This window comes from Urocampus carinirostris, chromosome 12 (assembly GCF_059441175.1).
Source record: "Urocampus carinirostris isolate Australia breed hairy pipefish chromosome 12, RoL_Ucar_1.0, whole genome shotgun sequence".
NCBI classification, from domain to species: Eukaryota; Metazoa; Chordata; class Actinopteri; order Syngnathiformes; family Syngnathidae; genus Urocampus; species Urocampus carinirostris.
The window spans coordinates 3874317-4018495 of NC_142360.1; the positions used below are offsets into that span (position 1 = coordinate 3874317).

At 40.8% G+C, this 144179-nt stretch overlaps 2 protein-coding genes and 1 pseudogene across 2 annotated transcripts in view; 1 reads left to right on the top strand and 2 right to left on the bottom strand.

Moving 5' to 3' along the window:
• Window positions 1–12133: 12133 nt before the first annotated feature.
• On the bottom strand, window positions 12134–79765 carry fgf22 (fibroblast growth factor 22). The gene is made up of 3 exons (XM_088350550.1): window positions 78964–79765; window positions 15957–16060; window positions 12134–12655 (listed from the first exon to the last, which is right to left on the bottom strand). The coding sequence occupies exons 1-3, from the start codon at window positions 79274–79276 to the stop codon at window positions 12461–12463; spliced, it is 612 nt and encodes a 203-aa protein (XP_088206676.1). The 5' UTR covers window positions 79277–79765; the 3' UTR covers window positions 12134–12460.
• On the bottom strand, window positions 58079–58251 carry LOC148354690 (U2 spliceosomal RNA; annotated as a pseudogene).
• Window positions 79766–98702: 18937 nt separating the features above from the next.
• The window catches only part of polrmt (polymerase (RNA) mitochondrial (DNA directed)), a 74245-nt gene continuing 28768 nt past the window's right edge, over window positions 98703–144179 (top strand). Inside the window, exons 1-13 of the mRNA XM_088350188.1 lie at window positions 98703–98894; window positions 99098–99196; window positions 100843–101570; window positions 103762–103895; window positions 111165–111351; window positions 115664–115813; window positions 116518–116685; window positions 116774–116944; window positions 120624–120863; window positions 128300–129082; window positions 131495–131617; window positions 137783–137905; window positions 140839–141018. Coding sequence (XP_088206314.1) covers window positions 98732–98894; window positions 99098–99196; window positions 100843–101570; window positions 103762–103895; window positions 111165–111351; window positions 115664–115813; window positions 116518–116685; window positions 116774–116944; window positions 120624–120863; window positions 128300–129082; window positions 131495–131617; window positions 137783–137905; window positions 140839–141018 — 3249 coding nt within the window. The 5' untranslated portion in view covers window positions 98703–98731. The remainder of the gene's footprint in view (window positions 98895–99097; window positions 99197–100842; window positions 101571–103761; window positions 103896–111164; window positions 111352–115663; window positions 115814–116517; window positions 116686–116773; window positions 116945–120623; window positions 120864–128299; window positions 129083–131494; window positions 131618–137782; window positions 137906–140838; window positions 141019–144179) is intronic.

Below are 144179 nucleotides of genomic sequence, written 5' to 3' on the forward strand. Positions count from 1 at the left end.
ATTTTTATTTTTTTTTTTAATATAATATTGTCTTTTTTTTTTCAAACAAGAGTCGGTAAACAATATTTTTTGTTGTGTTTTTTGAGGGAAGTTATTCTCTGGAGTCAATAAATGGATGGATGAATGAATGAATGAATGAATTAAACAAAATAAGACCAAAAATATTATTCACTCCATTTTAAGCAAATTTTGTTTTTCCGATTATAATTGTCATTATCATTGATATATTCTAACTTTTGATGTAAAGGGTTTTCTGGAAAGAAATAATGAATAAATGATTGAATGACTGAATGAATGAAACTATATAAGCCCCAAAGAATATGCTTTCCCCATCTCCATCTCAAAATAGATCTTGTTTTGTGTTTTTCTAGCTTTGCATGTAAGTAGTTTTCTGGAATGAATAAATGATTGTGTGCCGAATGCATGAATGTATAAATAAATGAATTAAATTATATAAGCCCCAAAAATATTCTTTGTCCCTTTTCCATCTTATTTTTTTCTCTTAGTATTTTCTTTATCATTATTATTTCTTTTTAAGTTTTGATGTAATCTGGAATTAATTAAGGAATGAATGTATGAATTAGTTAATTAAAAATATTAATTCCCATCGCCATCTTAAGCAAATACTTGAGGGTTTTTTTCCTACTTTTTTCAACTTTATCATTGTTTTATTTTTACTAACTTTTAAAGCCCCCAAAAATATTCTTCTCCCTTCTTGATTTCAAGCAAAATCTTGTTTTATTTATTCCCTCTTATTACTGTATAGTCTTAGACACTATTACTTATTTCTAACTTTTGATACAAGTTGGTTTCTGGAATGAGTGAATGAATGAAACAATCATTGATCAGTTCATTATCTTCGCCGCTTATTCTCACAATAGTCGCGGGGATACTGGAGCCTGAATGAAACATGCAAACCAATTTTTTTTCCTTTATTATGGGTCAGTAGAACAATAATAATATTCTTTCTTGTTTTTAATAGAATGTAAAATAGATTCAAATTCTTGCTATACCAATCTGACTAGCCGCTAGCCTTAAGTTAGCAATACTTTACTCCATTTCTGCGACAATATTCCAGCCAAAAGTTGTGTTCGCAATTTCTTCCCACCGTTGCCTCCGACGGACTTAAGGCAACCTCGTCTAAACCCGTCCGCCGCTATCCTTGTTCAGCAACAGAAGTCGGGGGCAGTTTTTTGTAACGAAACAAGGCCTAATCCTAAATTCGAGCGCTAGTGAATAAGCCTGGACAAACGGCGAACAAATGAGGAGGATTAGCCGTCGCCCGTGAAAGAGTGAGAGCTTTGCCATTGATCTCCGGTGGTCCTTTTCTCTGAAAAAGCCCGCCGGGCCCTAGTATGTGGGGCCACTCCAGAGCACCCAGGCCACCGACAGACACACAACAGTCACAATTAGTCTCGGGAACTCTAATGGCAATTCAATATCAAGAAAAGAAAAGAAATCAAGCCTCGCCCGTCTTTCTTTCCCCCCTCCCCGTTTTTGTCCACCTACCGTTTTCATTTTTTTCCCTGACCCATCAGAGTTCCTTTCAATCACTGGGAGAAAAAAAATGACCACTCGGGGTTTCAAAGGCTACAGGTTGTTGACATTTGCCATTGCCTGACTTGTGGCCTCAACATAAGGAATCAACTAATATGGGTTTTTCAGGGCCGATACCGATCATTAGTATTAAAAGGAGGCCGATAACCGATATTTGGAGCTGGTATTCATTTGCTGTAAAGGCTTGAAATGGCGTAAGAAATTTATTATCATGCAAAAACAAACAAATTCAAATAAAACTTTAATAGTGTTGTAAAACCTTTAAAGTAAATAAATTAGAATTTCAACACAACTAACATGAGTAATCATTCACTTAAACCAAAAACTAACAGTGCAGGAAATAAAATTAGACTAAGCAGCAAATCGTATAGAGTTACATAAACGGGTAAATAGCCTAAATAAATAAAATATAATACAACCAAAACGACTTAACAAAAAGTGCAACAGAATTTCAACAGAGATCGCAAATTTAAATGTGTGGGCATTTCTGTTTTAAATCCAGATTGACGAAATAATGTTATGATAAGAACTAATCACCTCCACTTTAACGCACTTTTCATGCTCTGTCTCAATCACAAACAAACATGCTTGATTGATAGATTAATGTTATGGTAAGAACTGATTCACCATTCTCCACCTGAACGTATCTCTCAAAAACAAGTTAACTACACTTTTTATAGTGTCTCTTAAATCGCAAAACCCCTTTCCATCACGGACTTTAGCATGTCGGGACAAGTTAACTTCGCTGCCACTCTTCCCTCCTTCGTTGACTCCGCCCCTTTTCGCTTATCCAAGAGCGTGGGGTGGGTAGCTGGAGAGTCAGTCTCGGCTGCTTGAGACTTAATGATCGGTTTGTCGAATTAAATAAAAATGCAGAAAACAATGTCTGTCAAATTCCCAAATATTGCCGCCTCATAATCGACCCGCCTGATAATCTTTCGAGCTCTACTCAATATTATAAGGGAATTTTCTCACCACGGCCACCCTGTCTTCACTTCCTTCAAGCTTCACTTCCTGAGTCTTTGGCAAGTACAGCCTGGCAGCACCCAGGCCCATTTTGGGGTAGGGGTTGGCTCCCCCACATGACACCGTACTGGTTTTCATGGTTACCAGTAGTAGGATAAGCCTCCTAGTGTGACTCAGATGTAATATCTTCATCAACTGGTCGCCGTTAATTTTTGCCATAAAGCGTCCCCTCCCTGTACAGAGATTAGCTGGACCTCGGGGACGACAATACTGAGCTAATGTTCTGATTTTCATTAGTGCAATGGGCACCCAGTTTGATATGCTTTTCAAAAATTACGTATCAAGTTATAACTATATTTTAACTATGTTATCTCTAGGTTAATTATTGGAAGTAGGGTTGAATAGTCCTTCAACCATTAAACAAATTACTTTACTAGAAAATCACAATAAGCCAGCACTGATGAGCTATTTTCAGAACAGGTCCACGGGCACCGCTGCTGTCCTTAGGGGGCACCCAAGTATTTTTCGTTTTGCCTTAAACAGCGCGTCCTGTTACTTTTATTTTTAGTAGAATATCATTGATAGAGATAGATAGATACTTTATTCGATATTGGGATGGGTTTCCTCAATGTTCTCTGGTTTATTAATCGTGATCAGCTGTTACAGCTACAGTGGGTACTTTTTCAGTGGCGCTTGGCTTTGGCAACATCCAGTGGACAAATTTAAAACTGCAAGTTATTGTTTGACAAGATGTAGCTCATTTTTTCTCCTGTGCCTCTCTCGGCATAAAATGATGTGGCGGGGATTTAAAAATGTTCTTTAAATCTTTATTACATGTTTACCCTGGATTGCCATGTCTAATCTCTTTGAATTGAATGTTTCACTGCGTTGACATCATTGACAATATAGACTGTTCTGTTCTATTCTACTCAAAACCCCACCCCTTCCAGACGTCCTCTAATTCAACCTTGGGACCTTTCAAACTTTTACCTCAAATGAGATTAAATTTGCTCCACTTGGCAGATGTTTCCACCCAGCTCACTTCCCAGGCTGGTGTTTTTTACATTGTCCTGATGTGCTTTCCATGCGTGTACTTACCCCTTGTGGGACCCTGTGTGCTGATTTTTCACCCCCCCACCTCAATCGGCTTTATGATCAGGATCTGTCCTACTCCAAGCAATGATTTTAATGACAGGCCACCCTGATGGAATGAGAAGACACTTTTGACACTGATGAGCGGGCCAGCCAGCCAGCCAAAGTTCTGTTTTTGTGCTCAGTGCCATCAGAGGATGCACCTGCTCATTCACTTTCCTCGCTAAAGTTTACTGTTGTCGCCTAAAAGCTTGGACAATTACATTTCTAAACAGCCTGGAGCCTTCAACTCACCTGAAGAAGCCTAGAGGTATCATCGAGCCTAAAAAAAATAAATAAATACAGCCCGACCAAACCTGGGTATTATAGCCTAAAACCAGCCCGAGCCCGATAAGTTAACTTGATTTGAGGGCCCATGGTCGAAGCAAACCAGAAATTTCATTTTCTATTTGTGAGTACAGGGTAGGAGATTGGGGGGGGATTGTGGTTGACCTCCAGGCCCACCTCTAACAAGGCCTCATTGCAGCCAATTATTGGCTTTCTTTAGTTATTACGGTCATTGAGATTATTGGTATTACCCTTGATATACTTAGTACTATGGGTATGGTCAGTGACGTGTGGTGAGTTCCGTGTCTGGTGAGGCACAGTCTGATTTTTAAAATAAATGAACCGGTAGTTTTTTTTCTACATTTTGAACACTGGCTTACAATACGGTGCATCTTATTTAATTATTTATTTTTGCAAGTTGGATGGTCACAAGAGTGTTGGTGGCGACTCTGGCGCTTAGCAGCTGGCTTAGAACTGGTGCGGACCATTGTATCTGACAGTTTAATTAGAGATGTGATTTCTGCCCAGTGCTCTGAATGTCAAAGTTGAAAGTCGAATTCACTGAAGCACGGGTAAACGGCAAGAGTAACCATGGCTAGGTTTACGCTCCAGAGCTTTGTGTTTATTTCCGATTTTTGAGTGAAATCTGATGTTTTTGTGTTCAAATTTCAAACTAAATGCGACTTGAACACCACATGTGCCTTGCATGTGCAGTAGAGGACAAGTGAGAAGAGTATTGCTACTACTACTTAAATATAAATATAAATGCAAACTTAATATTGATTGTTGCGCCAGTAAACGAAGTTTGAAAGCTGCAGACACAGTCTACAAACAAGTGTTCTAGTCACAGCACAATGTGTTACTTTTCTGTGCTAGACATTTCCCCGCTGATTTTTTTTAATGTAAGAAATGGGCGTGATTGAGTTCATTTTTATGGCTGTTTAAGTCTGGTGTGTACAAAAACAAAGTTGAGTTTCTTCCTTAAATTTGTACATGCAACTTTTAATAACGTGCGTAGTCTGAAATTTACCGTAAATTACAGAAAAATATACTCATGAAAATACATTTTCAACACATAAATGCAACATTTGGGGGTTTTATGGGTATTTATTTGAAAATATCCGTTTTTATTTAGGAGGAAACGAATTGTTTTCTACTAGTGATCTTGGTAGAGATCTATCTATCCATCTATCTACCTTGTTCATACCCCTCAAGAGGGGTGACCGACAGCAAGACAAACACATACACTAACAAATAAAATATAAAGGGAAAAAAATAGCAAAACAATGGCCAACCCAAAATGCCCAAATACCTAAACAAGTTAGGCAACTCGGCACCCAAGTTGGTCATGCTTTCGTCCCTCCAGATGAAATGGGACACAAGAAAGCGGCCATGTGATTCGGGTCTGAGTGATGCAACACTCTTTTGTTCAACAGCAGGGCCCGACAGTTTTCGCTGGTTTACCCCAGGTGCCCTGCCCATCCCTGATAAACGTCTGAGAAAATCTGTCTCAAAAATCCATTATCTTTCATCACTAGACAATGTGAGCATACTCTTATTATTGAATTATTTGTATTCATTCCAGAATTATTTTTATTTTTAACATTATAATATAGAAAAAATGTTTTTTATATAAGGGCCCGGTCACACAGCCGTTGGCGTCTGAATCATGGCCAGAAATTTCTGCCTGTGAAGCAGACGCTGTTGGACACTTTGAGATTGCCATACAGACGAGATACAGCAGTGCTTTACACGCGGTCGGAAATTCACACGCGGTTGGCAGCGCGAAAAAGTTTTGCGCTGCTCAAAACTTTAGAGCCCGGTCACCAAGCCTTTCACGGGCGTATCGAGGCTGAATCACGGCCAGAAATTTCTGCCCGCGAAGCAGACGATGTTGGACGCTTTGAGATCGCCATATAGACGAGATACAGCAGTGCTTTACACGCGGCCGGAAATTCACACGCGGTTGGCCGCGCGAAAAAGTTTTGCGCTGCTCAAAACTTTAGACCACGTGTTAACCGCGGGCGGCACACGAGGTAATGACGCGGAAATGACGCGGAACGACGTGCTCTGGCCGCGGCCAGGGCGTGGTTACACATGGGTAGGACGCGAAATTTCAGCGGGTAATCGTTGGTAGAGCACGGTCATAGCATGTTCTGCGCCTGTATCGCGGTGTTATTAATAATAATAATAATAATAATTTCTTTTGTATTGTCATTCTTTGTAACAATCTACACAGAACGAAATGTCGATACACCTGACCCGTATTACGTGAAATTAGCGTGTTACGCGTGTGACGGTCAAACGCCTTTCTCCGCGTATATACAGCGCGATTTGCCGAGCGCAAGTCAGTTGTGCTCGAGACGTCAAGGGGTGGACATGGATCCCCGTCAACGTAGTGACCTCGTCTTAATCCATTTTTATTTCTTGACATTTATTTTCGTTTCATAACAAGATAATAAAATAAAAATTAAAAACTATTACAATAATAACATATTTGCTTCTTCGGTGCCATAGCTTGAAATCTTGATCTTCACGGGACTGTGTCTTGAGCGGTTATGATTTCTACAGCCCGGTGTTATGCCGAGAAATGCATCCCTGCCGAGATTTGCATCCCCCTCGCTACTACAACCACTTTTACCTCGTTTTATCTCACTTTTAGGGAATGTAATGGCGAACATATAACCAAATCCACTTTGTCTTGCATTTGTTGGGAATGTAATACAACATAAACCATTCCGTCTTTGTTTTTGTTGTGAACGTAATCGAACGGTAATGCACACTGTATATTAATCACTTTTGAGAACTGTTATGCACTCTACCGTAAAGCTTATTATACAGAAATAAGCTTTACGGTAGAGTGCACAACAGTTTCAATACGAGCGATTTGAATAGAAAAAGGCAAAATAAACATGTTACCTGCTCAAAAGTGATTTGTATACGGCGTGCATTACCGTTCGATTACATCCACAACAAATACAAAGACGGAATGGTTTAAATTGTATTACATTCCCAACAAATGGTTTTGGTTATATGTTCGCCATTAAATTCCCTAAAAGTGATATAAAAGTGAGATAAAACGAGGTAAAAGTGGTTGTAGTAGCGAGGGGATGCAAATCTCGGCAAGGATGCATTTCTCGGCATAACGCCGGCTCGGCAGCTTTTATACCCGTGGTCCACATGAGAAAATGACGCGGAAATGACGCGATGTGGAAGCGGAACAGTCGCCGGCGTCTGTTTTGCGGGCATACCACCGATGAACAGCGGGTTGGCCAATATTGCGCATTTTCCATTGCGGGCAACCACGGGCAAAAAAAAACCGCAAAATTTTACCCGCGATACAGATGCAAACGGCTGTGTGACCGGGCCCTAATATTGATGATAGTTGCCTGGTTGTGTAACATTTTGACTAATGGACTTATTTTAACTGTTGATTTAATTTTTTAGTTGACACTCATATACCTGTAGTAGTGACAGTTCTTTGCTTAGGATAAAGAATGCATGACCTAGAACACGACTCATGTAAAATGTAATGAGTGAAATTGCTAATTAGCATCAGCTTTAAGATAACAAAGCCTCGTTTAAGCCCTCTGTTGGCAAAAAATATGAAGACAAAATGAAAATCTGGTTTTGCGACCAGTTAATGGAGCTCAGAGTTGTTACTGTACCATTTCGAAAACAGCTGAATACGACCCCCCACGTGGTCTATGTGGCCGCCCTCGGGTTGAAGTACAGTGCGTTGACCGGACGTATCCCCCGTGGTAGCAGCCTAGCATAAAGACGCGTTGAAAGCTGGGCTTCTATTCGCCAAAAAACCCCCACCCCCCGCCGTGCCCTCCCTCTTTTCTACAGGCTGAAAAGACGAAGCGGCCTCCTGAGCCGCCCGAGCGTTCGCCTGTGTCGAAATGACCTTGTGTTCGCCGATCGTAATCGCCGTCCCGCTGAGATCCTTGTCACAATTATGATGATGGTGCTGCAAAAAAGGGGGAGCGATGGCGGCGGGCTCTGATGGAGATGTTACAAACACTTAACTGTCCGTGAGTAGGCACTGGAGCTTAAATAATGTTGTCACCTTTCACAATGCGGTGGAACATCCAATGTCCCCGAGCTTGTAAAATTCTGGATTTGACCAAAACGGTGAACCCATCCTTCACTGCAGGAGGGACACAGTGGTATTTTCGGCATTTCTTTTAAAAAATCAAAACAACCACATAGCTTAGCCTTTAAGACTGCTCAGATTTTCTTTTTTGAGCCGAAGCTCAATTTTTCATCAAATCTCCAAGTTTACTACCCACATAAAATGTTGGTTTTAGGATTTATTGTAACCATGAAAACCAGTACTACAATATCTGTGTGAGCATAAACAAAAAAAAAAATACGGCCTGGAGGAGGATGGGCGCCGTCAGGCTGTACTTGCCCAAGACACACCATTTCATGCGGAGTGTTTTCAAGTCAACGAAGACCTCCCAAAGCACTTTACAATGTGCTTTACACTTACCCATTCACACACACACTCAAGGACACTTCAACTTATATCGGGAATCTAACTTGTGACCTCTTGATCCCAAGACGAGTGCTCTACCTCCTGAGCTAATGTCGCCCACAATTCCGGCTATCCCTTAAACCTGACTAGTTAATTATTAGTATAAATACAGTGAAGAAAATAGGTTTGCTATTTTGCTACCTATTCCACTTAGAAATTATGAAGAGGTCTGAATTTGTTATCGTAGGTGCATGTCATTTGTGAGAGAAATAAACTTAAAAGAAAAATCCAGAAATCACAAAGCAGGATTTTTTACCGATTTATTTGTGTGATACAGCTGCAAAGAAGTATTTGAACACCTGATAAAATGAATGTTAATATTTGGTACAGTAGACTTTGTTTGCTACTATAGAGGTCGAACGTTTCCTGCTGTCTGTAGATTTTCGATAGGGTTGCGGTCTGGAGACTGCCTGGGCCATGCTAGAACCTCGATATGAGCCACTCCTTGGATTCCCTGGCTGCGTGCTTTTGGTCGTTGTCGTGTTGGAAGACCCAGCCATGACCCATCTTCAATGATCTGACTGAGGGACGGAGATTGTGTCCCAAAATCTCACAATACACGGCCCCAGTCATCTTCTCTTTAATGCAGCGCACTTGTCCAGTCCCATGTGCAGAAAAACACCTCCAAAGCATGATACTACCACCCCCATTCTTCACAATAGAGATGGTGTTCTTCGGATTGCACTCTTTATTCTTCTTCCTCCAAACACGCTTAGTGGAATCATGACCAACAAGTTCAAAAGACAGGTGTCTTTACGCAGCTAACAACCTCAAACAGGTGTGTCTGAATCAGGATGATACATGGAGTGCAGGTGGACTTCTAATGGGCGGACAAACAGGTCTTTCAGGGTCAGAATTCTAGATGATACACAGGTGTTCAAATACTTATTTGCAACTGTATTACACAAATAAATTGTTAAAAAATCATGTATTGTGATTTCCGGATTTTTGTTTTTAGTTTATCTCTTTCACAGTGCACATGCATCTACGATGACAATTTTAGACCCCTCCATGATTTCCAAGTGGGAGAAATAGCAAAATAGCAGGGTGTTCAAATACTTCTTCTCTTCACTATATGTATTTCCTGTACTATTTCCCAAGCCGATCATTTGTATATAAAAAGACAAAAACATAGTAATATGCTGGAAACTGTTACCCAAAATGGATTATTGACTTGACGTATGCCGTGTCCCAGGTATTGTGCATATTGAATATTTATAGAATCGTTCACATCATCCACATGTTTTTGAATCTCTCATTCAGTTTTAAAAGAAAAATCTTGATCTTCAATATAAATATTATTTGCTTTGATCATGTACTTTCTTTGATATTTACATCTCTAAGTATATTAAATGGTTTGATTTGTTTTATTATTATTTTGATTTTTATATTATTTATTCTTTAACATTTGGGATTTATCATGCATTTCAGGTGAATTGGCCGGTCCAAATTGTCCCTAGGTGTGAATGAGCGAATGAGTTGTCTGTCCCTGTGTGCCCTGCGATTGGCTGGCAACCAGTTCAGGGTGTCCCCTGCCCACTGCCCGGAGATGGCTGGGATGGGCTCCAGCATCCCCGCGACCCTAATGAGGATAAGCGGTACGGCTGATGAGATGAGATGAGATTTATCAAGACAGTGAATTTTAATATTTATTCATAATATCTATATTTAAATATGTATTTACCGTACTTCAAATGTATTATTGCAAATTCAAAAGTACAAATTTTTCATGTAGTAATTTATTTAAATACCAATTACAATTACTAATACATTTTAAAATGATTGATTTGAACCTTTTATTCACGAAGATAGGCCATGTCCCCTTCATAATAAATAAACATTTTATTCTTACCCTTTTTGAAGTAAAAGAAATACAACTTTGCACGTATTTGCACACAAAAAAGTGTTTTACTAATTTGTTTATTCCTCAATGGAACGTAACCTAAGTTGAAAATAGAAGATAGATTAAAGCAGAACTATATTAATGATTAAAATGAGCAATTTGTAAAATGAATATTATTTTAATTCTACGTTTTAATTCAGTTTTTTCATTTTATTCTAATAAAATAAGTAAATAATATATATATATATATATATATATATATATATATATATATATATATATATATATATATATATATATATATACATCATCTTATTAGCTGCACCGCTTATCCTCAGTAGGGTCCCGGGAGTGCTGGAGCCCATCCCAGCAATCATTGGGCAGTGGGCAGGGGACACCCTGAAGTGGTTGCCAGCCAATCGCAGGGCACACAGGGACAGACAACACGCTCGCACATTCACACCTAGGGACAATTTGGACTGGCCAATCCATCTGAAATGCATGTCTTTGGAATGTGGGAAGAAACCGGAGTGCCCTGAGGAAACCCACGCAAGCACGGGGAAAACATACAAACACTGCACTGTAAGTCCGGTAGCTGGATTTGAACCCACACAGGAGGTTCCCTTAGAACTGTGCCGCACCGCTAACCACTGCGCCGCCGTGTTGCCCTATATATATATATATATATATATATATATATATATATATATATATATATATATAATGTCGGGTATGTGTGTGTGTATATATAATTTAAAATGCGCAACATTGTCTTTAATGGCAGAAAATGCTACTTTGTATTACTAATTAGCGCAAAAGGCTCCCATTTTAATACAAATTTCAAAATATCAACTTACCTTGACGGCTTACTAGATAGCTAAACATGTAGATAGATAGATAGATAGTGAGCAAAAGAAAATAATAAATCACAAAAGTAGAGACAATAACACGGGAGCTGCTGGAGTGGCTGCCATTCGTGACGGCGCCGGAAGTACTAAAAGCTTGATAGTTAGCTTGGAACGGTAACCAGGTATATAAAAAAATAAAATAAAAGGGAACTATTTAGCTAGCTAGCTAAAAGAGTTAAAAAATCAAGTAAATAGCCAGATAGGAAGCTAAAAAAAAGCTAGATAGCTAGCTCTAAAGGAGATGGCCTCCTTGATTGTGTAACTTGATTACTAGCAAAAGAGACAAAATGTTAGATAGCATGCAAAAAATACAAAAATCTAGCTTGATACCTTGCTAAATTGCTATAAAGGTAGGCAAATAGCTAGCCGCAAAGCTAAAAAGGTAACCAGATACTTAGCTAGAAAAACTACAAATTTTTTGCTCAAACGCATTAATTGGAATTTAGTTTGTTTTGTTTTCTGTAAAATAAATCAATAAAAAGATGAATAGACTCATGTTTAATACATGAAAAGATCCTCCTTCTATTCTCTTTAATAATTGCTTAAAAATGATTATTAATATATATTAATACTTAATACTTTGTCGTTACCATGTTGTTACCACGCTATTACCAGGTTAATTACTATAATGAGGATTTATTAGACTCATCTCACAACCCCCGAAAAATAATAGTTTGTACCAAAAATCACAATGACTCAGCACTGATAAGCTATTTTCATAAAAGGTCCGCGGGCATCTCAGTTGTCCTTAGGAGGGCGCCAGACAAAAATACCTATAAAAACTGTGAAAGAAATGTCTTGAATATATTAAACAATTTATTAGCCTTGCTGTGGAGAGAACAAATGTTAGCAAGATCCATTTATTTCTTACAGTTTGTGTACAAAACTGCAGCAAGTGCACCTACAGCCTCTATTTAATGTTGGCAATACGGAAACGGGTTAGTTGACCTAACTTGACCGGGTGAAGGAATTAGTCAACTGGGTTTGCATGCACACAATATATATATCTAGTAGTCCACAAGATGTTTTGGAGTTGAGGTCCCTTGAAAAGTTTGGTAACCAAGGCAACGGTGAGACTTTTCTCTAATGGTTTGAAATATATGAGTATGTGACTTCCACGCTACTGTCACTTTTTCCAACATGGGCCAAATAACTTAAAAGCACAAACTATCTCTAGAAATAATCTGTTCCAATGTACATATATGACGTGCGCTCTCTTTCATGCTAGGAGGGCAGCATCGGCAGGAAGTGAGTAGACGGGTGCCTCCGCCTGGCCCTGTGCCCCCGCCGAGGCTTGCCCCGCCCGTTGAGCGAAACGAACATCTGCCGGCCGTCGTGTTTCCAGCGGAGCGAGGCGTACGTGTTGTAGCCGTTCTCCTCGATACGCTCCTTGAACTTGCAGCTTGGGTTGTACTTCACCTAGGGGGAGGATAGAAGGCGTTAGCCGTGATGGATATTTATGGTATAGCTCCATTGGAAAGTTTAGATTTTGTCAGAGTTTGTTTAGACTACTGGTTGGTTTTTACCTTGATGTTTCACTGTGGTGTACAAAAAGGCTCTATACCGTAACCCTTCATTTATCACAGTTAAAGAGGGCCAGAAACCCTAATTTTAAGCAAAAAGCTGAAAAGTAACTGCCCCATGCGCTGTGCCGGGCCCCCTTTACAGCAATAGTTCAACAGGGATAATGGATCGCAGCAACACAGGTGTTATTCTGTTTAGGCGGAAAGAACAGAAAAAAAAGAGCCACCACACGTTTCACAAATTTGATCGATCGGTTCCCACTCTCTGTAATACTCAAGTATAAATCAAGTATAATGGATCACGCTAAAACTAGTGCTGTTCATTTGAGGCGGTCCACAATGGTACGCTTCAGCGACCCAATCCAAAATTGCTACAAGAATAATTGATCGCGGTTGCATGGGTGCTTTTAATATTATGTGTAAATAACTGTCATGTCCTGCACGGTTGTCATGGCGCCCAGCTGGCACCGGCCCTTGACACCGGCTGAGACGCATTGGACTGATTGCTCTTGGAGTACTTAAGCGCGCTCCTTTGTACTGTGCGTTGCGTTTGTTAAACCTGGTTAAACTCTGTGAGACTTCTGTGAGACTTCTGTTGAATCCTGTTTAATGCCTAGTTGACAAAATAGCCCCGTATTTGATCCTATTTTGTTTTTGGTCTGATGCGTTTGTTTGTTTTTGACAACTTATCTTTTGTTTGGATTTCTAATCCTCTCCGTGACCATCGATCCCCAGATCGAGTGTGCGCACCCGCCTCATCCTTCTCCCAATAAATTGTGAGTACGTCTACGCGAATGGGTCCTTTTTTCCTGTTTCCCGCTCTGTTTCGTGACAAAACGTTCTAGCCAGTTTTGGACCTAGCGGATGCTCACACCAGCGCAAATTGGGGTCACTTCTCTGGCCGCGCCGTCACCTCTCCTGCCCACTCGAACCACGGCCCCGCCCGTCTTGGCCATTGCTGTGCCTCAAATGGGGTTTCCGGGAAGATTTGAGCTGTCCGAGGTGCCTGTAGGCCTCAATGCCGCGCCTGTCGGCTTCAACGCCGCGCCTGTCGGCCCGACCTTCCATACCCGTCTGTTGGTCTGACTCCCCTGCTCGCCTGTCTGACTCCCCTGCTTTGCCTGTCTGACTCCCCTGCTTTGCCTGTCTGACTCCCCTGCTTGCCTGTCTGACTCCCCTGCTCGCCAGTCTGACTCTTCTGCTCGCCAGTCTGACTCTTCTGCTTGCCAGTCTGACTCCGCCGATCGCCAGTCTGACTCAGCCGATCGCCAATCTGACTCTGCCGATCGCCAATCTGACTCTGCCGATCGCCAGTCTGACTCCGCCGATCGCCAGTTTGACTCTGCCAATCGCCAGTCTGACTCCGCCGATCGCCAGTCTGACTCCGCCGATCGCCAGTCCGGCCCCGCCGATCGCCAGTCCGACCCCGCCGATCGCCAGTCCGACCCCGCCGACCGCCAGCCCGACCCCGCTGATTGCCAGCTGACTATTCCGATTCGTCTGCCTGCCATTCCGACTCTTCAACTCGCCCGCTCGACTCTCCTGCAACGCCCGACCCATCTGAGTCCGACTCGTCAGCCCGCCGTTCCTATTCGTCCGCCTGCGGCCCCTGCCTCTCCCCGTTCCTTCGTTTTCGGAAGAGGGAGTGGGTTTGCCCTCATCGGGGGCGTCGACCCATCCTTTGTACTGTGCGTTGCTGGAACGTTTGTTAAACCTGGTTAAACTCCGTAAGACTTCTGTGAGACTTCTGTTGAAACCTGTTAAATGCCTAGTTCTGTGAAGCTGCCCGTATTTGATCCTGTTTTGTTTTTGGTCTGATGCGTTTGTTTGTTTTTGACAACTTTTCTTTTGTTTTGGATTTCTAATCCACTCCGCGACCATCGATACATTGTTCGATACCTGTTGTGGGAGAGCCCACTCCTGATCAATGTGCCCAAAGTAGACACTGTTTCATGTTATTTTGTAACTTTGTAATGAACTGCTTTTCTTCAGCTCTGTTTTCTTCGTCCAGACACTCCGTCTGGGCCCGGGAGTTGAACACGCGGCAAGACACGGAACGTCTATGCCAACAGTTGCTAACACGCGGATACTACAAGCGTGGCTGAATGTTGTTGCGACTTTGCTTTGTGGTGACTCGAAGGTGATCTTTATCGCTCGCTCGCTGACTGATAGCGTGTCTTGTTTTTCGACCTCACACTTTGAGTCTTGATCTCAAACAAAGGGAATACCCTTAAAATTTTAATAGCTGCATGTGTAAGACATAGAAAAAAAAAGACGCCAAGTGGCTCTTTGTCATTGCTCGGCTTTCTTGTGTCTGTTTTTGGAACAGGAAAACAAGCTGCAGTAGAGCAGTTGTAATATATATATATATATATATATATATATATATATATATATATATATATATATATATATATAAATTCTCTCTCTCTCTCTCTCTCTCTCTCTCTCTCTCTCTCTCTCTCTCTCTCTCTAATGGGGAAAGAGAGAGAAGAAATGACAAAAAAGAGAGAGAAGAAACGAGGAAAGAGAGAGGGAGAGAAGAAACGAGGAAAGAGAGAGAAAGATAATATATATATATATATATATATATATATATATATATATATATATATATATATATATATATACACATATAGGACCGGCAGAAAACACTTTTGTTGCACGGTTGTGGCCACCATCCATTACACCTTGTCGTTTCTTGCCGAGAGCGGGTGCAAAGAAAGCAAATTTGTGTCCTGCTTCCTGGCTCTATTCTTCCATTCTTTTCACTCCAAATGAGCAGCATTCGTGCAGCTGCAATCCATTATCCCTGGTCGACAATTGCTGCTATGGAGGGCCGGCAGAGTGCATGATAAAATGAGACTGGCTACTATGTGGATTCTCATAAAGCGCTTATGTTACCCATTAAGCGTCATAAGTGAGGCATTACCTTAATTGTATATGGTATTTTCTCTATCCAATTTGGGTTTTATGCTGTTTTACAGAATTTTGTTAATTGCAATATCATAATATTTGTTTATTTTTGCAATTTAAATGATTTAGAACATACAATTGGCTGGTGTTTTTGAGTGTCATATTGAAGCACAATCTATGACTTTATTTTAAAAAGCGTGACATTATAAGGATGCTCAAACCCCAGACAAAATCTCAGACGTCCCTCGAGATTTACCGCCCTTGTCAGGTCGCGTACTCACCGATCCGAAGAGCGTGCCTTTCTTGGACATAGCTAAGTACAGCCCGGTGCTGACAGACTTGATGGCAACAACTCCCACACTGACAGATCGGATTTCCATCAGACCTGCAAAATAAAAGAGAGAAACAGTTAGCTTCTTATTGTGTGTTGGAGATCCTCATCAAAAGGCGTCCAATCAATGGGATGCCAGATGCTCTGTGGCCGATACGAGACACAAAGCTTTTATGCAATGTACTTTGAATTAGGTCATGTTGCGGGCTGTTTTTTGCGTAATTGTTTTAGGCGTGGAATTGATAAACGACAGTCTTTCATCAAGAAGCTAACCCAACAAATAAAACGCTTACATTGGGAATTACTGCTATAAATGAGTGAAAAAGACCCACTTGCGAAAAGAAAGGGTTGCGCCCACGATCCGGTGATTGCTGGACGTGGGAAGCAGGTCGCTCTGAACGCGGAAGTGGAGCTTCCGTGGCGAGCGATGGCGGTGTCAGGAATGTAAAAACGGGTCAGTAGAGCAAAAACGCGGTCGGGGTCGTAAGCGAGTTGTAAGCCAGGAAAGGAAAGTAGACGTGGTCGGGGACAAAAAGAGGTCAAAAGCCGGGACGGGAGAGTAGATATGGTCAGGATCAAAAACGGCTTGAAGCCGGGGAACAGACGGGAGCAAAAAACAGTTGGGAGTCAGGGTCGAAAAAGGCTTGCCTAGTGTTAACTGAGGTTCGCATACGGACTGACAAACGAGGACACATAGGAGTGGGTTTAGATAGGGACAGGGAGCCAATAGGAGTCCTAGGCAGTTGGTGCCAAAGGAGCGGGCACAGGTTATTCACATCGGTAATCATGACAAGTTATGAATGTTTTCTTCTGATACAAAAACTGTTTGCTATATATGAGCATCCTGTGAGCTGTAAAAACTTGTTTCGCACCTGCTGGGAATATCAGTTCAACAAAATTCAATTTGCTTTCAGTTTTGTATATATAAGAAAAGGGTTGGGATTTGATCGGTTCTCTTCGTCCCAGGCATTCTGTTATGATTCAGGTTGAATTTACATGTGTGCACAAAGAATACAACTGCCTGAAATGAATGAATGTTCTGCATTCATATAGCGCTTTTTAATTCACTGATGACCTCCCGAGGCACTTCACAACGTGCTTCACACTTACACTCACATACCGATTGCAGCGTCAGCCATTTAAGGCAACTACCTGCTTATCGGGGTCATTAGGGATTTCGTGTCTTTCCCAAGGACACTTTGCCATATAACACGGAGGAGACAGGAATCGAACCTTCGACCTCTTGATCTCAAGACGAGCACTTTTACCTCCTGAGCTACTGTAAATAACCCTCAATGATATATTTCTGCAGTGCAGTAGTTGGCACATTCGCCTAACACTCGATCAGGTCACCGGTGAAATGAAATGATCTGCATTTGTATAGCGCTTTTCAAGTCAATGACTTCCCAAAGCGCTTTACATTGTGCAGCCATGTAAGGCGCTAACCTGCTTATTGGAGGTAATTGGGGGTTCAATGTCTTACCCAAGGACACTTCGACATGTAACACGGACAAGCCGGGATTGGAACTGGGATCCCTTAATCCTAAAACGATCGCTCTACCTCCTGAGCTACTGCCGCCCCCAAGATCGGGTGGAGACATTTGTCGAGATTGATGGTGCCACCAGGCAGTACTTGCCCTTGACACACCACAGAAAATGGCGCCCTTAAGACCCTAGTGTTTAAGGGATCTACTAGAGGTAAGATCTTGGGCCCGGACCCTAACCCAGCCCGGATTTCGGGCATAAAATGTCAATCATGAAGCGGGGCCGGGCTTTTATCTCTCTCCCTGATGTATTGTTTAAATTACCCACTCATGTTTTCTATGTTTCTTTTTCTTTGTGGAGGACCTGCACAGCATGCACGCTCCCATGAGGACCTCAGAAGAGTGATTTTTGCCGTCTCCGATAAGTGTTGAACGGAAACGGCAAATATCACGTTTTCCAGGTAATCAGTGTAACGTGCACGCTACGCACTTCGGAGCCGAAGTGTGTGCTTCAACGCCGGGCTGTTTTTGTTTGGAGATGGTGAAATTGTAAGGGTAGTGTGCAATCTGTGCACTTCGGAGCTAAAGTGTGCACCTCGGCCCCATGCGTTTGTTGCTGTAAAGAGCAAAATTCTGATTTTTGTCAGGTTGGGTCGCTCAAATCAAGTTATTCTGTCAGGCTCGGGATGGTTCTGGCTTTTATAACCTCGGGTGGGGTCGGGCTAGATTTTTTAAGCAGGCCCGGTCTTTTAGGATCCACCCACCCAAAATTGTTTTTAGCATATTTCACAGTTTATTTAAATTACGGATTGCCAGCGAATTTCAAACGCGGGGCGTATTACCTAAAAGCTAACACAATAAAAGGGTATTAGTTTAAACATAGATAAAGTAAAGAACTTTTCTGCTATAAAATACTTCTTCTGTGAATAAAACACATTTTCTGCATCACTGTTTTAGAATTAAGTCAAGAGCATTTACGATAAAAACGGTACATAACCAGGATATTGCACTTGAGCCAGTGTTCTGCCAAAACGTTCTACCATGTGGCACAAGGATGATTGTGATTTCCTACAAAGAGTACTTACAATTTTTGTTTTGATTTAGTTTTATTTGACCCTTTCACTGCTTCAAAATACTGTTCACTGACGTAGTTTTTAAGCCTGGCGTGTTTTTCTGTTGTAGCTTTTTAGCATGCCGTTGGTTGAATAAGGTAAACCTGCAATGTATTTATGCATCCATGCCAACCCTCGTTATATGGCATGAGTAAAATTTCTGTTTGCAATAATTTTCAGAGTTTCGGTGTGGCTAGTTTGACTTGATAAGAAAGAAAACAAAATTCGCTGCCAGATTTACCTATCGTAGGACGTCTCGGCAAGGTAGGACAATCGTCAGAACACCGGGATATTGCTCTTTAAAACAGGAACAGCACCTACCACCCTACATATATCGGCCGAGTAATTGAAATACTGAGTTTAATTGCTGAACGATACATGAGCAGTAATGGCAGTGTCTGAAACTCATGACAAAAAGTTAGCGGACACCAGGGCTGAAAAGTTGCCTGCCCCATTTTTCACAACTTGAAACACAATAAGACGACTCATCGCAAAAAAAAACCATTGTTGCAAAGTTTAAAGGTGATGATCGAAATATATAACAGAACAACACTTTAGAATTAAGTTTATTATAAATGTACTTATAGCATTCATTGCATGTATGACATTGCTGTTTTCCATATGTATGTATGTTCAGTATGTACCTGTATTTACTCATCTTCATTCATGCAATGTTTGTGTTGCGTCGTGTGCTACAAGCCACGTGAACTCCTCTTTCCACGATGCATTTAATGTACCTTTACCTTTCGTATCGTCATCAATTTTGTTGGCTTCTTTTGAATTTTTTTTTCTGGGGTTGAGGTTTTGACTTGATTCCTAACCACTTCTCCATTTTTCTTGATTTCTCTGGGCGTCTACTTTGGACAATGATATGCAAATGCAAGACCTTATAAGGCTCGGAAAAGTCCGGAAGCCCGAAGGTATTCGATGCAGGCTTCTGATTGGCTGCCGAGTTTGCAAATTGCCAAAAGAACTGAAATTCCAAAATTTCCAAACCAAACGAAGATTTCAAAATCGGAATAAAGCAAATAAAAATGAAAAAAAAAAGTTGTCGGCCACCCGGGCAGAGCAGAGATGTTGCGTAAGTTGTACGCCCGACGTAAAAGATGCACGCTCCGGGCAGACGTTATTTCAAACACTGAATATATATGGGGAGGTTGGTTCTTTATGAATATTGAGTATAATTGAGAATATTGAATATCACAAGGTTTTATTATCTACCTTTTCTTTGCAATGGGGAGAAAAAAATATGCAAGATCGTCTGTTATGTTGAACAATTTTGTCTATCAATTAAAAAAACAAAAAAAACATCAACAGTCAATGTGGCAACTGAATAATCTTCCATCGCACAAAGTTATAGAAATCAAGTCAAGTGTAAATAAGTAACCAGTACAATGTAAAACCTTTAGCAGTACAAAAATAAATAAAATAAAGGACCTTGCTGTGATAAATACTTCTTCTGTAAATAAAAAACGTCTTTATCCCTAACTGTTTTATAATTAAGTCAAGAGCATCTAAAGTAAAAACTAGACATAGCCGGGGATATTGCACTTGAACCGGGATATTGCACCTAAAACTGTAACAGTAAAGTTATAGAAATGATGTCACGTGTAAACAAGGAAACAGTATATTATTATGATAAATCCCTCAACCCAGCCAACGTGAATCAATTTTCTAAATTCCTCCCCTCGATTTCTTGATTCAGCAAATTTTCAAACGGACGATGTAAAAAGTGACAAATGAATCGAATACATTTGTTTAATCGTCATCCCTGAAATGATTCATCTTCTCCCGTCATGAAAAATGTCTAAGCATGTCGTTTTCAGCACGCCGGGTGAGATCATCCAGCAGACGCCAGGGACTACAAAGCGTCCCAGGCTAAAAAGGACAATGTCAACAAACACATGAGGTTCCTGTTGAGTGTCTTTAGTCTCCACAAGCTCCAGCTGCACCAGACTAGGGAATGGCCCATTAGCGGGTCCAGGTAGTTCTCCAGATGCACCACCCTCATTCCGAAACCGCCTCTGATCCTCTCACTTAACACTTTGATGGAAACAATCTTCTTTCTGCTTTCTTTTTTTCTTTACGAGTCGTGTTTACAAACACCGGGGGGGTTTTGCAAGCGTGCGAGACGCAATTAGCCAAAGTCCGGATGGCTATCGAGGCGTTGCCGGGTTTTATTTGGGATTACTCGGCCTCGTGAAAACCAATGTGGCCTGAAAGTGTAACTGCAGCTCGGACGTACTACACGCAAGAAAATTTAGAATCTAATTTGTGTTCATTTTTTTCGTTTCAAAGAATCACTGTGTAATATTCTGTGCTAAAGAGCACAAAGACGAATACAAACTATGGAGACTCAGAGTCACTAAACTGCAATATTTTTATCATTATTTTTATCCAAGCTTTATCAAAGTTCCTGGGGGTATCCCTAGCACCAAGAAGGCAGACAATTATGTCCATCTCAGTGAGCCTCTGTCATGATTATTGATGTGACTCACCTGTGCCCGCTCATTTGGCGCCAACCTCGGCGGGTTCTGATTGGCTCGCTGTCACTATTTAAACCCAATCCTGCCAGTCAATATAATTTTTTTGACTAAATTATATATAAGCATTGTCCCCCCCCCCCCCCCCCCCCCCCCCCCCCGGGCCTCCATCCCTGCTTTCGAGGCAAAAGCTAATTCCTCGACACATTTTTTTCACTGTGTAATGATCTATAAAATAATAATAATGACTCCAGCGCCTGTGTCCTATATCAATATAAAAATACCACTTAAAATTTGTCGAGTCTTGAGGCTAATTTGGACTGCAATTTTTGTCCTACATATTGGATTCAAAACAAGGTGCAAGCAAAGAAGTCTTTACAAATGTCCCAAATTACAAACAAGGATACCTTCATATTTACCTTAGATGCACGCCCTGTGTATAACTCCACCCATTCTACCACTCACCCAATCAAATTGCTCTAGGTGCTTTGTTAGAGCTTTTGGGTAAAAGGTTTGTTTTGGGTTAAAGTTTGTTCTGAAGCTTTTAATCATAAAGTGTCTGACCAATGTACATATATTGCTTAATGAGCTAAAGAATGATTTTGCAATTTACAGCTTGGTGTGTTGATGTGACACCTTGACTGTAAACCACGGGAGGGGTTAACCAGGGGCACCCAAGCGCACGGCAAAATAATAATGATTATTTATTAAAAATGAGCAATTTTACTTGACGTTTTCAGTTGCGCGCCGTGTTATTTAGAGGCTTTACGTTAGCACCCCTCCTCCTGTGTGTTTGTGCGGCGCCTGGCAGAGGAGAGATCTGTGTTTTAACCCAGCCAATGTAACGCAAGCGCGCGATAAATGAGCGAATCATAACGGCTCCTCAAGCGAAAACATCTCGTTCTTTCCAGCCAGCGTGGACAGACGAATGAGGCTTTGTGCAAAAAAATGACCGTGCTGTTTTGTGCATTATGCCTCGAGAGCGTTGTACTTCGCACAGCAAGTGTTAAGCGTCATTACGAGACGAAACATGAACATGAATTCAAGGAGGAGTCTGACATGGCGGACACATTAAAATGCGCGGTGTCCAGGTACGGCAAACAGACACAGACCCTGAACACATTTGTCACTGCGAAAAACACCACCACTGAAGCAAGCTATCACATTGTTCACTGCATAGCAAAGCACAGAAAACCATTTACTGATTGCAGTATTTTAAAGAAGCGTGTGTATGCGTGTGTGCGCACGCGTGCCTTCTGCTTTGCTGCTGTTATTTCAAGTTTTGATATTTTCTGCAACAAGATAGCATTGATGAATGGAATGGTAGCTGTCCACAGCACTTGTTTTTTTATTGTAGTTCATTGTTAATGAAGAATGGTTGATTCTGGTTAATTCTTGTGGCAAACAGGTTGAAGTCATGGATGTCTATAGACCTTTCCACTTGTTATTCACATTCATTTTTTAATTGATTGATGAACAAGAATAGTGGAAGATAAATTGGTCAGTTATACCAGTGTTTTTCTGTAAAGTAGGCAACTTTTAGTTGTGTATTTCTCAGACTCCTATGCTATGAAATCAACTTGTTTAACCTGTTTTTCTATTTTCAATATGCAAGTAATCATCACACACACACACATAGTCACATTTTTCTAGATCTACATTTTCAGTCTAATTCTATTGTTTTTAATACGTTTTTAATGTTTATCTATTGTATATAATGTAATATGTATGCGCGACTCCATCCATTCACTGCGCATGTGCGACCTTTCAATAAATCACGCCTACTGACCGGGTGTAGTCAGGGCTCACTACATTTTGCGCAGTAGTTTTCAACTAAAATAAATGTCTCGGCCTGAATATTTTTGCCAACAATGGAGTTATATTAATCTATAACTTGGTGCCGATGAACCGGGATAGTTGTTTTTTCTGAATGGATTCTCGCGGATTGCAGACGAACATGCGACCTGAAATGTGGGACTCACGTGGCCAGAAACAATGGCGGCGATAGCAACATCAGGCTAACAGCAAAAGATTTTGTTGAAATCTGCTCAGACAACTTCTATCCAAACCAGGTTGGCAAACGTATTCAGGTAAAGTGCATTTTTAATATAAAATTGGAATAATTTTAAGAAGAAGCGATTTTATAATAAATAAACCGATAGAATATGGGGGTGATAGTGAGCGAGACAGTGCGCGCGGAAAGGGCGGAAAAGCCCGTATAAATCTCAGTTAAGTATATTATCCGTTCACCCAAGAGAGTACGAATAAAACACTTAGTACGGTACTTTAATTTTTTAAACTATGCTAGTAAATGAAATGAAATGATCTGCATTTATATAGCGCTTTTCAAGTCAATGACTTCCCAAAGCGCTTTACAAAGTGCTAACATTTCCCAATAGCAGCCTTGCAGCCATGTAAGGCGCTAACCAGCTTATTGGGGGTATTAGGGGTTCAGTGTCTTGAACATGTAACACGGACAAGCCGGGATTCGAACTGGGATCCCTTGATCCCAAGACGAGCGCTCTACCTCCTGACCTAATGCCGCCCCAGTTTAAAGCGGGATCGGGTGTCCGGGTCGAGTAAATTACGAAAAGAGAGTTCGCTCACAGGCCCAAAAATACACATTTCTGAACAGTTAAGGACTGCGGGGTGAAGTAGAGCCCCCTAATTAAAATAATTTAGTCAAAATTCTACTCAAGGGCGACGGAGTCCTCTGAAAAGCAGTGAAATTCCGTGGGTGGCGGCGCCCCCTGTGGAAATTGTGTAAAAATGAATCAATCTAAATAAAACGCATGGCTTCAGTAAAAAGAAAAATGTGCACGTTTTAAATTAAACAATTTTATTTTTGTCTGGGCCCCGTGTGTCTTAATTGTTTTTGTGAATTGTTTGTCAAACTTCCCTCTAAAACTTTTTCTTCCTGTCTGTGTATTTTGTGTCGCGCATGCGCTTAGAGAAAAGGGGGGAAAAACGGCTCGAATTAAGTACTCTTAAAGTGATACAAAATACCTTTAAAAATAGCGGAGATTGTTTAAAAAATGTTTTAAGAGGAACTGATAGAAAGTGTCGTAAGGAGTCGAAAAAATTGACTTTTTGAAAAATTGGTGCTCAACACGGACGGTAGGGACCGCGGGCCACAGAATATCCCAGAGATTTTTTTTTCGGTCCAAATTTGTTTTTTGTTTTTTTTAATTGAAAATCGATAAATTAAGGAGTGTAAAGTTTGCGAAAAATATAAGTGAGTGATTTTAGCGTTAAATCAAGATAAAATAACACGGAAAAAGATAAAATAATACCGAAAAAGATAAAATATTCCTGTTTTCAGTTCAAAATTGGAAAATTAAGGACTGGAAAGACGAGAAAAAATCTAATTGAGTTAATTGGAATAAATTAATTTCAGATAAAAGCATTTTTATACAAAAATATTGAAAAATCGTTAATAAATCATTTCTTCTAAAGAAATTATGGAATGTAAATGTATTGATTGGAATACAAATAAGTAAGATAACTTGTTGCAAATCAAGATACGTCATTTTCACATTATATAGGTTAAGCTAAAATAGTAGATTTAATTGGTTTGAAGGAAAGATTACAAATTATTGAGATAATTATACGTCATTTTTGCATTATACTGGTGAGCTAAAGAGCCAGTGTGAGAGGGCGCGTAAGGAAAGGAAAGTAAAAATTAAGGAAATGAGAGACAAAGAGCATACAAGAAAGAAAGTTAAATGTAAAGGGGAAAGTTAATAAAATTTAAAAAAAATGTTAAAAATTGGGTAAGACACTGAACCCCTAATACCCCCAATAAGCAGGTTAGCGCCTTACATGGCTGCACGGCTGCCATTTGGGAAATGTGAAGCACACTATAAAGCGCTTTGGGGAAGTTTTGCTTTGAAAAGCTATATGAGTGCAGATCATTTCATTTTAAATCTAGCTGATTTAAAATGAATGGGTAGGCATGAAACACAACACAACACATTATATAGTGCTTTTGGAGGGCTTCATTGACTTGAAAAGCACTCTATAAATACAGGCCATTTTACGAGGCAGGGCGGCAGTAGCTCAGGAGGTAGAGGGCTCGTCTTGAGATCAAGGGATCCCAGTTCGAATCCTGGCTCGTCCGTGTTACATGTCGAAGTGTCCTTGGGTAAGACACTGAACCCCTAATACCCCCCAATAAGCAGGTTAGCGCCTTACATGGCTGCAAGGCCGCTATTGGGAAATGTGAAGCACATTGTAAAGCGCTTTGGTAAGTCAGTGACTTGAAAAGCGCTATATAAATGCAGATCATTTCATTTCATTTTTACCATTTATAACATTACTTTTATAGAAAAGCTACAAGAATAAAAGAAAATTATTAAATGGATGAATATCTAATCTAAATGAATTCAAATATTCATGGACATAACACATTGTTTTGCTTTAGAATAAGAAGAAAGAAATAACACACAATACATACACAAATAATATATAGAAAAAAGATGCTGAGCACAGTGGTAAGCAAAATAATCAAATAAAGTTGTTCCACACTTGGGTCCAAGTTAAACCTCTTGGGTTTAATTTCTCTTAATTCAGCCATTCACTTACAGTTAATCACCAAGGAAGAAGAAATGCAATGGCAAAGTATTACGATAATAAAAATTCTACTACAAAAATACTATAGAGATACTATACAAACACTACACTATTTCATTGTTACAATAAGTAAATATTAGATATACTACAGAAATATTACTATGGAACTATTATGAAAATACTACCATGGGAATACTTCAGAATTAAGTCTGCAGTAACACTATTTCACTAACGTTGCCTTATAAGTCCTAGAAATGGAAATAATAATGAGATGTGGCTCATTTGGATTCTACATGGCGACCCCCATGGCCAGACCAAGAAGGTACAGAAAACAACCATAAAAAAGATATATATATATATATATATATATATATATATATATATATATATATATATATATATATATATATATGAAATCGTTTGACATCTGAACATTCAATAATGATAATATGATGGATGTAAAAGAATTGAGATATTGTACTGTACAGTGTTTGTTTTGCCCCTGAGGGGACTCGCATGCTCGGGGATCTGTGGGTCCCGGCAGAGATCTATGGGCCCCCAAGAACTAGTGTTATCGAGGTTGAGGTTGTAAATCGGTGACAAATACATAGTAGAAATCTATATATTCATTCAGTTTTAATCATCAAATTATTAATTCATTTTCTGCATCGACTTGTTGTTGGTAATGTACTTATTAGGGGGATGGCCACAGGACTATCTTTTTTCATTTTCTCCCTTTATACTTAGTTCTTTCCTTAACTTCTTTATACAACATAATTCGTAATATCAATCACCAAAGAAAGTGAGCCGTTTGAAAGCCGGCTCCCTTTAATGAATTGTGCCAAAAAAGCCGGTTCTCTAAAACAAAAGACGGACTTAACCTTCGCTTATCAACAGCGAGGTCACGGGGGTGATGGAGCACACCCCAGCTGCTTTTTGGACAGCTAACAGGAGATACCTGAACTGATTGTCAGGGGAACTGACAAAAAGACAATAAAGTCATTTCATTTCGTTTTTGATATGGACACATTTTGAAAAAATGCTTTTGATGGGCCAAGAGCAACATTCAAACGGTGAATGTACTGTGGAATACGCAAATCAAAGAGAACACAAGAACATTCAAGAATACGTCTGCTTAAAATTGCATTGAGTCTTGATAATAAAAAGTATATATGTACATGAGGAAAATTGATAAATTTATCCTGCAAAATTATATACGCTGTTTTATTTCACTTGTATTCATAAAAGTTGAACTGAGTTTTGAACTCAGCTGGGGGGAGGTTTTTAAGAGGCTGGTAAATTCTAACTTCAGAACGAGACGCATGAAATGTTTTTGGTCAGAATTCAGTATAATAAGAGTGAAAATCTTACACTAGTTTTGTCCGCAATTGATGAAAAATTGTCTTCTGAATAAGCTCTCCATATGATTGTTTTTTGAAATTCAAATTATGAAGTTTTGGATGGATAGAAAAATATTACACAAAAAGAATATGCTATGATATAAAACAATTCAAATGTTTGTCAAATAGCTTTTTGATTAAAATGACCATGCACCATTAGAGTATCGCCCACATTGAAAACATTTTTGGATGGCGTTTTTCATTTTGGCGGAGTCATTCACCTTGAGCATGAATTACCTGCCTTCTTTGTAAAATACTGTTATTTTAAACAAATTTACTTACTGAAAAGATAATACATCGGTTATGATTTTTACATAAAGTTAAACAAAGAGTGAATCATAACAGTAAAAGCGTTTTGTTCGGCTAAGTTGGTGATTTAACGATCTACCCTGGTCATATGCCTCGAGAGAGATGGCCAACCGCAAGATAACACATATAAAAATCAAGAAAAGAAAAATAATAAGAAGGGAAAATAGAAAAATACACACACAGAATTTTTGGACAATGTCACTCAAATCAGGGTGAGTGATTCTGATGATGATAATAATTAAACAAATTCCATAAGGAAATGTCTCAACAGGGGGGAATAACCTATCAATTTTCTAGGTCTATATCTATCTCTCTATCTCTATCTCTTTCTCTCTATCTCTGTTTCTCTCATTCACACAGGAGAGAGTGACCCCTGGTGATCTGATGCTGGTGGAGCGAGGGGGCTGCTGGGACGGCCCTTACAGGGATTCACCAGGGCCACTTCAGGGGGATGAAAAGGAGACAATCATCGATCCCCTAGCCACTATGAAGATCCGAGCGGGTAAGGCCAGTCGGGCCCCTGCTTACATCGACGCCAACAAAAGGACGCAAACGAAACGATGCCCAAAAAAAACTTCAGACAAAGTTATCCAGAAGACTGTGGTTGTAAAAGCACCGTGAAAGAACTGCTAGACAATGGCAGGAACGAGATTTTATTTTTTTTATTTCTTTTTAACTCTTCGTTACCAAACAAACTAATCCGTTTTAGTATCTTGTCGTTATAGAGTTGTTAAGAGATCACGGAAGTTGGTGTGGTGACGGTACCGTGTGAGAATGTTTGTTGCCCATATGTAACATTACAAACTAATACCCTACCTACAAGACTCCAAACGGCCATCTATACTGTAGATTTCAACCTTTTAATATGTGATGAATTAACAATGTCTAGAAATTTATTCCCGTATGCGTTGAATCTTCTTATTTAAGAAGGCGAAAAGTCATGGGCTGAATGGGTAGAACTATCTGATATAATCTGTTGCCTAATTAGCGATGCTACAGTTTTGAAAAAGATTTTGGGGTTCTTTTCTTTTTACTTTTGTTTATTTTAATTCTCGCGGTCTCCATCAATGACCCTTATAGTTAACGATTGCTTAACTAGAGATTTGTTTTCATTTTTGAGAAGAATGAAATACACTGAAAAATAAGCGTTTGTTTTTTTTTGTTTTTTTTTCGTTTTAGTTGTCCGATTATTTATTTTTGTTTGTTTTATCCTCTGTTTTTCCAGAAAAAGATATTCCTGGGAGAATATTTTTTTTTTCTCTTTAAAGGTTTTTGCCTTTCAATGAGATTACCAATCTGATGTTTTCTTTTATGATGTTTTAATTTGAAAACGCTGGTATTGTTTTTGTTGATGTTCTTTGAAGTTCACAACAGGGGACAAATGTAAAGTAGGCAACTTTTAGTTGTGTATTTCTCAGACTCGTACGCTATGAAATCAACTTGTTTAACCTGTTTTTCTATTTTCAGTATGCAAGTAATCATCACACACACACACATAGTCACATTTTTCTAGCTCTACGTTTTCAGTCTAATTCCATTGTTTTTAATACGTTTTTAATGTTTATCTATTGTATATAATGTAATATGTACGCGCGACTCCATCCATTCACTGCGCATGTGCGACCTTTCAATATATTAATCTATAACTCCTTCATCTTCAACCAGTGTGCCGGGACACACTAGTGTGCATTGAATGTGTCTAGTGTGCCGCTGGAATTTGCCCAATTTTATCTTTCAAAAAAATCAGGCCATTATTCAGTATTTTTGCAATCTTCAGACGAGGAACTGTAATATTTATCCATATCAGTAGGTGGCAGTAGATTTTTATATACTTTTTATGTACTATTTATCTGCTCTTGTGCTCAGTCCATTTAATAACTTAATTTGTTTAACAAAGCGGTTTAAGATTGCACTGTAAAAAATAAAAACATAAAGCACATCATTCTTTTTTATTTTAACTATTATTTTCTTCTTTTTATACACTAATTATCTGCTTATGAGAAATAATTGAACTCACATCGCGGTAGAAAATATGTTATTTGGACATTAACAAAAGTTTTTATGACTAACTTTCATGCATAAATATAAAACACACAAATCCAACATAAGCCAGATGCAAACTCATTTTGCCGATTCCGTTCATTTTGATCTCTTTGTATCCCGTCCTTCCATTAATCCTTTTTTTCAAGTGAGGTTTTAAAGCTAATTATAACTCCAAAAACATGTTTAGTCCTCTCTTCAAGTGTATAAGTAAGAGAGAAGTGTACTCAGGCTTGCGTTTTACGGCTTACGACGTTTTTCTTCCCCTTTTTCCCAGCGGTCGGCGAGCTAACGGTCGCGTCTTTTAAACGATCTGAAAAGAAGAAACACTGGAGTCCAATTAGCTGTTTGCTCTTTGGTGGCATTGGCGAGTGAAGGGCCCTTCTTGGCTACGTTCCGCTATGCAAAGTATCAACTGATGGCCCCTATTCAGCTCCTGGAGGAGAAAAAAACTTGGGGAGCTCTCTTAACCTTTGACATGTTTTGGCTGCGAGCGGCAATAAGCTTGAGCCGCTATTACAAGCCAAATCCAGAGCATACGTGTCCAGTCAACTGTGGACTTGCCATTTAGTTTCATTTCTATGGAGATATATTTTTTTTAATTTAATACTCTTTCTTTTTGGGTTTTTTTTGGGGTGGGGGGTGGGCGGGGTTTGGGGGCGTTAGCCCATCGTCAGATCATTCAAGCCTTTTCTGACCTTGCAGGAGGGGAATCAAACTCGCATGGGATTCCTTTTGTCTGAGGGGGGGTGCAAGGTGCTTCATCTTAGATTAGCGGTTAGTTAGTTAATGTTACTAGTTCCGAGAGAAGTTAACTATCTCTGTGACTTTGAAAAGAAGTTGTTGTGAGTCAAAGAATTTGAAATTTTCTGAAAAACAGAAGAAGAGAAGAACAGAAAATTAGTTGTGTTATATATATGTTTATTGCACCTCACTAGCAACATATTTATCCTACACTTTAAGTGAAAAAAAAAAACAGTAAACAATATAAAGTGTGTTTAATAAATCAAATCTAAGTGTTACAACCTAGGACAACTGGTCAAGTAGACATAGCCTGCAAGTATTGTGTTCACAACAAAAAACATTTGTGAAACAATATAAATTGAGTTTCACTCTATAGAATAAATCACAATCTCTACTCAGACATCTTCTCAAGTAGGCATATGCTACTGTACTTTAAATATTTTCACTCAATAAAAGTAAACATTTCAACAATATAAAACGAGATTAAGATTGCAGTGTAGAATGAATAAATCAAACTCTCACAAACTAATACAACTGGTAGAGTACAAATAAGCAACTACACTTCGAATAGTGTGTTCACAACAAAAGTCAAGAGTAAAATAATGTAAAGAGACTACCTCTACCTCTCTCACTCCCTTCACTTTCTCCCTTTGTCTCTATCCTTCCCTTCTCTCTATCACTTTCACTCTCTCTGTCTATGCTAGCTGACAAGACTTGTCTCAGTGAGTAGGGAGCAGCTATCCTACACTAGTTCTTTAAATGAGATGTTAAGTATTGTGAATTTAATAGCGCTCCTACTCGTGACATTACGGTAAGACTTTATCCATTGTGTGACGTCACTACGCACGCACCGCAAATCCTTTTGTATATGCCATGTTAGAGTCCGCATGTTGTTGGTGAATAAATATGCAAAAAAGCTGACCGAGAATGAAAGAATGAATGAATGAAAACTTTTATTTTGAACATTAAAATAAAAACAGGACAAAAAAAATGAGTCAACAACAAAATAATGTCACATAACATGTTCGAAAAGGGGTAGTCAGAAGCAGATGCTTATTTTCCCTCCCCCTTTATCTTCCCTATTAAATACATTTTACAAATCCTCCTTTCCTCTTGTGTCTAATATAACAAAATCTCATTGATATACTTATTACATAGGTCAGATATCAATAATTATAATAATTACAATAATCACATTTTATACACTAATCGTCGTGATACCCTTCCCTCAACGGCATAATGGGCCTGGTTACCAAATGTCACTGCGGCACCAATGATAATAACAACAATAAAAATAAACATAATATTTATAATAACAGTTCTGATATAATAATAGCAACAATAACAACAAGTTAACCATAGTTTTAAACGCAGTATTTCCAATCTCCCTCATATCCCATTTTCTTCATCCCTGTATTTCGGCAGTAATGCTTTTTTTGTATTTAAATTTGAACACATGGATAGTTGGACATTGTTTGATCTCATCTTGTAAATTATTCCAAAGTTTGACTCCACACACAGACAACACATACTTTTCCTGGTTGTTCTCACCTTTGGGATTTTGAATTTACTACAGCCCTTCAAGTTATGATTTCCCTCTTTCCGAGTGAATACTTTTTGTATGTTTTCTGGCACTATGTTTTTGTTGACCTTAAATAACAGTTGTGAAGTAAAAAATTTCGTCCAGTAATCGTCCAATTTTAATAATTTGGACTGCATGAATAAAATATTGGTATGATCCCGATATTCTACCCCGTGTATGGTTCTTATTGCACGTTTTTGAAGTATAAAAAGGGGCTGTAGTGAACTTTTGTAATTATTGCCCCAGACTTCTGCACAATATGTTAAATATGGCAGAACTAGAGAACAATATAATAAATACAATACATTATAATTTAAAATAAATTTGGCTTTATTAATTATTGAAATGCTTTTAGATACCTTAGTTTGTATGTGTCTGATGTGTGTTTTCCAACTTAATTTATTGTCTATTATGACCCCTAAAAACTTAATTTCTGATACAATGTCTATTGCAGCACCATCCATTTTTACTTCTAAATCTTGATTTGCTTTGCGATTACCAAACAATATTACTTTGGTTTTATTTAAATTTAAAGATAACTTATTTATATCCATCCATACTTTTAGGTTAATTAGTTCACGATTAATACAGATTACCAAATCAATATAGTTCATTTGAATAGAAAATGTTAGTGTCGTCTGCAAATATTACTATTTTCAATAGTTTTGAATCATTAAAAATATCGTTAATATATAAATTAAATAACTTTGGTATGTCCAAGTATTCAAATGACAACTCTCCCATTTTTACATATTGCTTCCTTCCCGTCAAATAACTTTGAATCTATTGCAAAGCCACTCCCCTGATGCCATATCTTTCCAGTTTTTTTAATAGTATATTATGATTAATGGTATCAAATGCTTTTTTGAAGTCAATAAATACCCCAACTGCGTATCTCTTCTTTTCTATACTATGGGTGATTTCTTCTACTGCATCAATAATTGCCATTGTTGCTGATCTGTTTGCTCTAAAACCATATTGACTTTCATTAATCAATTTATGTTAATCTATAAATTGTTCTAGTCTTTCATTGTAAAGTCTCTCTAATATTTTAGCGAACTGAGGAAGCAGATATAACGGTCTATGGTTTGTAAAAATGTGCTTGTTTCCATTTTTGTATATTGGTATAACTTTTGCTATTTTCATTTGATTTGGAAATTTGCCTGTTAGAAATGATAGATTACAGATGTAGGTCAATTGTTTCACAATGCTATTTATAATTTGCTTAACCAGTACCATATCGATGTCAAAACAATCCATAGACGTTTTGTTTTTACAGTTGTTAACCACGTCTAAGATTTCTGATTCCGTAGCCCCGGATAAAAACATGGTCTTGGAGTTCATTTTTATCAGTGACTCAAATTGTTTACCACTGCACTCTGGGATATTTGCAGCGAGCTCTGGTCCAACATTTACAAAATAACTATTGAAATTCTCCACAACTTGATTTAAATTATAATTTGTATTGTTCTTATCAATAAAATAGTTTGGATATGCATTACTTACATTCTTTCCTTTTATTATACTATTTAATTTATCCCAAATACCTTTGATATTACTTTTGTTATGATGTAATAAATTGGTATAGTATAATTTCTTGCTGGCTCTTAATATTCCTGTCAATTTGTTTTTATATGTTTTATATCGAAATTCGGCTTCCTCAGTTCTTAGTTTAATACATTTTCTATGTAAGGTGTTTTTTTTTCTTACAAGCATTATATAAACCCTTAGTTGTCCATGGATGGTTTACAGATTTATTCTTAATATTAGTTTGTCTCATTGGGCAATTTTTGTTATACATGGTTGGTGAATATTTCCAAAAATATGTCAAACGCACGATCCACATCATCTGTACCATATATAGCATTCCAGTTTTGTTGAACTAAGTCATCATAGAGTCATATTATAGTCTCTCAGTTCTAACTCATTTGTAAACATAATCCTTAGTTGATTCTTGTCCAGTAACCTTTTCATCATACACTGTAAATACTGGTAGTTGATCAGAAATATCACAAACCAGTAATCCGCTGACGTTTGTAAATTCCATATTATTTGTAAATATATTGTCAATGAGTGTTGCACTGTGTGAAGTGAATCTACTAGGCCTTAATATAGTTGGGTACAAACTCATACTGTACATTGGATTAATATAGTCATCAATGTTTTTGTTTGTTTGGATTCATTAGATCGATGTTGAAATCTCCACAAATGAATAGTGTTTTGGCGCCTATTGTTGAATATGTTTTTTCAGCCCAGTTCGTGAAGGTTTCCAGATTTGAGCCCAGTGATCTATATACACAACTATTATATTTTTCTTTTTTTCATTTATAATTTCTATTGTAATACATTCAAGTAAATCGTCAATGACAAATGACATGTTTTGTATTATTTTCGATTTGAATCTTTTGTGCACATATATAGCTACTCCTCCTCCTATTCTCTTTGTTCTATTTACATAGTTCAAATTATAGTCGTTTAATTCAAAATTAACACCCCTTTCCTCACTGAACCACGTTTCAGAAACTGCAATCACACTAAACGGGTTCTCAAATTGCTGTAAGCATTCAGTGATTTCATCAAAATTTGTGTACATGCTTCTACTGTTAAAGTGTATTATTGAGAATTTCCCTTCAGATGTAACAAAAGTATTATATTCATTTACAGTATAGTATTTTCAATTGTCTGAGCTAGTTGATAGAAATTTGTGGTGAGGATCGAAGTCATCTAAACTTGAATTATTGGAGTCAGTGTGATCAACAATGCTCAGTTCCGGTAGATCATGGCCTTATATGTTATGATAAATTTTTTTATTGTGCTCTGTAATAAAGGTGTCCGTATTGTCACTCCAGGATGCCATTGTATCACTTCAGGCAATTTGTCCAGCTCCTGCATTTCTCGGACCCAAAATATTTTTGCTTCTTCTGGAGTGCCGTTTAACTTTATGTATACTCTACAGTTTGAGGTCCAAGTTCCTTGTATCTTGTTTGTTTTTCTCAAAAATCGAGCCTGTCTTGCAATGTCAGAGTTTTGTTTTGCTTAAGTGTTCATTTAAATAAACATTTGTTCTTTTAGTTTTTTTCCTTGCTTAAGGATTTCATGTTTTCGTTTCCTGTTGACAAATCTCACGATGGTTGCTTGAGACGGTTCTCACCTCTTGTTAATTGATGGCATGCTTCTATGTCCTCAGCATTGATGGATATCTCTTTTTTGCTCATAAAAGCAATGACCTGTTGCTCAGCAGAATCTTGATCAGCATACGTTGCAATACTTTTATTTGCCACAGCCTTGGCATAGGCCCGAGGTTTGATATCCAGACCGGTGATAATAATGTCATTGATCCTGGTGTACTGTTCCAGATCTGCTACCCGTCCTTCTAGTGCAATAATCCTCTTGTCTTTCTCCATGTTTTCGTTTTTTAGATCTTTGATTTCAGCCATTAAACTCATGATTGTATCTTGTGGTTTAGTGACTATATCCATTTTGTCCATTAAAAAGCCGATTGACTTTTTAAATTTCCTCGAGTTCTATATCCCTGCTCGGCATCTTGAAGATTCCACGCTTCTCCTACGGCACCGTCCGCTGATCGCCTCACCCGATCGCCCTCTGACTCTCAGGTTATTTCGCCGGACTTAGTTTCCCCTGCCTTTGGTCGCTTTACAAAGCAGCGCCGCCATGTTTGCCAGCGTCAAAAATGGTCGATCTCGGAAAGCAGGACGAATCGGCCTCCTTCCTGCACTGGTTTTCGAAAGAAATCCGTCGAGTCAACGGCGACGTCGACTCCGTGCTTTATTTTCTTTTCGAAACCAACAGACGTCAAAATCGTGGCACTCACGTAGCCATCGCACATCAGCGGCTACGCTAGCTTCACTCCCAGAATGTCCTACTTATATTCCTTACGCACAAGAAGACGACAAACTCACACACAGACATAGCCTAAACACGAAACATCATGCTGATTTGTACTAGACAAAGTAAAGCACCGCTTTTGACCATCAGTCACGTTATCAACGTGAAAAATAATTAGTTAGATTACCACATTACTGAAAAAATAACGTCATGAACACGAACACCCAATTTTTTAACCGAGTGGGAACATTTGTTGGCCTGGAGAGGGATGGGAACTACCAAACTGTACCTTCCCAAGACACAACACAGGAAATGGTTCCCCTACAACCCTAGTGGTTAAGGGTTCCAAATGTGGTTTAAGGTACATGGACTGCGTTTATACAGCGCTTTACCAGTTACTGAGGAACGCCAAAACGCTTTACAATACTCTTCACACTTTACCCATTTACACACGCACACACACACCGATAGCAGAGTCAGCAATGCAAATCGCCTATCTGCATATCATTTAACTCGGAGGAAAGGGGCATCGAACCTGCCATCTCTTATGGTCTCAAGACAACCGGGCTACCTCCTGAGCTACTGTCACACCTGTCCCTAAAAAAGGTGACATCTGCTTGGTATGTGACACTGCCCCTTTAAAAGGGGCGTGGCTTGGACTGCATAGTGGCTTTCATCGGAGAGCAAAAAAGCAAGCGACGGACTCAGAGAAATGCGCGGGGAGTTAAATTACATATTAACAGCTTCAATGTAGCATAATTAACGGAGTAGGAGTACTGTTTCTTCTTGTCAAATCTACTCAGGTAAAAGTAAAAAAAATATAGTGATGACTAAAATACTCCTAGAAATAAAAAATGCCCCAAAACCTACTCAAATAAATGTAACTTGCCACTACCCAATTCTGACGGTACCAGAGACGAATGTTAATTCAATTGTGAGTTTCTTATGTTACATGTTTCACAAGTTTGTTTAAAAAGACGCCGACACTGCTCTCTGGTGGCTTTGCTTTGCCATTGCATTTATTCTCTCGTGATAAACAGCAGCTGGCATTAGTTGGTCATATGTCATATGAAGCATCATCGCTTCCTTACGTCCAATAAGACAGGTGCATGCTAAACCTAAACAGGGCAGTATAAAATGTGTACTGGTGCAAGATTACGTAGCAATTATGGACATATATTGTAGACCATGCAAAAAATTAAGGCAGCGTTTCCCAGTGGTAAATCGTAATGGGAAGAAGTTTCTACAAACGAAAATTTAAGGTAAATATAACTGCCATTTTACCCAACACCTATATTAAAAATGTCTGTGTATGTTTTGTTAATGCTACATACATTGTAACCTAGTCATCATTTAATTTTTTTTTGTTCATTTTATATTATACTTTAATGATCTTATATTTTATATTTTATTTCATTGTTTTTTAATGCAAAATCCATTTCAGCCTGGTCATCTTGGAACAGGAATCACTTCATTGGCAGTTCCTTCTCAAGGTTTATTAATTTCCTCATACTGAGGTTTTTCCTTGCCCTCATGTCGGTTTTGGATCAGGGGATGGTGTCATAATAGTCTGTGGTTTGCAATAATCTGTGGTCTGTGCAGCCCTTTGAGGGATGACCTCATGAGCGGTCCCTTCTCAAGGTTTCTTCATTTACCTCATGCTGAGGATTTTAAGTTTTCCTTGCCCTCATGTCGGTTTTAGATCAGGGGATGGTGTAATAATAGTCTGTAGTTTGGAATAATCTGTGGTCTGTGTGTCCCTTTGATAGTCCTTGTGATTAAGGGCGTCACAAATAGACATGACTTGACTTGACTGTATGGGGAAAGATTTGTCTCAAACATTTATTCACGTATTGTTTGGATCCACAAATATATTCACGATTTACTCGATATCTAATAACCATATGCCCTTCTAAATACTCACGTAAAAATTGCATATGTAAATCGTAGGTATGTTTGCAGATCTGCAAAATACATGATTTACACCAGATTTATTTTTCAAATGGTACTGTTAACATTGAAAAATGGGCTTTGAAAGTCTTTCAAAGTGCTTGGATTTGGCCATGAAAACGGTGTACAAACCCTGGGTAAGTTTTGAATGGAGCACACAAAAGTGTGGAAAATAGTCACAGGCATTTTTTTTCCTTTTTATCCCCCCTTCTTTAATTTCTCGGGTTGCCCCCTCGAGCAAGCCCTCCACGGCTCAGCGCTCGACCAGAACCGAGCCTGGGAATCTCGTCCTTCCCGCTGCGCTCTTTCTCTTGATTGACACACCTTTTCAATTATTTCACAGTTTGCTTGCTTTTTAAACCGAGAGGGTTTTTTCTCTTACTCCCGCCCCCCTTTTTTCGTCTCCTGCCCTCTTTTTACAGAATAGCGGCTTTTCATGTCAGGTCTGGTCCGCCGGGCCTAATGGCTGTGACCAGTACCTTTGATCAGTGCTGACCCCCCCTTGGAGGTTCTGGTAGTGGGCGAAGCGGGTAGCACAGAGGCGGTAGTGGTCCCTGTTGCTTTAAACACCTTGAGAGATTGCCTTGGCAACGAAGGCCTGCACAGGTGTCCCTGGGCGGGAAATGGCACAATTGCCTGTTGAACTTGTGCATTTTGCTGTTAATTGGACTCTTCTGGGTTTGGTCCGACAAAAAAGCGTCACGGTTTTAGATTACAAATTGCAACAGAAATAATGTTTTTCTTGAGGGTTGGTGAAGCAGCTGGTGGCTCACTGTGCAAGGTTAATAATCAGATGCTTGGTTGTGCAAACTTTCTCAACCAGTTCGATTACTGAGTGGTCATACAGAGACGTGCTATTGAAACAATTAGCAGATTTTATCCATAACTACCCTCCCTAAAACTTTTGCTTATCTTCCAGATATTGCATACAATTAAAGGAAATATTGAATAAATAACTCATCCACCACCATCTCAGTTAACTCATTACTAGCCCAGTTAATTGGATAATAGCTGCCAATGGTATTGAATTCAAAATGGATCTTTGAAGTTCCAAGTCATCAATGGCAACGCATTAGTTAATTATTGTTTTCGGTTTGACACAAAAAAGGGCCAATCAAGAGTAGCTGATCATGAGTACAATATCTTTAGAAAGTAAATGTATCTGCCCAATAGATACATACTTGCAAGATACAACTAATCTAACAATGAACGAGTTAAAACGATAGAAGATGAACTCATTCAATGCCATTGATATCTATATGCATCAAAGATCCACGAGTTACCAACTTAATTGATGACCAGTAATAGGGAAGCCAATCATGAGTACAATGGCTCAAAAACAGTAGTTATTATCTCATTACTAAAATCACCTATCTGTATTTTTTACGATCATTAGATTGCATAGTTACATAGTTACAGTATGATCAACTTTTAAGATGTGAACTCCTGACACTTTTGGACAATGGTGGTGATATTAAATATTGAAATATCAGTGATGCCTCTTGCGGCAATGCATTGCATCCATGGTTATCAGAGTATATCCACGTGAAATAATTATTTCCCATTATCATCAAACAATCATAAATCTTTCAAAAGGAACTATTTTAATAGCCTTCTTCCTATTGAATTCTGGCTGACAAATGATGGTTTCAACGCGCTGGGAGTCTGATGTGTCCACAGAGCGGAATGTGATAGTTTCTGCTATATGAAAACTGAGCTTACCGATAAAGTGTCCCTAGATGGGAATTGAAGTATCTGAAGTAAATTCCGACAACGACCTTGCTACGATCGCATTTGGAGTGGCTAAGAAGAACCATGATTCTCTATGAAGTTTGTATTTTATTGATTATTCCTGTCTCATTCAGTCATATTCTCATATTCTATTACACCGTAATTCTTCGGTACTTCACACTTGGTACTTCGCAGCCTAACCTGGTCCAAATTATCCGCGATATATGAACCATGTAGGAAAATAGTTGTTTTCCGCATGTATGAAATTTACTTCCTAGGAGGAAATTTCTCTTTCTTCCTCTGCGCTGTCCTTATCTACGGAGCTGAGTAGTTCGGTTGAGCTCTACTACAATAAAACGAAGTACAACAAAACAAATGAAGCAATTAAAACAAATAAAACAAAAAATCCATAGTATAGTCTGGGCTTTTTCATTAAAGCATGCCCACCAAAAAAAACAAGCATCGGAAAACTTGCAGAGCAGTAATTTATGAGAAATGGGTGTGGCATTAAAACACGAGTCCCTGTGCATAGTGGAAGTTTACAGAATTATGGTATTTTCCTCTGTGGGCAGATAAGCTGACACATTGGAATATGAAATTGTTTTGGCAAAGGTCCAGACACAAATCCTAATTACATGATTCACTCAAATAGATAACCGCAAAGTGTATTAACTACTACTGTTGAAAGAGTTCTGCCCAGTGTAGAACTACTGAGGCATCTGTACGCCGGGTTGGGTCGAGGGGACGCGCTTAAGTGTCGCTTTTTACCTGACGTAACCAGGGAGATAATTATAGTTGACATTGAGTGTTTTAAAGTAAGGACGATTGTAGCGGTCTTCTGATTAACTCAAACAATTGTCTTTATTGACTTTATGCATACCTGTAAACCTCCACGGCTCCATGCCTGTACAAACTGTCGTATTTTCCCTTAAAAAATACAAAATAATCGTACAGCATATTTTTTTTTCGGAATGATGCATGATGGGAAATCCCCAGGCGGCAGACGCATGCGCACATTAGCATCAAACCGCTCGCTTCGTTTGCAACGAAAAAAACACCACCAAGATAGAGGCTTCTGCGGCGAACTCCTTTGACTTGATTGATTTACCGTTTCGTGATAGTCGGTGTATACCGGATGGTACCCATCATTAAAATATTTGCGTTTTTCCGTACAGATTTCCTTGTACGTCGTACTCGTCTTTAAATTCATAAAAAACGTACTATGTACGGCAAAACCGTACAGGTTGACAGGTATGTTTATGTACTTTAAATGCCAAATACAAGTGAAACACAAGTCCAAGAAATAATTAACAAACAAGCTTGGTGTAGTGTCCTAGCTTAACGGTGTAGTGTAGCAGTTGAAATCGTTAGCCCTTCTAGGGTCAGGTACCTGACTGACAACAGAAATGTTCATACCTTTATACCCATACCTAATCATGTGCGCCACCCCCTGGACAAAACTAAATAACACTGAATGATGCAAATACATACATTTTGGCTCCTTTAACTACTAACTGAGGCAGCACGGCGGAGCAGTGGTGAGGCTGTGTGCGGCACAGTTCTGAGGTCATGAGATCGAACCTTTCTGTGTGAAGTTTGCATGTTCTCCCCGTGTGTGGGTTTCTTCCGGGCACTCCGGTTTCCTCCCACATTCCCAAAAACATGCATTTCTGGTTAATAGGCCAGTTTCAATTCTCCCTAGGTGTGAATGAGCAAGTGTGTTGTCTATCTCTGTGTGCCCTGTGATTCGTTGGCAACAAGTTCTGGGTGTTCCCTTCCCAGTTCCTGAGGAAGGCTCAGTTAGGCTGCAGCACCCCCGCGACCCTACTGAGGATAAGCGGTGCAGATGATGGATAGATAGAACTACTAAATGAATAATGTGATTTAAATAGTCAAACAGATATAACTGCACAGACCTTTTACAATATTAGATCCGAGACTACGGTGTATAAACGTCAAACACAAACACAAGAGTATGAGTTCCTAGCATAGTAGCATTACTAACGAGTTGTTTGTAGTAAACGAGATTATGGGCATCCCATATCTCTGCTGTGAATATATATATATATATATATATATATATATATATATATATATATATATATATATATATATATATATATCTGACATATTGGAATATGAAATTGTTTCGGCAAAGGTCCAGACATCTCATTAGCTGTACCGCTTATCCTTATTAGGGTTGCGGGGTATATATATATATATAAACAGTGTCACAATGTACTTCTCTGATGTGAACGTGCATATCCAACTCTTTTGTTCCAGAGCAGCTGCCAGTCTAGACCTCCCATACCTAACGCCCTCCCTCTCTTCTTACTGTACCTACCGACCTGTCTCCCATCTGTCGTCCTCCACATCATTCATTCCCTTAACTCCTTCTCTTCGGCGTCGGTATGATTCATTGATTACCTAGCAACAGCTGTCAGACACGCCTTAAAGAGAAGGATCTTGCATACTTGAAGCAGGGAAGCTGAGACTGACATTGACTGCACTTGAGGATTTGATAGGACAAAACGGTGTTTCTAAGTGTGTCAGGAGAAATGCCTGTAAATCGAATCAAACTGAATTGAATTTTTCCACATTGAACTATATCTAGAAATGTATTGAATTTGATTTTATTGGAGGCATATCACATATCATAGCAGTCTTACCAGATCAAATGCAGTCATAATGCCACTGTGTCTCATAGAACTAAATTGTTTTTCTTTTCAATCGAATCATTATGGGAAACTCTAGCTCCCTGCATATCTAAAATCATTTTGAGTTATCGTTTATTGAGAGAGGTATTGACTTTTTTTCCTGTCAGCCCTTTGTTTCCTCCTGTTTTGTTAATCGTTCATCAAAACTGTTGATCTTAAATGCATTATAACCTTGTATGTGATGATCATTGGGGGAAATAAAATGTAAATCAAGCAGTCAATCACTCAATCAATTCTTGCACTTAGTAACAAAATGTAATCAGGTTAAGGCAGAGGCTAGCAACATGGGTCTCTGAAGCCGCGTGAGGCTTTTTGGCAGTCCCTAGTGGCTCCCTGGCAGCAATAAATGTTTGATAATGGAAAATTATTTGGTCTCTGTAGAAGGACAAACATGATATCCTTAACATTTTCCAACATATGTAAAATATGTAAATACATTTAGTGTATGTATATATATATATATATATATATATATATATATATATATATATATATATATATATATATATATATATATATATATATCTCATCTCTCATCTCATTAGCTACATCGCTTATCCTTAGTAGGGTCGCGGGGGTGCTGGAGCCCATCCCAGCAATCATCGGGCAGTGGGCAGGGGACACCCTGAACTGGTTGCCAGCCAATCGCAGGGCATATATATATATATATATATATATATATATATATATATAATGCAGTGTGTGCTGCCTTTATTTTAAGGCTAATATAAAGGTTTTCATTTTTTTGCGGCACAAACATGGTATTTATCATGCCCAATATGGCTCTTTCAACATTTTGAGTTGATCTTCATTCGATCACATTTTTTTTACCAAACATGGATGAATGATTACAATTTTCCTTTCATGTGTAGCTAAAGAAAAAGAAAACTGGAAATACAGTATATCTGCTTTCAAGCATTAAACATTAGTGTAATAGTATTAGCATTAGCGGCTAGCGGTTGCATCCACAATACAAACATCATTAGTTGAGGTCTGTTATACAAGCATTAGCTGCTAAATCTTGTAGCATGACGCTATCTGCTTATAAACAAAGGTAGCGACCAGAGTGACGCTATTAGCTAAACTAAGAGCTAAATCCAGTACAGAGACGGTCAGAACTGAAGTGAATAGGCCCAGAGCCGATTTTATAATTCTTAATTTTTAATCCCTTCACAATTTAATATGGTCATATAACCCATCCTTCGGATTAACTTTATTATCTTGTGATTTGAAGCCTTTTCACATATAGACATCAATACGATTCTACAGTATTTTACTTTTGGGGGATGATGAGAGATTCAAGTCAAGTCATTTTTATTTGTATAGCCCTTAATCACAAAGAGTCTTAAAGGGCTGCAATAAAAAAAAAATTAAAAAGTTAATTTACAATTTTGGTTATTTCACAAACTGAGAATTGGGAGTGTTTCAGTGCATGAAAACCCCCCATGTCCCTCTGTACTTAATGTATGATTTAATTTAATCTATTATAATCTAAAGCAGAGCGGATCTTAACGTAAAGAAGAACCTCTGCCGGGATGGTATTCAATTACAGGCCAAGTCAAAGGTTCCGTATGCGGTCCAACTGCCTGTAAATTCCTCACCTCGACTTCAAAACCGCCTGGAAGGAACTGGACTCGGAAATGCCGGACAGTTAGGGGTCCGTCGGTTATGCGCTCATTCTTGTTTTAATCAAATCAAATTCAGGCAGGAAATGAGAAGCAGGATTATTCGTCCGACTCATTTTTTTAGCTTTTCTTCTGGTAAGGTTGAGCTTGGGCAGACACAAACACGGTGTCACGAAGGAAATCGAATTGTGCACAATGTGGGCGGTCATTGGGCCGCCAATTTATACATCAATGCCATTCTTGGCCTTTCAGGCAGGATAGGTGAATGAATCCTTCAAATTGGAATGATCAACCACCTGTCGACCGGTTAACACGAATTTTTCGAAAATCAAAATTAATAGGTTTACTTACAATATTGATTTATAATAAAAGTCAACTTATGTTAGTAAAACCTTCAAAAATCAGTGTACTGTCATTCTTTATTAATACAGTACACCCCCATCGTACGGTGTTTATCACATTTTCACTATACAACATAATATGAGATGTTTTTCAAGTTGTGATGTTTATTTGTGATGGCCTTTATCACAAGGAGTCTCAAAGGGCTGCACAGACCACAGACTATTGCAAACCACAGACTATTTTGACACATCCCCTGATCTAAAACCTACATGAGGGCAGGGAAAAACTCAAAAGCTGAGCTAAATGAAGAAACCTTGAGAAGGGACCGCACATAAGTTAATGCCCCTTCCAGAATGACCAGGCTACAACGGAAGTTGCAATAACAAATTATACACAGATATTGTCAACGCCCCACCACACAAAACAACAACAGATCTTGCATGCATGAAAACAATAGGTGGTTAGTAACGAGTTACATTTACTCCGTTACATTTACTTAAGTAAGTTTCGGGACACTTTGTACTCGTAGGAGTATTTCTAAATCACTACACGTTTTACTTTTACTTGATTAGATTTGTGAAGAAGAACGTGTACTCTTACTCCTCTACATTAGGCGACATTGAAGCCGTTACTTAAATCGTCTCCATCTAAGTACTCGTATGTCTCTGTTAAGGCAAATTATTAATTGATTTTTTGTTATTTTTTATTTAGATTTGACCAGTGACTCAAGCAACCACCAGGAGACACTTGTGAGCAGGCTTAGGATTTTTTTTTTTTTTACTGTATTTCTGGAAAGTCGTCATTAAGTGTTTTCATTTCAGATCTATGTATCTAGATATGTATTAATTTATGTATTTTTCCTGCCACCATTATATTGAGTTATTTATAATTTTAGGGAACATGTTTTAAATTATATGTAACTTCTTTAAAATATATTTTTTTTAATTTGTTAATGAAATAATTGTATTTATTTATCCATCTAGGTATATATTGATTTAAATTCATAAATAATTTGAATATGGATATGCAATATAAAATACAAAAATGCACGAAACAAAGAGCCATTAATATGTCACAAAAGCAAAAGGACGTAATGTCATCGCCGCAAAGTGATGCTATGCATATTGTACAATACGATACTCAAAATTTTGTAACAAAATCGTTTTTCCCAGTATTGTAACATGCCCTGGTGGTTAAAGGATACATGAACCATGAACTGAATGTGCAGTGTATATAGCTGTAGCCTCACGTATTTTATATATATATATATATATATATATATATATATATATATATATATATATATATATATATATATATATATATATATATATATATAAGGGGCGGCACGGAGGCGCAGTGGTTAGCGCGTGTGCGGCACAGTTCTAAGGACTTAATGTGCGGAGTTTGTATGTTCTCCCCGTGCTTGCGTGGGTTTCCTCCGGGAACTCCGGTTTCCTCCCACATTCCAAAGACATGCATTTCAGGTGGATTGGCCAGTCCAAATTGTCTCTAGGTGTGAGCGAGCGAGTTGTCTGTCCCTGTGTGCCCTGCGATTGGCTGGCAACCAGTTCAGGATGTCCCCTGCCCACTGCCCGATGATTGCTGGGATGGGCTCCAGCACCTCCGCGACCCTACTATGGATAAGCGGTGCAGCTAATGAGATTTTATAAATAAATATATATATATATATATATATATATATATATATATATATATATATATATATATATATACATACATACACTAAATTTATTTAATCATTTTTATTTATTCACCCACACAAACTGTCTGAGTACACAGTTACAATTGAACAGACTTATAATTTACTGTTGATTGGATGGACTTTGATGATTTGAAGATCTGATTGACTGTTACTTAGTACTCAAGTAGTTCTGTCACCAAGTACTTTTTTACTTTTACTCAAATAATTATTTGAATGACTACAACCTACTCAACAAGTCTCCTTAAAGCCTGTGAACGCAACAAACGCTGTGGATATGCTGAAAGCCGACCCCCGTCCCTTGCTCGGCCCAAGCGCCATCCTAAAAAGGTGACATTCTCCCACACATACAATTCACAGGCTCCGTCCTCCTCTGTCAGGTCTCCGCAGCCCCCCCGTGTTAACCCGCCCCTCGAACCCCCACTACCCTTTTTCAAACGGGGCTGCTCGGGAGAAAGACTCCCGGGATTAGCCCAGGCCAGGTTCTTTCAAAGGCCATTAGAGCAAATTACAGGTATCCTGTTACCGGAGTGCTGGGACAGGCCAGGTGAGGGGCGCATAGGAGAGTAGGGGTCAGCCTGGGACAAAAAGACGGGGCCACCGGGCCCCACCATATCGGAGGGTCCGCCCGGCTTCACAAACTGCTAGGCCCGCATCCATGAATGGCTCACTTGATGGGACCTCAGAGACATTGTCTCACCACTGTAACTTTAGCCCTTTCCCTCCCCTTGTCGTAGTCCCCCGAAATACACACCTCCCTCTGATTTTCCTTCTTGTCTTCCGATAAATATGGGGAGGAAACACCGGGGGAGGGCTACTGTAAGATCAACTCCGCCGACGAAAATCGTACATAATAGGAAAATACCCAATACAGTCATAAGAAGAGATGAATGCGTCGAGGCATTGATTTTTGTTAAGGTAAACTTTCTGCCACTAGGTTGCATTAGTGATTCATGATGGATCTTGGTGACAGGAACAATATAAAATAGGAACTTAATTTTTGCTCAGTTTAGTTATTGTATATAACAATTGGATTTTTTAATTATTATCATTATTAGGGCTGTCAATCGATTAAAATGTGTAATCCTATAAACAATAGCATAATTTGCAAATTATCTCAGGATCAATCACACAATTTAATAATATAATCAAAATGTTGATTCATTTACAGGACATTGATTTTTGCTCATTTCAGTCATTGTATATTGCAATTGGATTATTATCTTTGGTGTTATTGCTAAAATACAATGTTTGTATTACATTCCTACCCAATGAAAGGAATTAAGATATTCGTCATGGCAGTAAACTAAAAACTATCCCGGCTGTCAATTCATTCAAATGTTTAATCGTAAATAATGGCTACATTTGCAAATTACCCCAGGGAAAATCACACAATTAAGCAAAAAATCTAAATTAAAGCCAATTGATATTGCTAAGGTGATTTTTCAGCCACAAGGTTGCATTCGTGTTTTGTGATTCATCTTTGTGACAGGAAAAATATAGAACTGGACATGCATTTCTTTGTATTTTAGTCAATGCAAAAGCACCACTTGATTATTATCTTTGGCCTTATTGGTAGACTGAAAAATTTTTTTTAATCATTGCCTAATTTAAGGTATAAATACGGTATATATTTTTACTACAATAAATAATTCACTGCTAGGGATTTTGATGATAATTTACAAATAACTTTGGGATCAATCACACAATATGCAAAGGGGTTGGTGTTTGATGGTGGATCTTCATGACAGGAAGAGGACATGCTTAATTCAACTTAAGAGCAAAAGAGTGACCCACTCACTATAGTCGATATACATAATTGCTGAGGGGATTTTTTTTCTGCCCCTAGGTTGGATTAGTGTTTCATGTTGGACCTTGGTGACAGAAACAGGACAATTTTAATTTCAAATTAAGATCAGGTAGAGTCTTGTTGACTCCCTGTTAGCTTAAGATGTAATTTTTAGGTTTTGTTGGTGTTATACAAAATCATGCATGGACTTGCTCCCTCAGATCTTTCAGATTTAATTTCCACCCATGTTCCGGTCCAGAGCCTTCATTTTGAAAATGCTGGTCTACTAGTGTTCCCAAGAGCCATGAAGAAATCCGCAGGTGAGAGAGCATTGTCCATTCGGGCCACGGTGTTGTGGAATGCTCTGCCCCCTGAGATTCGATCCGCAACCTCAGTGGAAATGTTTAAATCTAAACTTAAAACACACTTATATTCTCTATCTTATGGATGACCTATTTTTCATGTTGACAATACATGTGTATTATTTGGTATTGCAACATTTGTTGCAGCCTGGTCATCCTGGAATGGCGATCACCTCATGTGTGGTCCCTTTAGAAGGTTTTTTCATTTTCCTCATGTTGAGTTTTTCATTGCCCTCATGTAGGTTTTAGATCAGGGGATGGTGTCATAATAGTCTGTAGTTTGCAATCATCTGTTGTCTGTGCAGCCCTTTAAGACTCCTTGTGATTAAATAAACATGACTTGACCTGACTTATACACATTTTTGCCAGTATATATTATTACTGATGGGATTTTTCTGCCACTAGGTTTCATTACTGTTTAATGATGGACCTTGATGACAGAAACAGGACATGTATTATTTCAAATTGAGAGCAAAGAAGTGACCCAGTCATTCTAGTCAATATACATAATTGATGAGGGGATTTTTTTCTGCCACTAGGTTGGATTAGTGTTTCATGTTTGATCTTGGTGACAGGTACAGGAAAATGTTGATATTATATCAAGAACAGGTAGCACATTTGAGTCATTGTATAAACTTGCTGAAGTGATATTTCTGCCACTAAGGTGCATTAGTGTTTCATGATGTAGCCTGGTGGTAAAAACCAAACATTTTCATTTCAAATTCAGAGCATGAAGCGACTCGTTGACTTCTGTGCATTTTAGTCACTGTATATAATTGTTGAGGGGATTTTCCTGCCACTACTTTACGTCAGTGTTTCATGATGGATCTTGGTGATAGGAAACGTTTTATTTCAAATTAAGAGAACAAAGTGACTCCATGATTTCTGTGCATTTTAATCATTGTACATACTTCCTGAGATGATTTTTGCGACTAAGTTTCATGATGGACCTTGGTAACTGAAATATGTTTCATTTTCAAATTAAGATCGTTGTCTTCTTTGCATTTTAGTCTTTGGTTTGCAAATGCAAGTGCATAATCATCCCTCCCATATATCATCGCTCCAACTGAAATCACCTTGACCGTCCTTGATCAGTCCCCCGACGTAAATTGTAATAGCAACCACACGTGCGCTGTCACTGAATCATTATTAAGCTGATGTTGTTGATAAAAATGGCGGAGATGGCCAAAGGGGGTTCCGTATCCTGTCATTTTCTTGAGCGCAACCGGCCACACGCAACCTGTCCCAACCAAGGGACGACAATCTAGCTCAGGAGCTGCGGAAGTGTTTCATTAGCCAATTACCGCTGCTGATAAGACCCTCGTTCCCACAGTCCGCAGGGCTGAAGGTCAAATGTGACCAATTACCCCCCTGTGCTATTCCCCCTCGTCCGACAGATTATTGCTTCTGATTTTTACCCCCAGTCAGACAGACTGACCCAGTACTCTGCAAATCCACATCTGGAGAGGTCTGAGGAGGCTGGAAGTGTGCTCGTGGGGGGTTTAGGGGGTTATATTAACTGAGCTGAGGGGTTTTATATGCATTTTTGCCTAGTTGCCACATATGGCCTGTGAGCAGTTGATACAATACTTTACACTCTTCAAAATCAGTACGTGGACTTTTCCAAGAGGCATTGACTTGTACACAACTGGACTGCATTGTTTGAGTTTGTTTCATCCGAGTTGGCCATATCAGTTAATTGGGCCTGACTTCTAACCCTACACTATAACTCTAACCTTAAACCCCACACTTAACCACTGCTCCAAACTGAAGGTACACCTAACCCAAGAACGTTATTCTCTTGAACTACAAGGCAGAAAGTTTTGAAGTTGGCCTAACTAGGGAAACAGTAGCTGCCTTTCAATTTTTGTTTTGAACTACACGGAAGGTTTTTTTTTTTATAATTTTGATTTGTAGGTACAATAGACCCGCGGGATATGTCATTAATCTATTATAAAGTATAATACATTATAATTCACTTGTACATTGTTAAGAAATATTGTTGTAAAGGAAATGTGAAATTAAGTTTACCTTTGGTGTTACATGACTTGAGCTGGTACAGTTGAGTTTTGGGGTATCATTCTGACACGCTATGAAATAATTCCTTATGATTTAAATTAAGGGGCAGCACGGCGGCGCAGTGGTTAGCGCTTGTGCGGCACAGTTCATGTCATGGGAACCTGTTGTGGGTTCAAATCCAGCTCCAGACTTCCTGTGCGGATTTTGTATGTTCTCCCCGTGCTTGCGTGGGTTTCCTCCCACGTTCCAAAAACATGCATTTCAGGTGAATTGGCCGGTCCAAATTGTCCCTAGGTGTGAATGAGCGAATGAGTTGTCTGTCCCTGTGTGCCCTGCGATTGGCTGGCAACCAGTTCAGGGTGTCCCCTGCCCACTGCCCGGAGATGGCTGGGATGGGCTCCAGCCCCCCCGCGACCCTGATGAGGATAAGCGGTACGGCTGATGAGATGAGATGAGATGAGATTTAAATTAGTCGATTATCCTAAAACCGTGTTTATTGATCAGTTTTTTTCTTGCTGCTACAGAAATTCCGCCCTATCACCACCCTTGCTAACACCGCAAATTCTTGTGCCACAGTTGTCTATATTCTTGAGTTTTTTTCCAATTTTCCTTGCTATGTAAGGTCCATCATTAAACAGTAATGCAACATAGTGGCAGAAAAATCCCATCAGTAACAATATATACGGGCAAAAATGTGTATAAGTCAGGTCAAGTCATGTTTATTTAATCACAAGGAGTCTTAAAGGGCTGCACAGACAACAGATGATTGCAAACTACAGACTATTATGACACCATCCCCTGATCTAAAACCAACATGAGGAAAATGAAAAAACCTTCTAAAGGGACCACACATGAGGTGATCGCCATTCCAGGATGACCAGGCTGCAACAAATGTTGCAATACCAAATAATACACAGATATTGTCAACATGAAAAATAGGTCATCCATAAGCTAGAGAATAGAAGTTTTCTTTAATCAGGGAGGGGGGTGAGCAAAGTGCCTGCAAATCATGTGTTACATCTACAACAAGCTGGCGGCCGTCTATCAAAGGCTTCGCAGGTAGTTACGAGTGGATTGGCCCGCCCTCAGCTTTGTGGTCACGCGGCCTCTGCAGTTTCCTGGAGGCCAGGACGGTGGAGTCGGCATCAGTCTGAGCTCATTTCATCGTGCCGCTAAATTGCAGAGAGTTGCGTCTGCCGCAACCCAGATTAGGGATTCCAATCAGAAAGATACAAAGGGTTTGTTTACGCTTTTAGAGTCTGGCTTTCATCGGGTCCCGCCTGTCTACAATTGTCTGCGAAAACTGAACTGTGTTTTAGCGAGGGTTCACTGTAGATCACATTATCACAACCCTAGGGTTCCCGTTTGCCATCATGCAGACACCAATTAAGATGATGTTTAATTGTATAGCACTTAATCACAAAAGGTCTCAAAGGGCATTATCCACCGATTAGGGCAAGGAAAAACTTGAAAACCCCAGGATGAGGAAAATGAAGAAACCTTGAGAAGGGGCCGCATATGAGGTAATCCTCCTTCCAGGCTAGCTAGGCTGCAATGGATGTTACCATGGAATCAACAGACATTACACAGACATCATCAACATTAAAAATGGGTCAAAACAAAATGTCCAGTTGACAGCTTCCTGCCACAAAAGTTTGACCGATGCAGCATGTTCTAGATGATGGCGTACATCAGGTCCAAATGCCTGTACGATGGCTCAAAATGCATGGACTGTGCAACAACCAGGCTCATCCTTCTCCCTCAAGGGCAAGAAAACAAGAGTATGAGGTCAACATCACTCATAAAGTATAGAATATAAGTGTGTTTTAAGCATCGATTTAAACACTTCAAATGAGGTGACGGATCGTATACCAGAGAGCAGAGAATTCCACAGCACCAGAGCATGAATGGAGAACCTTTTCAAGCCTGCGGATTTCTTCTTTGCTCTTGTATTCACTAGTAGACTAGCATTTTCAGAGGGAATGCTTTTAGGTGGAATATGTGAGGCAATTAGATTTGAGATATTTCGGCATCCATAGAAACATATTAAAAAAAACACCATTACTCAAACCATTTGGTGGTCGAACAGATTATAGTCGAATATTGAGGTGTCACTTAATTTTTTTGTGGGACAAATAAATCAGACTGTGTTCGGCGACGGACTTTGTGATACGGTTGAGCCACAAAACGAATGTGGTCCGAGCAAAGGTGTGTTCACCAGTTTAATCCAACCTCCCGGTTTGGAAACACATTTCGCATATTTCAGGAATAGCCCAATCGAGTTTTATTATTAATGCCGTACTCTGCAAATTAAATAAACAACATCATTAAATCTGTGTCAGCGGACCAGTCATGAGCAACACAATGGCAGCCTTAACTGCAGTTATATTAATCCATTGAAACTTTTCCTCTCCATCTGATGTGCTTTGTTTCTCAGATGTTTGTCCATATCACAGCAATCGATGTCTATTTTTTTCTCTTTTTCTTGATACCTTAGTATGAGGTGAGTTCCACTGAGTGAGCACGGCTTACATTTACATTATTCAAATGAGACGAGGCAAAAAGACAATGACAGAGGTCAGGACTCTGTCGCAACTGTCACTTGCTCCACTGGCCAGAAGGCCTTGACCCAAAGGACAGGAGCAGAACAGGGGCAGGACAGGGCAGGTAGACACCAGGAGAGTGATCTCACAATGGGCAAAAAGAACTGAATTAACTGCAAAAAAAAGTCAAAGTTATGTTATTTCTTAAGATAATTACTATATAAACTAACTAGATGCCTGACCAATGCATCATGAAGTGTATTGGTTTGCTACTTGTTAGCGACCCGTTGTTGTAGCTGCTTGCCAAGTTTGTTGGGTCTGGTGCCTCAAGTTTGCTGTTCTGTCCACCAAAAAGTAAACTGCACTCATGCAGCCACGATCCATGATCCATCAAGCGGAACCGGCAAAGCACACTTGTTTCCTTCCTGACGGCTCATTTTTTTTCATGTTATTTCAAAATAAAATGAACTGCCCTATCGCAGTTGCAATCCATAATCTCCAAAACCAAATCACTGTGAGGGAGGACCGGCAGAAAGCCCTTTTTTCAGGAGTATATCATTGTTGCTCTTCTAAAATGGACTACACTGTTTTGCCTCCCATCCAACTTCCCCAGTCAAATACAGTATTGCTGAAAGTGGGGACCGAGAGGGCATTCTTGTCAGGCCTGGCGGTTCTTTTTTTGCTCTTACTGTATTTCTGCCTGTAATGGTCTGCATTAATGCGGCCACGATCCATGCACAGTTGTGGGTCCATTATTCCCGGTCAACTATCTCTAAGAACAGAGGCCTGCGGAGCGCATTTTTATCTAGGGTTCTGCTCAAGTATATCAATGTGGCCTGCCTAAAATGGACTGCAATTTTGGCCATCATCCATTATCCCCAGTCAACTATTGCTGAAAGTGGGAGGCAAGAGAGCATTTTTAAAAAAATGTTCTTTCCATTTAAAATGAACTACACTTGCATGGCAGTGATCCCCCTCATTCCATATTGCTACATGTGGGGACTGACAGACGGCATTAAATTGAGAAGTGACGTTTTCTCTGTCGCCTACAATGAAATGCACAGTTGTGACTGTGATCCCTTATCCCCGGTCGACTATTGCTGAGAGCAGGGGCCAGCAGAGCACATTTTTTTCTCAATTTGAGTCGCTGAAGTGTGCCATTGTGGCCAGCCTAAAATGAACTGCACTTTGTTGGCCGTAATACACTACCCCCACTTGACTATTGCTGAGAGCAGGGGCCAAGAGAGCAAAATTGTTTCATGCGTGGCTGTTGTTTTTTCAGTTTCTTTCCACCTAAAATGAAAAGCACTTGTGCAGCCGTAATCCATTATCCCCGATCGACTATTGCTCTGATCGGGGCTGGCAGAGCTAAAATTTGTTGGGCTGCTTTGCAGATTTTCGTGTGTTTTTTGTCCCCGGTAACCACAAAAAAAAAAAAAAACGAGGGATTACAGTATTTACAAAAAGCGCTTGTAGTTTTGAGTAAAACTATGCAAAATATTGACCGAGATATGACTTGTATCTTGAAAAACTCCAAAATATTCAGTCGGCTACTCTGTTGCTGGTTGATTAAAACAAAATAGAAACACATTAGGGCAGCATGGCGGCGCAGTGATTAGCGCGTGTGCGGCACAGTTCGAGAACCTCCTGTGTGGGTTCAAATCCAGCTACCGGACTTCCTGTGCGGAGTTTGTATGTTGTATGTTGTTTTGTATGTTCTCCCCGTGCTTGCGTGGGTTTCCCCTGGGCGCTCCGGTTTCCTCCCACATTCCAAAAACATGCATTTCAGGTGGATTGGCCGGTCCAAATTTTCCCTAGGTGTGAATGAGCGAGCAAGTTGTCTGTCCCTGTGTGCCCTGCGATTGGGTGTCCCCTGCCCACTGCCCGATGATTGCTGGGATGGGCTCCAGCGACCCTACTGAGGATAAGCGGTGCAGCTAATGAGATGAGATTCATTTTATGATTAAAATCATGCAGAATGAGAAGACATACGATAAGATACAGAGTTCTACAAAGTCAATTAAGTGTGAAATGCTAACAAAAAGACATCTTGACTCCCCCAAACACAACACTTAGTGGTCTTACATGAGTGTCTTCTAATGAGGAGCACGTCCTCTCGCAAATGCGAAAAACACACGCTTCCAAACGGATGGCGGGTTACAGTCTGGTTCAAATTAGTCATTCGGGAGAGGAAGCACACATCTTTTTTTCAGTTTCGGGTGCACTTGGTGCTCCTGCAACATCACTAGGATAAACAAAGGCGCAAGCGTGTGCACCCTCAAAGAGAGTTCCCCTTGGAGATAAAATGCAGGACCATATTTCTCGACGAGTCACTAAGCCTCACACTTCACGTGACAAAGTCATAAAGTTAGAATATAAGCAATGGAGTACTTGGGGTCTGCGCATTTTTTTCCATTTGTAATGCTAAAAAGTAGCATTTACCATCAAGTGGGCAATTGATTAATTTGCTATTTTCAGAGGACAAAGTACACCAGTAATTTTATGTTTTGTTGTTGTTGTAGATTCTGACTATTTTTCAAGATTGACAAAATTAGCTCCAACATTACCTATTCATGTTTACAAACAAATACATAATACAATTTAAAAAAAGAAATACAAAATAAAACACAACATTTTTAGAAAGTACAATTTGATTAAACATAATGAACAAATAATAAAACAAGCAAATTCACAAATGAATTAAATTCAGGAGCCACAAATTAAGCTTAAGTATTACGTTTACACTTAATCACACAAATAAATAATACATAAATGTATTTAAAATAAAAGGTAAAAAAAATAAAATTGATCAAAAAAATACAATTTAGATGAATCTTTTTAGATGAAGAATAAAACAAGCACATTTACAAAACTATTATTTTCAAGACCCACAAAATAAGCTTGGACAATACCTATTCATAAAATATAACAAATAAATAATACATAATGACATTTTTTTTAAAATATGATAAAAATTCGAAATCTTACATGAAGAAAAAATAAACACACAAATTCTCCAAACAGTAAAAAAAATATCCTCTCAAGTTTAGATTAAAACAAGACATTTTGAGAAACTATATCTTAACACAAGTACTCTGTTTACTTGCTTATGCAAAGCACTTAGGGAGTTGTTGTAAAGAGCCGAAATATCCACACATACTCCAGCATACTCGCTAAAAAAAGACTCATTTTATTTCCTGCCCCACCTTGAAAATGTTGCGGTTGTATCCATTCATATATAGTGTAAGTCCATGCGAAACAACATGGTAATACTGTATCAGCATGTTCCAGTCTTGCACAATAAACCCCATAAAGTCGACTTTTTTATGGCCTGATAGCCTGACACAGGTCAATATTTTTCCTGCGTGTTGTTCCAACTCTATTTATGTTTACCTGTGCTAGAAAAGAGAGCGTTTAAAGTCTAACGGGACTTTATACAACTTCCTGGTGCACCTGTGATAATAATAGGAGAGAATAAGGCTTTGCTGATTCTTCATATTACTTCCTGTTTGGGCCGAATCAAAGAAGACGCTGGGGAGGGCGGGTATGTCTGTCTTTAGGGCAACAGGTGTATACATTCCTTTCCAGTCCCAGCCTCACATATTTAAAGCTATTAGGTGTACGGTAGTCACTTATGGTTTGAAATCAAAAAGATGCTGGGTAATAGGATTTTTGATACATCTGGACGATTTCAGGCTTGGTCTTTGGGTCAGTTTAAGAAGTCTGAAATGGGTGTGTTTTTTTAAGAGTTTGGTTGTTTTTGGTGTAATTATACTCATTGGTCTATTTGTTTAACGTTTTCTAACAGTGCTCAGGCAGTAGATCTAAAAACAAAATATCCTTTTTGGAATTATAATTACAATTGTCTTGATAGTCATTGATTATTGGACTTTTTGGACTTATTTACAGGCCTTGGGTGTTGTTGCTGTCATGCACTTTCTAGACAAATTTAGACATTTTACCTTACCTGGGTATATATACCAGCTTGGTGGCCTTGGGGGTACAAGGAAGTTACTGGTTCGAGCCTTTGCTGGGTCATACCTAAGACGTAAAACATTGGTACCTATAGCCTCTCTGCTTGGTGCTTGGCATTAGGGGTTGGAATTGGGGGGGTTTGGTCACCCAACACATATTGCAACATGATTCAATGTTGGCATTATTAACACACTCGTCTACAATTGTAGCCCCCTCGCCCAACCGAACTGATTCTCTTCCAGGTCTAATCAGTAAAAAAATGTCAACGCCAAAATTTTACCTTTGTTTTTCAATACTATGCTTTATCATTCAACCTACATTTGTAGCCTACCGGTAATTATAATTTCAAATGATAAGGGATATTTTCTAATTACAACAAATTCACAAGCAATGGAAATTAAAGAAAAGATTTTCATCTGTAGCATTGAATGTGTTAACAATTTGTTCACTTTAATGGTTGAGAAAATGCAGTTTTACATTTGAACTAACTCACCACCAACATCACAAACATAAACAGACTCAAGTGGGAGCCACACATAAAAATATGCTTGCTTTAATTGTCATTTTGCTTTGACATAAATACAAAAAGGGTGTTTTAGCATTGAACAGGCAATAACATAGGATCAAACTACTAGCCTGGGCCTACTGAGAAAATACTGCACAATTTTTCTTTGGACGTAAGCTTTTTTACACCTTTACTCCCTTCTAACGGCGGGAAGGAGCATTTGCTTTGTGTTTATTTGAAAAAAAATCATAACATTTGTTAGAAATGAGCTTGTGACTTGCTTTTGAAAATGTGCAGACCCCAAAAAACAAATTTGCAGCAGACCGGATTAAATTATCCAACGGGCCGGATCTGGCCCGCGTGCTGCATGTTTGACATGACTCACATACATCGTTCATAAAATTAGAGGGGGCCCTCCTGGATATTCTCTGAATTCTAAACTAGGACTTCAACTGAATATTTTATTAATCCATCAAATTATTTTGTTAATTATTTAAGTAATCGAAAAAGAAAATATTACGTTTAAACAGAAAAAAACAGTTAAAAGAAATGCATACATTTTTTAATTAATTTGTTTCTGTGATGTCAGAAAATAGAAAAAAATGTTGATCATTATGAAAGAGAGAAAACTATAGTCATCCAAAATATATAGATAGACGGATGGATAGATGGATAAAAAGAAGAATGGATAGATATTCGGTTTGTCTCTGACACAGATAAGATAATTTATTTTCAATTCTGAAATATAATTTTAGTTATACTGGAGGTAGTTTTTTAGAAGCTAAACTTTCAAAGAGATTAGAAATGTAATGCTTTACGAAAAAAAAAAATTGTTTATTTTTTTGATAAATGATTATTGTCTGTTAAGCAATTTGTTGCTCCACCTCTATTCTATACAGTGGTTGGGGCAAGTAACCTCAAGCTTAAGATAATTGGATACCACAATTGATGCCTTGAAATGTATTGCGTAAAGATGGGTAGAGTTCCATCAGGAAAACAACAGTCTTTAGAACCTACGAAGCAGCAAAACGTCTTTTCCCACATTATTAATTAAAGGGGGGGGGATTTTTAAAGGGTTATTGTTCTATCTTCTTTATTCATTATCAATTATCCGTTATCAGTCAGTTCATAATACGCTACAAAGCCTAGGAGCCGGGACTCTTACTCTCAGCCAAAGGGCCAAGCTAAGGTCCTAGCCTTAAAGCCTTGCTGCGATCATTGCGAATGCACCGTTCCTGGAGGTACTGCAATACCGGGCCGATGCGTGGAGTGGACAGAGCAAGCTCTTATTCCACCTCCGGATTGCAAAAATGAATTTCATAATTACGGCACAGTTTGTTGTGACGCACATTGTAAAGCGCTTTGGGAAGTCATTGACTTGAAAAGTGCTATTTAAATGCAGATCATTTAATTTCATTTCAAGACTCTTAGAGTATCGGTGTTGTTTAATCAAGTGCTTCAAAGTCCCCAGTCCTGTGAAGTTGAGTCTCTTTTGTATCACCTCCACATTCACAGGATGTAATATTGAAGGAATTGGGTGCCGGAGCCAAAGTTGAACTATAAACCCAATGATGAACCCAGTAAATCCCACAGAGTAGTCGGAGCCAGACTGCCAAAGATCGTTAGCCACTAATTGCTACATTTCCAGGGTCCATTCACTATAGGCTACGAAAGTGGCGATGACCTGCTAATCTAGGCAGTATAGTCTTCAAGACTTTTTTTCCAGCATCTCGTTTTTAAAAGTTTTCAAAGGGTCAAGCTTCTCTGGCAAAAGCACTCTTTATTTTCAACTGGACAGTGGCGTGATTGATTTATGACATTACACGCCATTTTGGGAAAATCAACTCTCGTTGGAGACACCCTGAAGCATAGCTCACGTCTAAGGAGCAACTGGAAACGCTTGTCTCTATTCTTTCATTTTAACCTCAATGCCGAGAAGAACACGTCCCTGCCATTCTTCTTGTCTCGTTAGCATGCATCCTCTGCTGATGTCAACTACTAAGGCCACTTCTTGGACCAGGTGCTCCCCACCTGGTCCTGTCTGAACTGAAAAATATGCAGGTCTGGAGAGGTTTATGTCACAATTCAAATAAGGTTTTATGCATTCATAGTACAGAACACCCTTTGGTATGACAATAACCTGTTCTGAGGTGGGGATCACAAAGTGAAATTGAGCTAAAGTGGGGATAGAATAATACGTATATAGTGTGTTTCAACCCCAGGTGCCCCAGATGAAAACAGTAAAATAATGGTATATAGGTAGCACTACTTATGTGTAATATACTTCTATATAACCAAAAGGTTTATAAAGAAATATACGTGTGAGGAGAAAATTCAATTCAATTTACCTTTGTTGGGACATGCTTTGGATGGTTGAGTGAGGTAGCAGTTGGATGCACAGGTGGTAGGAGACACAGCAGTGGAGTAAAAATAAAACTGATTTAAAACTTTCCAATTGCAAGAACCACCATGCCCTTAGAACAGTTCCTTACTTTAATCACCTCCTTATTTTTAATAAAAGTCTCAATAGTCAATCGTTTATGGAACTTGGCAAGCTTAGTGATGTGTGTGCCTTATTGGTTTAAAACACTTTGTTTTCATAGTTATCAGGTTTTTACTTTTCCCTTCAGCATCACTGCAAACCTTGGAACCAATAAATAAAGTACAAAAATATGGTACTGTATCACTAAGTTGCATAGTCTTTACAAAGCACACAATAGTCTGAACGTAACAAAATCTGAAAAAGGCATTGTGGGAGCTAGTTCAGCCAATAACAGTTAAGCATTTTGCAAGCTGCCGACCAATAGCAGACAGGCATCAAAGAGACTCAACTTTACATACGCTTGAAGACTGCTCCATTTGAGTTTTATACATTTTTGGGAGCGTGAAATAATTTGTTGTGGATTTTGTATAATGGGGAAAATGCTGCAAAGAGGTATCAATATTCTTTCTATTCCACACCTCATCTCATTAGCTGCACCGCTTATCCTCAGTAGGGTCTGGAGCCCATCCCAGCAAACATCGGGCAGTGGGCAGGGGACACACTGAACTGGTTGCCAGCCAATCGCAGGGCACACAGGGACAGACAACTCGCTCGCTCATTCACACCTAGGCCAATCCACTTGAAATGCATGTCTTTGGTATGTGGGAGGAAACCGGAGTGCCCGGAGGAAACCCACGCAAGCACGGGAAGAACATACAAACCCCGCACAGGAAGTCCGGTAGCTGGATTTGAACCCACACAGGAGGTTCCCAAGACCTTAGAACTGTGCCGCACACGCGCTAACCACCACATAGTGAAAACGTCAAAAGGTGTTATTGGCGTATCCCAGGGGTCTACTCTACCTTGATCTGGAGTGGAATCAATTCCCACTAAAATGTCACAATAGCCCTTGATTGGCTTGTGATCATCCAGGATTTTATAAAGTAAATGACCTACCGTAGACTTCACCACCAAATGTTACCATTGGGAGTCCTACCGTGACTGAAGAACTAACACTAAAGACATTTTGACTCTTTTCCACAATATTTTCCATCTGGGTGCAGGATTCACTTTGACACTTTACTCATGCACTCAGATGTTGGGCACCACCCAACTCAAACGTGAACTCAGAAAACCCAACACATGCTAAACGGGAGGGAAAACTTACTAAACATTACGCCCTGGTAGAAAACAGAACTGCTGCGGACAAACTATATACAACCTTAATGCTCAGGGTTAATGAGTGTTTTGTAAGAATCGTGTGGTTAATAATAATAATAATAATAATAATAATAATAATAATAATAATAATAATAATAATAATACACTGTAGCATGATTTATATTATTTATTGTTACAACTCTTTACTTCCAAGTGCCTTTCCGCTTTTTGTTGTTTTGTTTTTACTTCCCAGCTTTAAAATTTGTTAATGCAACTCATTATAAAGCTGTTGCTAGGCTAGGCACTGCTGTCCGTTTAACAGCCTATGACCTGGGACAGGATATGATGCGTACCTGCTTCTTGTAAACACAGGGTGTGTGTTTTCACCTCTCAATCACGTTGTACTTCTACGTATGCATGCTAAAAGAAAAACAAATGAAGGAGTTGGATATTTTTAGCACCTTTAGCAATTATGTGAGAATGTTTCTTTAGCTGGTGCGGTTGCTTTGGTTTTGACGTCTGTTTTGGTACCTTTCATGCTACAGGTGACTTTAAGTTATGGTGTGAGGCGTTAAACAGGAAGTTGTGACAACGTAAATTACAATTAAATGTGTTTTTGCGATTTTAATAGTAAAGCTACTACAGTGACTAGGGTAGTAGCAAACCAAGAAGTTTCTTCAAAGGTCCTGTAAGATTGAAGCAGGCATAAAAGCCATCCTTTGATTTACATCATCTTATCTGGGGTCAGTTCACAGGGCCAACAGTCCTAGTAGGGAAGAACAGACCTCCTAGTCCCCAGCCACTTTGTCCAGCTCCTCTGTCATCTTCCTGAGGTGTAAGAGGCCAGCTGAGTGACATTATCTTTTCCGTATCTCCTAGATCCCCCTTGGGGCATTTTGCTGGCGGTACATTCCCTGAACTCTTACCAGGAGTCCAGGAGACATCTGAACCAGAGGCCCAAGCCCCCTCATTCAGACCTAGTTCCTCATACCTATCAACCTGTACGGTTTTACCATACAAAGTACGTTTTTTTATGCATTTTAAGACAAGTATGACGTACAAGGAAATCTGTAAGGGAAAACGCAAAATTTGTCAATGATGGGTACCATCCGGTATACACCAACTATCACGAAACGGCAAATCTATTAAGTCTAACGAGTTCGCCGCAGAAGCCTCTATCTCGGTATCGTTTTTTTTCGTTGCAAACGAAGCGAGCGGTTTGATACTACTGTGCGCATGCGTCTGCCGCCTGGGGATTTCCCATTATGCATCATTCTGAAATAAAAAATATGGTGTACGATTAGTTTGTATTTTGTATAATAATAATAATAATAATTTCCTTTGTATTGTCATTCTTTTTTGTAAGAACGAAATGTCGATACACCTGACCCGTTGTAGCGAGCCGATGCAGCCGCAGCCAACAGAGGGCGCCGCCATTTGGGAAATTACGACAGTTTGTACGGGCATGGAACCGTGGAGGTTGACAGGTATGGTTCCTCCAGTATGTTCTGGGTTATCCTTGGGGGCTCCTGCTGGTGGACATGCCCAGAGCACCTCACCAGGAACATGTCCAAGATGCCTTGGCCACCTAACCCTAAACCTCCCTGTCCCCAGCCTCTTGGTCCAGCTCCTCTGACTAGATCTGTGTTATTTCCCAGACTAGCCAAGAGACATAGACTCTCGAATATGTCTATGGTCATCTTTGAGGCCTTCTATCGAAGGAAGGTGCCAAGAGCACCTCACCAGGAGGTGGCTAGGAGGCAGATAAAACAGATTCGTCAGCCAATTTAAACGAGACAACCCTGTCCCCACTTTGCCGAGATCCCGAGTGTATCCAAGGCTATTTGAACGACACAATATCTGGTATGCCCTCAAAGCTCCTGCTATAAGGGGCATGTTGATACACCTTCCATCACTAGATTCCCTGTCCCCAGCCTCCATTTCCAGTTCCTCTGAATATTCTCTCCATCTTGGATCATCTTTGGAGCTTCCAGCTGGCAGTAGAGGCTCAAAGCACCTCACCAGGAATTTGTCCAGGAGGCAGATAAACCAAATTCTCCAGCCACCTCCACCCATAACTCTATATCCCAGGCTACATTATCAAGATACTCTGACTTTCGAAAGCGTTACCGTCCTTGCTGAGAACATGGTCTCTCCAGTGCTATTGTCTCCAGGACATGCCTAGAACATTTCATTAAATGTTGAGGAGACATCCAAACCAGATGACCGAGCCACTTCAACTGATTGCTCTCAGGGTAGCAGCGGTTGTCACCATAGGTGAGGTCAGAAACTTATGTAGACTAGCGAATCAAAACATGAAAATCAGTTCCTTTGTAATACGGTTAAATACCTACTAGGTTAGCTCACACCTTGCACCACTGCTGTTAATAACCATCAGGACAAAGATGGTTGTTTGTGTGCATTTGAGTGGATATTTGTGTACATTAGTACATGTGTGCACATGCAAAGGCGAGAAACGTCTCCCTCCAAACACTTTTAAGAGATAAATGATACGTTGACAGACCACCCTAGATCCGACAAGGGCTCCTCAAAAGAAAACATCAATCTGAAGGTGAAGGCTCTTTTATCATAATCTGACATTCAAGACCCCCCGCTGTTCTTTTTCGTTGTTTGTTTCCGAGTTGTCTCCATCCACGTTTCATCCCTGTGGCCTAATCTCTCAGCTGTTCCATGCCACTGTTCCATTGGGATTGTTTCACAATTTTCCAGCCCTCAATTAGCAACATCGCTTGTTGACTATTCCCAACTGTTTTCGCACCTGAAAGTGGGCTGGAAAAACTGAGTGGCGTGGAGGCGAAGGCGACAAGGCCCATGCCGGTGTGAGACGGGGGTCAGCCAACTTCTAAAGCGGACTTTTGTGGTAGCAGGAGTTTGTTGGGTGTCCGATTCTTAGCTGTGGTCATTAAATATGGATGACCTCGCAGTCTAATCTACACGAGTGCCGACATATCGATATCAAGGAATCATGTGAGTCAGGAGGCTTTAACCCATTTAGTGCCAGACGTTTCTCTCAAATAGGAAGTGCCGGTGCCAGACAATTTTTGCTATTTTGACTTATTTTTTAAGGCCTCGAGAGATTTTTAGCTTTGTAGCTATATAGTCATAGGACACGTCAAAAGAAAGCTTGAACCCTCATCTCTCATTGGAAAAAGGTATGGTTCTAGCTTTAACCATTGTGCAGTAAACAACAGTTGAAAAACAGCTAATTGTGAAAGCATGCATTTCAAGTGGAACTTTTACTTTGGTGCTTTTATGATTAAATATATATTTGTGAAACTTCCAATATCTTAGAATTTCTTTCCATAAACCCAAGGGCACTTTGTTTACTTAATAACATTTTACTGCAAGAACTCTGAACTTAAGCATGATCTTTTCAGCCCTAGATGTTTCCAGTGTAGGCATAACATGATTTGGGTCATCATGGCAATCGTGGACGTGCACGAAAAGTTATCCCTCTCCGTCCCAATGATGAGCAAGGGATTTCATGATCTTTTTTAGAACAAAAGCTTTGTAGCATTTACTGTCTACAGTATATCTATGTTATATCTTCACTGTTCTCACCACACTGCGTAATATGCATAGATAGATAGATAGATAGATAGATAGATAGATAGATAGATAGATAGATAGATAGATAGATAGATAGATAGATAGATAGATAGATAGATAGATAGATAGATAGATAGATAGATAGATAGATAGATAGATAGATAGATAGATAGATAGATAGATAGATAGATAGATAGATAGATAGATAGATACATACATACACACATACATACACACATACATACACACATACACACATACACACATACACACATACACACATACATACACACACACACACACACACACACACACACACACACACACACACACACACACACACATTATTCATCCCCGGAGGGAAATTCACATTTCCAGCAGCATCCCTGAGCTGAGAACAATACAATAATAAAGCAAAAATAATACAATATACAAACACCCTGTGTGACGTGCAAATGCCCACTGTAGCGTGTTATATAGAATATCTAAATAGTGCTACACAGAATACATATTGCAATAAAATTCGGTAATATGCAATGTAGGTGATGTGTTTTAATGTGGGCTTTTACTCTGCCGGGTAGAGTTAAAGAGCCTCATGGCATGAGGAAGAAAAGATCTCTTCAGTCTGTCAGTAGTACAAGACAGTGACAGCAGTCTGTCGCTGAAACTGCTCTTCTGTCTGGAGATAATGCTGTGTAGTGGATGCGATGGATTGTCCATGATTGACCGCAGCTTTTCCAGTGCCCGTCTCTCAGCTACTGTTGTTAGGCTGTCCAGCTCTTTCCCCACAACAGAGCTCGCTTTCCTAGCCAGTTTATTGAGACGAGAGGCATCCTTCTTCTTGACGCTGCCTCCCCAACACGCTGTCGCATAGAAGAGGGCGCTTGCCACTACTGTCTCATAGAATATTTTCAGGAGCTTTTTGCAGATTTTGAAGGAGGCCAGCCTTCTGAGGAAGTAAAGTCGGCTTTGCCCTTTCCTACATAGAGCTTCTGTGTTGGCAGTCCAGTCCAGTTTGTTGTCCAGCTGCACACCCAGGTATTTGTAGGTCTGAACAAATTCCACATATTCTCCTTTGATGGTTACAGGAACCGGGTGAGTTCTGGTTCTCCTGAAGTCCACCACCATCTCCCTGGTCTTGGTGGTGTTCAGGTGCAGGTGGTTTGCGTCGCTCCATCGGACAAAGTCCTGAATCAATTTCCTGTACTCCTCCTCCTGCCCATTTCTGATACATCCCACGATCGCAGTGTCGTCGGCAAACTTTTGCACATGGCAGGACTCAGAGTTGTACTTAAAGTCCGATGTATACAGAGTGAATAGGAACGGAGAGAGCACGGTCCCCTGCGGAGATCCTGTTCTACTAACCACAGTGTCCGATGCACAGCCCCCCTGTTTCACATACTGGGGTCTGCCTGTCAGGTAGTCAGTAATCCATTCTACAAGGTGTGAGCTAACTCCCATCTCTGTCAGTTTCCTACTCAGTAGCAGAGGCTGTATGGTATTGAAGGCACTGGAGAAGTCCAAAAATGTAATCCTCACAGCCCCCTTAGCCCTATCCAGGTGAGAGAGGGATCGGTGTAACATGTATACTATAGCATCCTCCACTCCCACCTTCTCCTGGTAAGCAAATTGCAGAGGGTCGATGGCGTGACGGACCTGTAGCCTCAGGTGGTGCAGCAGCAACTGCTCCATGGTTTTCATCACATGTGATGTCAGGGCGACCGGCCTGAAGTCGTTCCTCAGGTCTTGATTTCTTTGGGACTGGGATGATGCAGGATGTTTTCCACAGCTGAGGGACCCTCCCATGTTCAAGGCTCAGGTTGAAGATGCGCTGTAGAGGGTCTCCCAGCTCAGACGCACTGGCTTTCAGCAGTCGGGGGATACTCCATCTGGACCAGCTGCCTTGCTGGTTCGCAGCCTCCTCAGCTCTCCACACACCTGGGCTGCAGTTAATTTTAGTGGGGGGATGTCTTCCCTGCTAGTGTCCATAGGGGGGAGAGGGAGAAAGGGGGGAGGGGGGGCAGCTGCAGTACTCAGGGGTGAGGATGAGGCGGAGTGGTCAAACCTGTTGAAAAAGTTGTTCAGCTGGTTGACTCGCCCCACATCTACATCCACAGCCACACCCTGCTTGGTGCTGCAGCCAGTAATTGTTTTCATCCCTTCCCACACCTCCTTCATGTTGTTGTTCTGCAGCTTTTTCTCCAACTTCCTCCTGTACTGCTCCTTCCCTTTCCGGAGCTGGACTCTGAGCTCCTTCTGTACTCGTTTTAGCTCCTGCTGATCACCATTTTTAAAAGCCCTCTTCTTTTGGTTCAGAAGGCACTTGATGTCGCTCGTGATCCAGGGCTTGTTGTTGCGTAGCAGCATATAGTCTTTATAGGAACAACACTGTCTATGCAGAAGTTAATGTAGTCAGTAGTGCAGTTTGCCATCTCCTCAATGTCCCCACTGCTGGACCCTAGCAGGACATCCCAGTCCGTACGTCCAAAGCAGTCTCCCATATGGGCTGCCCACACGCTGCCATACAGATGGAGAGAGAAGCCAAATCGAGGCACTAAGTGTGTTGACAAAGACCTGATCATGCCGTTCCTGTCATCTATTGGTGATGTTTCCATACTGAAATAATTCCCAGAGACTTGATACTTACTGATCAGCAGCGCCAAAGCCTTTATAACATTTTTTTAATTTAAAAAAACTACATATTTTAAACGTTTTCAAGGACATTGCTTCTGAAAACTATTTAAACGTTATGGCACTGAATGAGTTAAGAAAGCTGTCAGATTGTAGCGAAATAATCAGCTTCACAGCAGCTATACAGGTGCAACCACATGGTCAAATTGAGCTTTGAACTAGAAGAACACGGTCCTTGATCACAAAAAATGAATTTAGGTCGGGTGAAATGAACATTGACATAACATTCAATGTACTGAAATTAACACTAAAGAAATTGGTGCCCTAGGTGAGTCATAAAACACAAGTACATGATAAAGGGTTTAGGGTCATTTCAGGCTTTCATGTGGTTTAAGCTTTGTGATTTTTGTTAAAGTTGTTTAGGACGAAAATGTCATTTGAAGAATTATGTTAGTAGTAGTCAGTAACATGGAAAAATCTTATTATGTACTATTACCCAATTAGGCTCAAAATTATGCATAGAACGTGAGGTTCCTGAACAGAATTTTTAATTTTTCAGTCACATCTAAGCATCACCTTATTTTTCTAAACATCTGAGAAAGTATAATAGAGAGGTTTCCAAGACTTTGGGACATAGAATCTGAACTTACAAAAGTGAAGAGTACTTTCATCGATTTGGGCCTTTACTTTCATAACCATAAATAGGCATTCTGTATAATATATCATTGTGTTCCCTTTTTTCCCCCTTTTCCCTTTTTTTCTTTTTTGTTACTAATCTTTACATGTGTTTACCATTTTAATGTTTTTACCTGGTGTACCAGATATTTGAAACGCATTAGCTAATTGCCATATGTTCGTATCCCCCACCATTGGACAATTTCATGACACGAACCAGAACAGGATCAGGATCCAATGTCGTGATTACCTAACTGGAGCCACCTGAGGTAATCAGCTGGCGTGCTTCCTGATTGGTGGAAGCTTTCTACTTAAGCTGTCAGCGTCCAGAGATGGACGTTCGAGTGTACTCCTCGTTTCCATGAGTGAGCCTCCAACATTCAAGGTACCCACGTTCCCTTTGTGTATTCCAAGCCTGCTTCTCGTTGCCTGACCCTTTTCTGTTAAAAGTTTACGACCTACTCTCCCGCCCCGGCCACCGACTTACCTCCTACGTTACTCGTCACGCGTTTCACCACGGAGCTAGCATTCCGTCCAAAGAGGCTTTCTGCTACCAAGACCCGACGTCTCAAGCCTGCTCCACCGAACCTTGTCCAAATAAACTATAAAACTGTTGCTATTGGATCCGAGTGCTTGTTCTGGTCCCTGACAGAACACTCGAACCAAAAAATGGATCCAGCGACGTTTTTTCCCACCTCCGAAGAATGCGGAAATGCCGAGCAGCAATCCGCACTACAGCGCCTACTGCACACCGAAGGCGCGGTACAACAGATGGCCCATGACGTGTCCACACTGGTTCGGCAAGTACAACATCACCAACAATTGTTCGAGCGACAGTGCGACACTTCCCTGGCAGCCCGACCACAAAATCCGGCTCCGCCCCTTTCCGATCAGGCCGGAACCGGCATTGTTGAACCACGAGTAGGTTCGCCAGAGAAATTCAGTGGAGAGCCCGCCCAGATCCGCCCCTTCCTCATAAATTGCCGACTAATTTTTGATCTACAGCCGCGCACCTTTGTGAACGAAAAGACGAAGGTGGCTTATGTAATAAATCATTTGACTGGAAGAGCCCGCCTTTGGGGAACGGCTGAATACGAACGGGGGGCGACAGCATGCACCTCTTTTAGTTTGCTAAGCCAGGAAATGATTAAAGTATTTGATTCTGGTTCCTCATCGGTCGACGCTGCTCGTTCAATCATGAACATCCGCCAGGGGAGACGTTCCATTGCCGACTATGCCATCGACTTTCGCACACTAGCAGCCCAGAGTCACTGGAACGAAGAGGCGCTGGTCGACGCCTACCTCCACAGTCTGTCCGGTTATCTCAAGGATGAATTGGTATCCCACGCTCCTCCGGTAACACTTGACGATGCTATCGATTTGACCGCCCGGATCGACCGTAGGGTCCAGGCAAGACGCCGAGAGAGAGAAGATACCAGCCAATTCATCACCAGGCATAGTCAAGACGTTAGTAAGGTACCGAACCCCCCAACCACTTCTACCACACCTTCTTCCACTTCTACCACACCTTATGAGATGATGGAGGTGGACCGCACCTCTCTCTCCGTCGAAGAGCGCCAGCGAAGGCGTTCCGAACGGCTATGTTTTTATTGCGGGGGCCAGGGACATAGGGTGGTCAATTGCCCGTTAAAAGCCAACGCTCGTCGGACATAGGGGACGTCCGATTGAGCTCGGCTTTAGTTTCGTTCCCCAAGACTGATAGACCTGTTCTCCGAGCAAATCTCATTCTTTCCGGTTCATCTCAGCCCTTACATGCCCTGATCGATTCTGGCGCCGAAGCCAATATCCTGGATCTGTCACTCGCACACAAGATGGGGATACCTGTTAAAACCCTTCCTAATCCGGTATCAGCTCGGGCTTTGGATGGTCACCTGTTAGGCACCGTATCCCAAATAACTGAACCCATAGAACTACAGTTGTCTGGAAATCACAGAGAGAAGATCAGATTCCATTTACTTCACTCCCCTAGCCAACCCCTTGTTCTGGGTCATCCTTGGTTGGTGCAACACAACCCCCATTTCGACTGGCGCACTGGGTCGATACTAGAATGGGGCATGGACTGTCACCAAACCTGCCTGCGAGCCGCTCCTTACCCGGATCACCCTGCTTCCACGAGGGCCCCACCTAATCTGTCCAAGGTCCCAGCCTGTTACCACCACCTACGGGAGGTCTTCAGTAAAGCTAAGGCCTCTTCCCTGCCCCCTCATAGACCTTATGACTGCTCGATTGATCTTCTGCCAGGGTCCGTTCCTCCTCGGGGCCGCCTCTACTCCCTGTCCATTCCCGAGAGGAAGGCCATGGAGGAGTACATTTCCGATGCCTTGGCGGCTGGTATTATTCGACCCTCCTCTTCTCCAGCGGGGGCGGGGTTCTTCTTTGTAGGAAAAAAGGACGGGTCACTCCGGCCCTGTATAGATTATCGGGGCCTTAATGAAATCACTGTTAAAAATCGCTATCCCTTGCCTCTGCTTGCCTCTGCATTTGAACTTCTACAGGGGGCCACAATCTTCACTAAACTTGACCTGCGCAACGCCTACCACTTAGTCCGTATCCGGGAAGGAGATGAGTGGAAGACAGCATTCAACACACCCACCGGTCACTACGAGTACCTGGTAATGCCGTTCGGGTTAACCAATGCTCCAGCCGTTTTCCAATCTTTGATAAATGACATTTTACGAGATGTGCTTAATCGTTTTGTTTTTGTGTAACTGGACGATATTTTAATTTTCTCGAAGTCCCTCGAGGAACACCGAAAACATGTCCAGCTTGTTCTCCGTCGTCTCCTAGAGAACTCTTTATTTGTTAAAGCGGAGAAGTGCGAGTTTCATGCCAAGACGGTTTCATTCCTGGGCTACATCGTGGCGGAGGGGACCCTTCAGATGGATCCTGCCAAGGTATCAGCTGTCACCTCTTGGCCTGTCCCTGAGTCTCGCAAAAATCTCCAACAATTCCTTGGTTTTGCCAACTTCTACCGGAGGTTCATCAGGAACTACAGTTCGGTGGCAGCTCCCCTCACGTTCCTCACCAGCCCCAAAGAGCCATTCCGGTGGTCTCCCGAGGCAAATGCAGCTTTTAACTGTTTAAAGAATCATTTCTCTACGGCCCCTATACTCCAGGTACCTGACCCCGCACGCCAACTGGTAGTGGAGGTGGACGCCTCAGATGTGGGAGTGGGTGCCGTCTTGTCCCAGCGGTCTGACAAGGACCAGAAGATGCACCCGTGCGCCTTCTTTTCCCGACGGTTGTCCCCGGCCGAACGCAACTACGACGTGGGGGATCGTGAGTTGTTGGCCGTCAAGCTAGCCCTGGAAGAATGGCGGCATTGGTTGGAGGGGGTAACGTTGCCGTTCATAGTTTGGACTGACCACAAGAATTTAGAATATATTAGATCGGCCAAGCGGCTCAACCCTCGCCAGTCGCGTTGGGCTCTGTTTTTCACCCGCTTTAACTTCACTCTGTCCTACAGACCCGGATCTCGTAATGTGAAGCCCGACGCGCTCTCCCGGCAATTCCAGAGTTCCAATGAGATACCTCAGGGTCCTGCGACGGTCCTTCGGCCTCCCGTATGGTGGCGGCAGTTTCCTGGGATATCGAGTCCCGAGTCAGAGAGGCATTACCCGATCAGGCGGGTCCCAGCTCCTGTCCCGAGGGTCGACTATTCGTCCCCGAACCCTTACGGTCTGAGGTCCTCCAATGGGGGCACAATTCTCACTTTTCTTGCCATCCGGGGTCGGCTCGGACCCACAGTTTTTTGTCCCGACGCTTCTGGTGGCCTTCCATGGCCAAGGACGTTCGGGAATATGTCTCCGCCTGTCAAGTGTGCGCCCAGAACAAAGCATCCCACCAACGTCCGGCCGGTCTGTTACATCCACTACCGGTTCCCCGCCGGCCATGGTCCCACATCGCCCTGGACTTTGTGACGGGGTTGCCAGTGTCTGAGGGGATGACGACCGTACTTACTATCGTGGACCGGTTCAGTAAGATGGTCCATTTCGTGGCACTACCGAAGCTCCCCTCCGCCAAGGAAACTGCGTTGATAGTCCAGCAACACGTGTTCCGCCTCCATGGCATCCCTCTGGACATTGTTTCTGACCGGGGTCCCCGATTCTCGTCCGTGTTTTGGAAGGAGTTCTGTCGTCTGTTGAGTGCCTCAGTCAGCCTCTCATCGGGGTTCCACCCCCAATCCAACGGCCAGTCTGAGCGAGTGAACCAAGATCTAGAAACGGCACTTCGCTGAATGGTCTCTAGTGAACCGTTGTCTTGGGCTCGGCAATTGGCATGGGTGGAGTATGCTCACAATTCTTTGGTTAGCTCCTCCACGGGAATGTCCCCTTTCCAGTGCGTATATGGCTACCAACCTCCTATGTTCCCTAGTCAAGAAGAGGAAGTTAACTGCCCGTCAGCTACGGCGAACGCACGCCGCTGTCGGCGAACCTGGGCTCGTGCTCGGGCCACACTCCTTCGGGCAGGCAAGGCTCATTCAGTCGGGGCTAATCGACGGAGGAGTCCTGCTCCAAATTACCAGGTGGGCCAGAAGGTGTGGCTTGCATCCGCTGATCTACCACTGAAGGTTGAGTCGAGGAAACTGGCTCCTCGGTATCTTGGCCCGTTTCCTATTGTTAGAATTATCAACTCCTCAGCAGTCCGTCTCCGTCTACCAAGATCTATGAGAGTGCACCCCACGTTTCATGTCTCCCGGATCAAGCCCGTCAGCCAGAGCCTGTTGGCACCCATTCCACCTCCTCCCCCGGCTCCACGCTCCTTGGACGGGGAGCCTATCTATACAGTGCGCCGCCTGCTACGCTCCCGACGCAGGGGTCGGGGCTTCCAGTACTTGGTCGACTGGGAGGGATATGGTCCGGAGGAGAGATCATGGGTTCCCAGCAGGCAGATCCTGGACCGGTCTCTTGTGGCGGAGTTCCATCGACTACATCCAGACCAACCAGCACCGCGCCGTGGTCGTCCTCGGGGGTCTGGCGCTGGTACTCCTACGCCTGCGGACCCACCCGCTACCGCCCCTTCAGATGCAGACGATGGGGTGTCTGTCCATTCGGAAGAATTCTGAGGGGTCCTCTGGGGTTCGTCGGTCGACCGCTGGACTCTCTATTTTGGATTATCGGTGACGTATTTTGGGTTTTGGGGATTATTCGTAACTGGCCTATGACTTTTTGTTCCCTTGGATTACCTGTGTTTCCATGTGACGTGTTTTGGATTAATTTTTTTCCCTGGGGGACTTCTGGAGCCGTCCCTTGAGGGGGGGGTTCTGTCGTGATTACCTAACTGGATCCACCTGAGGTAATCAGCTGGCGTGCTTCCTGATTGGTGGAAGCTTTCTACTTAAGCTGTCAGCGTCCAGAGATGGACGTTCGAGTGTACTCCTCGTTTCCATGAGTGAGCCTCCAACATTCAAGGTACCCACGTTCCCTTTGTGTATTCCAAGCCTGCTTCTCGTTGCCTGACCCTTTTCTGTTAAAAGTTTACGACCTACTCTCCCGCCCCGGCCACCGACTTACCTGCTACGTTACTCGTCACGCGTTTCACCACGGAGCTGCCATTCCGTCCAAAGAGGCTTTCTGCTACCAAGACCCGACGTCTCAAGCCTGCTCCACCGAACCTTGTCCAAATAAACTATAAAACTGTTGCTATTGGATCCGAGTGCTTGTTCTGGTCCCTGACATCCAAATGCGTGATGTTTCTCACACAAGCCGCAAACAGCAATCTGGCATAGAATGATAGGAAGCCAGAGGCCGACGAGATCGATACCAATTGCCCGAGCAGATATCGGACAGATGGGGTCGATACCAGACAGAACGGGACAGACACGATTGATAACAAAAAGAAGATATTGAAATTAAACAGGGCAAACTAGACGGGAACGAATGTGGAAACCGATATTCAACAGGACAAAATAAACGGGAACAATACTGGACAGGATATATCAACAAGAAACAGAACCGAGTCAAACCCATGTCTTGCGGGGCAGAGGTTCGTTGATGGACTGACACAGGAAGAGTGAGAGCACTGAGCTTAAATAGACCAAAAGCCAATCTGTCAACGAGCCGCAGCTGGCGCCACACGGGGAGGGCCAATTGGGCGCCATGGCAACTGTGACATTTCACCTTGCAGAAAAGTTCTATGTCATTACCCAGGGGTTTGTTGTACGATAATGACGCCTGAATGAACCGAAAATGCAACTATTCAATTTCCAATTGAATACGTTCCACACAAGCCACCTCAACTTGACTCTCAAACAAGTTCATGTAGGTGTGAAAGGCAATTCCAGGTGCCTGGTTTGCACAGGTGAGTTGCAATGTTGGCACCAAGCCAGTGAGTGACTTTAACACAACAGCTGTTCCTTCCCTTCCACCTCGGTAGCCATGTGGAAAAACTCTGACTAACACAGTCGTCATAAAAAAGAGCCATTACAAACACATAAATATTACAACCCACCGCGTTGCGGACCGTCACTCAGAAAGTGACGGACGTGGGGTTCGGGTCAGCTCGTGAGTCAGCTCCTCTGACCTGGTCAAATGTCTGAAAGGGATCTATTGATGCACACAATGAGAAGCGGCCATCGCGCTTCTCGGGTGTCTTTTGAACTACGAGCGCTACGTGCACACAACATTTAGTCCGACTTGAGCTAGACCTGTGCAGAGCAAATTTTATGTACAGTTCAATGCTCAATTTTGAACCCTTGGATTCATTACTTACTAGTACAAACAGTCCATCAAGAGCAGTGTTGGCCACGTTATTAATAAAAAAAAATGCAATCAGTTATAGTTACTCATTACTTCGTCCAAAAAGTAACTGAGTTAGTCACTGAAATACTCTATGGTAAAAGTAATTAGTTACCAGAGAAAGTAACTATTTCTGTTTGTTTAAAAATAAGTTGTTGTATGTCAAATAATTTGAAATTTTCTGGGCAGTATTTCATTCAGTAAAATAGAGAAGAACAGACAGGTACCTGTGTTATAGAACCTTGTTATGTTTATTCCCTATTGGTGTGTGAGTGTGTGTGTAAATGGGTTGTAAAGCGCTTTGGGAGGTCTTCACTGACTTGAAAAGCGCGATATGAATGCAGACCATTTACCATTGCACCTCACCAGCAACAGATTTATCTTACACTTGAGGCGCAACCAAAATAAACAGTAAACAATATCAGAAAACAACAATCAGCTGTAAACAAAATAAAGTGAGTTCAATGAATCGTATCTTACTCTCACAACCTGGTCAAGTAGACATAAGCTACTGCACTTCAAAGATTTTGTTCCCAGCAAAAGACAACTGGAAAACAGTAAAGTGTGAGTTTCAATCGATAGAATAAATCACAATCTCTAGAAAGACAACTGCTCAAATAGAAATATGCTACTGTACTTCGAATATTTTCACTCGAAAAAAGTAAAGAATTCAACAATATAATTAATTATAATAATTTCCTTTGTATTGTCATTCTTTGTAAGAACAAAATGTCGATACACCTGACCCGTTGTAGCGAGCCGATGCAGCCGCAGCCAACAGAGGGCGCCGCCATTTTACCAATGTTATAAGTCTTAGGTATGACTCGGCCGAGGCGCGAACCAGCGACCTCCCAGTCTCAAAGCGGGCGCCCTACCATCTAGGCTACTGAGCTGGTAAAGTGTGTTTAACACTGCATTGTAAAATAAATAAGTCAAACTTTCACAACCTAAGACAACTGGTCAAGTAGAAATAGGCAACTGCACTTTAAATGTTTTGCTTACAACAAAAGTCAACGGTAAAACAAAATAAGGTTACTATCCAGTGCTTAATAACATAAAAAATACTTGTTACTGAGCACGTGCGATGTGTCCCCTAATGTGTACAGTTGTATGTTATGGTTTTCTTGCAAGTGACGCAAAAGTAAACACCCGTCCAACACGCCTCGTCTCAAATTATTCAAAGTAACACAAAAAAAAAAGATCACCCCATTACCAAAAATAAACATCACCGTTACGTATCTGTGTTAATTATAATATTCAATGTTCCCAACATTGTCCATGAGTAGGCCCCATTTATGCATACAGGGGTTAAAACACATGTGTCAAACTCATGGCCTGCAGGTCTAATGTGGCAGCCACATCATGTTATAATGCCGAGAGAAGCACAAGAGAAAAATGAGCTGCATTGTGTCAAACAATGACTTGCAGTTTTAGATATGTCCGTGGCATGTCTCCAAAGCCAAGCAACACTCGCAAGACATTTTCCAATGGCCCGCTTCAGTGGCACAAACCATCGAAAAAATGCACTCTGCCGATCCCTGCTCTTGAGAATATTCAACTGGGGTTATGAATCATGACCAAAACCAGACCTGGGCACTCGGGTCCTCAAGTGCCGCCTGTCCTGCCTGTTTTTTTAGTTTTCTCTGCTCCAATATAGGTCATTCCAAGCTCCTGCAGCTTGCTAACAAGCTCCTAATTTGTGTCAACTAAGTCAAAGAAGAGAAACTTCCAAAATCATGCAGGATATGCAGCCGTCTCAACCGGGTCCGGCCAAAACAGTGCAGTTCATTTTCAGTGAGTCAGAAAACGCCTTCTGCTTCTCCCAACTTGCAGTAATGTGGGTTTAGGGATAATGGATTACGGGCGTACAAGTGACCTTTATTTTAGGTTGAAATAACGCCAAAATAGAGCCGCCAGGCCTGATAGAACTGCCCTACTATACAATTCCTTTTCTTGCAGCCACATGCGATCGGGATAATGGATAATTTGGTGACAAATAAAAAACTGGTGATAATTTGGTGACCCGTAGTCTAAAAACAATCAAGTAAGAATAAATTAACCAAAATTGGGCTTACAACAGTCACCCCAAATAATCATGCTTATGAAAATAAAGACGAATACGCAAACTAAAACTTTTGGGTTCGATTCATGGACAGCTAAATACTTACCCATTCACACACACTCACACACCGATAGAGTCAGCCATGCCAGGCAACTACCTGCATATTGGGGGCATTAGGAATTCAGTGTCTTGCCCAAGGACACTTCAACACGCAAGAGGAGCCGGGTATCGAACCTGCAACCTCTTGATCCTAAGACTAGTGCTCTACCTCCTGAGCTTAGGCCGCCCCATTACAAATTACCACTGGGAAACACCATTTTTTGCATGGTCCATAATAAATGTCCATAATTCAGACGCAAACCTTACACTGATACATAATTCATAGTGTCCTGTTTAGGTGGCGCAGTGACCCGTCCTCTTGGGCGCAACCCGTAGGAGGCAATGATGCTTATTAGGACAATGCTATACAAACTATTGAGCGGCCTTTAATCACGAGAGAGAAAGAAATGCAATGGCAGAGCGAGCCACGCAGGAGCAGTGTCAGCGTCGTTTTTAAGCAGAATTGTTAAGAAACATGGTAACCATTTCAACCATTTACAGGGATTTCACCCAAAATTCATGTTATTTCAATTCTTTGAAAACATTGCCACAAATTTCAGGCATTTTCAAGGCTTTTAAGCACCCATACGAACCCTTTTATCAATACAGTTGAGGTATAAAAATGAATTGATTTTTTCCTCAATGGTTACCGTAAAGTTCAATGTAATCGTGCATTTCCAGTTCTATTTACCGTTTTGTCCTGTGTATTGACTTTTTTTTTTCGTTTTTCATATGTGCCTTTTAGTTCCATGAATATAAGTATTACTCAAAAAATAACCCATTTTGTGTCATAGTTGCCATGGCGCCCAATTGGCCCCGCCCGTGTGGCACCAGCTGAGGTGCATTGACAGTTTGGCTTTCCGTCTTTTTAAGCTCAGTGCTCTCATTTTTCCTGGGTCAGTCCGTAAACGAACCTCTGCCTCGCAAGACGTTGGTTCTGACTTGGTCCAGTTTTCCTGTTGGTATCTCTTGTCCGGTATTGTTCCCGTTCATTGTGTCCTGTTAAATATCGGTTTCCACTTTCGTCCCCGTCTATTTTTGTCCTGTTTATTATTCTCTCCACTTTTTTCCCCGTCTAGTTTGTCCTGTTTATTTCGATATCCTGTTTCATGATCAATCCTGTCTGTCCCGCCCTTTGTGGTATCGACCCCATCTGTCCGATATCTGCTTGGGCAATTGGAATCGATCTCGTTGGTCTCTGGCTTCCTGTCTTTCCACGCCAGACCGATGCCTAACGTGCATGACTCCCCATTCCCCATAAAATAAGGCTTGTGTGAGAACGTCACGCGTTTGGGTCCTGTCCCGGTTCTTGATATTTTGTGGCATTTATTTGCCAGTTCTTTATTTGACCCACATTTTAAGGTGGATTCCATCACTTAAAAAGGTGAATTGTTCTGTTTTGATCCAAATTAAGTTCATTTTGACACAGCCGCTAGAACAACAATTTATAGTCTATTCCTTTTCAACTTTAGAAAACCATAATTTCAATTTAAGTAGCTTATTGCGGATTTTTTTCGCAAAACAAACTAATGAAGAAATCTTTAGATAGAAAAAACAGGAAATAATGACATAAAGTTAGGCAATTCCAAGGTATTAAGTAACTATTTGCTTGAAAAACAGAACCTACTCTTTGGCGGGACAGAATAGTAGTGGTACAGAGATCACAATTTTATGGTTGTTTACAAATTTCTCCCGAAAATTAGACCCCATGCAAACCAAATTTTCTTCAAAGTTCAGTACTCACTTCTTATAGTACTTGTGACAAACTCAAATGTGTCCTGCTTTATTATTTTATGTGGCCCTCAAGTGGCCCTGTTAAATAAAAGCGAAAAATTCCACTGATTATTTCAGCAGAGAAAGGAAAGTGACAAACTTTATAATACCAATGAAAAGGGAGCTGAGATCTTTGGAAAGTATCGTTTTATTTTGAAGGGGATAACCGATCGTCCATAAAAAAGATCAGGTTATGGTGTAATTGTGACCTGTGAAGTCTTTTGAGACATTTTGGGCTATATGAATAAATTTGACTTGACTTGATTAGACTTCACTTGACTAGATTAGCGCAAAAGGCCACAGGTTTCATGTGTATTTAAGAAAAAATAACAATTTTTGTGTTATTACCATGTTATTACTATGTTATTACTAATGTCTCACCAGATCATTATTATTACAAGTAGGGTTGACAACCGAAGCAGTATGCAAGTTAGAATCACATTTCCCAGAAAATCACAATGGTGAGCTAATTTTAGAACACAGGTGATCTTAGAGGGCCCACATTGGAGACCCCACTGTAAAGTATAATGGGTCAGCAGCGTCCTCAGTCTAAGCCCTCGTGGTGGTTTCCATATCTACCTGCTACTCACAAGTGATACCCTTTCCTCACAGTTGTGACAAGTTAATCCCCAACGAGACGCTTTGTTTTTCCATACCAACAGATGCCCAATGTCTATCCTCAAAGAAAAAAATGCAGCGACGCCGTTTGTCCCTCGAGGAGTGTGCTCGCCCTACCTAGCAACCTGTGTCTCCTGCTCTTCTAAACATAACAGTGCAGTGACATAGATGCAGGGCATCCTTAAGCACCGCCATAAAATACCAGATAACAACATCTGATCGTTAAAAAGAGAAGTCGAACGTCACCCTCAAGAAACGCGGCGTCAGCAACTTACTGTCAGCGTAGTTTTTCCGCCGCGTGCCGTCCACCTTGCCCGTCCTGTCGATGCACAAAAAGAACTTGTTGGCTGAGTAAAGCCGGCGAAGCCGCACGTCGCCCTCCAGGTGGTTGTAACTTCTCGTGTGCCTTCCCAATGTCCACGAGCAGTTGGCCAGGACCTGCAGGGGCTCCTGCCCCGGCCCGGGGCTGCAGGCACCAGAGGCGGCCCCGGCACTCGCCAGCAGCAGGGCCAGGTAAATGGAGGTGGCGGTGGTTGGCTGGCGCTTGGCATCAGGACCTGGTGCGACGGGTGGCGTCCATCTCTGCATGGTGGGTCACACTCCCTGAGTGCACCTTATCGTGATAGGTGCAGCCATGCTGGTGGGTGGGAGACGTCCGGGAGAGGGAATCCTGAAGGGAGAGGGCAGTAGACTCCCCTTTACCTGGATGGAGATTGGCTTCCTACTGCTGCAAGGTTGGCATCTTGGTCTGGCCTTCACATGTCTTCCCAGGACTGGATCTCCATCCTTTTCGCTTGTCCGCCTCCTTCCTCCCCCTAGAAGGATGCTGAAGTTTTTTGGGGTGATCAAAATTGCGTGAGAGCACCTGGCAAAGGACTGTTCTCTCCAGTTGGGGAGCAACAAGTCGCCTGTCTGAGCTGCTGACCCGTGGCCAGACGGGAGGTGAATGAGCTTGATGACTGACTGTGCGTGTTTGTGTGTATGTGTGTTAGCGAGAGGGGGAGGAACGAGCCCCCGTCTGCATGTGTCAGAGTGAGTGTCGAACGTCTCGCACGAGCCACTAAAGCAGCAAGACGACGCTTGTGAGCTCAGTGGGAGCTCGGCCCGACTCGCCGTGCATTTTATCCCGGGGAGGGCCGGCAGCATCCGAGGGAGGGGGCGACTCCGGGTTGTAATGAGAGAGCGCATGGGGCGGGATCTGCAGATTCATTCATGAGTATTTCAGAGAAATGAGGAAAGGTTTGTAGTCATATAGCATTATTTCAGTGGCTTTAAGTAATATTTCTTACGATATATATTATGTATCTTGATTTTCCGTGCCCAAAAAACTGCTTTTTTTTAACTTACTGTATCTCCTAGCGCATGGTTCATCAACCTTTTTGAAGCTAAGAGATACTTTTTTGTTACTGATTAACATTAAGGGCTACCACTTTCATATGCACCTGTGAAACAACAGCTTCTGGTGTTATTACTATGTTAGTACTGGGGTGTAATTATTCTAAATATTAAATTAGGCAGTCAACCACTTGAACATCTGCCTTGTATAAGGACACTGAGTGTTTTACACATATAATTTACAGGCTTATGTTAAAACTTTATTACTGTTATTAATGTGTTATTACCAGGTTGTTGTTATGACAAAATGTTGCTTATCTGCCGATAAAGGAAGTGCGGGGATGCTTGCTCACCTAGATAAATGATAAAACTGCTGTATTTGTAACATTTTGGAAACAACCTAACGATTCGCTGAATGTTACATGCTACTAAAAATGTATTAAATGCAATTTTATCACTTTATCATCAATAATTACCATTTTGAATTTGATTACATTTTTTAAGGGTTACATTTTTCTTTTTTTATTGTATTTTTTTCTAAGGAGCTCAGTGTTTCTGATGAGTGATGTTATTTTTCCCTTGGAAAAATCTAAACAAACCACCAGTGCGCCGTTTATTTACGGTGCTAAATTACAATTAAGAAAAAAAAATCCCCCACTTTCCCTCATTTTTTCTGTATTCTTGGTTTCGAACCCATTCAAGAAGTTTTTTTAATTTAAAAAAAGGCAACATACTTAAAAAAAAAAAAAATTGGAAAAATAACTATTGTAATCCATCATTCATTGTGGTTAATGGGAACAATATCCCCCGTCCGATATGCAAAACCCTCAAAAGTACCCCCCCTCCTCTTTTTAACATGCGTTCTGCCTGCACCCGCTCAACAGTATTCAACCGGGAATAATGGATCACAGCCGCATGTGAACTTTTCATTTTAGGCGGAAAGAATGGAGAAAGAAATAGCGCATGGCATAAATGTGCCCTCTCAGCCCCCACTCTCAGCAATAGTCGAGTGGGGAAAATGGATTGCGGCGCAGACAAACAGGTTCTGGGTGTAGGCTTTGCAGACGATCTGACAACAGTAGGCTGTAAGGCAGGGCTTTAAATACAGAGCTTGATCTGCAGGGAATTTAGAACAGCTGGTGGTAAATGAGAACAGACAGGTGGAACAGATCAGGGTGCAGTGACAGAGCAGGGAGGTGATTGGTGCTGGTTACTGGTAGAGAGAGAGAGCTCATGACAATTGTCTCTGTTGTTATTGATTACAATGTAGTGTACATTGTTTGACAATATTAGACATGGCCCTCCAGGATAAACATGTAATAAAAGTAAAAAAAAAGAACATTGGGATAAATAGGCAACATTTCCATGGTATTTCTTCTAGTCTCTCTTCTAGTTTTGTTTGCAAATAGGTGAGAGTAGTTCTTGTTAATGTTCTCTTGCAGTAGCAAGAGCTGGCAATGTCCTCCAGACAATGCAGAGAGCACCCAATTTTTTTTCTGGGCTGTGTTGATGACTCAACAATGCCCTTCAGACTGGATAGGGAGCAATGCATAGTTTTTGAGAATGTGTTGATGACTTGACAATGTCTTTTAGACTGCGCAAAGTACAGATGATTTTTCATACTCGCTGTATGGTTAGCGAGTCTGCTAATGACCAATCAAGCAAGAGCAAAGGAAACAATGATTGGTCGTTAAGTGAGCCATAGGAAACTGTCAGAAGTATTTTTTCCAAAATATAATCATGCTCTATTTACTCGACAAATCACAGACTGACCATTTGAAGCTTGTGGCATATGTTGTCAGTCAAAAGATCTCAAAAGTCATTATCCTCCCTCAGCTTAATAGAGAGAAAGGAAGTCAATGAGCTTGAATCGATGACAAAATGGTGAAACGTGATCATGTCTTCTACTGAAAACAGCAGCTAGGAAATGTTCTTCCTTATGTTGCTTAAACCAGTGATTCACAGCATATTTTTAAGCCAAGGGATACTTGTTTCAAGAAACAAATCTCATTTTATTTATTTATTTTTTAATATATTTTTTTTCTTTTTTAATGTAATTAAGGGCGCTTAAAGCTTTCTGGAGTGAAGGCCCCACAAATCTTCTGCTGCCAACTTCGATGGGCATGCATCTCTCCTTCAAGCACTGCTGCCGACAGTTAATGACCAGCAGTTGGTACTTGGTCCTCTTACTTTCGTGGGACTCCCCCACGATGTTTTTGGTGCTCTCTGAGGGCAGTAGGAGCTCCTGCCTTAGGTTGGTGCTGACCATGTGCTGATAGAACCACAGCTGCTTCTCCAGGTCTACAGAGAACTGCCAGTTCTGGACCATTGCCAAGATCCCTGCTGGAGCCGTGTTTCCCCTTGTTTATGGCTTGGTTCCTTCTCTGTCGAAACAAGTTTCCCAGTTGGTGTTTTGCGCACGGCTTGAGCTGTTAATACCTCTTTTTTGGCAATTGGCTTCAGCACCTGGTTGGGTCGCCAGGTCTATCTTCCCTTGCCAAACGCTTTTGGCAGTAGCTCAGAACACTTTCCAGGGTTCCTTTTTCCGAACACAGTTGGCAAATTGGAGTCTCCACCAATGTTCCCTTTAATTTTCCACGGGTCTGAGCATTCACACAAAGTCGGTAGGCAACGCTTGAAACAACAGTGAGCAACCATAATCCCAAGTGTGGCAAGATGATTAATTATCAAACATGTCCAAAACTTGACATCAATTTATATTTTGCTGAGTTTCCGGCAATGCAAAATTATTTTTCTCTTTTGAATGAATTGACTCATGTACTATTGCAAAAGGTTGCCCGGCCTACAAACGTCGTTTGTTCTTACAATTCTTTCACGAGATATCCATTTTTTTTTTATTTCCTGATATATTTTGTCGCATAATATTAACATTTTTGGGGGCTTATTTAGTCGGTTGTAAGATGCAGAACTGTACTTAATCACATTTTTTAGTGAAAGTACAATGTTGGCAACAAGATTCACTTGATATAATTGGAAATTATTTGAATGCAACACAAACTTTTCTTCTTTTTTCCGTGTTTGTTTTCTCCTATTTTTTGAATTCCTTTAAAAGATCTCATTGTGTTTATTTTTTCCAAGCTGTTACTTTTTTCTTTTTGTTCTCTATTTACTTTTTTTCCTACATTTCTTTCTTTTCTTTTTTTCTGGCTTTTTTCCAAATGTTTCCTTCTTTTTTTCTCTTCCTTCTGTTTCTTTTTTTCTCAGCTTTTCACTACTTTTTGATTTTGGTATTTTTTTCTTTTTGTTCTATTCGCCCCTTCCTTTAAGTCATTTTGTGCATAATTTTACATAATATTTGGTCATATTGGGATTGAAGAAGCAAAATCAACCTGAAGAGCCGTTTAGGACCCGAGCCGAAGAAGCCGGTTCTCGACAAACTCTACTAACTTTACTCAACTTCGTTCTACTTCGACTCGACTTCAAAATACCGCATTTAGGACACAACGTCAGGGGAACCCGTGTATTTTTACCTTCATGCACTGTAACTTCGACTTAAGTCGCTTCTTAATTAGTAATTTTGAGCCCTCATTTTTGTGCGCTCGCTAGATTTTCTTGTGCGCTGAGAATGTGCGAGCAGTGCGCAATTGTGCACGGGCGCAGCTTAGAGGGAACACTGGTCTCCACTCTCCCCCAGATGAAGCGATTCGCTGGGCTAGGTAGGATGTCACATACCCTCCAGACGAGGATGTTGATTCGGTATGGCTTAGCCTGCCACAGATCTGTTCAGGTGACTTTACGGTCCATGGCATGCTCTCAACTGGTCCAGGCCCTCCTGCTGCCTCACATTAGCTTCTCTGCTTGTTCTTCCTTCCTCTGCTGGAGTCCTGACTTCCTCCTGGATCTGCCTATGCTGAATCTGTCATGTGCGCAAGGGATGTGAGAGCTGAAGATCAGTAACTTGTACAGGCTTCCACATTAAAGGCAGTATAGTACTTTAAAGATTGTTTTGCGAATTATTTTGTTGCACTACTGAGTACATGTTGATGCAAATTTAACTAATATTGACTGCTGGGGTAGTCAATTGAACTTGACAGGTGTGGACAGGGTCCGCAAACGAGTGTCTTAATCGGGGCATAATGTGTTACTTTTCTGTACTTGACATGTCCCCTCTGATTTTATTTCAAAATGTAACAAATTCATGTAAATGGTTGATCACGACTACAGCTTAAAATACAGTGTGGCCCGTTCAAGAACAAATTTAAGTTCCTTCCTTAAATTTGCTCATGGGGCATTTAATCAGATGCGCTCTTCCTGAATTTACAGTACATGCAATCGGGGGGGAAAAAGACTGTTATGGGTGTTAAAATTCAGGTCTTTATATTAATACCCAAATTTATTGTAAACAAATAATGTCAGCGTATGAAAACACTACTGAACAACAAAAACCTCACTGAAAATATCTCCTGACAAAATGCCCCTGTTCGGACAAACTCAATGGAGCACCACCCAGCCGAGTATGATGCTTTCAAGTGTAGGAACCTAATCTTTTCCCAGCAAGGATCCAAGCGCCTCTGCAAGTGTATGAATGGAGATAATATCTCTATAATGAGACCTGTTTTGTTGCATCAAAGTACTCAAAAGGGAATGAAATCCGACCCCCTGCCCGGCCCCGGCAATCCCTCGGTACCGGCACCCTTTTATTAATTGTTTTGTCTGCTTGCAAAGTCGCTTGCTTTGCTGGCGTGTTCGCATTTTAGCCATTTAGCCTTGGCATACCTCACACTGAAGAAGAAACTGAGTTTTCTGCCCCATTGCAGAAAATTTCACTCATTCAGCCGATTGAGCATTTTTTTAAATCATTCAAAAAATTAGTTAGTTATTTTTTTCCATAAAAATAAATTAAGGAGAAACTGAAAAAAAATGTTTTCTTTGTTGGCAAAATGTTGGCATTAAGTATTAAACTGTTTTATCTTAATTTCTCATATTTTTCGTCATTATTATTATTTTCATCTTTATTATTTTGCCATTTTAAATTTGTTTTCTTAGTGAAAATGAATCAAACTAAAACAAAATGTTTGCCGCATTGGCATAATATTTCACCCATTTTGTCATGATTGCTGATGGGAATCACCCGTGCCCGCTCCTTTGGCGCCAATTGCCTCGAACTCTGATTGGCTCCCTGTCCCTGTTTAAACCCACTCCTATCTGTCCTCTTTTGTCAGTCCGTCTGCGAACCTCAGTTTACACTATGCAAGCCCTTTTTTCGACCCTGACTTCAACCTGTTTTGCTCTCCTGTCCCGGCTACTGACACCGCCATCGCTTGCCACAGACTGAGAGAAACGTAATGCAAGTGGGTCCTGTCTCCGTTCTGGTCCTGACACATTTTTAATGTTTGGAATTGTTTTTTCTATTATTTCATTTTTATTAATTTACGAAACCTTACAAAAAGTTATTTTTTCTAGTAAAAATAAGAAAAGTTAGATTTTGTACTAAAAGGGAAACCACAGGCATCACATTACAAAAAAATAAATAAATAAAACAGATCAGCAGAATGACAAGCATACACTGTATGACAGTGGGACAATGAGAGCCGACTAGAGGGTGATGGCAGCGGGGATCAGGCTTAAAATAGAAACTGAAACAAAATAATTGCTCCATTGGCAAAATGTTTAACTCATTTTAGGTATTTAAGAATTTTCTTTCAAATTTTCATTTTCACAATTTGTTTTCATTATTTACTCATTATTTTATTTACTTTTTTGTTTCTTTTTTTGTTATTTTACCATATTGTAATTTTCTTGTAAAAAGAAAAAGACAAATAATCTTTCATTGGCATAATATTCTGCTCATTTTAAGTATTTACTATTTTTACTTTTATTTTATTTTTTATACTCTTTGCTATGCTTTAACAAGCTTTCTAGTTTATAAAATAAAGATGATCGTTGGAATTAATATGGATATACAGTAGCAGATGGAAGATATTTATTTAAATTTTGAGATCTTATTTTACCCTACGTACGATATATTATGGCAGATCGCATATAAATTCTCCTAGTAAGACCTTATGAAGATTTTTTTAATTAAGATTAATTGGCCATGTTTCCAAGGAAATACATAAGATAACTTAAAGTATTTTTTTTTATAATTTATAGTAGGGTCTGAGATACCTCCTCCCATCAGAGGGCCCTAACCGGGTTTTGAACTGGGCACAGATGAGTGGAATTATCACACACCTGGGCCCAATTATCCAGAACCCTTTAAAAGGACATTTTGAACATAACACACTTTCGGGTCATTGTCATTTCATTCCACCACTACGCTAGGTTTCTTTGCATTGGGTTTTTTCAGTGTTTCTTCTTTACTTTGCTCTTTGCAGTTTCCAGTTCCGTCATTTCATTTTGAACTTTGTCAGGTTTTATTTGGACATGTTGTTTATTGATTTATGCCCACTTCTTTACTAATTCTGGTCCTAATGTTGAGAATAGATACTGTCCTTGGGGCAAGTAATGTTTGCAATGCAACTTAATAGTTGATGTGTTTAAGCGTCGGTGGCAGTGAGTGAGTTATGTATTTGACTAAATTTTCAATTCCTTCTCCAGTAAAATTGAAAAAAAAAAACCTCATGAATCCAATCCTTATACATAAAACTCCAGCCTAGCGGTACCCGAAAGACAAGCATTGCATTAAAGATTTGAAATTCCACCTCAACTTTCAAACAAACGGCAATTATGAAAGCTTACTCATTACATGATACAATTAATAGCCATTAAGACGACTTTTACGGGACTTTTGTGACTCACTTTGCACTTAACGGAGTTCCCAAAAACACTTACAGTGCATCCGGAAAGTATTCACAGGCTTCACTTTTTCCACATTTTGTTATGTTACAGCCTCATTCCAAATTGTATTAATTTAATCTCTTATCTCAAAATTCTACACAAAATACTCCATTATGACAATGTGAAAACGTTTTTTTTTTTTTACTTTTTTTGAATTTATTAAAGATAGAAAACTAAGAAATCACATTTACATAAGTATTCACAGCCTTTGCTTAATACTTTGTTGATCCACCTTTGGCAGCAAATACAGCCTCTAGTCTTTTTGAATATGATCCCACAAGTTTAGCACACCTATCTTTAGGCAGTTCTTTGCAATAAGTCTCAAGCTCAATCAGGTTGGATGGGAGACGTTTGTGCACAGCCATTTTCAGATCTCACCAGAGATGTTCGATCGGATTCAAGTCTGGACTCTGGCTGGGGACAGGACATTCACGTAGTGGTTCTGAAGCCAATCTTTTGAGATCTTGGCTATGTGCTTTGGGTTGTTCTCCTGCTGAAAAATGAACCTTCGCCCCAGCCTGAGGTCAAGAGCGCTCTGGAGCAGGTTTTCATCCAGGATATCTCTATATATTGCTGCATTCATTTTTCCTTCTATCCTGACTAGTCTGCCAGATCCTGCTGCTGAAAAACATCCCCACAGCATGATGCTGCCACCACCATGCTTCACTGTAGGGATGGTATTGGCCTGTTGATGAGCGGTGCCTGGTTTCCTCCAAACATGGCGCCTGGCACACCGAAGAGTTCAATTTTTGTCTCATCAGACCAGTGAATTTTGTTTCTCATGGTCTGAGAGTCATTCAGGTGCTTTTTGGCAAATTCCAGACGGGCTTCCATGTCCCTTTTACTAAGGAGTGGCTTTCGTCTGGCCACTATACCATACAGGCCTGATTGGTGGATTGCTGCAGAGATGGTTTCCTTCTGGAAGGCTCTCCTCTCTTCACAGAGGAACGCTGGAGCTCTGACAGAGTGACCATCGGGTTCTTGGTCACCTCCCTGACTAAGGCCCTTCTTCCCCGATCGCTCAGTTTAGAATTCCGGCCAGCTCTAGGAAGAGTCCTGGTGGTTCCAAATGTCTTCCATTTACGAATAATGGAGGCCACTGTGCTCATTGGGACCTTCAAAGCAGCAGAAATTTTTCTGTATCCTTCCCCAGATTTTTGCCTCAAGACAATCATGTCTCACAGGTCTACAGACAGTTCTTTTGACTTCATGCTTGGTGTTTGTGCTCTGACATGCACACTCAACTGTGGGACCTTTTATAGACAGGTGTGTGCCTTTCCATACCATGTCCAATCAACTGAATTTATTGCAGGTGGACTCCAATTAAGCTGTAGAAAGATCTCAAGGATCATCAGTGGAAAAAAGATGCACCTGAGCTCAATTTTGAGCTTCATAGCAAAGGCTGTGAATACTTATGTAAATGTGATTTCTTAGTTTTCTATTTTTGATAAATTCAAAAAAAGTAAAAAAAAAAACTTTTTCACATTGTCATAATGGAGTATTTTGTGTAGAATTTTGAGATAAGAGATTAAATTAATACAATTTGGAATGAGGCTGTAACATAACAAAATGTGGAAAAAGTGAAGCGCTCTGAACACTTTCCTGATGAACTGTATATTTTATGTTGACAATATCTGTATATTATTTGTTATTGTATCATCCATTTTGGCCTGGACATCCTGGAAGGGGGGATTACCTCATGTGCAGTCCCTTCTCAAGGTTTCTTCATTTTCCTTATGTTGAGGTTTTTGCATTTTTCCTTGCCTTCATGTAGGTTCTAGATCAGGGGATGGGGTAATAATAGTCTGTAGTTTGCAATAATCTGTGGTTTGTGCAACCCATTGAGACTCAAATAAACATGAATTGACTTAACTTGACTTCCCTTGTCTTGCGCCCACCTTAAATACAAAATATAAAGTTAGTTCGGTCAATAATAATAATTATGATTATTATAAAAATAATGATAAACAAAAGTAATCGATACCTTTATAATAACATATTATTACTTAATATATGTAACATAAAACATACAATAATAATGTTATTATTGTTTCTATTGTCACAGTTATTATCATTATTATTATTATTGATTCTATTCCGTATTCTTTTAATCATTTGCTTATGAATTGTTAGCAATACTTGAATCGATATTTTTGTTCATAAAGCCTATGAACTGGAGTTTCTGAAATGTCAACGTTATTACTTTCTTGTTACTATTTTATTAACAGGTTAATTTTCAAAACGGGGTTGAATAGACGGAGTCAACTAAAAAAATAAAACATATACTAGAAAATCACAATGACCCAGCACTGGTGAGCTATTTTCACAAAAAAACAAATACAATTCTGAAAAACAGGTTTACACTTTTGAAATATATTCTTTGCACTACATAGAATAAGAAGTATCGCGTTTTCGTCATGCTTTTCCTGTAAAATGAGTCCAAATATTATATGATCTCTGGTCAAGTTGGAGGAAAAAGTGAAAATGACAGGATTGAGCCAGAGCTGAACAACCTCTGATTGGTGGTTTCAATGTTGCAAAATGAGCAGATATTATTTTCAATTTTAAAACTTGATTTAAATAAAGTTTTTGATGTATATATATATTTCATTATGTTCAAGTGTGTTTCCTTAACTGTTGGGGCTATAGGTAATTTTAAATATATATTTCTAAATGCATTTATCACATTGTCAACAAATTTATAATGAATTCTGTTTGTGTTTTGTTGTCCGGGAAATGTCAATTTTGTTACGTATTGTCGTATGGGGTTATTATTATAGAACTGACACCCCCTACACAAGAGGTGGAGATATGTGGGGGTTTATTTGTTGAGATTTCAAAAATTTAGCTTGTTGTCCGCATAAAATTTATTCCTTTGGAACAGTATTCCCCTATTTGTCAAATCCAGATTCATCTGATTCATCTGATTCATCTACAATCACAAAATGATCTTTAATTAAGGATTTGACCCATTTTCTTTTACTTTTAAGACCACAAGAGTAGACTGAATTTTTTTCTCCATCCTCAATTCCTTTTGGCTCTCGATATAAAAAAATTATGTAAAGCTGTCATCCAATTCAAGTTGAAGGCTTGAGATTGGTTTTCCCTTATAACATTTGTTGGATCAGGTGCATTGCAATACTGTACATGTTTAGTTGTTTGATAATTGAAAACTCCTTTCCCTCAATATGTCATGATTACTGATGTGAGGCACCTGAGTCTGTTCCTTTGGCACCAACTGCCGGACGCTAATTAGCTGCTTATCTCTTTTTAAACCCCTGTCTTCCTGTCACCCGTTGTCAGTCCGTCTGCGAACCTCAGCCCACGCTAGGCAAGCCCTTTCGACCCTGACTCTATACTGTCCTGATTCCCATTTGATTCCCGGCACCGCCCCATTTTCTGAACTCGATTACGTCTCTGCTCCACCGTCCCGGCCATCGACCTGTTCTTTCCCCTTCGTCTGGCAACTGAATTTATTGCAGGTGGACTCCAATTAAGCTGTAGAAAGATCTCAAGGATGATCAGTGGAAAAAAAGATGCACCTCAGCTCAATTTTGAGCTTCATGGCAAAGGCTGTGAATACTCATGTAAATGTGATTTCTTAGTTTTCTAATTTTAATAAATTAAAAAAAAGTATAAAAAAAAACTAGAAAGATTAAAGATTAAATTAATACAATTTGAAATGAGGCTGTAACATAACAAAATGTGGAAAAAGTGAAGCGCTGTGAATACTTTCCGGATGCACTGTACATGAGTGTGACTCATTTGAATTGGCTTTCTTTCAATTCGGAGAGTAGCTATAAGTGCTTGTTAATTGGACTAAATGGCCTGATGATAACCTAAAAGCCACAGTCGGCGAAATATACTTTTTCTTTTTAAACTATACGTCATTACAAGCAGCAACGATATATGAAAAAAACAAAGTTGCCAAGTAAATAATGAAAGTTGTCTTTACCGTTTTGTCTAAGGCGACAAAAAGTGTTTTTTCACAAGACCCTCCGCATCAAATGAAAATACTACAAAGGCGAGCTACGAGATTCCGACGCTGATCTGCAAGGACTGCAAACGGAGGGTGAATTTATTAAAAACTATTCAAAAAGTGACAGGTTAAATAGTCGGCCTTCACAAATTTTCTGTCATGATTACTGATGTGATTCCCCTGTGCCCGCTCATTTGGCGCCAACCGCTTGCTCCCTGTCACTATTTGAACCCAGTGCTCTCAGTCCTCTGTTGTCAGTCCGTCTGCATACCTCAAAGTATACTAGGCAAGCCTTTTTCGACCCTGACTTCCACCTGTCCCGTTTTTGCTCCCGTCTGTCTCCGGCTACGACCTGTTTTGATACTGACCACATCTGCTCTCCCGTCCCGGCTTACGACCTCTTTTTGTGACTGACTACGTCTTCTCTCCTGTTCTGGCTTACGACTCATTTTTGACCCCGACCACACCTTGCTCTCCCAGTCCCGGCTACCGACCCATTTTCCGTCCCTGTCACTGCCATCACTCGCTACGGAAGATCCACTTCCGTGTTTGGATCACAATCAGAGTACGAGAGGGACTTGCTTCCCGCGTCCAGCGATCGTGGGCGCAGCCCTTCCTCTTTTCTTCAATAAAACTTGTGAGAAACGTAACACAATTGGGTCCTGTTTACGTTCTGGTCCTGACATTTTCAGCTTTTAGAAAGGTTTGGACCCCCCCTGAACTACACGTTCCCCTAATTTTTCATCCTAATCTTCGTGTTGTATCGGGGTCATTGCATTCACCGAACAAAGGTCAGGTCAGAAACCCCATGTAAGTGGCACCTCGTCCACCAACAACACAAACGGGCGACATCCTCCAGGTAAGCCACCAAAAAGACTCCCTGTGTCACTCGGTCCAGGTGAAACCGTTTCAAAGCTGCATCTGTTAAACAAATAAGAAGCCCCCACAAAGGTGTGCGCGAAAAGCCGCTTGATCAAAGTGCACCAGGACGGCCGCCTTGTCCAGGCCCGGCCATTATCGGGCCCCATGAATGCTTGTCTTTTCCTCTTTTGTCGGGGCCGGGCATTGACAGTCACTCACCCGGCAATGACTGTCACACCGGCGCAAAGAGCCAGACGCCGACGGGGCCGACCACATCAAACAAGACTGTCAGAAAAGAAGAAGAAAAGAAGTTTGGGGGGGGTTTGGGGCGAGGTTTCATGAACCGTGGCGACAAACACCTCCCTGCCCTCACCTCAGTTGCAGACATCAACCACTGAGAAAAGATGTACTGCCAGGACCTTATTTCCCCCCCGTTGCCCTCCCCGGCCTTTTCTGCCCTCTGTCAGGTAGCGCTTGTGTTAACCTCCAGCCTAGCGAGACACAAAAGAGTGCTAAAGGGTGCAAGAATGCTTTATGGATGCATGACAAAAAAGGGTGGGGGGATGCCGGGGGTCAGAAAGCATACAGGATGTGAATGAGATAGATTCGCTTTTACTCCGACCGCTGAGTAACCATCCGCTTGAGCTTTGGGAGCTTTCCAAGAACGCCCTTGCAAGATGGCCAACCACCAAACCATGTTTCTTCGTATTCCCACAGTGATTAAAGAGTTAAAGGGTACAGTTGAACTGGTTGACTCGCGGATGGATCCAAATAGCGATATTAGAATTCGGTATCAAACAGTCATTATGGTCATTTATATCAAATGTGAAACATTGTATGATATGAGATTAGACATGGACCTCCTTGGTTAAACATGATTTTTTTTTTTTTGTCTTCGTGGAGGCTCTGCACGGAATGCACTTACTTCCATCCATTATCCGCCCCGCTTATCCTCAGTAGGTTTATACCCTGTAGGGTCGCAGGGGTGCTGGAGCCAATCCCAGTCATCTTCGGGCAGTAGGCAGGGGACACCCTGAACCGGTTGCCAGCCAGTTGCAGGGCACACAGAGACGGAAAACTCACTCGCTCATTCACATCTAGGGACAATCTAGACTGGCCAAGTAACCTGACATGAGTAACGACCCTCAATCATGCGCGACGCAAGGGTTCACACTCACTCAGTTTATTGCCTGCATTCATTAAACAATACAAATAAGTCAGGGCGTCTGTGCACGACTGCATACATCTTCAGCACGAGGTGATAAAGCTGAAGGTACGGCAAGCGCAAAAGCCCATAAAGTGCTTAAGAAAAAAGACAGTCGCACACGCCTATGGCTTAACAAATGAATGCGTCACCGGAGTTTTAACAGTAATGTAACAAAAACACAGATTTTGTGAGAATTTAAAAAAACTCAAAACAATCAAATTTCAACTCTGTTACACATGCATGTTTTTGAATTGTGGGAGGGCACTGGAGTGCCGGGAGGAAACCCACAGAAGCATGGAGAGAACATGCAAACTACACACGGGCAGGCTGCGGTAGCTGGACTTGAACCCTGAACCTCTGCTCCGTGTGGCCCCCGCTGTGCCGCCTTTTATATATATATATATATATATATATATATATATATATATATATATATATATATATATATATATATATATACCAGTATATATACATACATGTAACAGGTGTAATAATAACTTTTGTTTTACTGAAATTCCTCCTGAAATATAATGTATAGTTTTTGTGTAAGTGTCCTGCAATGATGAGTCCAACAGTGCCACCTGCTGGTATGGGGTAAGGTTTGGTTTTGGCTTTTAACTTGTGACCGAAAGGCGGGGTTTGTTGGCAGTCTAACAGTATGCGGTCAACGGTAAGACACGATCTTTTGGTGCACTGCAAAAAGTTAATTTTAAACATTAAAACCACAGCTGACAAATCTCTCAACATGCACAGTAATGTGATTGATGTTGTCAAGCTGTTTGGATTTATTTTCGTTTAGTTTGTCGCCTTTTATGTAAGTTTTGCCGGATGTTGCATGTTGTGCTAAAATGCTAATTCCCCTTATAGAGATCAAAGCCAGCAGAGAAGCTTACCACGTGTTGTGTTGTGACTCATTCATTTGCAGGTAAATTGTACCCGTTCTTAATACTCATTATTGTTATTATTTCTATTTTCTCATATATAAAAAAAAGGATGATGTTGGTTATAATTCAGTTTAAAGAAAAATATGTTGAACTCATTGTAAACGTTAAAAAAACACTATATGATCTCTTGTTAAAAGTATCTTGTTAAAATGGATGTAAAATGTATCGTGATGGTTGATATTCTAAAATATATTTTATGTAAACTGAAAAGAAAGCTCTCTGGTATGTTTTGCGCAGTCTAATGGCGTGCTGTCAACGAGATCAAAGCCAGCAGAGAAGCTTACCACGAGTTGTGTTGTGACTCATTCATTTGCACCAACTGTAATAAAAACCTCATCATCCAGTGTATAGTAGCTCCTAGCGCTGCTGCCACACAAGATGTAGCAAACATATTGAGTCAGCTTAGTCATATGTCAGATGTATCACAGGTTCAGGTGGTTTCACAGAGAAAGGTTGAGGAACCACCATCATTTATTGGGGGATAGCTAAGACTCAATAAAAGTACATGAGTGGGAAGATCTAATGAGGACATTTATTAAGAAGAGTAATGTGAGGCTTGAAGAGCAGGCCGAGGAAATCATTATACATTTGAGAGGAAAAGATAAAGATGTAGTTAGGTTTGCCATTAGAAACAGTAAAATAGACGTCTATACCCGCCCTGACATGATTTATAGTCTTCTCATGAAACACTTTAGCTGTACCAAGTACTCTGCTGTCCCTTTAGCTGACTTTTACTCAACTTTGCCCAAAGACCGGGAGGACCCTTATGACTACTAGCTGAGATCAAACAGAGCAGCTGACCTTGCCTCTGACTGCTTGAGAGAGCAGGGCAAAACATTGGACAACCCTGAAATTGAGGTAACTCGCATGTTTATTAGGAACTGCTCCTGCAAAGAACTGGCACTCACTTTCAGATCCAAAACCACCGATAAGTGGTCAGCATGTGAAGTACTATAGGTGCTGAATGAATACCAAGCTGAGAAGAGCTACAAAGCCGCTTGCCCACAACAACCTGCGAATAGGGCGGAAATTGCCGTACACAAAGCTGAGGTGAGCCAAAGTCCAACCCTCATGCACGAGCCACCTCAGACTTCGAGCCCACAGTATGTCCCTCTAATGGACATTATTAGTATGTTGGAGAAAGTTCTGCTACGTGGTGCCTCTAACCAGTTTCAAGAGAGAAGGCGAACTCCAACCAGGCGACCTGGAGACAGAATTAATGGTTTCACTGACAAGCCATGTATTATTTGCAAAGATGACGAATACAGTGCTCTCTCTCATTGCCGAGAAAAGGAGCTTTGCTTTCAGTGCCATGCCCCAGGGCATTCTCGAAGTGACTGTCCAGTGAAGAAAGCTGTCCCACTGCCTCAGGGAAACTGACCGGTCTGCGCATGGGGGAGAACAGTGCAGATCAACTGAGTATGCCTCCCACCACTAATGTGATGCCTGACATGCAAGATAATCAATCCATCTATGAGTTATACAGCAACACGATACCTCCGTCGAAGAAGCTGATCTTTCAGGGGTTTCAGAGAATAGCGGAGACTGACGAACTGTTTTGCACACCTGTACTTGTGCAAGGTGGCCCCACTTTCAGAGCGCTGTTAGACAGTGGGTCGATGTGAGGCAATTGCCAAGTCCCTGCTGCAGCAATTCCCTGACATGGTGAGTTACACGGCCGATAACTATGTCATTGTAGGCTGCGGTGGACACCACGTTTCTCCCAGAGACATGAACAGCATTCACATCACCGTTTACGGATGCAAAATGATAATGCCAGTAATGGTTGTGCCAGGCCAGACAGAACAGATGATCCTTGGCAGCAATGCCATCAAGCATATTTTGACTCAATTGAAGATCACTGACGGCTATTGGAGATTAGTTTCCACTCCTGACAATGGTCTGTCTGATGCTTTCTAACACAAAGAGATGGAGAGGTGATTGCATTCCAGATAGGGTAGGGACAGTGAAAATCAAGAGTTGCGTGACGCTGAATCCACGGACCGAGTACCTTATTTAGGGCAAGTTACCTGAGTCGGCCGGGATGTCAGCGGGCAGCACTGTGGTTGTTGAGCCAACCCAATCTAAGGCTGGGCCCAGACAAGTCCTTGTCGGGTGAGTTGTTACTCCACTCTGGGGAGATGGGTGCGTGCCTGTTAAAGTCTTAAATCCTACGGACAGAGTTGTGGTGCTGAGAAGAAACAGAAAAATTGCAGATGTGTCTCCTTGTATCACAGCGAAAGACCTGCCCAGTGCAGAGGAGGTCAACGTGCAGAGTGTACAGACGTTTTTGACACATTTCATAGCTAAATATTAATCACATGCTTTAGGGCGCAGAATGTTTTCCCCCGTTTGGTCAGGGGACAGGTAAACCCTACAGAAAGTAATCAACACTGCCCAGAAGATCATCGGCTGCTCTCTGCCCAGTCTTGAAGACATCCTCAGCTTTTTATAGCGTAGCAGAGCCTTCAACATTATAAAAGACTCTTCTCACCCTAGCCACTAACTCTTTGACCTGTTGCCCTCTAGTGGGTGCTAAAAGTCCCTTTAAACACGGACAAACAGGCTCAGAGACAGTTTCTTCCCCAGGGCCATCACCACCCTAAACGAGCATGCAAAACTATGAAAACATATATTGCATTTTTTTCCTTTTTATGCCAAATGTTATTGCACAAAACTGAGAAAATATATACCTATGACTATTTTGGGGATTTTCTGCACTATTCTTATTCATTGCACTATGATTAGCATGACGTTGGAAATATTATTTTGCCCATGAATCTTGACTGTCTTTAATCTATTTTTCTCTTTAAGTTCTTATTACATGTTTTCCCTGGAGCGCCATGTTTAATCTAGTTGAATACAATGATCCCCAGCGTTGATATCAATGACAATAAAGATAATTCAATTTATTTGTGTTTTTTAGCGTCTAATGTTGTTTTACATCCTTCTGATTTACTTTAAATGTGATTTGTCGACATCTGCAGGCCAAATAATATACCCTGAATTACGTTTTTTATGTGCCAAATGCCAAATAGTTGTATTAAAAAGCAGTTATTTATAACAAGAGCGTAGTTACTTTTTTTAAGCGTTTTTCAAAATATAAATAAAGTTTTACTATTGTTATCTTGTAAATTTTATTTATTTATTATTATTACTGCTACTATTATTATCATCGTTATTATTATCATTATTATTATATTATGATTATAATCGTGGTGTTTTTCGTTTAGTTTTTTGTTTTGTTTATTTTGTACTCATAGGTTGGAAACCAAGCAGCACAGCGACGCATTGGTTAGCGCGTGTGCGGCACAGTTCTGAGGTCATAAGATCGAACCTCCTGTGTGGAGTTTGCATGTTCTCCCCGTGCTTGCGTGGGTTTCCTCCGGGTTTGCCGGTTTCCTCCCACATTCCAAAAACATGCATTTCAGGTTAATTGGCGGGTCCAAATTGTCCTTAGGCGTGAATGAGCGAGCGAATTGTCTGTCCCTGTGCGCCAACCAGTTCAGGGTGTCCCCTGCCCACTGCCCGGAGATAGCTGGGATAGGCTCCAGCACCCCCTGCGACCCTACTTAGGATAAGCGGTGCAGATAATGGATGGATGGTTGGATGGATGGAAGTTGGAAACCTATAATCTTTTACATTCTCCCCATTCATTCTGAAACTGATTTGGCGACACCTGCAGGTCAAATACGGCTCAATTTCATCTTGGATTAAGTTTAAAACATGGGCGTAACCGGCCCCCTTTTAGGGGTGCTTGCAGCTCCCAAAATTATAGCATTTTAACAACTGTCTTTTCCTCAATAAATGGCAGGATATGACAACAAACACTAGATGAAAAAAAATTAAAAAATAAAATGTGTCGGAAATACTCCACATCCTTGAAATGGTTCACTCCATTTGATTTCTGGAAACACGTTGTAATAATCTGCAGCATTTCTGGAGAAGTTTTTTTTGTAGAACAATTTTTGCTATATACCCGTAGTATTTCGGTAGTCATAATTTTGCAGTATCACTTTATTATTACTATAGTTTTATTTTTGTAGCATTTTTGTTGTATTACTTTAGCTGTATAATTGTGGTATATTTGTAGTATTTTCATAATATCACTGTACTTTTATTTTAAAGTATTTTGTATTATTTTTACATCCGTAGTTTTGTAGTATTTCCATAGTACGTTTTTGTAGTATTACTGTTGTTTTATTTTGTAGTATATCTGCGGAAGCACTCTGTCTTGAGATTCATGTAGCATTATTTTTGTATTATGGTTTTACTGTAGTGGTATTTTTGTAGTATTTCTGTGAAGTATTTTGAAGTAGTTCCGTACAGTTGCATAATGTTATGCACTATTCTTATTTGTTGCATCTATCCGGCCCCTGGATTACAGTATATACATGTATATACAATTCTATTTAACCGTTGAAGGAATGTTGATACATTTTAATATTCAACAAAATGTATGTCCATTGAAATCCATCTTTTTAGTATTTCTTCATCATTTTCTTAAATATTGCTGTACTAGTATTTTTGCAGTATTTCTATATTATTTTTTCCTCGTAAGAATGAAGACAAAATAATACGTTACGTCTCATTGTTCAAGCAGTAAATTTGATATTCAGGTGTAGAGTAATTTTGTAGTGTTTTTGTAGTATATTTGTTGCAGACACACAAAAGGACACTGGGGACAAAGTTGACACACAAAAAGGTTTTTATTACCAGTACTGTACTTAATATTATATATTTTTTCATTATATCGCATTTAACTATTTATTTAATGCTTATCTTGAGCTTTTCGGCGACCTACGCTACTTCGCTCCTTGTTTCTGCAATCATCTAGGAATGTCTACAAATGACGATATCTCTACGCCGCTACTAGGTTGGTCTGGATTAAAATGGCGACCTAGTCTAAAGATGTAATGCGGTTATTACATGCCAACATGTCACTCGTGCGAATATGTGCCTTGTTTAAAAGTTTTAATAGGCGCAGTTTGTTTGAAAAGTGCTCATCAAATGCTCCGATTATTAGATGCTGTCAGTGGTGTCTACCGAGGAGTAAAAGCACAGTTTGGCATATTGCAGGTGAGACAAATGCTGTTTATTTGGCGATTTGGGGTCGGTGTTATTTTATATTAAATGTTAATTCAACCATTGACTTTCTATAACAACACGTGAGCTTGAAAAAAACCGCGTCCGACAATATATCAACGACATGTGACCTTGAGTAAATATTAGCACTTATTTTCATGCAAACCATTTACCATTTCTTTCATTTTTCCTCTCAGATACTCATTTACATCTCCACCGAAGACACGTTTCATTTTCTGCCCGAAAACCAGAAGAAGCAAAGAAACGTGTTGTGGAACAATCTCAGCTGTTAGATGGTAATGTGCTCCTTATCCGATTTTGATCTAAGACCTCTGTGATTTTACCAACTTTGTGTAATGTTATTATTGTTTTTGATGACAGGAGGACCCGTTCAATTGTATCTATTTTTCCTATATTTGTTGCAAACTGCATGGGGATGAGATAAACCAGCCAAAAAATTGTTATAATTTTTGGAAATGGCTTCATTGTCATTGATAACAACGTAGTAAACATCGTTCACATCGGGATTAGATGTGACATCAGTATAAACATGTAACACAGAAATTCAAAGGGACAAATAAAATTAAAAATAATAGCATGAACTGGCAAATGTATTCAAGACAGTGCTTGTAGACCGGCCTGAGTTGTAAGTGCATCAGAACAATAGTCAAATGACATGTAACAGCCCCATTGTGCAAATATAAGAGTACAGAAATAACATAACAATTAGACAATTCCAGAGGCAATTGTGAGAGTTGGTGCTGGATCTGGAAGAAGTTACCGGCAGAAAACCGGTGGCATCAAGTTCTTAACGTCATGGGATATGTGTTTTTTTTAAATTTGGCATTGGCTAGTTCATTTGAGCTGGGCCCATTCTAAATCAACGACCACGTTGCGTTGAAAATGAATATCCAATAGAAATTCCATAGCACACAATCCACGGTCAAGTTGTTAGCATAAAGTTATTAGCATGTATTCAAGTAAGATGTATCTGTCATTTTGAACCTGGTTCTAGTAATAACACAGTAATAACACTGTTATAACACTGTGTCATAACATTTTGAAAGGGCCCCATTCATCAGCATAATTTGTCAGCATGAATCCATTAGCATTTAGCTGTTATTATGACTACTCATTAACATCAACTGGTTAGCTTCCACTTATTAGCTTCCATTCGATAGCATCCACCATTTCCCCATGGTTAAATTTAATGTGGGTCAGTGACCCACTCATGCCACCTCTGGAAACTCCCTGGTTACCACAGTGACCCATTGAAATGAATGGGCCCATGTATTCCGGATGGGAAAATCTCAAACCCATTCATTTTTAATTAGTCTATTTTTCGTTTATGGGCCAACTGCGTTGGCATAGTAAGAGCTATCGCATACTCAAAACATGGCACAAGATTCCCGATCAGGACAGAATTTTGGGTGGATAAATCGTTCGGCTACTCTCAAAGCTCTTTGAGGAGAAGCCAGCCAAGTTTTTTACGGAAGAAGATGAATATAATAATAATCCGGAGGAAAGTAATAGTTGTGCTGGCCCATTGCCACGAGTGCTGTTGAAGCCAGCACCAACTAATAACAATGTGGATTTTCATCACACAGTGTTTACTTAACGATGTACAGACAAAATAATTTCTTTGGTGTGACACCTTGACTGTAAAATGAGACTTCGTTCACACAAATTTGGAACGACATGGAGAGTATGTGCATGGAGACAATCTTGTCTCGGAGCTTACTTACTCATGAAAGGAGCCATGCATGGCTCGCGAGCCATAGGTTCCCGGCCCCTGGATTACAGTATATACATGTATATACAATTCTATTTTATCGTTGAAGAAATGTTGATGCATTTTCATTGAAGAAATGTTGATGCATTTTCATATTCAACAAAATGTATGTCCATTGAAATGTTTTTGATTTTTTTTTTCCTTTCTCAGTGCTAGAAGCTAGAATCCAACAACTTCAACCCGAAGGCCTTCTAGACGTCCAAAAATCAAATGTGGAAATCCTTCATGCTGCCTCATCCGAAAGACACCTCCCTACTAGAACCCTGACCAAAAAATCGAAGAAGAGCGCTAACAATTCCAAATCCCTGCAGACTATCTCAAAGGAACCTTCCCATCCCACTAGCAAGTCTGAGAAATCAACTAAGGATAATAAAAACAAAATAAAAAACCGACTGCACCTCCGGGACAGTATCATGGAGAAAGTGTCAGGAAAGCATCCTGGTGCTAAAGCACCTGCTACGAGCTACAAAACCATGTCAAGTATAAAGACCGCTGCTTCCGGTGAGGAGAATATTGTCAATCCCAAGGCCCCCGTGTCACAAAAAAAAACTAAACACAGACTAAAGTATCCGAAAAATAAACCTCAAAGCGTAGAAGAGCAAATAACCAACGAGAAACAGCCACCAACGGAGGATTTTCAGGGGAGACAAAGCCAGCAAAGAAACCTGTTGTCCTTCTCGAGTCAACCCAAGCGTCCTGGGCCGACCAAAGAAGGAATGACCCAATCCAACATTTCGTCCTGGCTTGAGGCGTGCATGTCTGCCGGGAAGATTTCCCGAGCGCACAGTTTCTTGCTGAGCCAGCACCGAGTAGTGAGCCGGAGGGCAGTTCTCAACACGGACATTTATAACGTCATGTTACGAGCCTGGGCTAAAAAGGTGACAAGTTCTGTTCAATTTCTATGACTATTATTTGTTTGTCTTCATTCGATTCATCCATCCATTATCTGCTGCTGGAGCCCATCCCAGCTATCTTCAGGCAGTGGGCAGGGGACACCCTGACCTGGTTGCTAGCCAGTTGCAGGGAACACAGAGACCAACAATTATATTATTCATGTCAGTTTTATCAAATTTATTATTATTTATAATACTGTAATATTTCGCGCCTTCGTACTTCATGGCCACAGTCCATCTCGTTGAAAAATACTCCATTATCCTTTATAGCATATTGTTGCCAGCCAGGGTCGGCAGAGAACATTTATCTGTTTTTGCTGATCAGTCCACCAGAAAGTGAACTGCATTTGTGCAGCTGCGATCCATTATCCCTGATTTTATATTGCTGCAAGTCATTTTAGTCGTGCTTGGTGGGTTTTTTATGTGTGATTTTTTTTTGGGTGTTCTGCCCACGAAAAAGTGATCTTCACTTGTGTGGCCGTGATCCATTAATTCTGATCGCATATTGCTTTAAGCGGGGACTGTCAAAGAGCGTTTTAGTTTCGCCTTGTATCTCTTTTTTTGCCATTGTGTCCACCAAAAAGTTAACTGCACTTGTGCGGCCGCAATCCAATATTTCCGATCGCATATTGCTGCAAGTAAGGGCCAACATTTTTTGTTGGGCCTGGCGTCTCTTTTTATTGCCATTACTGTATATTTGCGCTTAAACAAAGTGCATTTGCCCTCAATCCCGTATTGTTACGGAGCAGGGACCGGCAAAGGGCACTTTTCTCAGGATGTGTGCCATTCTGGTCCATTCTAAATTAAATGCACTGTTGTGCTGTGACCCGTCATCCCGGTCGACTATTGCTGAGAGCTGGGGCCAGCAGAGCGCCTACTATAAATTGTACAAGAACCATTATCTCTAGTCAATTAATACTAAGAGTGGGGGGCAAGAGAGCAAATTGGTGTCATGTGTGGCGGCTCGGTTTTTTTTCTGTTCCTTTCGCCTAAACTGAACATCACCCATGTGGTTGCGATCCATTATCCTTTGTAGCATATTGTTGCCAGCCAGGGTCAGCAGAGAACATTTTAGTTGGACCTGATGGCTCTTTTTGCTGTTCTGTCCACCAGAAAGTAGACTGCATTCGTGCGGCTGTGATCCAGTATCCCTGATTTAATCTTGCTGCAAGCCATTTTAGTTGCGCTTGGTGGGGTTTTTTTTGTGTTGTTTTTGGTGTTCTGTCTATGAAAAAGTGATCTTCACTTGTGTGGCCGTGATCCATTAATTCTGATCGCATATTGTTTTAAGCGGGGACTGTAAAAGAGCATTTTAGTTGGGCCTTGTGTGTCTTTTTTGCCGTTGTAGGGGATTATCTGATGTTTGGTCCCTTCTTAAGGTTTTTTCATTTTCCTCATGTTTAGGTTTTGGAGTTTTTCCTTGCCGCCATGTAGTTGTTAGATCAGGGGATTGTGTCATAGTAGTCTGGAGTTTGGAATAATCTGTGTCTTTGCAGCCTTTGAGACTCTTTGTGATTAAGGGCTATACAAATAAACATGACTTGACTTGACAAAAAGTGAACTGCACTTGTGCGGCCGCAATCCAATGTTTCCGATCGCATATTGCTGCAAGCAGGGGCCAACATTTTTTGTGCAATTGCGATCCATTGCCTTCAATCCTGAATTGTTACGGAGCAGGGACTGGCAAAAGGCACTTTTGTCAGGAGGTGTGCCATTCTGGTCCATCCTAAATGAAATGCACAGTTGTGCTGTGAGCCGTTATCCCGTTCGACTATTGCTGAGAGCTGGGGCCAGCAGAGCGCCTACCATGAACTACGTTTTTGGCTTAGAGCCATTATCTCTAGTCGATTAATGCTGAGAGTGGAGGGGCCTAAGAGCAAATTTGTGTCATGTGTGGCAGCTCGTTTTTTTTCCCGTTCCTTTCGCCTAAACTGAGCATCACCCATGTGGTTGGGATCCATTATCCCCAAACCCATTTTGCAGTCGTGCAGGTTTCGCCCACTTAAAGTGAAAAGGTTTGTTGTGGCTTCATTTCGTTATCCCGTCGTCTATTACTCAAGGCAGAGGCCATCACAGCGCATTTGTGGTTCAGGGTGTTAACTTTCCCTATTTTGCATAAAATCCCACTATCAGTATTTTACATCTAATGCGTCATATTTTTTTGTTTGTTTTTAAGGGAGCCTTAAATCAGATCAGCCGCACATTTACACTCCTGGAAGAGGCGGGTTTGCGGCCAAATATCGACTCTTATTGTGCAGCTCTGGAATGTTTCGGCCGCAGTCCCAAGTGCTCTCCTCAAGTAATTTCCAGGTTGGTATACAGTAGTACCATTAAAAATGTATGCAGCCTGAGACCAAACAGCAAGTGTCCTCAGTCTTACAGTTTTGTTTGGCTGACCTTTTTCCTTATCATTTATCACAACGAAGGATGTACATTCCGAGGATTCTTAGAGAATTACAAAATATTTGCATTGCTGTCCTCATTTAATGAGTGCGGACAGCATGACATTCCATTCATTCAATTTAAAAACATTCCCTCATTTTGTGAAGAAGAATGATGTGCTCCTAACAGATGAAAGAATGGCTTTTTTGTCATTATACAATAATACAATGATATTGGAAGGCTTTATCTTACAGTTAAAGTAAAACAAAAAAATAAAAATGTATAAGATATACATTTGAATATTAATTGTATATTATGATACATATTCACCGTGGATATATTTCCCAATTGCTCAAATACTTAGATTATAAATACAAATACTCAATATACATAAAAATGGCAAATACATTAAAAAAATGTTTAAATAACGCATACAAACACACTATATTCATAAAAATTGCAAATATTGGTTAAAAAAAAAAGCTTAAATAATAAATACTGTCAGAACCCACAGAGACGTTTTCACACAAGCTTTAATTTACGGGAATGGGGCAGTCATGCGCGTGAACACAAACGCCAGGGATGCGGCGATCTCTGGGCAGAAGAAGTGAGACAGAGAAATCAGAGGGAGAAGAGATCGAGGCTGGACAGAACAGATGGGATCGATACAGGACACACTGGTAGATACCGGACGGGACCGATACCGGGTACTGGGGCAAGATACCGGACAGGATGAGACAAACGGGATCAATACTGGATACCGAAGACTGGAGCAAGATACAGGACGGGACAGGCGGGATCGATATCGGATACTGGAGACTGGAGCAAGATCCCGGACAGGAGGAGACAGACGGGATTGCTACCGGATACTGGAGGCTGGAGCAAGATACCGGACAGGATGAGACTGATGGGGTCGATACCGGATACTGGAGGCTGGAGCAAGATACTGGACAGGATGAGACAGGCGTGGTTGATACTGGATACTGGAGACTAGTGCAAGATACCGGGCAGGAGGAGGCAGGCGGGATCGATGCTGGATACTAGAGCAGGATACCGGACAGAGTCAAAACACAACTGTTACAAGTGCGGAAGTTTGTTGACGGACTGACAAGGAGTGAATGAGAGCACTGAGTTTAAATAGGAGGGAAGCCAATCAGGCAACAAGCAGAAGCTGGCGCCCATTGCCAAACGAGCAGGGCCAAGTCAGGACAATGGCCAACCGTGACAATATACAAATACACTACATCCATAAAAAATGGCAAATATTTATCAAAAATGTGTACAGAATAATTATATAAAATAATAAAATAGTCTTATATTCTTATTAAGCAAATTACACAGATTTGAAAACACACTTAACAAAATGTCGTTGTATAATGAAAATAGAACACAAACTAAAACCTGACCTTTCTGGCTCAACCAGATGCTAAATCATCGATGACATTGTCATAAGCCATCTGCTCCTCCTATTTTGTGATTTATTCTGATGACAGCGACGCCAGTGAGCCATTCCTGAGACATGGTTGACCATTGGTACGACTTTATCAACTTCTGTTTTGAAAAGGTCATCCCTGCTTGAGCCACTGTTACTGGCAAAGTGAGAAAATTGCGCAGCAGTTGGCGTGCATTTTCAAAGTTTTGAATAATGTGCGTTATTTGGAAGACAGGGGCCGCCAACTATTTTTCATGTTGAGTAGTAATATAGAGAATGCTGCTCCAGTCAAAGGTGAAGTCAGGTCATTTTATTTAATTACTCATCATTAATTATGCATTTGCTTATTTTTTTATCCAATGATAACTCATTTATTAAGCTTTTTCTGTCCTTGTTCTTTGCTAGTTCTCAAGCTTAAAGAGGTCTTCAGTGTTTCCAGTAATTTACGTCAGTATTTTATTTTGCTCTATAGGGGGCAGTGTAACCAAACACTGAAAAACTGCACATAATCTGGGACAGTGGCCATAAGATTTTTGAAGTTGAGAGCTTCAAATAATACCTAATGTTATTACTATAGTGTTACTCTGTTATTACTATAATTATTACAAGTAGGGTTGAAATATGCCCAGTCAACCAGAAAACATATGCTTTGTATCATGGGGTCAAGCACCCCTAAATTCAAAGCAAACACCCCTCAAAAGTAATAGCATTTTTACAACTCTTTTTGGAAGGATAGGCTTATATATGATGAATAATACTAGATTTTAAAAAAGTAAAACAAAACAAAAGTCTAAACAACGCAGATCGGAAATACTCCACTGCCTTGAATGTCATGAACCGGAACAGGAGGAGAACCCAAATGCGTGACGTTTCTCACAAAAGCCTTTTGTTTTACGGGAAATAAGGAGTCATGCACGTCAGGCAGGAGTCTGGCGTGTAATGACAGGAAGCCAGAGACCGACAAGATCGATACCAATTGCCCGAGCTGATATCGGACAGATAGTGTCGATACCGGTCAGGACGGGACAGACCGGATAAAACATCCCTTCCTGAAAAATATTTAAGATGTATTCTGAGAATTATGTATTCTCTCCTTATTAGTTGACCACAGTATGTTACATTGTTGCAATGCACTATTCTTTTTCATTGCCTTCTTATTATTAAAACGTAGGCCAGTTTTCGATGCACTACGCTGTCATGATTTTTATTTATTTATTTATTTTTTGCTTATTTATCCAGATAATCCTTTTTTTCCACTTTCAAAGTCTTTATTGAATGATTTACCCTGGAGTTCCCTGTCTCGTTGCATACAATATTTCACAACGTTGATATCAATGACAATAAAGACTATTCAAATGTATTTTATTCTAATCATTATTTTCACATTTTTTTATTAGTATTTTTTTTTTAATTACCTGTTTAACAAAAGTTATAGATTGGACAAGATTTTTTTCTAATACTCAATTCTTATCTTATAAAACTGCTTGTGTTTGAGAACACAGAGGTATATAATTGATTTATTATTTTGTTATTTATTTAAATTTTAACCAGCCTGATACTCTAAACATAAAATCACTCCTGCTTTGTATAGAGGGCTCCGCGCTTTGTGCTAAAAATAGTAACACGGCTTCGTGCCGCCATCTTGGAAGTCTGTCGATTACAAGCGGTGATAGCGAGAGGAGCAAATATTTACTCAGTTTGTCTATGTATTTACTCAACTAGCTTCGTTTGTGTACGGATTTTGTCCATCAACACTATGGAAAACTACGTGGAGAGTTTAGACAAGCAAGCACGCGAGGGGTACGCTGCAAAGTTGCATTTTATTGGAAAATTGGATCCCTACAAAATTAAAAACAAGGACTGGAAGTCTGATCCCGATTTGTTGCCGTGTGTGACTTACATCGAACTTGTTAACTATCTTATTTTCCACCCAAGTCCCTTTTGTGAACTGAAGGATTTTCAAAATTACAAAAGTATTGAAGCCTACGACAGATTTGTGTCTGGTTGGGTTCGGGATGTGTCTGTGCACACAAGCGAAGGTGATGAAAACAAGATTGTGAAAGGGAAAGTTCTACATTCTCAGAGTTTGTCTCAGCCAAGTTTACAACCATGGATCATTGTTGACAAGTCATCATCGATTCTGTGTGCCCATTGCAACTGTGTTGCAGGTTTAGGGGAATGTTGTTCTCATGTTGCTTCCCTTTTGTTCTATGTTGAACAACACGGGAAAGGCAACGCTTCTACGAACGGCGCACCGGTGGCTAAGTTAGCTTAGCTTTCGGGGGCTTTAAATCCTCTATTGACGCGAGTTGACTGAGGAAAGGAGACTCTCTTTCCCTGAAACCGCGTTGAATTTCTCCACCAAAATAGTGTACGAATGAGAAACGGAGTTTTGTTCGGTTTTTAAATGTCGTTTTCGGCGAAATACCTCACATATATGTTATAAAAGTAGTTTGGGGTCGTCGAGCTGTTGTCATGAAGTACTCATGTCCCATAACCTTTTTAAAATTTATTTCTACATCATAAATAATTCAATTTACCTGTCAGAAAGTGGTCAGAACAAACACGAACACAGTCAAGCTTTGGCAAATTCGACCGGTTGATAGCTGCCAGCCACATTCGTCTTCGCCGTTCACTTTTCTCCTGAGCTTCAATCCCCTGATCGTAAACACACTTCGGAAGTCTAAAGAAGCCCTTCCCACCCTTTTCCCCTCGGCTACAACAGCCAACAATAACGCACGTATTCGGCATTACAATGTAGAATCTAACTGGTTCGCTGAACAATAACAATGAAGTGAAAAGCATTGTGGACTTCCAAAATGGGCGCCAGCAATGCATTGTGGGTAATCTTAGGACCTCGAAGCACTCTATAAGGGCACTGAATGATCTATATAAATATATATATATATATATATATATATATATATATATACATAAAACTTAAAAATCATTTTGGAAGGATTGATCATGTATTAATACTGTTTTTTAACTGGTTTGACCCACCCTTGCACTCTAATTACTATTTGCGACCCAAATCAAGAAAAAAACAGCTAAAAACAATGTGTGGTTTTAATCAGATGTAGTACAATTTATTCACATAAGAAAAACTAGCAAAACCCAAAATGTCTTCAAGTAATTATATGTTATATAATACAATCAGCTGCATCGTTTATGAAATCCAAAACGCTCCACATCAGTCTGTGTCTTCAATATAATGAAATTCATATCTCATGTATTTTTTGCTGCATTTGCGTTTGTCCATGCTTAACATGTATAAATAAACCTTACTGGTGTCATCCTGCCTTTGAATGGAATTATTCCCATCTACTGTTAAGGAGTTTAAATCACCCTCAATCATTTTTTCTGTTCTTAGCATTATTTTGCCTTGGCAAAAGACCTGCGACCCACTTTTGGGTCCCGACCTACCAGTTGAGAACCACTGTGACTGTTCCTGTCGCTGATTCCTCATGCAAGTTAGAGATCATATTTCCTCGAAACTCAGTTCTTAGAGGGCTATCTGGTACTCACGAGCACCACATTGGTGACCCCTCATCTATGAGTGTTTCCCGATCTTATCAGTTTTCCTGTTTGCCCGCGTCCCTGCGTCCTAGACGCATTATTTTTGTTGGGGACGCATAGTGTCAAATTAACGTGCATACCTAGGCCGCAACTTTTTGACACAGAATTGTCATTATTAGCCGATTACTTTTTTTTAAACAAAGATTTACTGCAATCCAAACTTTTCGTCAGGCAGATCCGCCATTGTTGTTTTGATCTCGCGGTTCGAGTTTTCGTCTGCACGGCATTCTCGGAAAATGAGATTTCTTTGCTTCGAGATTACGTCATTGTTGTGGTGGTTGTCGTTAAATGAAGGTTAAGTATGAATACCTGTCAACCTTTACGTTTTTCAGATTCAGATTCAGATTCAGATCTACTTTATTGTCAGTAGTCAGGATACTCTCTATGGTGCCCCTGTAGAATGTGATGAGGGAGGGTGGGGGCAGGTGGGCTCTCCTCATCCTCCGCAGGAAGTACAGGCGCTGCTGTGCCCTCTTAACCAGTGATGCAGTGTTCACGGACCAGGTGAGTTTGTTTGTAATGTGCACCCCTAGGAACTTGATACTGCTGACAACCTCCACAGCCTTGTTGTTGATGCAAAGTGGGGCATGGTTGGGCTGGTTTTTCCTAAAGTCGACAATGATCTCTTTAGTTTTGTCAACATTCAGGACCAGGCTGTTGTCCCTGCACCAGCCCACCAACTGCTCCACCTCCTCTCTGTAGGCTAGGTCGTTGTCATCCCTGATGAGGCCCACCACTTTTGCCGTACAAAGTACGTTTATTATGTATTTTAAGACGTTTACGACATACAAGAAAATCTGTACGGAAAAACGAAAAATTGCCAATCATGGGTACCATCCGGTAAACACCGACTATCACGAAAACGGCAAATCAATCAAGTCATACGAGTTCGAGTTGTGTAGTGAAAGTCTGTCTCTTTTTAGAGAACCGGCTTTTTCGGCTCAACTCATTAAAAGAGAGCCGTTTGATGCATTATATTACGAATTATTATGTTGTATAAAGAAGTTAAGAAAAAAAGGAAGTATAAAGACAGTTTTGTGGTTATCCCTTTAATCAGTATATTACCAACAATAATTTAATGCAGAAAATGAAATAATAATTTGAATAAGAAAATGTATTATTCTACTTAATTATATTTGCATGTATTTTTTCCTTCTACGGTGAACGTCTAAGCTACTTAATTTTTGAACTTTTTTTTATCATAAACTTCATTCATGTCGGGCAAATCAGTGTCTCACATCAAAATGTTCATTAACAATATATATGATATAAGGAAACACATGTTCAATATAACATGTTAAACTACATAAATAAACACGTTTGAAAAAAAAAAGATTTTTTTGTATTTAGTAAGGGAAAACACGACAGTTTGTAAGGGCATGGAGCTGTGAAGGTTGACAGGTATGAGTATGCCTCCAAAAAAACAGTTAGTATTAGGTGAAAATCAACACAAAATTGGTAATTTTTTCAGTGTCAGTAATAAGTCAAAACATAATTCAGAAAGTGATAACGGCAATAATTCCGGCATGAAAAAACGGCGGAGAAATTCTTAGGAAGATCGCGGAGGCAAGAAAAACACATGTGTTGAAGCGAACGATTAGACGAAAGAAAATAAACAAAAGAATACTCCTAACAAGAAAATGGACTAAATTATATTCCTGGTGACGCTATGAGGAGGATGATAATGGATTGGACCTTGAGAAGGCGTTACAACTGTGGCGGGACAGCAAACCACGAAGAATATATGAACTGAAAAATCTGAAGTGATAACTGCTTTGTATTACCAATTAACTGTGATGATTAAAAGTGCATTAATTTTATAGACTAATATTTCAGCAATATTATTTTGTATAATGTACAATATTTTTGTGAACTGAAAAAGTGATAACTGATTTCTATTACCAATGAACTGTGGTGATTAAAACTGAATGAATATATAGTTTTATATTATGTACTTTTTATACAATTTCAACCGCGATAACACTAAATTTTGGGGACCCATAATTCTCTGTTGGGACCCATAGATTTTTGAGCATGCGAGTCCCCGGGACCCATCACTTTTCAGAGGTAAAATAAAACACTGTCTTATACGCAAAAATCATGACTGTCATTTATATGGCAGTTGATGTGGTAACAAAGACTAAAGTTTGCTTTCAAGCAACAGTATCTTCTCCACTTGTGTCCAGGTGCTTGGGCCAGATGGAGGCAGACGGCTTCTCTTTGGACGACATCTTCAGTCAATGCGTTTTCCATACCGATGGACGAGACATGGCGCTAAAAGCTGTACGTCTCGTCGTCCCGGACTACCAGCCCGCCTCCAATCTCATCACAAGCCAAGACCTTCCTTCCTTGGTTCAGGAGCTTTACACAAAGGTATTGGACTTGCATTGCATATGTAAGGCACATTTGGTAAACTCATCATGTTAAGTGGCCTGTAAGAGCTTAAAATATTTGAGCATCTAAATGTTAAAGGTGCAAAAGTCGTCATTATTTGTGCTGCTCTTAATCAGAAGAAGTCTCAAAGGGCTGTACAGACTGTGACACTAGCCCTTGATCTAAAACCCACATGAGGGCACCGAAAAACTCAAAAACCTCAGCATGAGGAAATAAAGAAACCATGGCTCTCTGAGTCACAAGTTAACCAGCATTTTCTGAGTATGAACACAGGGGGGAATTAAATCTGAAAGATGAGTGGGCAAGTCCACGCATACATTTTTTATATAGGAAAAATGTACACGTTTACGGGTGTGCTATTATTTTATTACTATGATGTCACAATATTGTTATTTTATTACTGCATGCAAATATTTTAAATGATATGTATATATATATATATATATATATATAGATATATATATATATCTATATATATATATATATATATATATATATGCATGAATAAATAAATAGTAGACCCCTTCGAGGGGACTTGCATCCCTCCTTAGGTAGGAATCACAAAGTGAGATTGTCATATAGTGGGGGACAGAAAATGAAGGTAATGCTTAGCTAATGCGTTCCAAACTTCCAGTACCCAGATAAAAGCATTAAATTAACAAAAAAGTATTTAGTAAGTACGAAATATGTGTACTATACATATTCAGGTCAATAAGATTATAAATAAATGTACCGGTAAAGGAAAGGTGACATTTCATTTGCGTTTGGTGTGATGCAAGTTGAGCTGGCACAGTGGAGTGTTTGGGTGGATGCAGAGACGGTGGTTTCAAATCAAAATAGATTTTACTACTTGCACTTGGTAGGATTGTGATGCCCTTAGAAGATTTCCTTGCCTTAAACGCCTACCTATTTTTAATAGTAGTCGACGATTGTCAATTGGCTATGGCCTTGCATCTTAGCGAGGATAGTGGTTTGTGTTCCTCCTTCGGATTTCTTTGTTTCCATGGATCTTCTTGCTTCTCCCTTTTGCATCATTGTGAGCCTAGGGTCCTGTAGCAAATAAATACAGTACAAAAACTACAGTATTGTGTCGCTGACTCGCAAAGTCTGTGCAAAGCACTAAGATTCCTAACTGAATGAAAAAGAAGCCATTGTGGGAGGTAACTCAGCCAATAGCATACCGGCATTTTAATGATTAAATAGACCAGCATATCATATGTTGTAGACCAATGGCAGACTTGCATTTTAGGGATGAAACTCCCACACACGAACGCCGCGAAGTTTGAATTTTCCGGAGGGCTTGCAAAAAATGTGTTGTTGATGTAAAGTTAGGAAAAGGCTATAAAGTGAAATTGTCTTAAAGCGGGGTCACCATATCCTGGGGGATTACTGTACAGTATACACATTTCTTTGCATATAGCAAAAGATCCAGATTGCATTCTGCAATGTCCTCTGATTCTCTCAACCCCCACCCCACCTCATCCTATTTAAATATTCTTTATTGACTCCACTCCACACCACTCATTGTATTTTTTTATCGGCAACTTCTCGCATCCTATTTGCTTTATTCTATCTCATTGTGTCTTTGTTGGCCAAAAAGAGTTATCTCACTGCGGGTGCGTTTCATAATTCACAACCAACGTCACTGGCGACCTAACGGCTGAAACGCTGCCCAAATAAACTGGCTGGCTCGATAGCGGAATAGCAAACAGGAACGGTCGCTCGTGGGGCCTCGGGAGACCATGTCGGTGGCACAAGCTCAAGCTCATTAGAATATTGTTTACTTCGTGTCACATGCTCGTAGGAAATGCTGTTGGATTTGGTTTCAGATTTCAGAGGTTCAATGTTCTTTACCTCTCTATGTATTAGCATTGTACGAAATAAGAAGAACAGACAAAAATACACAAATTTCATCCCACGTTATCACCAAAATGCTAGGGTCACGGGCTGCATTGGGTACTAGAATTTTGCAGAGGGGAGCGGTTCAGGAGGGAAAAATAATGATTCATGTGAGTTAGGAAACCGGCCAATACAGTGTTTTGAGTTAATACATGTCATGAAACTACATTTGAAACGGTAAGCAATAAAGCAAAATTATTTATTAAGACCCTTTTTAAAGGTTGGTTGCATCATTTGAGGTGTCGCTAAACAGTTGAAAGTAGAATACAGACGCTGCCCTACTTAAGAAAGTTGCTTCAGTGCTATATTTTGTATGTTTAAGGTTCTTATAAGTATGTTTAAGGCTTTTATAAGTAACCTGTATCGGTTTGTACTAAAAAATTAACATTTCATAAAATAATATGCTCTATAAAAATAAATAAAGTTAAGTTTAACTTACTTTTGGAAGATGCGCTTCAAGAGGTCCTCCTCCGTAGTAAAAAGTGGTCGCAAAAAAGCGATCCAACCATTTCCTCAACCGCATCGAGCTTTCGTTTCAAAAGAAATGGCTCGCCTCATCTTTACACTTTACACCAACCATATTGAATGGATGCACAAGATATTTATGATCGTTCTTGTTTTTTTTTTTATCAGTGTAGCCTGGAAATGGCAAAGGTAAGAAAAATACTATTTGGAATTTTGGAATACAGTCCAAACACCAACCCAAACCCCTCAAAAAGAAGAAATTAATAATATGTGATGAATGAGCTGACTCAGGCTGCAATCATAACTTTAATCCAGGAAATGATCCGCAAAATATTAAGTTGCGGACACGACCTTTAAAGGCGCAGTGTTCATTTTACCTCTGAAAAGTGATGCGTCCCAGGGACTCGCATGCTCAAAAATCTATGGGTCCCAACAGAGATCTATGGGTCCCAACAGAGATCTATGAGTCCCCAAAATTTAGTGTTATAGCGGTTGAAATTGTAAATCGGCGACAAATATATAATATAAATCTATATATTCATTCAGTTTTAATCATCACAGTTTATTGGTAACACAAATCAGTTATCACTTCAAGATTTTTCAGTCCACAACAATATTGTACATTATACAAAATATTATTGCTGAAATAATTATATTAATCTATATTTTTATTCAGTTTTAATCATCACTTTTCTTGTTAGGAGTATTTTTTTGTTTATTTTCTTTCGTCAAATCGTTCGCTTCAAAACACATGTTTTCCTTGCCTTCTCGGTCTTCTGAAGAATTTCTCAGCCGTTTTTTCGTGCCGGAATTATTGCCGTTATTACTAATTTCTGTGTTATGTTTCGACTTATTGCCGACACTGAAGAAATGACCATTTTTTTTGTTGATTTGCACCTAGTACCAATTGTTTTTTCCGAGGCATACTTCTCTTTCACTCGACAACTGCCACAACAATGACGTCATCTCGAAGCAACGAGATCTCGTTTGCCGAGATCGGCGCGAGACCAAAACAACAATGGTGAATGGCGGATCTGCCTGACGAAAAGTTTGGAGTGCGGCAAATCTTTGTTTAAAAAAAAAAAAAAAAAGTAATCGGGTAATAATGGTGTCGAAAACGTTGCGTCCCAGGGACGCACGTTAATTTGACCCAATGCGTCCCCAGCAAAAATTATGCGTCAGGGACGCGGGCAAATGAGAACAGTGAAGGTGCTGTCCTGATTTGAAAATGTTGTACGTGCGATGCTATCTTCTGGCTTAAATCATCTTTGCAGTCTCTGTCAAGCTGCCTGTTTTGTATATACGCTCGAAAAAGTTTTTTTTTTTTTCAACTTTTGGGGGGTTTGGTTTGGCGCTTGGACTGTATTTGAAAAAGTATTTTTCTTACTTCCAACATCTTCATGCTACACTAACAGAAAACTGTGAGCACGGGCTCTGTAGCCTAGATGGTAGGGCGCCCGCTCCGAGACTGGGAGATCGCTGGTTCAAGCCTCGGCCGGGTCATTACTAAGACTTGCAACATTGGTACTCATTGCCTCCGTGCTTGGCGCTCGCCATTAAGGGTTGGAATTGGAGGGTTTGGTCACTTAATGACTCCCAACACAGCAAGTTGGGTCTAAAATGGCGGCGCCCTCTTTGACTGCGGCTGCATCGGCTCGGCAGTTTAACTGTAACTGTACGGGTCAGGTGTATCGACATTTTCGTTCTGTGTGCATGGTTACAAAGAATGACAATAAAAGTAAATTTTTCTTCTTCTTCTAAACCACTCTCCACCTCATATTTAAGTCAGTGTATTTTGACTTGGAAGCAGCATGTGGCTCATTGTACGAATCTTCCCAAGGACGCCAAGTGCAACTCATCAAATCTGATAAAATTATTTGGGAATATTCTTCTTTGCTATTCATTTTTCTTTACCCTTTGATTTCAGCGGGAAAACCATGAGTACCCTAAGCTGGATTTCACTCGAGACGATCTGCAGGAACGTTTCAAGTTCCAGCTGGAGGTGGAGCAGGCCTGCGTAGTCACCATTCACTCTGTGGAGGCAGCCAAGCCGGTCACGAAAAACATGGTCAAAATGGTATGACAGCATTACTTTCAACTAGCTTATTGATATTTACTTTTCCTAAAGCTTATTATTCTTCCAGTTGTATTGGTCAGTTTTTTGCTCCAAAATACAGTACAGCAATTCCCCCGGGATGCGGCGTCCTTGCCTCATGACGTTTTAACCTTACGGTGTGGGTTCAGTTTTTTCCGGCCTTTCTTCACAGCATTTTCCACACAACAACAATGATGTGCCCAAGAACTACATTAAAACAGTGTTGGTGTGTATGACGAGTTACGTCTCTAAGATACCTGTCTGCTCTTGGGTCATCGTTGGCTAAAATGCTGTTTTGCGATTGTTTATTTGACATAATGAAAATCCGATATGTTATTGGCTGAACTACTTCCTAGATACCTTAATTTCTCTTTATTCAGTTCAGAATATCATGCGCTTTGTAAAGATTTTGCGAGCCTGCGATACCATACCGTTTTTTTGTCCTGAGGCCCAATTTAAAATTTTTAGCGTAATTGGGGTTTTTCGGTGCGCCTTATATAGACAGGTAATTTATTGTTGGTCTTGTATAGTGGGGAAAAAGCAGTAAAGAAGGGCCCCCAAAAAATATTATTCCACATTATGAAGTGAAAATGTTGTCTGGTGGGGTCGCTGAATCCCCGGGGTCTTCTGTCTGGCAGCAGTCTTGTTGACTGTGTTGTTAATGGTGATGAGTGTCATCCTTTTAGAGAGCATTACTGCAGGAACAGCGTGTCCAGTGGCGCAAAGCCCTCCAGGGAGCCCTCCAGGAAAGTAAGACCATCCTGGAGAAGACCAACAGCAGGAACGTCCGACTCAACCTTTTCCCTTATCTCTGCCTGCTGAAGGACGACGAATTAGTGGATATCATGGTGCAGGTAATTCACCCGGACAACCCCAGTCCACGATACAGAAAGGCCATAATGTGGAGGTTCAAAAGCTACTGTGATTGGTTAAACTCCACAGAGCGTTTGCAGCGTGCCCCCCTGCGGAGACTCCATGATTATTTTAGCCCGAGATTTGGGAAACCGCGTCCATGCCAAGTACGCGATCCGACAAAAAGACTCAAATCAGATGGTGGAAAAGCTGAGCAGCATTTACAACGCTTACACAGAGCTGCTGGCAAAAGACACTGAGGTATGGGGGAAAAAGACTACCAAAACGCACCCGTTAGCTGCCATAGATGGTTATAGACATCAACTATCTAGTTTGACTCGGGATGCTGAAATGATTAGTAATCAAGCACATTACAAATCTCTGGCTGTAGCATAGTTTACTTATCGGGGTTTTGCTCATTCGCGGATTTGCATCATGCATTGAGTTGCCTTCTGATTGGTTAAACAGAGGAAGATGCTTGTTATCGCCAGCAAAGTTGGACGCTAAACTTGCTCTGGAGCCACATACGGGTCTTTGGTGCTCCATAGTGGCTCCCTGGCGCTTTTTCAAAATGTTTGATAATGGAAAAATGTTGGGATTCCTGTAGGACAGAACTGGAATGCAGTTTTCCGTAATGTCCACATGACTGCAGCAAAGTATCGTGTAAAGTAGATCTGGTCTTTAATCGATGGAGTTTTTTTAAAAAAAAAAAAACAGCAAGATTATTTAGAAAATTATGATTTCACAGTGCATTATTACTTGTAAATAAGAAAGAAATGATTATTAAGTACAGTAATTTTATTTGTATGACAAATACTTAAATCTGTCAATTGGGTTTGTTCTTGAGTAATAAATAAATAAATATTTCTGCTTTGCGGGTTTTAACTATCGCGGAACATTTTTGGAACATGACCCATCAAAAAATGAAGTATTATTGTTTACCACATTACTGTAATACTTCTTTAGTGCTTGTCTGTACTTTTTAATGTTTTCTTACGTTTCATACTTTTAAATTTGCTTTAATACTTTTTCTGTCCATAAATCGCTCTTTTTCTCAGAGGTTCAGTTGCCAAAAGTAACCATATCGAGTGAAATATACAATATATATATATATATATATATATATATATATATATATATATATATATATATATTTATACAGTGAATCCGGAAAGTATTCACAGCGCTTCACTTTTTCCACATTTTGTTATGTTACAGCTTCATTCCAAATTGTATTAATTTAATCTCTTATCTCAAAATTCTACACAAAATACTCCATTATGACAATGTGAAAAAGTTTTTTTTTTTACTTTTTTTGAATTTATTAAAAATAGAAAACTAAGAAATCACATTTACATAAGTATTCACAGCCTTTGCTTAATACTTTGTTGATCCACCTTTGGCAGCAAATACAGCCTCAAGTCATTTGAATATGATCCCACAAGTTTAGCACACCTATCTTTAGGCAGTTTTGCCCATTCTTCTTCGCAATAAGTCTCAAGCTCAATCAGGTTGGATGGGAGACGTCATTTTCAGATATCTCCAGAGATGTTCGATCGGATTCAAGTCTGGACTCTGGTTGGGCCACTCCAGGACATTCACAGAGTGGTTCTGAAGCCAATCTTTTGAGATCTTGGCTGTGTGCTTTGGGTGGTTGTCCTGCTGAAAAATGAACCTTCGCCCCAGCCTGAGGTCAAGAGCGCTCTGGAGCAGGTTTTCATTCAGGATATCTCTATATATTGCTGCATTCATTTTTCCTTCTATCCTGACTAGTCTGCCAGTTCCTGCTGCTGAAAAACATCACCAAGGCATGATGCTGCCACCACCATGCTTCACTGTAGGGATGGCATTGGCCTGGTGATGAGCGGTGCCTGGTTTCCTCCAAACATTGCGCCTGGCATTCACACCAAAGAGTTCAATCTTTGTCTCATCAGACCAGAGAATTTTGTTTGTCATGGTCTGAGAGTCATTCAGGTGCTTTTTGGCAAATTCCAGACGGGCTTCCATGTTCCTTTTACTAAGGAGTGGCCTTCGTCTGGCCACTCTACCATACAGGCCTGATTGGTGGATTGCTGCAGAGATGGTTGTCCTTCTGGAAGGCTCTCCTCTCTCTACAGAGGAACGCTGGAACTCTGACAGAGTGACCATCGCGTCCTTGGTCACCTCCCTGACTAAGGCCCTTCTTCCCCGATCGCTCAGTTTAGAAGGCCGGCCAGCTCTAGGAAGAGTCCTGGTGGTTCCAAATGTCTTCCATTTACGAATAATGGAGGCCACTGTGCTCATTGGGACCTTCAAAGCAGCAGAAATTTTTCTGTATCCTTCCCCAGATTTGTGCCTCAAGACAATCCTGTCTCGCAGGTCTACAGACAGTTCTTTTGACTTCATGCTTGGTGTTTGTGCTCTGACGTGCACACTAAACTGTGGGACCTTATATAGACAGGTGTGTGCCTTTCCAAATCATGTCCAATCAACTGAATTTACTGCAGGTGGACTCCAATTAAGCTGTAGAAAGATCTCAAGGATGATCAGTGGAAAAAAGATGCACCTGAGCTCAATTTTGAGCTTCATGGCAAAGGCTGTGAATACTTATGTAAATGTGATTTCTTAGTTTTCTATTTTTAATAAATTCCAAAAAAGGAAAAAAAAACTTTTTCACATTGTCATAATGGAGTATTTTGAGTAGAATTTTGAGATAGGAGATTAAATTGATACAATTTGGAATGAGGCTGTAACATAACAAAATGTGGAAAAAGTGAAGCGCTGTGAATACTTTCCGGATGCACTGTGTATATATATATATATATATATATATATATATATATATATATATATATACATAGTATAAACAATTAGCATAATCCCTCAGTGATTACAATTAATTGGGGAGGCCTAAATACCCATGTGATTTGAAAAAATTCTCTCAGTAGCCCTGCCCTCATTTTTAACATGCCCTGTGCTAGCCTCCAATAGCAGAAATATTTGACTTGGGATCATGGAATGGATGGCAGCAGCAGGGGTGCTGTTCATTTTAGGCGAAGAGAACAGAAAATAAAGCCGTCTCACATGAGACGAAATTGCTTCCTCTACCCCGCAAAAGTAGACTTGGGATAAAACGTTGCAGTCAAAAGAGTGCATTTTTTTTCAGGTGAGCCACAATGGTATATTTAAGCAGCCCGAACCGGCTCTGTCGGCCACTGCTCTGAGCAATAGTCAACCAGGAATGAACAATTGCGGCCACAACTGTGCATTTCATTTAAAGCCGGCCTGTCTGGCACGACTCCTACCACAAGGCCCTGCTCGTAGTGATTTAGGTCTGGAGATAAGGGATCACAGCCTCACAAGTGCACTTTCAAGGTAGGGATGCAGTAATGGCCCAAAAAGAGTGCCTGGCCCGCTCCCAGCAATATGCGTTTTGGGATAAGGTATCACGGCTGCATGAGCGTGGTTCACATTTTGTTGGAAATAACAGCAAAAATAGCTGTCAAATCAACAAAAATGCACTCTGCCGACCTTAGCTTGAAGCAATATGCGATCTGGGATAATGGATCGCAGGATATTTTACAACCTAGCATGCACAAAGGCTGTGAAGTAACAAGGAAGTACTGTTGTACCAGTACTTGGTTGTCTCTTTTCTACCTCTTCATACTTTGCGGGGTGCATTTGGGAGCTTGGGCTTCTTAACTTTAGCTAGTACTTTAAGTTTTTTTTGTTTGTTCTCGTTTTCTTTATTTGTTGCACTCCTGTCTGTTTTTGTGCGCCAATGCCGATTTAACTTAGATTAACAGCTCGTTGATTTTCATATTTTTTCAAAATGTTACATACAGTTAATGGTGGCAGGGGCAGGATTTTATCGTTTAGCAGTAGGAAAAAAACAGTTACCATTCATTCCTTGTTGTGACAGTACATCACACAGCCTGATTTTGTACTATCTCTCTCCAAGACTTCAAAGCTCCTTCCCCGGGAGGAGTGGTGCAGACTGGAACGGGAGCACCAGTCGGGGCCTTCGCTACGGGCCTGCCAACCGTCGTGGCCTCACATCGTCACGCTGAAACTGGGAACTTTCCTGCTGGAGCTGATGGTCAAGAACTTGAAAATCATCAGTGACATCCTCAACCCGTCCCCTGAGAGGAAACACATCCCCGCCCTCTATCATATGTACTCTTTCCGTGCCAACAAACAAGTAGGCTCATTATTAAGTGTCATAATTGATCTTAATGTGATGATTTGCTTGAAAAAGTAATGCAAACATTTTGGGATTGTATAAAAAATATTCCTATATATGTATGTGTCTATCTATATCCACATATCTATACATCTATATATATATATATATATATATATATATATATATATATATATATAAAATCAGTGTCTGAAACTCATGCCAAAAAGTTAGCAGACCCCAGGGCAGACAAATTTTCAGAGTTGTCTGCCCTGGTGTCCGCAACCATAAAGTTACCTGCCCCATTTTCCTCAACCTGAAACACAATAAGACGACTAATCCCCCCCCAAAAAACATTGTTGCAAAGTATTAAGGATTGATAATCAGAATATATAACAGAACAACACTTTAAAAATAAGTTTATTATAAATCTACTTATAATATTCACTGCATGTATATGACATCGTTGTTTTCCATCTGCCATCAGTATGTACCTGTATTTACTCATCTTCATTCATGCAATGTTTGCATTGCGTTGTCTGCTACTGGCCACGTGAACTTCTCTTTCCACGATGCTTTTAATGTACGTTTACATTTTGTAGCGTCATCAATTTTGTTAGCTACTTTGGAATCTTTCTTCTGGGGCTGAGGTTTTAGCTTGATTCCTGTTAAGGATATGTCAGAGTGTGCAGTTTCCTCATGCGTGAGAAGATAAATAGGACATTGTGGTTCAGCCTTTAAGCATATTTATTCCTCAACAGCAAGCAAACAAGAACACGACTCCATTCAATACAACATGTAAGTAAGTAAGTAATCAACAATTAGCAAAACGAAATATAGTGCGTGCGTAATGACGTCACACAATGGAAAACGTCTTGCCGCAATACCACGAGTAAGAGCGCTATTAAATTGACAAATCTTAACAATTCCTAACCACTTCTCCATTTTTCTTGTGTTCTCTGTGCGTCTAATTTGGAAAATGATATGCAAATGCGCGACCTTATAACGCTCGGCAGGCTTCTGATTGGCTGCCGAGTATGCACATTTCCAAACGAACAGAAATTCCGAAATTTCCAAACGAACCGAAATTCCGAAATTTCAGAAACAAACGAAGATTTCGAAATCAGAATGAAACATTTTATTTGTAAAAAAAAATAATAATTTTTTGTCAGCCACCCGGGCGGAAACATTTTGTAAGTTGTACGCCCGATGTAAAAGATGCAGGCGTCCGGGCAGACATTATTTCAGACACTGATACAAAACATTTGGATAAAAATTATTGTGAGAATAACTTCAATAATTTCAATAAGGAATCAGATTCAGCATTGGGTTTTACTCATTTTTTTCCTTATGTGGGAAAATATATTCCTCAAAATGAGCTCAATTATCTACCATTTGCTATATAATATAACTGCTTATTTTAAGAGGTTTTTTTCTTTAACGTAATAATATACAATCTCTGAAAATGAGATAAATACTATACTAAAAGTAGGCAAGATTTTCTGGCAATAGGGTATTTATTTTTGCCCCCCCAAAAATCGTACTCTGTTAGCAGAAAATGTTGTTTAATGCAATCATCAAATAATTGGACTGTATATTGTTTTTCAGATTTCTTTTTTATTACAGTTTTAATAAAGGAAGAAAATATTAAAATAAGCAAAATTAGCTGTCATTTGCTTGTTTAGACAAGGATTTTTTTCTCATTTAAACGGAGAAATACAATTAAATATATGTAGAAAAGTATATCAATTTATAATCAGCAACATTTTATGTACATTTTCCACTGAAAAAAGAAAAATCCCTCCTCATTGGCAGAAAAGTTAGTTTATTTTAGGTCTATTCTTCTTTGTTTTAAGATATTTTTGAAAAACATTTAAAATAATGTAAAATTATTTGAAAATATAAGTTGTTAATAATTATAATCAGAAAAATGATCTACCATCTGCTAAACAGGTATAAAAAAAACTTTTTGGAGTATAAATGACATTTTGTTGTGGAAAAAAAAATCAAGAGGCGCAGAGCCGGTGTGGGCATATTAATTGCTCCACGGCTCGGCGCCTGTACGTTGGGGTTCACCCCGGTAGACGAGAGGGTAGCCTCCCTCCGCCTTCGGGTGGGGGGACGGGTCCTGACTGTTGTTTGCGCTTATGCACCAAATAGCAGTTCGGAGTACCCACCCTTCTTGGGGTCCTTAGAGGGTGTGCTTGAGAGCGCGCCCCCTGGGGACCCCCTTGTACTGCTGGGAGACTTCAACGCTCACGTGGGCAATGACAGTGAGACCTGGAGGGGCCTGATTGGGAAGAACGGCCCCCCTGACCTGAACCCGAGTGTTGTTTCGTTATTGGACTTCTGTGCTCGTCATGGTCTGTCCACAATGAACATCATGTTCAGACATAAGGGTGTCCATATGTGCACTTGGCACCAGGACACCCTAGGCCGTAGTTCGATGATCGACTTTGTCATCGTTTCGTCGGACCTGCGGCCGCATGTTCTAGACACTCGGGTGAAGAGAGGGGCGGAGCTGTCAACTGATCACCACCTGGTGGTGAGTTGGCTTCGATGGTGGGGGAAGATGCCGGCCTGACCCGGCAGACCCAAGCGTGTTGTGAGGGTCTGTTGGGAACGGCTGGCAGAATCTCCTGTCAGAAGAAGTTTCAATTCACACCTCCGGCAGAACTTCGCCCATGTCCCGAGGGAGGCGGGGGACATTGAGTCCGAGTGGACTATGTTCCGCGCCTCCATTGTCGAGGCGGCTGATCGGAGCTGTGGCCGTAAGGTAGTCGGTGCCTGCCGCGGCGGCAACCCTCAGACCCGTTGGTGGTCACCGGCGGTGAGGGATGCCGTCAAGCTGAAGAAGGAGTCTTATCGGGCCTTCCTGGCCTGTGGGACTCTGGAAGCAGCTGGCAGGTATCGACTGGCCAAGCCGAATGCGGCTTTGGCGGTTGCCGAGGCAAAAACTCGGGCATGGGAGGAGTTTGGCGAGGCCATGGAAGCCGACTTCCGAACGGCTTCGAGGAAATTCTGGTCCACCATCCGACGGATGGGGGGGAAGCGGTGTGCCATCGACACTGTGTATAGTGCCGATGGGGCGCTGCTGACCTCGACCCGGGACGTTGTGAATCGGTGGGCGGAGTACTTCGAAGACCTCCTCAATCCCACCGGCACGTCTTCCTCTGGGGAAGCAGGGCCTGAGGACTCTGGGTTGGGCTCTCGTATCACTGGGGTTGAAGTCACCGAGGTTGTCAAAAAACTCCTCGGTGGCAGGGCCCCGGGGGTCGATGAGATCCGCCCGGACTTCATTAAGGCTCTGGATGTTGTGGGCGTGTCATGGTTGACGCGCCTCTGCAACATCGCGTGGACATCGGGGACAGTGCCTCTGGACTGGCAGACTGGGGTGGTGGTTCCCGTCTTTAAGAAGGGGGACCGGAGAGTGTTTTCCAACTACAGGGGAAGCACACTTCTCAGCCTCCCTGGTAAGGTCTATTCAGGGGTACTGGAGAGGAGGGTCCGCCAGGAAGTCGAATCTCGGATTCAGGAGGAACAGTGTGGTTTTCGTCCTGGCCGTGGAACACTGGACCAGCTCTATACACTCTTCAGGGTCTTTGAGGGTGCATGGGAGTTTGCCTGTCCGGTCTACATGTGTTTTGTGGACTTGGAGAAGGCATTCGACCGTGTTCCTCGGGAGGCCCTGTGGGGGGTGCTTCGGGAGTATGGGGTACCGCACAGTCTTATCCGGGCTGTGCGGTCCCTGTATGCCCGGTGCCAGAGTCTGGTCCGCATTGTCGGCAGTAAGTCGGATTCGTTCCCGGTGAGGGTTGGGCTCCGACAGGGCTGCCCTTTGTCACCGATTCTGTTCATAACTTTTATGGACAGAATTTCTAGGCGCAGCCTTGGCGGGGATGGAGTCCGGTTTGGGGGCCTCAGCATTGCGTCACTGCTTTTTGCAGATGACGTGGTGCTGTTGGCTTCCTCAGGCCGTGATCTTCAGCTCTCGCTGGAGCGATTCGCAGCCGAGTGTGAAGCGGCCGGGATGGGGATCAGCACCTCCAAGTCCGAGGCCATGGTTCTCAGTCGGAAAAGGGTGGTATGCTCCCTCCGGGTCGGGGAGGAGGTCTTGCCCCAAGTGGATTAGTTCAAGTATCTTGGGGTCTTGTTCACGAGTGAGGGTAGGATGGAACGGGAGATCGACAGACGGGTCGGTGCAGCGTCTGCCGTCATTCGGACCCTGTACCGGTCTGTCGTGGTGAAGAGGGAGCTGAGCCGAAAGGCAAAGCTCTCGATCTACCGGTCGATCTATGTTCCTACCCTCACCTATGGTCATGAACTTTGGGTCATTACCGAAAGAACTCGATTCCGGAAACAAGTGGCCGAAATGAGTTTCCTCCGCAGGGTGGCTGGGTTCTCCCTTAGAGATGAGGTGAGAAGCTCAGTCATCCGGGAGGGACTCGGTTAGAGCCACTGCTCCTCCGTGTTGAGAGGAGCCAGTTGAGGTGGCTCGGGCATCTAATAAGGATGCCTCCTGGACGCCTCCCTCGGGAGGTGTTCCGGGCATGTCCCACCGGCAGGAGGCCCCGGGGGCGGCCCAGGACACGTTGGAGAGACTATGTCTCTCGGCTGGCTTGGGAACGCCTCGGGGTCCCGTCGGATGAGCTGGAGGAGGTGGCTGGGGATAGGGACGTCTGGGCTTCCCTTTTAACGCTGCTGCCCCCGCGACCCGACCTCGGATAAGCGGAAGACAATGGATGGATGGATGGATATATATTATTTTGTGAGAAAAACTAGAAAAATAAATAAGAATAAATAAATAAGCACAATTTCTGCCGATACGTTAAGATTTTTTTTATACTGGACTATGAGTCACTTTTTTCCACAGTCATCTAACTGTTAGAACCATCCATCCATCCATTATCTGTACCGCTTATCCTCAGTAGGGTCACAGGGGTGCCAGAGCCCATCCCAGCTATCTTCGGGCAGTGGGCAGGGGACACTCTGAACCGTTTGCCAGACAGTTGCAGTGCACACAGGGACAACTCACTCGCTCATTCACACCTCGGGACAATCTGGACCGCCCAATTCACCTGAAATGCATGTTTTTTGGAATGTGGGAGGAAACCGGAGTGCCCGGAGGAAACCCCCGCAAGTGGGGAGAACATGCAAACTCCGCACAGGAAGTCCGGTAGCTAGATTTCAACCCATGACCTCAGAACTGTGCCACACACGCGCTAACCACTGCGCCTCCGTGCTGCCCCTGTTAGAATAAATTCCTTAAAATTGCAATCATTTTTTCTTCAAGATGAATAACGACCGAAATCATGAATACACTTGACCTCGTGTTTTTGTCCCCCTTAAGTCGATGTCACCTTTATTCACCCCAACAGCAAGCACGGCTTTCCCATGAGGCCGAATTATAAAACCGCGCTTAAGAATCCGAGCTAATCCCTCTTTTTTCAAAGTCTCTTTTTTTAATTGGCTTGCCGATTGGTCGCCACCAGACTCTGTTGGAAGGTGACGTGACCGTGCCAGGGGAACTTGGAAATTGAGTTTTCACCTTTTGTGGTGGTTCTTGCTGTCGCTGCATTTGATATGACTTTTCTTCCCATTTTTTTTTCCGCCGTTGCTCTCTTTGGAGGTTAGCTCATCAGGGGAGCTACCTAATGACTTTAGCACGCAGCGTGACAGTCTGAGTGGTGCAAAGCAATGTCGGTCTTGTTTATTTTTTGCACTGAAGTTGCTTGTTTTTCGTAAGAGTAATTTTGAAAAAATAATTGTAAAGATAGAAAATACAGTTTGCTATTTCTTGTAGACACAACAACAGTTTTTTTTCTTACTGATAACTGATTAAAAACATCCTTTTGAAAAACAAATACCAAAAAAACAGTCTTATAATGATATTTAGTCATAAGACTATTTTTAACCCATTAATTGTAAAGCTTGAAAATACAGCTTTTTGGAGTGGATGGTTTCTAAAAAGGAGGCACAATACCTGCTTTCTGTTAAGTTAAGTCAAGTTAAGTCATGTTTGTTTGTATAGCCCTTAATCACAGAGTCTCAAAGGCCTGCACAGACCACAGATCATTGCAAACCATAGACTACCATTTCACCATCCCCTGATCTAAAACCTACATGAGTGCAAGGAAAAACTCAAAAACCTAAACATAAGGAAAATGAAAATAATATACTTACTTAAAAAAAAGCACACACATATTTCAAAATTATTCTTAAAAGTATATATTTTTAATTGCAATATTATTACAGGTCAAATGTTTATAAAGAAAATGGTGCATACAAAACTGTAAACCTTGGTTTATTGTGTTTAATGAAGAACAGAACCCCACCATAATGATGAAATCTGGGCGGCAGTGGCTCAGGAGGTAGAGTGCTTGTCTTGGGATCAAAAGATCGCAGTTCGAATCCCGGCTGCTCCGTGTTACATGTCGAAGTGTCCTTGGGTAAGACACTGAACCTCTAATGCCTCCAATAAGCAGGTTAGCGCCTTACATGGCTGCACGACCGCTATTGGAAAATGTGAAGCACACTGTAAAGAGCTTTGGGAAGTCTTGACTTGAAAAGCGCTATATAAATGCATACTTTTCATTTCAAAGTTGGAACCCCACATAACCCCAACCGACCCCCCACCCCATTTTTTACCTGTACGGGTGCTTTACATTTTAGGGCGGAAGGAAATAAACAAAACACTTGCTCTGTAGCACCCGTTCTCAGCAGTAGTCGATCGGGGGTAATGGATCATGGCCGCACACGTCATGTTTATTTTAGGCGGCAGGAACTGATAAAAAGCCGCCACGCATGACACATCCACCGCCGCTTTAAGATTAGTCCACTGCCAATAATGGATCACGACCAAAGCCATGCAGTTTTAAGTCAGATTGGACAAAAAACAACAATAGTTACCTGAAGATAATGCATAGCGGCCACAACATTGTATTTAATTTAAGGCGGCCCGAAACAGCAGACAAGTTCCCCGTTTGAAGCGGTATTGGATTGTGGATAATGGACCACAGCCACATTAGTGCAGTTCATTTTAGGCAGAAACAACTGAAAAAAGAGCTGCCACACATGACAAAAATTGGCCTTCTATACTTTTGCTTTCAGCAATAGTCCACTGGGAAAATGGACTCTGGGCAAAACAGTTCATTCATTTTAGGTAGGCTACAATTGGCATGCTTCAGTGGCCCGAACCGAAAACTTAGCTTAGTCCCACTAAAATGGCAATCTGACCAGTTTCCTCGAGTGTCTTTTTTTAATGTCTGTCAATAAAGGGATAAAAACAAGTATATTTTGCTGCTTCATCTGAATGCAGTGTTTAGAATGTTTGTGGGGGATAGAACACTATTTGGAGCCTATTTTGACTTTGACTTATCCTTTAAAGTCAGTTTTTCTTCCAGAACTGCAATCAGAAGTTTTTTTGAGCCCTCACCTCATCTCTCTTCCTTTAGGTGGGCTTCATTAAGCCCCACCCCATCCTAAATCGGATGCAACGGGAGGCCAGCGAGACCAAGCTCACCTTCAACTCCTCCGTCATGCCCATGCGCTGCCCTCCTATCCCTTGGACCTCGGCCACGTTCGGCGCGTACCTTCTAACCCCTGCCAAGATAATGCGCACCATAGACGGGGCTACCCAGCACCAGAATTTACTGGAACAATGCCAGAACTTTCAACCTATCATGGACTCACTCAACCAACTTGGGAACTGTGCCTGGAAGATTAACAAACCTCTTCTGGACATCATCATCTCCATTTTTAACGATCGAGGGAGCAATCCGTTAGGTATACCTCCTCCGTTGTCTGAAGCCCCTCAAATTCCCCACTGGCATAGACAAGATTCCTCCACTCCCACCGAGAAGGCCCTCATGAAGGGAGAGGTGATCAACGCCAGGAAGCAATACAATGAGATGCACAGCTTGCGCATGGACGCTCTCTACAAGCTGTCCATCGCCAACCACGTCAGAGACGAGATCTTTTGGTTCCCGCATAATATGGACTTCAGGGGACGGACGTACCCCTGCCCCCCGCATTTTAACCATCTGGGGAGTGACGTGACTCGCTCCGTCTTGCTGTTCGCCCAAGGGAAGCCGCTCGGGCCGAAGGGTCTGGACTGGCTGAAGATCCACTTGATCAATTTGACGGGTTTGAAGAAGAGGAACTCGCTCCAAGAAAGGCTTGAGTACGCTGAATCTGTCATGGAGGATGTTCTGGACTCTGCTGACAACCCCTTAAATGTGGGTTCAACTTTATTGCTTTTCGAATAAAGCGAGGGGTCACCAAATGTTTTGAAGCTCGGAGCTACTTTTTTGTTAGTGCCAAGGCCTAACAGTTTGATATGCATTTCTAAAATGACAATCATGTTATTACATTGTTATTACCCGGTTATAATTTCTAGAAATAGGGATGAAATAGGCTCAATCAACCACTAAACATGTGCTTTCTACAAGTGCAATGAGTTATTTACTTATGTGAATTATACCCTAATCTGAAAAATATTTTTTAAAAGAAATAGATTGTGTATTTAAAGTCACTGAATACATCCATCCATCCATTATCTGCACCGCTTATCCTCAGTAGGGTCGCGGGGGTGCTGGAGCCCGTCCCAGCTATCTTCAGGCAGTGGGCAGGGGACACCCTGAACTGGTTGACAGCCAGTCGCAGGGCACACAGAGACAGACAATTCGCTCGCTCATTCACACCTAGGGACAATTTGGACTGGCCAATCAACATGGCATGCATGTTTTTGGAATGTGGGAGGAAACCGGAGTGCCCGCAGGAAATCCCCGCAAGCACGGGGAGAACATACAAACTCCACATAGGAGGTTTGATCACATGACCACTGAATACAAATAAGGCACACTCTCATTTTTATTTTTGTATTCATTTGTTTATATTTTCAATAATCAAGATGGGCTCTAATGTTTGATAAATTGACAATATAAACTTCATCTTTTTGATTAATGATTTTATTGTAATTTTGTATTTTACCATATTTTCTTTTTTTCTGGAGAGTAATTGAAATGATACCTCTAAAATTATTTACCAGTGAAACTTTTTTTTTTTTTAACTTCATTCAATTTTTTTTCTTTGGTGATATAATTTAAAATAATTTGCAAAATTATCGTCAATATTCTGATGTTTTCTTTTCATTTTAGGGGTTAAATTAATAAATAAAATTGGCCAAATTATATGTTACTGCATGCTGGTTTTTTATGAATTAATAACAAATAGCAATGTTATTTAAATATTATGTTTTACTACATTGTATTTTATTAAAATGATAAAAATCTTACAAAAGGATTTGCAAAAATATCTCCACTATCTAATGTTTTGTAACATTGTATTTTTTTGAAGAATGATAATAGTAAAAAAATTAAGTATCTGTGATACACATAATTTTTCTACATTCAGTTTTTATATATAATTTTTTTGATATAATTAATTAAAAAGTAAAGAATGCATCTGGAATATTTGCTTTGTTTGTTTCAATATTTGCAAACTAATACGAATAATTAATCAATAACAAAATCCTGTCCTATATGTTTTTTTTCAACACTGTAATTATTCCATCCATCCATTATCTACACCACTTATCCTCAATAGGGTCGCAGGGGTGGAGGAGCCCATCCCAGCCGTCTTCTGGCAGTGGGCAGGGGACACCCTGAACTGGTTGCCAGTCAGTCGCAGGGCACACAGAGACAGACAACTCATTCGCTCATTCACACCTAGGGACAATTTGGACCAGCCAATTCACCTGAAATGCATGTTTTTGGAACGTGGGAGGAAACTGGAGTGCCCGGAGGAAACCCACGCAAGCACGGGGAGAACATGCAAACTCCACACAGGTGGTTCAATCTCATGACCTCAGAACTGTGCCGCACACGCGCTAACTACTGTGCCGCCGTGCTGCCCATTGTAATCATTATTTTTGTAAAATAAGACCAAATTTATTCTGCAATATTTTACATTTTAATTTTCTTACAGTGCGAGCTCAAACGGCTCAGACATAATAAAAAACTTTCTAAAATTATTACGATAAGTGCCCTGGCATCCAGTTCAGGGTGTCCCCTGCCCACTGCCCAAGGATGACTGGGATAAGTTTCAGCACCCCCGCGAACCTTTCGAGGATAAGCTGTGCAGATAATGGATGGATGGATTACTATAAGTCGCTCGGAATTGTGAATTGCACGAGCCAAGAAATGCACAATTAAGAAGGAAAAAAATCACATATATAAGTAGCACCGGATTATAAATCGCACCCCCGGCCAAACTGCGATTTATAGTCTGGAATACACGGTAGTACCTCATAAGCGGAAAATTCTATAGGAAGTTTTTTTAAATTGCACTGGGCGGGGAACAAAATGAACAAACTGGACGATCATAGAACATACGTAATAAGATACAAAACATAAAACACCATATTTTTAATTGAAATGTTGATTCTGGAAGAGAACTCTTGCCTTTAATTGGCCAACCTTGCTCAGCACTAGCAGCTGACTTGAATTGCATCACGTTCGTCTTTTCCATACAATACTTCATTCTTACATTTTTAAAGCTCTCGGCCATTAGAATCTGCTTTCTATTTCGGCTTTTTATGAAATATGTATGCGGGTTGCCGTGCCTCACGCTGGTGTTTGTCTCCTCAGGGTCGCAAATGGTGGATGAATGCAGATGAGCCGTGGCAGGCACTCGGATGTTGCATGGAGATCGCAAACGCTGTCAGATCTCCCGACCCTGTGCGCTTCATCTCTCATTTTCCCGTGCATCAGGTATACCCTCTTATATTTCCTGTATTCCTATATCATAGTTCTATCGAAACCCCAGTGTGTATTACAAAGTGACCCCTAGTGGTGTGAAAATACATTATTAATGTAAATCAAACACTATAGATTCAAATAAAAAGCTAAATCATGTGTACTGTCCCATTAAAATTACTTGTAGGTTTAGAAATGTGTAATATACTACACAAATTGACACATCAAGCCACCATCTGTCAGGACCAGAAAGGAAACAGGACTCAACTGCGTTAGGTTTCTCACAAGTTTTATTAAAGGAAAGAGGAAGGGCTGCGTCCACGATCCGGTGTTCATTAGGCGCGGGAAGCAAGCCGCTCTCGTACTCTGATTGTGATCCGAACACGGAATAGGATCTTGCTTAGCGAGCGATGGCAATGTCAAGGACAGAAAAACGGGTCGATAGCTGGGACAGGAGAGCAAAAACATGGTCGGGGCCGTAAGCGAGTCGTAAGCCAGAAAAGGAGAGTAGACGTGGTCGGGGACAAAAAGAGGTCGAAAGCCCGGACGGTAGAGTAGACGTGGTCAGGATAAAAAACGGGTCGAAGCCGGGGGACAGACGGGAACAAAAAACAGTCAATTCAAGTAATTTTTATTTGTATAGCCGTTAATCACAAAGAGTCTCAAAGGGCTTCACAGGTTATTACACAGACTACTTTTTCAGACTATTATTACGCCATCCCCTGATCTGGAACCAACATGAGGGCAAGGAAAATTTCAAAAACTTCAACATGAGGAAAATGAAGAAACCTTGAGAAGGGACCGCACATGTGGCATCCCCCTTTCAGGATTACCAGACAGCAAAGGATGTTGCAATCTCAAATAATACAGAGATATTGTCCACGAAAAGTACAGGTTATTCATATGCTATAGAGTAGAAGTGTGTTTTAAGCTTAGATTTAAACATTTCCACTGAGGTTGCAGATGGTATCTCAGGGGGAAGAGCATTCCACAGCACCGGTGCCCGGATGGAGAACACTCTCGAACCAGCGGAATACTTCTTGGCTCTTGGGATCACCAGAAGACCGGCGCTCTCAGAACGAAGGCTTCGGACCGGAACATAGGGGGAAAACAGATCTGAAAGATATGAGGGAGCAAGTCCATGTATAATTTTGTATAATACTAAGAGAACCTTGAAATCACATCTTAGGCTAACGGGGAACCAATGCAGGTGGGAGTCGGGATCGAAAAAGGTTTGCCTAGTGTTAACTGAGGTTTGCAGACAGACTGACAAAAGGGGACAGATAGGAGTAGGATTAAAAAGGGACAGGTATCCTATCAGAGTCAGAGGCAGTTGACATCAAAGGAGCGGGCATAGGTGATTCACATCGGTAATCATGACACCATCTTACTACAGGGTTCGCGCGGCTCTTAAAAACTTGAAAAAGCGCAAATCGCAGCCTTGAAAAGGTCATAAAGTTTATCTAGAATTCTTAAATGTAACCCTCAAATATTGTATTTTTTCCTCTGTCTTATCTGCATGATAGAGCTAATGACTATAATCACGTGGCATCAAATTATTTTTCATTTTCTCCGACTTTATCGATCTCTGACCGATAAATGCAATGTGTCGGTCGGAAAATTCAGCATTACGTTAGAGCTTTACGTACAGTCTCCAGCTGTTGTTTTCGAGCAATTTGGTGATGGGAAGGTATAGGTTTAACCCGTTGTGGTCGAGTGATTAAAAATATAACTGGGCTTAGGCTGTACCAGGGAATGAGGGGGAGGGGCCGCCCAGATCAGGCCGGCACCCGTCACGCCCACTGTCGTCCAGCACGGAGGGGTAAAGGCGGCATTTGGGCAGCACGGCAGGGTGATGGCGGAAGTTGGGCGCGGACCTGCTTCACAGGGTCGCCCAGCTGATGTCTGGAACTCGTTGCTCCGGGGGGGCGCAGCGGGGATACTGCTGCAGTCGGGCACAGACTACAGCCATGAGGCTGCCCGGTTGTGACCTGTCGCTGTGGTGTGCCGCTCTGCCACCCCAGACAAATCCGGTTCGCCCCCACACAATTCCCAGCAGCTGTGCCCACCTGCTCGGAGCCTAAGAGGCCCGGGAGCGCGTTCGGGCTTTAGCGGTCGGGGCGAGAGGTCCCCCGCGTCAGTGCAGCTGGGTCTTCGTTGGAGCTTCGGTTCCACCGCGCTTCCCCAAGTTTGCCACGGTCTGCGGCGTTCCCCGAGCTGGAGTACCGTACGCAGTCCCATCCTTTTGGTGTCCTGCCAGTCGCCTCTGCGCCCGGGTTGTTCCAAAGCCCTTCCATTATCTGCTCCGCTTATCCTCAGTAGGGCCGCGGGGGTGCTGGAGCCCATTCCAACCATTATGGGGCAGTATGCAGAGGACACCCTGTACTGGTTGCCAGCCAGTCAGAGTCTTATAAACATCACTTTTCTTATTTTACGGATAAAACATTCGGGGGGAGATACTTTTTTGAATATTAGTGCATCTTTTTTGTAAAAGAAGTAAAGAAAAAAAATAGCAGTATGTCATTAATATCAAACAATTTCTCGTTTGAGTGTATTTAATAAATATATAGAAATACAACTAATGCAAATAAAATATCTGCGATGCCAGATGGCAGATCATTTTACTTCTTTAAAGTATCATTTTTTTTTATTTTAACCCCCAAAAAAATCACAAAGTAATTTATTAAATGTATTATTTTACGAAAAAGCCGTGGGTGCAACTCTTACCGTGACTCATAATGCCAATTTATCAACTCATTATTACCAGGTATATAGTTTCCTATGTTGTTTACCCGTTGAGCCACAAGAGGGCGCTCTAGGCCTGTGTTGATCATTTCAACATTTTTGTGTCGAAAAATGTTGGAGTTATCAAAATAACTCTTGATATGTTACGTTGTTACTGATATTACCAGGCTTGTCAATCATGTAAGGTTATGGTACTGTACTCTTATTCAGCAGGTTCTTCTCTATATTATTTTAATTTTAAATTGCCTTTCAATATTTCATGTATGTTTTTGGTGTTGGATTTTTTTGAATTAATTTCCCCCCAAAATCCGACTTATAGTCTGGTGCGATTTATATATGTTTTTTTCGTATTAACTATGCATTATTTGTCTGGTGTGACTTGATTTGATAATAATGTCTATATCAATATCAAATTACACTTTAAGCCAATTAAAAACGTCATAATCTTTTAAAAATACAATATACATTTGTAGTGGCAAACTCATGAATCTCAGACCCAGCCACCAAATTCAGTTTTTTACTACCATCCGTGTTTTCGGCTGCACTTTTAAAGGCCGTGTAAAATTTAACCACCTAAGACCGCTCTAAACTTTTCGGACACTTTTATCGCGGTGTGAAGTACAAGATAGAACAGATCGCTGACACTTTTAAAGTCCTATAAATCCTTTTTGTTATTGTCCAGGAACCTCTTCAGCTTGTTTGGATTGAATATCCAAAATGGAGCTGGTTTTATTCATTTGTCAAGACAAATTCAAGTCAAATTTATTAGTATAGCCCTTAATCACAAAAATGTCTCAAAGGACTGCACAGGCTTACAATGACACAATTACCTGATCTTAAACCAACATGCGGGCAAGGAACAACTCAAAACCTCAGCGTGAGGAAAAAGAGAAACCTTGAGAAGGGACCTCACAAGTGGTATCCCCCTTTCAGGATGACCAGGGTGAATTACATTTAGCATTACAGTACACAAACATAGTCAACACTAGGTAACATGTTGAAAATTCGTCAGGAAAGTGCATGACAGCAGCGACGCCCCCAGCCTGTAAACTAGTCCAGAAAGTCTATGAATGGTCTAGAATGAAGTCCCTAAAAACACTTGCTAGTTTGTTCACGTTCAAGAATTGTCTCTGATGAGGAAACATGATGTGGAACATGAGGAGCAACCAGGAACATTCCACGTCCCAGACATATCAAGGAAAAATAACTCATTTTCAAGCTTGTCATCTGTTCTTATTTACCAGGCCTAATATCTGAAGAGTAAGTGATTATTAATATTATTATTAGGGAGGCACAATAATTATCGAAGCAATAATGGAGTAATATGATGTCAAGGTTATTGGCCCGGAAAAACACACAAACCCATATTTAGTCAGTCTACAGCACGCTACAATATTTAATCAGCCTACACTAGTTTTTGAAAAGATTCAAAACATGCATGTTTGTCATGTGAATGTATTTAGCTTTTCTTTGAAGTGATTGCACAACTTGGTCTTGTCTCCTCTTTTCTTCTTCCTAATGTGGCATCGGCGAGCTATATGTTATATGTTCAATCAGCAGACACTACTTGTTAAAATAAAATCCAATGTTATTCATAAATTTTACTTTTCTATAGAAGTAGTAACGCATCTTGTTCTTGTCTCTCTCCTCTTTACCTCTTCCTATTGGGGCGAGGGCATTAGAGAGCCACACTATGATATTCAGTCAGCTCACAGAACTTTAATGATGTATGCATGTATGTTCCTCATTAGAATATATTTTGGTTTCTTTAAAGCACAACTTGCTCCTGTCTCCTCTCAACCTCTTAATAATGTGCGTGAGGCACTGGAGTGGCATACAATGATATTTAATCAGCAGACACAACTTGTTAGAAAAATCTTAGCAATATTTTTCCTCGTTATCATATATTTAGATATTCTATGGAGGGATACACACAACTTGGTCATGTTTCCTCTCAACCTCTTTATAATGTGTGCGAGGCACTGGAGATATCATACTATGATATTCAATCAGTAGACACAACTTGTTAGAAAAATCTTAGCATTAATGTTCCTTGTTATCATATATTTTGATTTTCTATCGAGGGCTCATCTCAACTGGGTCGTGTCTCCTCTCGTACCACTTAAAGTGGGCAAGGCAACGGAGAGCCACGCCATGATATTCAATCAGCTGACACGACTTGTTAAAAAGCTTCAAAGCATTTATGTTCCTCATTACAATATATTTTCCATTTCTATAAAAGTAGTAGCACAACTTGCTATTGTCTCCTCTGTACCCCTTCATAGTCTGTGCGAGGCATTGGAGAGCCACATTATGACCCTTCTATGTACCGGGAGAGTTAACTGTGGTCTTTGTGTTTGCTGTTTACTTCACATCGCTAACCGTTTCACTGGATGCTAACGTTAGCATAGCGCTAAATCTCCTGCCCGCTGCTAATAAACAGCAGCTTGCACACCCCAACGGAGCTTTATCGTCGACGGCGACTTTAATCGGGCATGTTTATGGACTGTACTCCCAAATCCATTCAATTGTGGCCTGAGCAATTCGGAAAAAACACTGGACTATGTGTAATGTAAGATCAAACATCAAACATTCCAGTTGTATCCAGCAACTCTGTTTGTCCCTCACCCCCCTCTTTGTTTTTAATCAGCCGATGCTATTTGTTGGAAATCAGGGTTCACAATCCATCGGCATAGGTAGGAAAAATTCTCGCGTCGATAATTGTTCTGAATGTGTGATGAAGTGATGAATACAATAATTTATGAGGTCCTAGTTGATTGTTTCCAATGGTGATGGATGCAACATGCAGTTCATATTTCAGTTCAATAATTTTATAATTAATCAACACATTTGAACGTTTGGTGAAATATTGTTTATCCTTTAAAAAAAACTATACAGGAAATAGACAAAAAAAAGAACTAAAATAAATAACTCATTTCACAATCAAAACAATTTGAGAAAGAACTTTTGAAAAATATATCAAGATAAATGGTCTTCAAAGTCAGATTCATCATCAGATACACCAAAGAGTGGTTTCCCTCGACGTGCTTTGTTGCGTTTTGTTTATATATTTCAGGACAAATTTCTGTTTTCTCCATTCTGTAACATTTGTCTCTGGTACCATGTGATAATGTGGTCATGAGACAAAATATAGTGCATTTTCATATGTAATCTATATCACTGCTAATATAGTGGTTAAGATTCAGCACACTCACTGCCGTGACTCGGTTTCAATTGCTGTTGCATCCAATGTTTTGCGATTGTGCTAAGCAATATTACTCATATTATGAATACATTTCCGTATAACCTTGTGTATAACGTGCACCTAAACTTTGAGTTCTTTTTAGGCATGGAAAAATGTGCGTTATACACTAATAAATACAGTATATAAGATTCTGTTTTCATGTCCCTCACCTGGCTGCTTTTAATCTCCAGGACGGCTCGTGTAACGGGCTGCAGCACTACGCGGCACTGGGCCGAGACGTGATTGGCGGCATGTCAGTCAACCTGGTGCCTTGTGATTTGCCGCAGGACGTCTACAGCGGCGTAGCTCAGCAGGTCAGAAAGAAACTAGCCATCATTGGCGTGCACCGGATAGGAAACAGACCCAGCTTCATTCGATTTCATTATACAGTTGTGTTTTCTCAAAACAGAAAGATCGAGCACTGTCAAGTTATTATATACAGCCCCTTGGAATACAGTATTAATCCATTTTGGCATGGCTCTTGCAAGGCTAGTTTACCATATAGCGGGGGACTGTGTTGGGAATAACGCTGTTTTAAACTTTTTCAGTCACGGGGAAATATAACAAATTATTTTTTTTGCCGTTTGAAGACCGTTAACTGACGGTCAAAAATGGTTCGTTACTTTGGTGCAGAATGCCATTGTTTGCGTGTCCCCTGTACACCTGACGCTGTTTTTCAAGTTGTTTACGTCACGATCAGTTCACCATTCAAAATAGGGGCTACCATATAGTTGGATCGCGATTACGAATAGTGTTTACCGAAAGAAAAGGCGAATAAGGGCTGATTCGCGACGAATTTGAGCACCCGACTCGAGTTGTTAGCGAACGAATCGTCTTCTTGAGCCGGTTCTTGGAACGGAACAAAAAGAGCCGGCCGCTCACGAATCAACGGCTGGTTTTCCCTGCGATGCCTTTTTTCTTTGATGAATGGTCCATTTGCATTTTAGGGGATTCTGTGTCATTGACTCTAAAAATGTTGGGCATAAAAAAATTGTATCTTATCTTTTTTGTAGATGTTTAAAGATTTTAATTATATTTCCTGTTTTTCAGGCTTAATGTATTTATACAACATCTCTTTTTCCTTTTGTCATCTAATTTTTTTCTTTCTATCTTTTTTTTCCATTTTTATCATTTTTCTTTATTTTCCCCCTTTTTCAAGTCATTCCGTGCATAATGTTCCATAATATTAGGTATTGCAGGGATTAAAGAAACAAAAACAACCTAAAGAGTCGTTTGAGACCTGAAAGAGCCGCTTTTTTTTAGTGAGCCGAGCCGGGTAAAAATGGTTCTTTAAAAATAGTAGGAATTCCCATCTCTTCAAGTAAACTACAGTCAAAGGCGTCACAGTGGTGTTTTGTATTTGCTCTGAAATGTTCAAATTCTTTGACCTACAACTTCTTTTTAAAGTGAAAAAAATAGTTATTTTCCCTGTTAACTAGTTAATATTCTATAGACTAATTCAGTTACTATCTCAGTTACTTATTGGATCAAGTAGTCAAGTTTAATTATGTAGCCCTTAATCATGAGTATTAATAACTAATTAGAAGTACCGTGCCCAACACTGGAAGGAGATAGAAACCAATGGTATTTACCGCATTTATTCGAGTATAGCTCTTATACATGTAGAAAGCACACCCCTAATTTTCTGTTAAAATTTATACAAAATGTTGTTTTACTTTTTCCTGGCACAAACCGAGAATTGTGACAAACATTGGAGCAACGCAGCCAGGTGCCTACCGCCTTTATTCTCTGTGCAATGTTATGTATGCCCCAGCGGCAGTGTTGTAGTGTGTGACGTCATGTCCTTTACGAACAAATTCAATCCAGTTCACTTGAGATACGCAACTGTTCTCTGCCTTATTATTATTATTATTATTTTATCATTATTACAGCATTGTGGAGATTGATAAATCATTCTACCATAAAACATCCGAGTCTGCCACCCAAGCCCTCGTTTATAACATGCACACACGTTTTGAGTTATTTTTTTAGGTAAAAGGTTTTGCACTTTATCCTCAAATAAATATATATTTACTTATTTTCTAGTACAGTAGACGATAGACAACCGGAATATGGCTTCCCCTCCATAGGACAATTTCACTTTACGATTTGTTTTTAAATTGTATTTTCTTCACTATATAAACATAAAGATATTTTGTGTGCCCATAACTTAGAAAATTAAAACCTTCCATATGACAAGTTAGATCTTTAATAAGCTTGTCTGCTATCGGTCAACGTCATATAAAATGCTTTTCAGCTATTGGTTTGCGTCACAGCATCATGAAAATACAGATATGTTATTGGCTGAACTGTATTCCATAATGCCCTTTTCCACTTTTAAATCATTTCAGAATATCAATTGATTTTCAAAGACTTCGCGTGTTGGCAATACATTGCTGCAGTTGGACCAAATACTACGAATTTTTCATAGTTTACGATGCCAGTTTATAGAAAATTATGATATATGAATTTTCTATGAAAACTAAGAAAATAGAAATAGATAAAAACTTAAAGCAGTGTCTGCAACTCATGACAAAAAGTTAACGGACACCACGGCAGACAACTCTGAAAAGTTGCCTGCCCAGCCATAAAGTTGCCTGCTCTATTTTTCCCAACTTGAAACACAATTAGACGACTAATCGCAAAAGAAACATTGTTGCAAAGTATTAAGTATTGATAATCAGAATATATAACAGAACAACACTTTAAAATTAAGTTTATTATAAATCTACTTATAGCATTGATTGCATGTATATGACGTCGCTGTTTTCCATTTGCCATTAGTATGTACCTGTATTTACTCATCTTGCAATGTTGCATGCAATGTTTGCTGAAGAAAAATAATCTTAAAAGTCACCATAAAGTGAAAATATTGTGAGGTGGGACTGCGGTACTTCCGGGGTCTAGTGTATTGCTTTATGAGACATTTCCCAGACAAAACACTTCCTTTCGAACATTCAAATTGGAAACAGAACAACCTCTGCATGAGAACTAATTGCATATTTAAAAATAGTAAAGTGGCCCCTTCACTCTGCGCATTTTTTCTCTGAATTCATTCATGCACAATTTAAAAAAACAAAAATTAAAACGTTCAGTGTTTGTTGGAGCGCCGATTACTCCCAGGAACATTACGGCGCAAGAAGTGATTGTGCAGTTCCTAACCAGGTTGCCTTGATTGCATGAAATTGCCGCGAGAGCGGTCCTCCCCGCAACAGCGCCGTGATTGCGTTTTTTTCGCGTTTCGCAGGTGGAGGAGTTCCGAGCTAGAGACTCTAAAAACGGGATGAAGATCGCTCAAACCCTGGAGGGCTTCATCAGCAGGAAGGTGGTCAAGCAGACAGTGATGACTTTGGTGTACGGGGTCACTCGCTATGGGGGAAGGCTCCAGATCGAGAAGCGCCTCAAGGAGATTGATGAGTTCCCAAAGGTAAAGGAGCCCGTGAGGTGAGGGGAGAGTGGCGAGGGCATGAGGGGGGGGTGTCCTCATGCTGCTTCTCTGGTTTATTTTTAGCATGATCTCTTCACGGGATCTCCTACACTGCATGAGCATGGTTGACCAACGCTGCCTAAGTAAATAAAAAAAGGAATGCATAAATGTGGAAAAATAACAGAATTTTTAAAAACTTTTCATCTTTCTGCACATTTTTGTCTTCATTTTGTTTTACTTGCACTGAAAAGATAGACTCCCATTTTGTGGAATGATAATAAAGGCCGTTCATTCATTCATAACTCCAAAATCAAACACAAATATCTATCTATCTATCTATCTACTATCAACCTTGGTCATATCCCTCAAGAGGGGTGACCGATAGCAAGACAAACACAGACAATAACAAAGAAAAGAAAAAAGGGGGAAAAATAGCAAAAAAACTCACAAAAACATTTTTGGAACATGGCCAACCCAAATGCCCAAACACCCAAACAAGTTATGCACCTCGGCACCCAAGTTGGTCATGCTTTCGTCCCTCCAGATGAAAACGGGACATGTCACTCGGGTCAGGGTGACACAACACACTCTAATGTTCAACAGCAGGGCCCGACAGCTTTCACTCGTTCATCCCTGCCACATCATACAAGTGCCCTGCCCATTCCTTAGAACGCGTCCAAACATCCCACTATCCTTTTACAACACCTCTCTACTCATTCCTATCGCCAACAAGCGCTCTAGCTTCCACTAGATTTAGACCAGTGGAAGCTAGAGCTCTTGTTGGTGATAAACACAAACACAAATATAAAATCAACAATATTTAAATTTATATATCCATGAATAAAAAGGTCAAATAAAATAAATACAAAAATAAATTAGGTAAATATAATTACCTACCATTCATGAAAAAATACAAGTAAGAGCAGGTTTTTTTTTTATTTGACATGTATTCATTTTTTCATTTATTTATTACTATTTTTCTATTTGTTTGTATTTCATTTTTTTAAATACAATAATAAAAAATGCCCATTGAGTGATTTTCATTAAATCAGTTTTTTTAATTGTATTTTTTTTCTTATTTTCGAATTGTTTATTTAGATGTTTCTTCATATTTTCATCTAAATATTGTTTTATTTGGATTTATTGTAATGTAAATTTTGAATAACTATATTTTGCTTGGATATTTATTGGATTTATCTACAGTATATACTGTATATATATATATATATATATATATATATATATATATACGTTTATTCATTTATTATGTTTGCTGTTTTGGTCCTCCATATAGATGGGTGTCTTTACATTTGATAAAAGTTGCAAAGTCCATACTCCTGCTTCTTTGTGAGGCGGACGACCTCCATCGAGTCCACTTCGACCTTGACACAGCCGAATCTCGTCGAATGGCAACTCGGACTAATCACGCACTCGATCGTAGCGCAGTGAAACATTAGACGCTTATCAGCTAGGCCTGGAGTGGAAGGGAACAAAAAACAGACATGTGATGCTGTGTTCTATTCTTAGCTGCGGGAGTACAAATGGCTCCTTAGTGGTCCAAGCTCGTTTGTCAGGACTCGATTTATACCAGTCGCTCAAAGTTGAGGTCGTTTCCCGTGTGGACAGAGACGCTATAGACTGTAATCCCTCCTTAATTGCCGTTAACAGGGACCAGAACCCGCCTGCAATATGCAAAAATCAGAAATTCAATGCAGTTGATTTTAAGCTGGCCACAATGGTATATTTAGAAGCCCGAATGGAATTAAAAAGCGCTCTCCCAGTAATAGTTAACCGGGGATTATTGATCCCGGCCACATTATTTCATTTTAGGCAGACCAGAATGACACACCTCCTGACAAATGTGCCTTTTGCCGCCCCCTGGGGATAATGGATCGCAGCAACACGGGCACTTTCCATTCTAGATGGAAAGATTAGGAAAAAAAGATCCACTACGTATGACACGAATTTTCTCTTCTGGCCCCCGCCCTCTACAATAGTCGACTGGGGATAATGGTTTGTGGCCAAAACAGAGGAGTTCATTTTTCTCTAGCCACAATGGCACACTTCAACGGCCTGAACTAGAAAACATTTGTTCTCTTCTGGCCCCTGCTTTCAGACATAAACACTGTATTGGATCGCAGCTTAAGCCGTGCATTTAAATTTAGGCCGGCCAGAACATCTTACATCCAGGCAAAAGTGCCTTCTGGCCCTTAATTAGCTCATTAGTCAAGTGGGGATACAGGATCGCAGCCAAAACAATGCAGTTTATTTTAGTTTGGCCAAAACGGCATGCTCAGATGGCCAGAACTGAAAAAAAGTGCTCTGCTGGCCTCTGCTCTCAGCAATATTTAACCAAAGATAATAGATTGTGGCCACAACTTTGCATTTCATTTTAGTTGGTCCTGCTGACAAAAGGGCCTTCTTCCGGCCCCCAATCAACGTAAAGTCGACCCGGAATAACAGATTGCGGCTGCCCGGGTGCTGTTCACTTTAGGCGAATAGAACGGGGGGGAAAAAAGAGTGCTTATGACACAAATTTCCACCCTTGGCCTCTGCTCTCGACAAAAGTCGAATAGTGAAAACAGATCTTGGCATAAACAGTCCAGTTCATTTTAGTTTGCCCACAATGGAGCGCTTCAGTGGCCTAAACATTAAAAAAATGCGCTCTGCTGGCCCTTGCTCCACCCGGGGATTACTAATCAAAGCTTAAACCGTGCATATCAATTTAAGCATGCAGAAACAGCACATCTCTCAACAAAAAAGGTGTCTTCTGCCGGTCCCCACTGGCAGCAATATTGGATCGAGCATAATGGAACGCGACCACACAGGTGCAGTTCATTTTAGGCTGAAATACAGTACAGGCCAAAAAAAATCTACTGGGCCTGACACATGAAATATGGATCTTGGAGTATTTTTCAACACGCTCTAAGGCTGCAAAGTACAAAACGCAAAGTAATGAGGGATTGCAGTTTTATTATTTCATACTCAGAACTGTTTTTGTAGATGACTTTTGCTGCAGGTTCTTTAATTGCTTCATTGGGGAGATTCTTTTGAGTAGTGTTGAATGCGACTGGTGGCAGCTGTGGGCTCCATTGGATGTACTGTACTTACACGGGAAATCGGCCTAATTAGTCATAAATCTTCCCTTGCTTTATATGCAC

Excerpts from the sequence above, each read along its gene's own strand:
- fgf22 (XM_088350550.1), bottom strand. The coding sequence starts at position 79,276 with ATGCAGAGATGGACGCCACCCGTCGCACCAGGTCCTGATGCCAAGCGC. Across the intron at positions 16,061-78,963 it reads GCGGAAAAACTACGCTGACA|GTCTGATGGAAATCCGATCT; the intron begins GTAAGTTGCTGA and ends TTTATTTTGCAG. Across the intron at positions 12,656-15,956 it reads AAGGCACGCTCTTCGGATCG|GTGAAGTACAACCCAAGCTG; the intron begins GTGAGTACGCGA and ends TCCTCCCCCTAG.